Consider the following 144179-nt stretch of genomic DNA (forward strand, 5'->3'; position numbering starts at 1 on the left):
CAACTGTGCAGCACACGTCTCTTGTGGATAGATACTGGGACTTGGAATATATATTAAAAAGACTTTTATTTTCAGCATGGTTTTGAGTGCATATTATTGTAATTTTTTGGGGAAGATTATACTTCTGCCTACCGAATTCCTAGTTCACAGTAAGGTGTCTTGAAAGTTCTTGATGACTGATGGCAGAGTTCACTCTTTCATTTACTCACACTGCCTTAATGAGGAGTGCATTTATGGCACTCACTGGTCCTGTCTAGATGACACAAACAGGAGTCTCCCACCCCAGAATATCAACACAAATCACTGCTGCCACTAAAGATGAGCTAAGACAGTAAAATTATTCAGGAGCGATTCCCACCTCCCAGTATGGTTTTAAAGCACAGTGTAGTTGACTGCTGCTATATTTCTATGTTGTAAAGTTCAGTTGTAATTATTAAATCCTTTCTAGATCAATATGCTCAGCATTTTAAATTTTAGATGCTAATTAAAACATTTTTCCTATTCCCATTGATTTCCTTTTCTGACTTTTTCCATCACAGTCAGGAGGAACATTGTCAAGCCCTGTCTCTGTGGATAATGTATTGATGAGAGTAGCTAGCTGCATTTGAAGCAGGATTAGCTAGAAGTGATACAATCATTATAGCTATCACTACCTGTTACTCTGCTGCACTGTAAAATCATCTCAGGATAGAATAAGTTCTGAGAGAGTAAAAAAATGATCAACACTACAGCCTGCTCCTGCCGGAGACAGAAACACATGGATTAACAGGAGAGGGCTTTTCTAGGTGAAGTCACTCAAAAATTCAACAATTATCTCTTGTATTCTGTCAATTAAGAAAAATGTGCCAAAGGCTTTGGTTTGTGGAAAAAGAGCAAAGGATGAAAGATTAAAGGAGCTGAAACACAGGCTATTTAACATGTAGTTAGAAACATCTGTATCTGATCTGTAGCTTGAGCATTGCCTGTTTGCAGCTCTCTCCCAGGCAGGGCCATGGCCATTCAGTGGCACTTCAAAGAGTAAGAGAAATTGCCACTACATTCCTGCTCACTATATGGTTTCTGTCTGTTCATAGCCTTGTTGTGATACTTGATGTTATATATGTTGTCTTTATCCTGCCTTCTATCGTATGGCCAATGATTTACTCTAGAAGTTTTAACTTCTAAGCCCCAGAAAGGTGTTGCACAAGGCTGTGAGAGATCCATGGCACTCACCTAGTGCCTTGTCAGAGAGGGATTAATTGCATCTAAATGACCTTTGTACAGTTTATCACAGCCATGACCCTACTGTCATGCTATCCTTACCCTTATAAAAAAAAAAAAAACAGATTGCAACTGAACCCCACTAGTTCTCGTTGCATCCAGCAAGAGCACAACTTATGCCCTCCCTTTCTGCAACAGCCTCTTGCATATATGGGTTTTCTGAGTGTAATGGGTTTCACCTGACAGCAGAAAACGGTGATAGATAGTACAAGGAGAGGGCTGGAACTGTGTGAGGAGTGAAGGTGATGTTGGAACTGTGCTTAAAAGAAGCTGAAACTAAGGAAAAGAGTGTTCTCAACAGGTTAATGTCATTTTGAAATGGAGTCAACAGGTTGGCTGAATAATGTGATTTCCCCTCCATATCCTTAGCAGTTTCCTTAAAAACATCGGCCAGAATCAGGGATTTGGACCTGGTCAGGTAGCCTGTGAGCACACCCTGACCACCTGTGAAGCTATTTGGCCAGTTCAGACATGGAAAACAGTTCCAAGTTTTGTAAGTAAAAGTGGATTTTGCTTTGGATTACTGAATACAAATTATTTTACTGTACCTGAGCCATCTAGTCATGTGTAAACCTAGGCTTTAGCTGTCAGACCCCAAAGACCCTTGAAACTAATGTTATCACACATTTTTTCTATAAACATCTTGCCAAGGTATATAAAAAGACGCAGGCATCAATAGATTAATATAACTCCCAATTCTACTGCCAATATAAACTAAGCAATACAGAAAGAACTTTACTGTAGTTTCAGTATTAACAAGATCATAAAAATACATGAGGCATTCAAAGCTGCTAGTTATTCTGTGTGAGAATTTCTGAATATGCTTTATACAGGACTAGACTGAAAATAACTCACAAAAACTTCTTAAGTTGCTCTAAGTTTGCAAGAGCTGTAATTTGTAGCCTATTACTATTTAGCCCTAGATTTGTACAGACAGCTTGCATGGAAGTACACTAATATTTATTACAAGCTTTGCATCAATAACTGGGAATGAATGTAGAAAAGTTCAAACTGGCAGGGAGCTGCAATACCTCTTTGCTAATTGTCCACAGTTGCACTCCATAGAATCACAGAATGGTTTAGGTTGGAAGAGACCTTAAAGTTCATCCAGTTCTAAGCCCCCTGTCACAGGCAGTGACACCTTCCACTAGACCAGGTTACTCCAAGCCCTGTCCAACCTGGCTTTGAACAGTGCCAGGGATGGGGCAGCCACATCTTCTGTGCACAACCTGTGCCAGTGCTTCACCACCCCCACGGTAAAGAACTTCTTCCTAGTATCTTATGTGAATCTACCCTCCTTCAGTTTAAAGCCATTCCCTTTTGTCCTATACTGTTTATATTTCAAGCACTAGGATTATTCCAATGTCGATTTACAGAGCTTCCGCTTTCTTACTAAAGAAAGCAAACTACTAAACTATTGACAGATACATAATTTCATTTTAAAATCTGTGAACTGGTCTGGAGAAGCACTTCAGTTTGTGCAATTTAATAAAGTCATACTTAATCCAACATGTGCAAGGAGATTCTATATATTACTGCTATTGGAATGTCAAAATAAATATCTTTTAAATCTTGTAGGACAGATAAAGTTGTATTTAGATATATATAAACATATGTGTATAAAGAACTCCGCATATGAAGATAAAAATATAATTATTCCTCTAGTAGGCATATGACTTCCATTATTCTGGGAATGGATCTGGTAATTGAATGCAATTGTTATAATGACAAGCCTTTTTTGTACGTGTTCTCTGTTTTGAATAAAAAGACCTCTGCCTATGCAGGTTTGGAAATGAATCACAGAGCCATGCTATTAACCCAAAAGTAAGAATTTTCTTGAATCTGAGGTGCATGTTTCTCTATGTATAACTATTATTTGAATATAATGTAGAAGAAGCACCTGGAAACAAATTATTTCAAATAACTACTAAAAAAATCAGCTGCCATTGTAACAACAGAAAGCATTTAAGATCCATGGCCATTCTTCATATTCTACTGGATGTGTACAAGCAATAACTGACTAATACCTAGCTGTCTAATGTATGTTTTTGCTTTTTGGTTTGCATTGGGATACATGTGTGATGCAGAGCCATTAGTCACTATAATGGTGTTTGCTCCACCAAATAAAAGTGAGTTCTAACACTCCCAGTATATGATTGCTGTGTCATTGCCGGTGAGCTATTACACCTGAAGATAAAGAAACTTTTGACCATTACACTTTGGGTTTTTTTTTTCAGTGATTTTCCTCGAGCTAGAGATGTTTGTAGGCATTTGTGCTATGTGTTAAGTCTAATGCGCTATGGATGCACATTAGGTCAGCTGGCAGAGCCTGGCTGGTCAAAGCTTGGCATTTAGCTGTTCTTTCTGCTTCTCACATCTCCTTCACGGCTTATTTTTTGTCTGAGAATTTGTTGGAAAATGAAGTGAGGTAGAGCAGTGCTGTGCCTTATCCTGACATGTGGCAGGAGCTTCGCAGCCCCCAGAGCTGTCCTTGCAGGTGGGAGGTGAGCTGGCTACTTCCAGGATAGAAGCAGCTGGAGAAAGAGGCACTCTGCCAGCCTCAACACCTTTGTGGACCTTTATGACATTTGCTCTTCTGCTGTTTCATCCTTGTTCTCTTATAGCTCACAGGTAAATCTAGCTGACAAAAACACTTTGAAATGGGTTGTGAAGATGTTGTTTTGTGAGGTATCAAGTAAATAGAACTCAAGATTATCTTTTGGTTTTATAATGTAAGAGACAAAATCTTCTAGGTGTCTGTGACTTGGAAAGCGGCATGGGCTGGAGTTTTTTTGCTGTGAAAGAGATGCATGCAAATGAAGAGATGAGTAAGTTGTAAGGTTTTTCTCCTTTAAGTAACTGTTAAATGACTAAATCAAGCCAGGCTAAGGGGGAGGATGGGACAGGAACTCTGATTTGCTGCTAGCAGTGACAATGCATATGAACTTGGTCCAACCCAATTAGTTGTAAAGAGGGCAGATCATGTGCTGATCGAGTTTTATATGTAGGTCAGATGAAATATTACAGATAAATGCCCAGGGCAAATCCATTCATTATACTAATACCTACAGAGCAGTTTCTCTAAGCAGAAAGTAAATTGTAGAGGTGTTCTTTTTTTCACTCTTCTCAGTAGTATTCTGGTTAGTTCCATAACAAATTTATCCGACCACACAAAGGGGAGATTGGCAATATGTGTTATATCTGCTGTTTACTGAACAGGGACCAAGTCCTGCTAACTTTTAACCTTCTGACTAACCCTCATTTATGTTGGTAATCAATTGCTTCCATACTGCCACAAGCATTTATGTGAATATTCAATGTTGTGTTCAAGTTTTGGGTGAAATCCTGACCTGCAATAGGAGGATAAAATGTCAATAATCTATCAATAGGATAATGCCCATCGTTACCTACCTCAGATCCCATCTACAATATTTAACAGCAAAACCTCTCCAGGAACTATAACCTGGAACTCCAGAGCTGTGTGGCTTTTGTATTGACTACTTTGCCATTTTTGTTTTGATCATGAAGTAAGAGCAATCTAAAAGACACCTCATCATCATGAGGGGCTGAAAAGAGCTTTCTACTGTTGGTCTGGTGGAGCTGTTCATGGTATAATTGACCAAAAGTGTCCATCAAATAGGCATCCATGGTCTAATACCGTGTATAGAAGGAAGTACTGTCAACATCTTTAATTTGAAAGAAAAATGTCTTTGCCTTCAAAATCCTATTTTTGAAGTAGTTTTGAGTAGCTTAATGACAGTGAAATCATGTATGATGTGTTACAATTTTCTGTCACTTCTAAATAAAAAAATAAATTGTCATAGAGCTGTGAACAATTTTGCATTCCAGAGTTCTCTCTTCAGCACCGCCTACATCCCACAAGCCACCATCACTCACTTCATTTGGATTCCATTTCTTCAAGTCTTCAGCTTGGTCTGCAAAGCTTACCCCATTTAGCAATAAAGTCTGAGGATATCTAAGAACCTATTTATTAGGCTTTTTAAATTTTAAATAATAGAAGCCAGCTGTCCTAGTTCATAGGAAATACATAATCTTGCCAGACATACTGATTCTTGCTATTGCTGAATTGTTACCATTGTTTTCTCTCTTACTAACACTCATTTATAATGCTTATTAGCAAAAGCTGTGATCAATCAGAAGAGGCTGAAACTTGTATCGTATAACAGCTTTGCAAAATTGAGTTCCTGAAATGTTGCAAAGCTCTTAGCCAAGAAATTTTAGCATACAATTTCCCAATGCTTATCACTAGACATAATGTTCCAATTTTCATCTGAAAAGCTCCCTTGTATGGAGAAAACTTAGGGTGTGGATTTTGTTTCTTTGTTTTGGGAAACAACTGTAAGGCTTAAGGTCTGATTTATTCATTTACTGGGTACTACTGGGATTTCCCCACTTCTATTGTATTCTGGGCAGTTCCTAGTGCTCACTCCAGCCTATAAGAATTATGACAGCAGGTAATAATTCTTGATCCAGATAGAGCTTTGTCTTGTCTCCATAGATTATCCATACATCTCAAAAGGAGGTGAATGATTTAATGACCAGTTATAGGTTACTCAACTCCATAGAGAATTTTCTTATGTCCTATTAGCTGTAACTTTTCCCTTTCTCATTTCTGTTGCCTAATTTAAATTTGACAGTTATAAAAAGTTTGAATACCTAATCCCAGAAAAATCCATGAATTCTAATTTGTGCCCATTAATTCCACAGCTTTAGTTAGGCATTTTTAAATTTTTCTATTACTTTAAAATTTATTGCTCACTGGATAGGTCATGTCAAAACAAGCCATTCATCCTGCATCCTGTTTTCCTCAGCTATGTTTGTTCATAATTTTTTTAACTCTCATTTTCCATTAGAAAACTTCAAATAATTGTCACCTTTTGAGAGAGGGGGACTAGACTTGTAATATTACATTTTATTTCTGATGTCCTTTGCTATCCCTTTGGCCTTTTGTTTTCTTTGATTACTGTTCCAAAGCAAGCTATGTTTTTATCATCACCTTAGAGTGGTACCTAAGATGCCTTTCTATATGTTTTATACTAATTAAATCAACAGCGATGTCTAAGCATTTGAATGATTTTCAGTCATGGATTCCTCAGACATGCATCTGTCAGCAGCTTCTCACTCACAAATTCCGAGTCTCTTCCAACTTCCTCATGGTTGCAGTGTTCATGCCATCTCCAAAGTCCATGAAAAGATGTTTAATAGTGAAGCCATACCTGACTGCAAGAGAGCCACTGGTTGAACAGTGTCATCATTTCATCCTGCTGAGAGGTGACACCCCACCCCCCCCGCCCTTTCTGCCTCTTAATGTTCTTTCACTTCTCAGTTGATGGAAATGCCATTTCTAATGACATGCTGGCACATCTCATCCTGGAGCTTGCTGTTACAAGAGGCAAAGTACAGCCCATGCATGGGAAGGTGGTGATGGAGGACGGAAAGGAAGGGATGGTAGCAAGGAGACCTCGCCTCCAAAAGGTTTAGAGCTTTGGGTGTACAAAATACATCTGAGTTTCACTAGATGAAGGGTGTGTTTGGCTTAGCCTACAGTGAGCACTATGCTAATACATCCTGCTTCTTGAGTCTTACATACAAATTTGTTCTCTAGTTGGATGAAAAGGATTTTAATGTTTTCCTTTTATGCCTCAAAAGAAAACCCCAATGTTACCATTAACTATAAATCTATTTCTAAATTCCTTTTGAAGCCTATTTGATGGAAGGAAATTGGTTCTCTTACTATATGTTGACAATTATTTTAGCCTCAATGCCCAGAACTGGAGCTACCCTGAGGAGGATTTCCTCAGATTTGTGTCAAGGTGATTCCTGTGCTGTACAAGAAGCACATGAAAATCTCTCATTGTCTGTTAGTTATCCAGATGATCTGTCTATCACAGCTCAGTGAATGTATTGATTAGTAAGATAGGGCTTCAGCCAGCTAATGACAGAATATAAATTGTCTAATCTTGGTTTATTACAGTGTTGTGTTAAAGCAATAGAGCATTGCTTATATTAGCTATTTACATTATAGTTGTTTAATCAAAAATAGATCCATAGAAATTAAATTACATTTTTTCCTTTGAAGAAAGTAAATTATATAATACTATCTATATATCAAAATGTTACATATTTTAATATATAATACACACACATACTTATTAAATCTATAGAATTTAGGCAAATTAGCATAGTGTTCACCACCTAGTGGTTTAGAAAATGCAAAAAGAAGAATCTAAAGCTGGCCAAAAGGAGACAGCCTCATTAGACAGTTTTTCCAAAAGTAAGCTCATGCAAATTACAGCTAGGTTTGCTAAAGCAAGTATCTGAGCACTGTCAGAATCTAGTTAACAACTTGACATAATATTCTAGTGGTCCAATTTCTTTTATATATGAGAATTAAAGCTGCTGAACTTTCTCCATGGGATAACAGAATCATAGAATCATAGAATAGTTAGGGTTGGAAAGGACCTTAAGATCATCTAGTTTCAACCCCCTGCCATGGGCAGGGACACCTCACACTAAACCATGTCACCCAAGGCTCTGCCCAGCCTGGCCTTGAACACTGCCAGGGATGGAGCATTCACAACCTCCCTGGGTAACCCATTCCAGTACCTCACCACCCTAACAGTAAAGAAATTTTCCCTTATATCCAGTCTAAACCTCCCCTGTTTAAGTTTCAACCTGTTACCTCTTGTCCTATCACTACATCCCTACAGGCCCCTTTCAGATACTGTAAGGCTGTTATGAGGTCTCCACGCAACCTTCTCTTCTCTAGGCTTGAACAGCCCAAACTTTCTCAGCCTGTCTTCATATGGGAGGTGCTCCAGTCCCCTGATCATCCTCTGGACTTCTTCCAACAGTTCCATGTCCTTTTTATGCTGAGGACACCAGAACTGCACACAATACTCCAAGTGAGGTCTCACGAGAGCAGAGTAGAGGGGCAGGATCACCTCCTTTGACCTGCTGGTCACGCTCCTTTTGATGCAGCCCAGGATACAGTTGGCTTTCTGGGCTGTGAGTGCACACTGAAGCTGGCTCATGTTCATTTTCTCATTGACCAACACACCCAAGTCCTTCTCTGCAGGGCTGTTCTGAATCTCTTCTCTGCCCAACCTGTAGCTGTGCCTGGGATTGCTCCCACCCCAGTGTAGGACCTTGCACTTGGCATGGTTAAATTTCATAAGGTTGGCATCTGCCCACCTCACAAGTGTGTCAAGGTCCCTCTGAATGGCATTGCTTCCCTCCAGAGTATCAACCGAACCACACAGCTTGGTGTCATCGGCAAACTTGCGGAGGGCACACTCAATCCCACTGTCCATGTCACTGACAAAGAGGGTGAACAAGACGAGTCCCAACACTGATCCCTGAGGGACAACACTCATTACTGGTCTCTAGCTGGACATTGAACCATTGACCACAACTCTTTGTATGCTACCATCCAGCCAGTTCTTTATCCACTGAGTCCATCTATCAAATTGATGTCTCTACAATTTAGAGACAAGGATGTTGTATGAGACAGTGTCGAGCACTTTGCACAATTCCAGGTAGATGACGTCAACTGTCCATCAGTTCCGTAGCGCCATCATAGAAGACAACCAAATTGGTCAGGCAGGATTTCCCCTAGTGAAGCCATGCTGGCTGTCACCAAGCACCTTGTTGTTTTACATGTGCCCTAGCATGCCTTCCAGGAGAATCTGTTCTAAGATTTTGCCAGACACAGAGGTGAGACTGACTGGTCTGTAATTCTCTGGGTCATCCATTTTCCCCTTCTTGAAAATGGGGGTTATATTTCCCTTTTTCCAGTTTTCAGGAACTTCACCTGACTGCCATGATTTTTCAAATATGATGGCCAGTGGCTTTGCAACTTCATTCACCAGCTCCTTCAGGACCCGCGGATGGATTTCATCAGGTCCCATGGACTTGTGTACATTCAGGTTCTTAAGATGGTCTCGAACCAGATCCTCATGTACAGTGGGCCCAAGGTCTAGGTTTTCACAGTTCCTGCGTCCGCCTTCCAAGACTCGGGTGCTGCGGTCAGAGCCTTTACAGTGAAGACTGTGGCAAAGAAGCCATTCAGAACCTCAGCCTTCTCCAAGTCCTGTGTAGCCAGTTCTCCTGAAGGTTTCCGGAAGGGGCCTACATTGTCCTTAGTCTGTTTCTTAGCCACTACATACCTATAAAATCCCTTCCAAGTTTAGCTCCAATTGGGCCTTAGCTTTCCTAACTTGGTCCCTAACTACCCGGACAACATCTGTGTATTCATCCCAGGCCAACTGTCCTTGTTTCCACCTTTTATAAGCCTCTTTTTTCTTGTGAATTTTTCTCAGCAGCTCCTTATCCATCCAAGGAGGTCTCCTGGCCCTCCTGCTGCACTTCTTTCTGGTCGGGATGCAACACTCCTGAGCTTGTAGCAGGTGATCCTCGAATGTTAACCAAGAGTCTTGGGCCCCCTTACCCTCCAGTGCTATATCCCATGGAACCTTGCTAAGCAGAAGATAATACAGGAACAAGATAATACAATACAAGACTTGGATGGTGCGGTCAGAGCCTTTGCCAGTGAAGAACGAGGCAAAGCCATTCAGAACCTCAACTTTCTCCAAATCCTGTGTAGCCAGTTCTCCCAAAAGCTCCTGGAGAGGGCCCACATTGTCTCTAGTCTATCTTTTATTTGCTATGTACCTATAGAATCCCTTCCCATTATCGTTCACATCCCTAGCCAAGTTTAAGTCTAACTGGGCCTTAGTTTTTCTAACCTGGTCTGCCCTGGAGCACCACATTTCCAACTGGACCTTCCCTGTTGGTGAGCACGAGGTCAAGCACGGCACCTCTCCTTGTCAGCTCCTCTATTACCTGCAGAAGGAAGTTGTCTTCCACAATAGAGGAACCTCCTGGATTGCTTGTGCTGGGCCATACCGTCACTCCAACAGATATCAGGGTGGTTGAAGTCTCCCATGAGAACAAGGGCCTGTGAGCATGAGGCTTTTCCTATCTGTCTATAGAGTGCTTCAACCACAGAGTCCTCTTGATCAGGCGGTCTGAAACAGATCCCCACAGGAATGTCCCCCATAGCTGTTAGAAGTCTCTCTATAAGTATGCATATGTATAGTCTGTAGAGTTTAATTCAAAAGGATGAAAGCTTATGAAATTTTGATTAAGTGATTAACTCCTGAAGTCATCTTTGAAAACGTCAGCCTCTAGAGAAAATTGTGGTCATCATTTTGGTGATCTTTTTGTAATTCCTTTACTGAAGTAATGATTGCTTTCCTATTTTGAAATCTAAACCGTAAAAGTATATAATTGAGTAGAACAAGTCAGAAACACAAAGTGGAACAAATGTGAAGAGGTGAGCATTGCATTTAGCTTGACTGGTTTTTTCAATAGAGAGAAACAAGAGAAAATGAAACAAAAATCAATGTCTTTGCATGGCAGCTTACACAGCAGCTGACAAAATCATCCCCCACCCTTACAAGATCATGCTTTTAATGTATTGTGTTTCAGGGTACTGACAGAGTTATATTTTGCTTTTTACCTTTCAGGAATTATCTTAAGACAACCAGCAACTCCAACAGCTTCACGCTTAGTACTCTTCTTTGATATATGAACCAGATTACTAGTGCTCCCACTTAAATAAAAAAACCCTGACAAATCACCCACCAACCAACCAACCACTTGCCCACAAACTCAGAAGCAAAGCATTAGATCAGTGATTTTGCAGCATCTGAATAATTTTTCAATTATAATAGTTTTCCCAGACTGAGAAAGCACACCATCAGTTTACTGTTTAAAGAAGATAAAAATATGCTGGGTTTCCTGAGCTTATTAAGGCCTTTATATATACCATGCCTTTCTTGGGTACATTTGCATGGTTGAAGCCACCGGAGGTTTCTGTTGCTTTCACTGTTCACTGGATAAAAGTCTCCTGAAAGCTTTTCTTTTATGCTTTTTTAAAATTGAAATCCTAGGTTTAAAAGAATTTGGCTGTAGAGCAGCTTTAGCAGGAACATCTCAAGACAGAGCTCAACCATCCACTGACTGTTTCACTTCAGTCATGGAAAAAACAAGGTTAATGCAACTTAGCTTGCAAGAAAGAGGGTTGTAGTGACTCAGGCTACACATGATTGCTCATTGAGCTGTGATAACTTGATTAGGAGTCCAAGTACCAAGCTTTTGCCATGAAATTCAACTTTTAACAGGGCTCACTTCCAAATAAAGTCAGTGAGAGAATTAAGCAAGGACCCAAATCTGAGTTTTCTACCAACTTAAATATTTGCATTAACAAAACTGCTTGACAGTTTAGGTTTTCAGATTGTATCTCAACTTTATTTTAAGGAGTCAGGCTGAAAGGAAATGACTGCAGGTGTTTCCTTAGGGATACTTCACTCAGATTTGCTCTTCCTGCTGTGTGAGTTGATGAGAGCTCTGCCAGTTTATTTGGTGATTTCTGTATGGTAAAGTATATAAAAATAGTCAATGGGAAGAAAGGAAATTTCAAAAAGTAGTCTTTTTTATATATATTTCTTTTCCTATTTTTTTATTTTCTTCATTTTACTCTGAAAATTAAAATTGTCCCATATGGCTGAACTACTCACATTTTCACCCACCAGAAAGCAGATCCTTGTGGAGTGAAAATTGGCTTCAGAACCTGAAGTATGAAATTCAATTTTTTATACACATTTCAGATCTCAGGTTTTGCATATCTTTGTAGCAGAAATAGTCACTTGACTGAATTTCTCATCAGAAAGTAGAGCCTTAGCAACTCAAAGTCATCTACTTCAACTAACAACTTTCCATAAAAAAGCCTCACCAGACTTGACAATCCTTATACAGTTATTACCATTACTAGCCAGTGTATCATTTGCCTTGCGCTGATATCTCTATTTTTTTCTAAAGCCCAATATGAAAGAATAAGTGTTGAATATGATTTAAGAAGCTAAATGTAAACAAAGCTCAAAAAATAAAGAGTTTAAGGGGTTATTTTTTTCTCCATATCTCCCAAACACCCAACTATAAAATTCGCAGCTCGAGTCATCCACACGTAGGACTGCACAGTCTTGTTCTGAGAGATACAGAAGCCCAGGGAATTATATGATGAGACTTGTACAACTATACCAATTTAGATTAACCCAAAACAAAATCTACATCATTTTAGTTTAATTCCAAAGGTTTATTTTGCAGTCATTGTTCATAGACGTAGTTGGTCACACACATGTAACCCACTTGCAGTACTTGTACAAACACCATCTCACAGTACCTCATGCCAGTGTCACAGACAAGAAAAGAGAACGTGGCACCACGCAACACTCACTGACAAACACAAGGGCTGTAGACAGCTGGATACATTCAACAAGAAAAATGAAATGATAAATTGCTGATATTTTCCATGTTGTCCTCTCATTGCTGGAGAAGCTGCAGCAGCAACAACAATGGGAAAAAGCATTGCAGAACAGCTTGAAGAACATCACAAAACTCTTGTTAGGGTCAGAGATGAGAAAGTCAATGCAGTACGAACACAAGTTTCCTCAGAAGCTGCCACAATGCAAGGCAGGGGAGATCGCAGCCACCTTCCCTGGCCAGTGAGCAAAGCACTGGCACACATACACTGGAATTGCTTTTAACCTGTGCTATGGGCTACAGCAAACTTCTGGTGAGATGTACAACTATTGTCCCATGGTGTAGCAGCTCCTTTTTTAGCTGCACATAAAGTGCCTGTCTGGAGTGTGCCTTTCTCAGATAGGGCAAGAGAAGGGCAAATGGTTGCAGAAGAGGAAAACACAACCCCCTGTTATTAGTGATGTACAAACCCCTTAGCTGTACTAGGAAATTCTATCGAGCCATCTTGTACCAAGACACTGGGAGCTGGGCTCCTCATGCAACTGTAAGCAACTGTAAGATCATTTTATCTTGTTGCAGAAGTTTAATGAAACTGCTGTTTCAGGCCAAGATGATACTTTATGGAAGTTATCCAATGGCAACATTATCAACAAGTAATGCCTGTAATGTATGTTAATGAAAAGCACTAAGTGCTAAATTCTCCTAATAATAAGATTAATAATAATGGTTTACAATCTTGTCACCTTGACTCACATCACATCATGCTAGTGGTCCTAACTGCAGAGTAAGGTGACTCTCAATCTGAATGAGAGGGTTTGATTTTGCTATTCCCACCCTGCAGGCAGAAGAGGAAGTTTCTTCTTCAAATTGTCTGCAGGGGTGGCATTCAAATGAATTTTTTACCTAGCCATTCACTTAGCAAGTCTCATGTGATGCATGGAATAGGTAACTAAAGCCACTAAAAGAGGACATGTTAATTTGCTAGATATATAATTTTAAAAGTGATTATTAAAAATTATTTTTCTTTAGTTTTTCCATAGTATTTGGTGACTATTGGTATAATTCTGATTCACTTTGTTTCTTTACATATTTTCATTTCCTTACTTGCTGCTGTACCTCTATCCCAGTAAAAGACCATAAATTCTGGCATGAAGGCTCAGATCAATTTTTTATCTATTACCCAGTAAGTGAAATTACCGTACCAGATCAGCTTACATCGTGCAGTAAGTATGCCACATATAAATAAAACACAGTATAAACCCATATATATGATTTAGCAGTAATAGCTGAACATTAGGGTCTTTAATTTTGATTTACAGGGTAATTTACAGTGTAGAACAAAACAATGAGCAGGTCATCCCTTGGCAACTCTTAAAAAAAATCCAGACAAATATTGGGAAAAAATTCTCCATTGTGTCTATGTATATGAATCAGCCCTGAGAAGAGAAGGCTGAATGGAGACCTCAGAGCAGCCTTCCAGTATCTGAGGGGGGCCTACGGGATTGCTGGTGAGGGACTATTCATTAGGGACTGTAGTGGTAGGACAAGGGGTAATGGGTTGAAACTTCAACAGCAGAGGTTTAGATTGGATATAAGGAAGAAATTCTTTACTGTTAGGGTGGTGAGGTACTGGAATGGGTTGCCCAGGGAGGTAGTGAATGCTCCATCCCTGGCAGTGTTCAAGGCCAGGTTGGATGAAGCCTTGGGTGATATGGTTTAGTGTGAGGTGTCCCTGTCCATGGCAGGGGGGTTGGAACTAGATGATCTTAAGGTCCTTTCCAACCCTAACTATGCTATGATTCTATGAATATAAATATTAATCTATATTTCTCTATTTGGAATATATATCCATATATGTATTGTATATATATATATATATATATATATATATATATGAATATATATGCATTTTTTTCCCAAATGCTCCAAAGTATGAACTTCTGGATTAGTAAATATAACTCGTGGAAGGAGCTGGCCCTATGTACATACTGCACTTGCTTGTTGTGCCTTACTCCCAACTGAGAGCAGCTCTTAAACTTGCTGACTTTTCATAGAAAACAGCTAACTATTTAATTTAAAAGTGCTTATTACCCTCTCAGCATCCAGGTACCTTGAAGAATAAAGAAAACTTATTATCAAAATTACAGACTGGAAAGATGATGTTCATAAAAATTTCCATGTGGAAGGGAAGGGATCACCTAACTCCTGATAGCCTCCTGAGTCTTTCTATCATGAAATTAAGCAGACTCTGAGGACAGTTTTACAAAGCATTAAATAGCTTAGAAACTTAGGTAACATGAACTAGGCCTGGAGCTTCAGAATCTAATGCCCAAATGAAAATTAGTGTTCAAACATGACATAGGTGCTGAAATGCCTGTGTAGAGATCTGAGTGCTAAGCAATGACATCTACTGGGTCTCAGGTAAATTTTATCTCCTAAGAACTGCTTTAAAAGGAACTTGAAAAGAAAAGTAAAAAAAAAAACACCAAAACCCCCCAGCTCTTGGAATACTTGGTGTTTGATTGGGTTTTTTTACATGCCATAATTTACACATACCATCATAGTTCTCTGACTTTGTAATGAGGTTTAGTTTTCATTTCATATTAAAACTTCTATAGCTATTCTTAAAAAATAAAATTTATGTATATACATATAGCTCCACAGAAATGCATTGCCAGCAAACCCAGAAACCAAAGGTAACTCTGTTCTAGTCAATCAGGATTTGCAAGAGAGACAAGGAAACCCATCATGACCCGGAGCTTGCCATTTGTGGGGAGGTGGGAGATGTTCAGACAAAGCATCTGAAAGTCAAAATAGGTCTAAAGGGAATGGGAGGTCAGGTGAGTGACATGAGTCTTCTTTCAAGTCCTCAATTCTCATGTGCATCTTGAATGACATACTGGGAAATGTGGAGAAAAGCAAGCCAGTACCATTTCAGGTTTGCCTGCATCAATTCTTAACAGACTCCTGTTGGCCTCTCTTCCCTTTTCCCTGCTTCTTCCTCCTCCTTGGTGATTGCACACACATCTCCTAATGAGCATACAGGGGTGCTTGGCTGGCTGCAGCTCCCCACCACCACTTCACTTCTCCCATTCTATATTCCCCATCCTCCCACCACAGCACCTACTGCACAGGTGCCCAAGAAAACTCTGACTTAATCAGCTGCCACTCCTCCTTCCTTCCATCTCCTCAATCATCACCCTACCTGCTAATGTATTCACCTGTACTCACTCAAAACATATTCAACAAGGAAGCAGTTCATGCTGTCACATACAAAAATATAAGTTGTGCATTGCTATAAATATACTGAATGAAAGAGCACGTTTTTCTTTGTCCCCTAAAAGAGCATCCTGGGTTTACACAATCCCTTTTTTGGTTTCTCCATTGTCCACCGAAGACGTGAAGTTTGATTCTTGTTCTGTGCTTGATTTCCTCTCCCCCGAGTAGTGGTTCATTTCTTGCATTTCTAAGGATACTTTATTCCTTTTGGCAAATGCCTGGCTGATCTCATGAAATGTCTTATTTTTTGTTTCAGGCAGCACAAAAACCAGGTAGGTAGCTCCTGCAAAGCAGATGGCAGCAAACACTAGGAAGCAGTAGGTCTGTAAACCACCCTGCGAATAGAAAACAAAAGAGAGGGTCATTACAAAAGGGACAAAACTCAGAGGAAAATCAACACCAGGATTGGTTTGAAAGGATAAGGTGGGTGTTATGGAGCAATTTTTAACCAAGTACGGTAAGTGCTGGCATTCATTGCAAGTCAGTGTTTAAAGTTCATAAAACACATCAGTTGTTAGTTCTTCCAACACTGTCAGTAGCCCATCGATGGAGAAACAGGTTCCTGGCATAGGGGTGCAGAGCTGCAATCTGATGATGCTGGGAGACACCAGAGTGAGTTCAGGCAATGAAGGGTGTGAGAAGAGCAGGTGGCATCAGGGCTCCTGCTACGTGCATGGCTTAGCTGAGTCTTGTGCTGCCACGGTATTTCTGGATGTGAGGCAGACATTTTGCTGGGTTGTTCTGCATACTGTCTCACAGTTTCTAGGTACAAAAAATGAGACATGACTTTGCAGTGTGGGAAACCTGCCATAGCCAGGGGCATCTGTGTCATAGTAGTTAGAAGCCTAGAGATTTGCAAAATAAACAAGATAAAAACCCCAAATGGCAGACAGCTGTATAATTTCTAAGGTTTCAGGATCTTACAGTAGGGAGAAAGTCTATAAATGCACTTCTTTCATGCTAGAAACTAGTGGAGGAATTAACTGAAAATGAAGTGCAGACCATATTTGATTATTTGGATTTTGCTTCACTGCAAAAAGAGATTAAAAGATGTAAGTGAATTAATAAACTGATTATAAAGGCTCTCACCAATGACCAGCAGTTGCACTTCACTGAAACATTTCTTGCCTAGTGAGTATTAGGTTATTTAATAGATTCCAGTTATGTTTCATTAGTACAGTTTTGAAAACATTTGATAATTATAATATTGCGAGCTGCGCTTTGTTGAACTAGGAAGAGGTTTGGTATTGTGGCTCTAGTGAAGCCACTGCCAGCCCTTGAGGAAACCTCCCTTCCTCCCGTATTGATTTACCTCACTCCTGAAACCAAACATCCAGTGAACCTGTACTTTTGACTTGTTTTTATTACAAGGCAGAATTAAACTGAGAGGGGTATCTCCAGCTCCAAAAAATGGCAACCTTTCCATGGTGCCTTGTGTGAGGTTATGAACAGCGAATATGAGGATACCCAGTCCCCCCAGTCATCACTCCAGGTGTTGCAAGACAAAGGTTACCCTAGGGAAAATCACTCAGGACAGAGGAAGCAGGTGTAGCTTCCTATCTATGTATATTTACAGTTGCCATTAAAGGTATGTATCTGAAACAAGACAGAGGTAGATAATGATGTAACACTGGCACATTTTTGACACACTCCCATCATCATTACCTGTGCCAGCCCTGCATTGCAGGCTGGTTAAGCTTCCTGCTTTGACAGCTCCAGATGTATGCAATTCCTAGGACTACATTTATGCTTCACTTCTCAGTATACCTCATATATGGTGTGGAAGAAGAACATGAATTCATGTGTGGAACAAGAAAGAAAAAGCACTTTTCTGTAACTTATTTTTAATACCATAGCTGATTGCCAGCCTGGCTAATCACAATGTTTTCTGTGGATAATTCATTACCTAGTTCAGCCCTTCAGCTCCTGTCTCTCATAGGAAAAGCTGGAAAGTGCATCCTCTGATAGTGATTATGGACTCTTTAGATCATCAATGCTTTTTTTGTTAAATCCTAGAAGCATGAACTCCTGAACAATCTGACAATCACAAGCCAAGAGCATGGGTGATGAGGGGGAGGATAATATTCTGGCATGGCAACAGATACGACTTTCAAGCTTATACAGAGGCAGAAGCAAATGGGTTTAGTAGACAGGAAAAAATAACTCGCAGTGCTTCATAAATCATCCTGTCATGTTAAGAACTCAGATTTTGCACCTGCATCTTCTGCATTTGAAATTGTTGTTCAGCTGAATGGTAGAGCTTTTTTATACTTTTTGTGCTTCTTGGCATTATTTCACTAAGTACATGGGATACAATCCGTAGGGTTCAAAAACTTGTATCCACCTGAAGATTAGGCTGACTCTTAATAAAAAATACCATATCCAAACAACTGGAGGGGAGGGTTAAAAAAGGAAAGGAAGGATGGGGGAAGGAGCAAGAGCAAGCCAATTCAGAATGAAAATTCTAACTAAATACAGAATAAATTCAAGGAAAATATGTGGTTTCTGTTACTTCTCAGCTTTCCCACATGAGATGGATTACCTCCTTACACTCAGTTCCTAGCAGCATTGCATCAGCTTTGGCCACGCAGGAGGCACTGAGCCAGCCCCATCCAGCTCCCCCACCACATTCACTCAGGCAAGTCTCTTCATCCTGCCTTCATACACTGCTCAGAACAAACTGCCACCTTCACAAAGGTGCTTTTCCTCCTCCAACACCAGACTGACTTGCCAGAGCTAGGAACATATATCTTTAGTAATACCTGAAGCCAAGCTTTTACGTACAAGCTTAGATACCAAAAGGTTAGAAGGAAGACAGAGCAAACCACTACAACAGTCTGTGCTTTGTAGCTGTTTTCCCTGAATATTTATTCAGTACATCTGCCCACATGGACATCCAAGGTTCAAAGTTGCCCAAAGTTTTGGGTGGTTTCCTAAATAACAACAGCTTTGTCTCTTGATAAGCTTACAGATATTCATTCAGAGTCAAGGTCAGAGACATAGCTGAAGATCCTTGAAAGGTCATGTGAGGGTTATGGGAGCTCATCTGCTCATGTACACAGGTCTCCAAGAAAACAGCAGACTCTCCTGAGGAAAGCACCTTGGGTACCTGCAGCCTGTTCTTAGTCAGCAGGATAATAAAACCTCTCCAAAGCAGGATTTACATTGGATTTTTCAAGGTGAGGGCTATTGCTATATGCGATATTTAAAAATTAAGCATAGACTACACATCACCATCTATTTTCATACTAGCTTTCTAAAGAGGCTATTTAAAACACAGTACTTCTGAAGATGTCCTGCCAGCTGAATCCTGAATTACTCATTTCTATCGTCTCTTTTCTGGAAACAATTCACCTAAGCCATGTATTCAATTACCACAAAAAAAAAAAGAATTAAAGTCAAAGGGCTCAGGAAATTCCCCCAGATACATAAGCAAAGTGTGTGAATAAGTAGGTGCAGCCCAGACACATTTTCTTAAGCAAAGAGGTTAACAAACATATTCCCAGCTCATGTAGGGCTGCTATATATATTAGGTAGAATACACAGGCATTTCCTTCACCTCTCTTTAAATAAAATAATAAAGAATACTTAACTTTGAAAGTAATTAAGTAATACTTTTTAATTTTAACTATAAATAGACTTGAAGTGCTGAGAATGAATGAGCAAAAGAGCTCAGTTTTTCAAGCTAAAAAATAAAGCTGAAACAAACAAAAATCTGGGCATTAGAAAGATGAGATTTCTGGTTTTGATTAAAAAAACCCCAACAATTTGCCACTTCTAAAGTCTACCAGCTGAAAACAGGCTTTCTGTCAATAGCTTACATGCTGTGAGCACCACAGTCTGGAAAAATACAGAAGTAGCTGAGTGCTGTTTAATGATGGCTGCTTACTGACTTAAGTAATTCTGTAGCAAAGGTTAAATTCAAAGTAGGACTGTGATACTGAAACCAAGAAAATAGATATTCTAGGGCAGATACAGCAAAATAAATAAGCAAATGAGCAAATTCTGAATCAGATTTAGCAAGCTTAACAAATTAGTATTTTTAAAACAGAACTTTAAGCTTTTCCCAGAGATTGTAAAAGGTGATTCTAAATTCCCAACTTGCAATGTCACAACCCCTTGCCATTGGCAATGAGTGCTTGCATTTGGAAGTTGCCATGAAGATTAGAGTCATGAAATGAGGGTCAAACTAGCTTTTGAATTGGCAAGGTCAAATGATAATGGTTAGAGGTCTCACTAATACCATCAGCAGCAAAACAGTTATTCATGTGGACATTTGACTTTACTTACTTTGCTTCGAATTAAAATAACACAGTGAAACAAAGGGATGAGAAAGTTTGTGTCCTTTGCCCCTTGTCCTTCTTCAGTTTCAGACATAATTTAAGGTTCTGCTGAAGGTGCAGAACAATGAAGGACAGAGTGCTAAAATATAATGCATTAAACATATTTCTTAAGTGAAAAAATAGAGACATTTTTAGACATGAACTTTAATTTCAAACCTAAACCTCACACAGTCACTATCTCCTCATAAAAAAGTTAACAGATTGTTGTATTTTATACTTATAATGGATTGTGTGTAATAAAGAGCATTTTTTTCTCATACCCAACCTTCTGATAGCCTGCATTTCATTTTCCCATCTTTGAGGGGAATTTCAGCCATTTCACTTAATACAGGTGCACTGTAGTTACTTTAAACATCAGAGGTACTTGCAAAAGCTTAAAATAGCTTGGCTGAGGGAATCTATGCACAGTCTGCTGTGCAACCTTTTTATTGAGATTCTTGTGCAGCATAATAGAAAAAGTCAAGGGATAAGGAAATAATAAGAAAAACCAAAGACAATATTGCCAGATAAACGAGTGTTTATGCACAAGAAAGAAAATCCCAAGTGTAAAAATAAGGAAGAAACAGAGCAGAAGTGCAGAAGAGCCTCCAGTAACAAGTATAATGGCTTGGAAGTATTACTTCACAGGCAAAAAATAAGTTGGTGTTTGACGGGGGGGAAATAAGCATACATACAGGTCTTTGCTTTCTACTAGTAAGCAATCTTGTAACACTTGTATCCCATGTGTTCATAATTTGAATTTTCTGAGAACAAAAATATTAATAGGATTTTTTGTTTTAAAGCTTTTCCTAATGTTTCCTATCACTCAGAAGATGCTATCACCTTGTTGGGTGAGCTTTCCTGTGAAAACACGGTGCAACACAGGGGTGCAACAAGACAGTGCCAAAACTGTCCGTCAGTTTCTCAGAAATTATTATAGCTTGCCCCAAGTCTAATGACTTCTTTGTCCATCGTAAAAACACATGCTGTCCATTGCCACTGTTTTTCCAGTGAATCCGACTGGAATTAGAGAGATCATTTCTGTCAGTTGCTTGGTTCCGCAGCCTGAAGAGCCAGACACCTATATAAAACTTCAGCTTTTTATGCAAATCTTCACTAAAGTCTGAGTGTTCACCTCTGGACACTCAGCTTTATCAACATGCCCCAACTTCCAATTACAGGGATACAATGCAAAAAAGAAAAAGATGATGGAGCACAGATGTAACAACTACGACTTTGTAAAATCAAGCTGGTTTTTTATAACTGGACAAAATGTTCAAACTGCACAGTGACATTTACTAGTCCCTGCAAAAATGATATATTCTACACTATTGCTCTGCCAGAGAGCTGCAAAGCATCTTGCAATTTATTACTGTTATTGCCTCAGTCTTGCTGCAATAATCCTGCAAGAGAATTATGCCTTTTTATCCCATTTTGGGATAACACAAGTTTCTCCTGTGGCAGAAGTAAAAGACAGGAAAAATCCCTGCAGCATTAGGGACTGTGTGTAGGCCCAGAAAGATGAAAAAGAGGTTACTCCCATTTCTAAATGAACCTCATTGCTGTCCTATGTTTCTTTTTACCTATGAAACAATAGCAGCAGTTCAGTTCTTTGCCATTTCAATAGGGAGCTGCATCATTTCCTAGTATAACCATGCAGAGATCTGAAGACCTCCACTGATCACTTCCCCAACACTTCTAATGATCTGAAATCTTTCTCTTTCCTTGCTGCAGACAAGTAGACCCAGGGTGCCCAAGGTAAAAGTCAAACCCCAGCTGGGAGTGAAATCAGCTTTCTACCTACTGGTCATGTAATCATAACCAGGTATTCCTCTACGATCCCTGGTTATTGGAAACATTTTTATTAGGAGGAAAGCAGCAAGATGAATTGTTCTAGAAAATTACTAATGGGATAGAGAGGGAACCAGAGAAGCAGTAAAGATGAAGCTGGTCTCTGGGGGGCAGAAAAGTAGAAAAGGAGGGCTCTGGGTGGTCAGGTTTTGTTGCTGGGATGGAACAGTCAGGCAGAGATTTGCCCTGCTAAAGCACGCTCATCACACTGAAGGTCAGTTGAATGAGTATGGCAAAAAACGGTACAAACCAGAAACAAACATAAGCTCAGCTAGATGTTATCACCATAACCCAGGGAGAGGGAGAAAGTGCCTGGAGCAATGGGATGAGCACAAAGGTAAAATGAGGGATATCTCCAGAAACAGGTACAAAACCCCAAGAACATGCATGGTGGATAAAAAGGACTAATTTCCTTAGTTCCAATCTGGCTTACATCTGCTTGCAATCTGTTACTGGGGAAGGAAAACACATTATTCTACAATAATATGTAGTATATCCATGCTAAGATTCAAATTTCAGTAAAATATATGACAATTTAAGTATTTATTGAATACGTGCTGAATATGCAGCTTAACTTTGATGCTGAAAAAGATTCTGCATGGTCTCCCAGAATGAGAAAGTATTATGACAGAAATTTGTAAGAAATAAAGACTCTGATGGCTGAAGGATGAGTTTAGTTAAATTTAAAACAGAAATAGATGCATTGTTAATTCATCAATACCTTATCAAGAAGTATGATATCCACTGGAAAACTTCAGCAGTTACTGAATGTGAGACACACTCTAGTGCAATTAGGAAATACTTCTGCAGAAGTAAGTGATCCTTGATGACTTGTACTTTAAATCAGACAAGAATATATAGGTTTCTCTGGTTGTATTTGGTAGGGGTTTTTTTGTTTGTTTGTGTTGCTGTATTTTTGCTTGTTTGTGTTGGGTTTTTTTACCTGTTTATTTTTTATTTGTTTGTATTAATAAGTTGCTACTGCCAAAGGAAAAATGATGTATTTCTTCTCATTATCCATGAAGGGGGAATAGATGCAATAGTAGTAAGCTAACAGAAGGATGAGTAAGATAACCTTGAAGGCCTTCAGGTCAGAGATTCCTCAAATTTCCAAGGATGCTTGATTCTTGCCCAAGTTGTTCTAAAACTCATAAGAAAATAATGGATCTTTTCTCCCTCCTCAGCTGTTCACAGGTCACTTTTCCTTTCTCAAACCTTTTCTTCAGACAGAATACTTTTAGGTTTGCTTTCTCTCACTTCAGGTTCATTGCAATTTTTGCTGTTATTTCTTCATTTTCTTTCACTTTTCAATATTATTTAGCCCAAACCATCAATACAATATTCCTATTCCTACTGTGCTGTCACTGTTTCCAAGGAGAGGGGTAATTGCAGTTGTCTTCTACTCTTTTTCTGGAGTTTGGATTCTCCTGCTGCCACAAGCTGCAGCAGCCCCTCTTGCAGTGACACTGATGCATCACAATAACAACCACAAAAAAGTCTTTAAGGATCCTTAAAGGAGTGTGTACACTTAATGAGAGACAATTCCTGCTCTTAAGGCTTCAAAATGGCAATAAACTAATAGAAAACCAGGAACACAGATGCCAGCTAGCCCATTCTCATTATTAAGGTAGCCTCAGTTCTTGACAAACATCTGTCAGCTTGTCTTTTATAGATCTCCGGTAATGAACACGCTATAACTTCTCCATGCATCATTACACAGTTACACTATTCTCATGATTAAAAGCTTCCCTAATACCATTCCTGATGCAGTTATCTGAAATTATAACATGCATTCTCTCTGCTTTGTCACCTTTCATGCTGGTGAAATCAGTGAAGAGAAACAGATCTCAACCCAAGATAAAGAAAGAATGGGAAAGCAAATGCAAGAAGATCTGACATCCCTGGAAGCTTTCTAAACCAAGCTGGGTATCAAAGCACATCTCTGCTAGTGACTTTATATAAGCTAACTCTGAGATGCTTCATTACTGCAGAGGATCTTGTGCTGGGCCTCATTAAATGCAAACTTTGCATTCATTGTAGTAATCAAGAAAAGACTTGATTAAATACAACAAAAATTGATAAAAAGGTTCTATTATGCTTCATGAGGGTTGCAGAAGCCTGAAAAACAATGCTATGCATATATCTGACAGGCTCAAAAGCCAGCTGGGATGGGGAAACATGCCGCTAAGGAGCAAATGGACAGGCTGCTGGACATGGTGCAGACAGCAATAGTGTAGCATTCTCTATTTTAAAAGCACATACTATAGTCTCTTAAGTGTTTTATTCTCTCTGTACAACCACAGCTAAAAGGAGTACTGCATCACAAGTGCCATCATCTGACTTTCTGAATGTGTGGTGTCACCTACCGTTGAATACTTTGTGCTTGGTCTTGCGGGTTAAGGTATGGTATCTGAATCTGGTACCTCTGCTCTTCATTACAGTTGCAAAGACTGGACCAGTAAACACTACTAACTACGAAACTGGGTCCAAGTGCCCTGTTGAAAGTGAAATATAGTGTTTCCAGATCAGCAGGAATGCAAATTTAAGTTACTCACATTTCAAGACCCTCTTCTGAGAAGAGATTTAGGTGCATATGAGATGCTAGTCTGGCTTGGGGTGTGGAGAAGTAGGGAGAGATGAAGCACCATTGCTGGAGACTGTGTAGTGCTAATATAAAAAGGGAACTACAGGCACTAATATTGTTCCTAAAGTGTCTGTATTTAGTAATCAAGCAGCTCAGTGCAGGAAAATAGCTTTGCATAATTTCCACACTAACACCCTTCTCACTGACAGTGATGAAGATCCTCTTAACTGACTTTGACCTTAAAGAATACTTATTCTCATATCTACTAAACAAACATTCACACTTTCATAGCGTAGAGTCACTTTCCAGGAAAGAAAGTTAAGATTTGATATCTGTCAGGCTCCACATGTTGGAACAACAGCCAGAAAACTTAAGCCACACAATCTATTATCCTGGGGAAAACAGAAGCCACATAACCACTGCTGTAATTAGTCTAATTTAAAAGGCTTGCAAGTGCAAGCCTTGATTAAAACTGCATATTGCTAGGAAGAAAGCACACAGAACACAAAAAAGAGACCTTCAAAATTCTCCTTTATGCTGCCTATAAACAGATATGCTTTTGTTCCTGTGTAAAAAGCTTGCTTCTTTTATTAAATCTCTTTGTGAATTGTAGTCAAAGACTAATCGGTGTCATGGATTAAGCTTCTTAGCAACCTGGAGGGTTTAAAAAATGCCTATGATGTAATTATTGAGAAGAATGCTTCAGTCTAACTACACAGATGAACATATTACACGTAACAAATTTAAAAGGTAAAATTGTATGCTCTTCCCTCCCCATCCCCCCTAGAATTTCCATTGGCTGAAACAAATTATGGAATGAAGTACTCATTATTCTGCTAGATCTATCCATTCTAGTCAGTGTATTTAACCTGAAAATCTGAGATATTCAGGTTTTTATTCTTAGGTATGATTTATATGTCATTATAAATGAGATTAGAACTGAGACGTATCTGAGGTATTTAAATAGGAAGTCCCTGGTGATGAGGAAGACCTCCATGTAATGCCTTGGTGAAGGTGGGCTTCCTGCTCCCATTGCTGGGGAGAGTGCTTGTTTTACCCCCGGCATGAAACAGTGGCTTACTCCTACAGGAAATAACAGTAGCATCATTGCTACTTTTGCTCTCATCTAAATGGCATTAGTATTTTTCTCAAGAAGAAACTAAAGCAGCTGGTTGCCTCATGAATTTCTGCAGACTTAATAGCATTGATCCTTAACGCATAGGATGAGAAGTGTCCTAGCTACACCTGCAGATCTATCAGGAAGAACCATCTGGCTGCCACTTGCTTATTCTGAAACATCATAGAGTTTGAATAGAAATGACTCCACTATTACAAATATTTTGCATTATCATATGTACACAAACGACATTATATCGGAACTTAGAATGGTCTGATTTTGAATTTGTTTTTCTTCTATACATCTAACTGTAAAATCTCCCTTTTCTCTCAAGATGATCAGCTCATAGACTCATCTGTCCCATAGGCAGATGATTAATTTTCTAACTATAGTGTCACAGAGGGAGAGTAGAACAGATGCACCTGCAAACATCCAGAAAGCGTCAATTTATTAAGACAGAGTGAAATATTTGTCATGATTTACCCTGTAAAATAAACTGATGAATAGCAGTAAGTCTCAATTTGCTTTCACTTCTTCACTTTTTTGTGAGTTTTATTCCAACTCAAGCTTGACAGTGAATGATATTCAATTCTAAAACTGAGATTAAAACTATTCTCAAAAAACAACCAAACTCTTGTCATGTTTTAGCTACCATCAGTTTTGACTACTGAGTCCTCTGCATTTAAAAGCAAACTAACATGGATGTACCTAAACTTGGGGGTTTTAAGACCCAACTGGACAAGGTCCTAAGAAACTTTGTCTGATCTCAAGCTGTCCCTCTCTGAGCAAGAGGCTGTACTAGAGTCCTTATGAAGTCTATTCCAGCAGGAACAATTCTATAATTCAATCCATGATTGCTGAAATCTTCTACTCCAAAGGCTTTCTTGGTCTGTTATGTCTGCTCACTTGAGATATAAAATATTATCCCAGTTCCCAAGGGGTGATATGAATAAATGATGGAATGATTTATTGTGGATGGTTACAGAAGCTCACTCTTAATATGCTTTCTGAACAAAAAAAAAATAAAAATAAGTTGATTACTCACAGGTTTGCACACTGAGCATAAACTCTTTTCAACTGTGGGCAAACACCTGGTGTTTGTTTTATGATACTCCATTTACTACAGGTGTTATACCTAGTTCAGCATTTACTTAGAAGGCAACCACAAAATGAAGCTGTCTTACAGTCCCAGAAGCTAAACCATTAGGAAACAGAAATTACTCTAGGAAAACATGAAGACAACTAATCCTCTGAGCTTGTCATGCCCCATTCTTATGTAGTGATACTCTGTTGATATAAAGCAACCAGAAGGTATTTCCACTGGCGCCTACTATTTTAAAATGAGTATGTGAATTTTATCAGTAGGAGCAACACCTAGCACTTTTTCTCAAGAAGACAGACAACAAGCTGTCTATGAGGGAATTTCAAACCACATTCATGCTCCTACTGCAAGCTCAGCTGTAACAAAACTTATGTGTCACACAAAGATTACATGCTTGGTGATCTGTACACAAAATGTCCATGATGGAAATGCTTAATTTAGATCTCAAAAAACTGCATTGTTTGGAGGTCTCAGGAGAATTGCTAGCCTTTGGAAGTCTTAGTTTCATCTCCTTTTTCATTTTCTAAAATCATTTCACATATTAAAGAGCCATATTTTCAAAGACTGATTTGTTATGAACACATCAAAAATAACAGTTGTGCTTTTATATGCCTTCTGAGCAAGAAGATGCTTTAAAACACTTTTCAGATAATGTTAGTTACAAAAGGAATAGTGGTTGATTTGTTACACTGTGCATCAAAACTGCAATACAAGGCTGAAGCAAAAATCGATATTATTTATCATGATTTTGAGACAAGCCCTGCTGCTGACCTGAATTACTTATAACATCTGAATCACCACAAAGAGCAAACAAGGCAGAAAAATTTGGTGTTTTGATGGAGTTCAGCTGAGTTGGGACTTCACCCAATCAGCTATCCAATGTTTTCTTTGAGATGCTGGCACTGGAACATTTCTGCTGAAATTCCAGCAACACAGCTGAAAATCACATTTTGTGATTTGGATTAAGAACTGAAAGGAAACTGTCTTTAAAAATTGTAGCCAGATAGTGTGACATCTATTCTAACAATTTCATTTATGGGGAAGAACACACTGCATAACTGCACATCTTTTTTAATTTTCTCTCCCTCCCCTGAGTAATTTCATGAACTTTTATTAAGTTTAATAAACAATATGTATTAAAAATATATAAATATATATATCTTAAATCTTTTAGGAAAGTGAAAAAATAGACATGCACAAGGGGAAAATGCTATTATCTTCTACTGTACATACTGAAACAACTTAAAATGTAACAAACAACAGAAAACAGACATGAATTGAATAACCAGTACTGGATATTTTAGGTTCAGATCTTTCAAAGGCAGATGAATGCACCTTGATAGCTTTACGAATGCAAGCAGCCTTTAAATCAACTGCCAGAATTAAACATTTTCATAAGTCTAAGAATAAGGACACAACACATCTATTTAGATATGATGATATTCAATCAGCTTTTCGACAGTTCACACAAATATTGAAGCTTTCTAAATGGCAAACTTATTTTGGTTAGCTCACAAAAATTTGTGATTCAAATCCAATCACAGTGCATTAATAGTATGAAGTGTATAGAATAAAGTATAGTATATAATGGAAAGTCAAAATGTAAAGCGACAAAGTTGTAATTATTTCAGATAAAGCATGTTAATTCCTTCAAGGTTACATAAGCATAATTTTAATTTCAGGCATTCTTTCCTAAAAGGGTAAATTATTCCTTTTCTATTACATGGTTGATTCAATGAATGTTGTCACGCCCTGTGGCTCCATTCTGATGAGAAGCTCCCTATGCCACTGCTCACAGGGAGTGAAGCAGAAGGTTGCTTAGATATTGCTTTGATCTTCTGATATGCATGTACCATGCAAAAACATGAGACATGCAAGTCAGAGGGGAGGGCAGAGGGCTGACGTGTTTACTCAGTTACTCCAAATACTCAAGAATGTGTATTCTGCAGGAAAGAAAATTTGGAGATTTGGCATCCAAATAACAGAGCGTTACTACCCAGTTCTAACACCTGTAGGAGCAGTGAAATGTTTTGAAAGGAGGGGTCATCATGTCTTTATGAACTCTTTCATACACCTCTGGTCTACTGGCTTATAAATCTGTCTTTGTTTCTTAAGATACCCTTGCTCAGAAAGGTCTCATGACTTCATCCTCTGATGACGGCAATGGAAAAGAGATACCGTTCAGCGTCACTCAGGGTGACATGTTTGACATTCACAAGGTCAAGCTCTCTGTTAAACACAAGTCTGAAATGTCTTCAGACCTAAATCCAGATCTTTTATAATTTCTCTGTATGTTCCAAGATCACATGCAGTAATGCTATTTCAATTATTCTATTTTGCACTCAAAAAAGATTGTAAAAAATGTGCATTTTTTGACACCTACTATCAAGCAACTCCTAGTAATCACACAATATCAAATGTACTTGTGAATTCAATATAGTATCAGTTGTCATTTTAACCTCAGTTCAGATCCTTTGCAAAAACAATTTTCTCAAATAGGAAGTGATGAGGGCTGGAACAGTAGCCACATTTACATCAAAACCGGATTTGTATCCTAGCTTTACAATCTCATCAATACATTTTAATGTATGACTCAAGCCAGTGTTTTATTCTATTATATGTATCTACAGATGGTCCAGGGGAGAAAAATCTAGGCATTCAAACTAGTTAATTGGTGACATTTGAAGAACTAACTACGTGTTGATTTTTTGAGTATCTCTAAAGCTAATGTGTTTGTTTTCCAAATGTTTTGGATAATTCTGTAGAAGCACACCAGTGACCAAAAAAGTAGCTGCTGTTTCTCAAGCAATCAGGTTAGGATTTAAATACACAGAAAGGATTATGCATCCGTTCTGTGAAGGCATTTAGAGATTTTCTTCCTTTTTTAGATTAACAAAAATGAGCTAAGAAAAGGCTATTGCCTTTCTATAAAGAAACAGGTGACTCACAACTGAATTTTGAGAATAAGGTTGACTGAAATAGGAAATAAGTGAAAGTTAGAGAAAGAGAAGATATAGTTTGATCTTGTGAAAAAGCTTTAAAACCAAAGTCTGAGTAACACTGCTTTCATCTTTAGGTGCAAACTGTAAGCTTTTTGTCTTTATTTCTTTTTGAAACAAAAACCCCAGAAGGTGGAATTATAATTCATCTTTATTAAATCTAAACTGGTAATTTAATCATCACACAATGGGAATTTTTTACGACAGAAGATGATAAATTCCCCAAGGCTACAACAAGCCTCATAAGGATGCACACTAAATCACTCAAAAAGCTTTAATATGCATATAAAAAGTTAGAGAATGTAGTTTGCCTTTTTATTTGAATTTACTGAGGGCCTTTTAAATGGTTCCCACCACGTGATCTGTCAGGAAGGATTACCAGGACAATTAGGGAGAGGCCTGAGTTGTATGAATTCAGATCCAATGGACAGCCAGAGCTCACTAACTCCTCGGGTTTGTGCACTAAACAGAAACTGCCATTTTGGAAAGACATGATTGTTCTTGAAATGTGTCTGGCTGATGTAAAAATATAACATATCTAATATATACATATAAGATTTGAGACCTTGTTCACTGTCATCTGCCCTGCTGCCATGGAGGCAAGCAGTAGGGTGTTTAATGCCTGCCCAGCCGGAGTGGAAGATGATGACTAACACTACTTAAACAGTTCCCACCTTCTTGGAGAGACACCTATTAAACCACACAGAAGCATCCACTTGCTGGACAAGCTTGTGGCTGCTTCCTGGACCATACTGATGCTGATGACCAAGGTTAGGTTTTAGAAAACACAAGGGAATTGTCTAATTCTTTCTATCATTCAGAAAATGATCTAACGACATCAGTGGAAGAAGAATTATGTCTCTACCTGCTTTAAAAAAAGTTTCATCTTAAATGTCTAAGCTGGCAAATCCTTCACTGTGAAACTTGTGAAAAACACTCATTGATTTCAGTAAGCATTAAAACAAGTTCTTAAGACTTATAGCTGAGCAGTCTAATTGAAGTTAATGTTAGCAGGACTGCAGAATTTGGAAGGATAACGGCCTTTATACTCATGCTGACTTTTGAAGGTGATCCAAGTAATTAAAACTACTAAAGACATTTTCCTTTTAGAATAAATCTTAAATTAAGTGTCAAATTTTAAATTAAGTGCCAAACTTAGACAAAGGGTCAGACTTTATAAAGCTTTCAAGTTCTCCCATAAACTCACACAGATAATGTTAAACAGAACTACTTACTAAAAGCAGTTCTACTTGTCAAATCAAAATGAATATATAAAGTCTTACAGCATGATATAATTTTACACTATCTGCAAATACTGTTATGCATATGGTATTGCAGTAGGATATAACTTTCAGTTGTAAAAAGGCACAAACAGCAGTAACACCTACTTGGCTGTTATTCAAATCTCTTACTCTGTGATGATTTGAAGTGCAATCCAAAATCTCTCTCATGGGTGTGAGGACCTGCAAGTAGACTGGAGGGCTTGCTCCCTTCTGTGCCCTTCCCCTGCCCCTAGTATTTTCCTCTCTGCATTAAGAAAAACTGACTAGGACTTCTTTATTTTGTCCTCTAGTTGTGAGCTTCATTCTGAGAAATCAGTGGAACAGAAGGTCTCTTCAAAGAGTTTGGATATGGTCAGTCAGGTGACTGATCAGCTGTCCTTCAGCTCCTGATAGAGGCAATTAGCTCCTGTGTGAGCTCCAGAGAATGTGGACAGTTCTTGGGAGAGGTTCATGGTCAGGAAAAGGAGCTCAGTGTGGTTTTGAATGAGAAGCTGCTCGAAGCCTCTTTGCTATACAACACCACATCAATAGTGCTGAAGTGTTCTTACGAATCAGAGAGGAAAAATGCTGCTCTGTGTTGAATTTTGAATTATATTTCTGTAGAATGTTTTTTTAATAAACATATCTTGTTAAAATAAAAACACTGGTTGTCAGACAGCTCTTGAAACTGGCCTCTGTCCTCCATGTGACTAGTTTAGCCATGAAGCTAGGCTTAGACAGAGGGAGAAGAAGAAAACCTCTATTCCCCAATGAAACTAGTAAGGATTCCCAAAACACAGAAGATGGGTAGCTTAAAGACTGAAGAAAAAGGCAGTGACAATCAGCATCAGTGACCATGAACTCTGAACACAGCCATCACACTGCATTGCTGAATCACTCCTGTGGAGGATTTGCCCTATAGGGAGTTCACAGTTACAATAATTTTTCTATAGGAGGACAATTTTCTGAGAGATGATTCAAACAAGGAGACATGTGAATAGCACAAGTGAGCTGTATCACAAGCATGGTGGGAAATTCATCCACTTCAATAAACACATTGATTCTGACCTGAAAATTTTATTAAAACATCATATGTCACACTATACCAACTGTATCACAGTATATCGAGGATGGTGAGTACCTGAATGAAAGGGAAGAGCAGTCCGACTGCGAAGTTGGAGAGCCAGTTGACTGTCCCAGCTATCATGAATGCAGCTGGCCGCTGTGACTGCTGGAAAAACTCTCCAGTGAGAACAAATGGAATCCCACCTGAAAGGGGGAACAACAAGTCAGTGTCTGTAGTAAACTGTCTCTGCCAACAGCTGTTTCACTTACAGAGATGGACATGCTGTGTTGCACACCTCAGTGACGAGCAGTGACTGCTCTGCGGCTCTCTGCTCAGGTGTAGGCAGGGGCTTCTGAGCCAGGAAAAGGAGATTTGTCAAAATCATACTTTGGAGAATTGACACTTTTCTTTCTCACACCACTGCATCTCCTGTTTTACATCCTCTCACTGATGGCAAGCAGGTAACAGAGCAGTGAATCCACACAACAGCTTCCAGAGTACACTGTGATGAGCTGTTTATTAATAATGAATGTTTCTACTAAAATGTTTGAAATGCTAAACATTCCAAAATACTCCAAAATACTTTTCAACCCTAACAATTGGAAATATGGCTCTAAAGAGATTAAACACGGGTTTTTTATAATTATCCACCTTATTCCAACAATAAAAGACAAAACATTTTTTTCTCTGTGAGCATACTTTTTATTAATGCTTATTTAATACATTCCCTTACTAGACTGCTGGCACTTCTGGCAAGGTCTGTTTCTCCCATCAGCCAAAGATTCTGATCCCTGTAATAACAAGCTCAGATGAATATCACATTTGTCACTTGTGTTTCCTTCCACTTAGGCAAAGGACTGTTTTGTGGAGCACTGCCATATTGCTGGCCTGACAATAGCCCCTGGGGAGTAGCTGTCTAGTAGCTGAAAGTCTGAATTTATGATCTTTGGCTTCCCTCATTACAGTAGCATATTTCAATAGAAATACTTCTGGTTTGATAGAATAAAGCATGGATTGCATTTGCTGATTGGCTACATATTTCAGTTAATATTACACATTAGACATACATCTACTTACAGGATTATTTCACCATAGTTTGAAGAACTGTAAAATCGAGTAATATCAGTCAGGTATTCAGTATTCTGGTGCTATCAATTTCTCCTCTAGGTCCTCACGTGTGTCAATATTATCTACCTCACCACTTAGTTTTGTAGGTGACACCCATGTACATGTGTACTATGCAAGTTCTTTCTCTGTTTTAAGCATTTTAACAAGTTAGTGTGAGCAACAAAAACATATTAATAGACACACTTCCTTCCAAAAACCTCTGTGATAATCCTGACTTCCAAAATATATATAAATTAAGATAAAAACACCACCAAAGATTTATCCATCCACTGGGTCCTCTACTTGCATGTCTCTGCTTGATCTATGTGCTTATCTTTTGCACTACCTTTACTCTTGGACAGTTGTGAGTACATCCCTAAAGTGCTTTACAGTAATGTATTGTCCTGTAGCCCCTTGTGTTCAACAACACTACACTTAACATGCACCAGAAGCTGTCCTATAAGTAGTATGAGATAGGAACTTGTAAACATATAATGGGACATGCAGATGACACACTGTATCAGATATTCCTCCATTCCAGATCTTTTAGATGCAGATATCATGTGCATAAAAGAAAGCCAACATGATGCAGCAAACAACCATATATGCTAGAAGGTATCACTCTACATCATCAGCTAATGTGACTTTCTGTGAGAACATATCTGCAATGGCAGCAAAGGCTTCAACTGAAATTTCTGTCCCACAAACTGACAGTTTAAATTACACCAAAAAAAGTACAGAGGCATCCAAACAGCAGCTTAGTGACTTTCTACAAGCAGTATCTGAATACAGTGACTAAAAAAGTGACCTTTCCCAATAGACCTTTGAACATGCAGAATAAGCAGCAAAACATGCAAAACTAAAAAAATTCAAGCAACATGTGGTCTATCAATGCTTGATGACTTCCAGTGCCTATTCTATCACATGCTTGGGATTTGGGTTTAAATCCTAAAATATGGTAATTACATATGTTCTGTCAGCATCTGTTTTAGGTCTCTAATGCCACAAGGGGCAGAGGTTTGCCAGGGGACTTGCCCCTTGGAGAGAGGAACTGAAGAACTGGAAGCACAGAACTCACGTAAGATGATTTATTTATGATCATTTATTCTGTCATGCCTTTGCTGTAGGACAATCTACAGAGGTGCTGCTGTTCTTGTCAGTATAATAAAAAATGCTGTTCGAGATCTATTTGGGAAAACACACATTGTACAAGAGAGGCAAAAAGCCAGAGGCAAAAAAAGACAACAACAAGAAAAGATACAAAAGGCCAGAAAAAGATCAGAAAGCACAAAAGCTACAGAAATAAAAATGCATGGGCATTATCTTGGAAAAAAGGTTCCTTGAAATTCAAATGTAATTTCTAGATACAAATTAATCATCACTAAAATTTATTATTAGTCACACTTGTCACAAAAGTTCTTCCATCTAATTTGAAAAAATAGTGATGGTAAAAACTGTATTTTGCAAAGTCTAAAAAAATAAAAAAAAAAAGAGAAAGAAATTAGCAGCTTCTCTGAGCTCTTTTAAATGATCTATAAAGGAATGGGAAAGGTGACACTGACAGCCCTATAAACTTTCCTGTGACATAGATAACCGTATCCATAACATCACAAACCAGAGAAAGCAATTTTCTGTACGGGGGTAAGTTAAGAGGAACTTTATGGAGGAACCAAAGAGACTGAAAAGCAATAGGTGTGTCAGAAACTGAATGAAGCCAGGTCATTGCTGTATGTTATACGTTTGGAAGAGCAGAGACTTGACCTTACTAGGGTGCAAACATCTGCCAAGAGCCATACCACTGGAAAGAACACACTCCACAACTGAGTGAACAAGAAATTTGGGCAAACTGAAGGAAAAAGTTCAAGCCTTAAGATACAAACAGGGAAGGTACCTGAGATCAGCTGAACCTATAGCCCCAGGTGTCCATGCCCACTCACCTCAGGATGCCAGAGATATGCTCAGGACATCTTTTCTCCTGGAACTTGGCTTACTTGAGATAGAAATCTGGGTATTGAAAGAAGCTGTAGTATGCTTTCACTATGTCAGTTGGGTGTGGGCTGTAGAGATCACAATATTATGGTGTCTCATCAACTACTTAGAGAGTCAGACTCCTTGCAGGGTCCCCTACATAATCACTACACTAGATGGGTCCATACCGGCCTGTGTTCAAACCTGGATGCTCGGAAACCACAGCCAAAAGCAATCTAAGCAAATCACTGTATTTTTTGAAACAATCTTTAAACATTTTGTCATGGGTTTTGCAACTTTAATATGTGTTTGAACGTGGGTGAAATAATTTCACCAAAAGCTAACTGATGTTCTTGCTTATGGGAGATGAACCTGGCATTAGCATTTCACTGGGAGGCTTTCCATGCAATTTTCAGTGAAACAGCCTTATCTTAGCTCTGATCATAAGCTCAAAAATGTGTATTAGCATTTCCTGTAGGAGTTTTCAGCAAGGTAGCTTCTGAAGACGAATCTAAAGAGGTAATGCATTGACCACAATAATTACAGTGATTCATTTCGAGCACTTTGTTCTCTTCAGCACTGCAGTGAACACAATGGAAGAAGCTCTGAAATTACTGAAGTGCCGTTAAAGATTGTTATACCTGTTAGCATGCTACATCTATTGGAAACTACAAATCTCTTACCTCAGGACTTGTGTATCAATGGGCTTTTTGGTGAAACTAGATTAAACCCACACAATCCAATTAGTCATGCAACAATACTTCTGTATCTGTGTATCTTATTCATTTCCCTCCACAATTAGTCCAGTTACATTTAGAATCAATGTTGTATGTTGGTAAATGTCCAGAATCTCCATGCAATTGTCATTTATACATGGAATTGGAATGCTAGAACAGAATTAATATTCTTAGAATATGTGCTGTAGATTTTCAAATATATCTTTAAATTTGCATAGACATGAACATGTTTTCTTATGAAAAATTAAGTAAACATACTTACAGTTATGTTCAGTGAGCCGTTACAAATGCTGCTTAGCAGAAGTTACTCAATTCAGTGCAAAAATGTGAATACAGAGGACAAGGAAGAGGAAGAAAAATATTCAGGTCCTCATTCTGTTTGTATCCAATACCTAACTGGGAGTTGAAGTCATGGCTATATATATGATTTATGAAAGGAGACTGCTAAAAGAATATATGCCTAATACAAATCACAGAGATTTATTACATTGATAAATCACCTCTACAGTTGATGAAAACTTTGTGCTCTCAGAACCAGTAAAAAGAAAGGAATTCTCCTTAAGCCTTTTCAACACACACTCAGGACAAAACTCTGTGTTCAGGCAGTGGCTCCACAGCCAGCCATAGGGCTCCCAGCCGCACCAGGAGGACTACCCATGGCCACACAACCTCATGGCCTCCTGCACGATGCAGCACTTCAAATATTACCTGTGCAGGAGGGACTCTGGAAATCCTGAGAGCCCTGATTAGGGCAAGAGCTCCTAGACTTCTCAACTCCATGACCGGAGGGAAGGAATCTTTCAAGTGAGATGTTTTGGTAAAACAGACAAGTGCTTTGGAAAAATGCTTCATTTTGGGAAAAAATAAAAAAAATAAAAAAAAATAGATCTGTGTACCTCTAAATGAGATCAAGCAAAACAGCTTTTGACTGCAAGGCAAGGCATGCAGAGAAGACCGATATATCCTAATAGGGTTGGGAGATACAGTACTGTCCCAATGAAAGGCTTCAGTATTTGCAATTCAAGGGGCAAAAGACAACTCAAGAAGGTAGCTGTCGGAAAGGAGCAATGGAAGTGAGACAAAGATCCTTGAAGAAAACTGCTGGAAAAACAACTCAATGTTCTTCTGTGAAAGAGCAAAAGACCATTAGTTTCTACCCAGACTTTAGCTGCAACATCCCTCCCCACTGCCCCACACAACAAAACAACAAACACAATCCCCAACCAACCAAACACCCCCAGAATCATCATTAAGCCAATGGGAAAATAGACTGCAAGAGTACTGCCAGTGGGGGATGCAATGCAACTGCTGAGTTTCTTCCATCTCTATGGGTCAATGGATAGAGTAAGAACTTTGCAAAATACATCTTTCAGCCTTTAAAGAGGTGCTTTGTAACTTTTTAAACACAGCTGTTTCCTAGAAGCCTGGGTAATATCTTCTATTTTTAATGGCTTTTCCTTCCTTACTTTTTTAATTGTAATAGAAACCAGTAGTTCAGATTCACCATTCTGCCAACTGTGGTACAAATCCAATGCATCTTTTTTTTGGTGTTTTGGTAACATTTTCAGTCTGGTGGGATATTTTGTAATTATTTTTTATTATCATTATTATTATTGTTGTTTGACTTTTTTTTGTGTTGGCTGTTTTGGGGTTTTTTATATAAAAGCTGAACATCAACATTAAAATTCTACTGTGGTGCTTTGCAATGCTTCCTTTTGCTTCACCATTATAATTCTGCATAACTACTGAAGAACAAAATGCACTTAAGAAATGCACTCAACTTTTAACTACATGTAAATAGTCTTTTAAACATTTCTGCTATATTTTCAGACTCACTTTATCATATCAGAATCCTAATTATAGCCTAACTTTTTGTTCTTCTATTTGAATGTGAAGGAAAAAAATTCTTTACTGAGCTATGACTAAGATTCTTTATGATATAATTCATTTTATAAGTATTCTCAGTAACAATGATGATCAGACACTGATTAACATCACTTCTGTTAATATTACATTATTAAAAACAATGATGAGAGAGTTTTTCCCTTCATAAAAGCACAGAAGTGTCTCTTACATTTTCATCCCTTGCAAAAATGGTAGAATTATGGAAATGTCTGAATTACAGACTCACAGGTGTGTTCAGTCTTGGGTGAGATATTCATAGAGTCACATCACTATGGCAGGACTGAAAACCGGTAAAAACACAATCCCTATCTAGTCTAGGCTTATTACTTCTACAATAATCTACTGAAAGGATTACAAAGTCATCAGACATGATTTCCCTGTCAGGAATTCAGGTTGACAGCCCCTTAGCACAAAATGCTGCTGGTTATGAACCTAGCACGCTAAAGCAGTCTTAAAAACTCAGTGTGGCATGTCAGGCTTTCCTCATGAAATACTTTAACAAACAAATTAACCATAGTGGCCATGCACAATTACATCATTGTACAGCCGCATTCATCCTGAAAGACCCCGAGTGTAAAAATAGTGGACCAAATTTTCAGAGAAGTTGGAACAGAAGAGTCTCTCCCTCTTCTTCTCCTGTTTCAGATGGGCAGCAGACCACGTTTTCACTGTTTATGATTTCTGGGAACTGTTGAAGTTTTTAGGACATGGGGCCTCAAATGCCAGTAATTTAAGAATCCAGCTGCTGCTCTAGGATGGTAGACAAGGTAGAGAGAGCAGTAAATGTTTCTTACTGTGGTTGATAACTGAAATGCGCATAGCAATTTGGCAGTATCTGCTATCAAATAGGAAAGAAAATTAAAGAGCCAGAGGGTGCCTTTGCTAGAAGTACCAGCTTGGAGAAAGACAGTGACAGACTTGCTGTGATGAAAGATATAAATCTTCTCTCTGACAAAATTCAGGAAGAAGTGACCAAAGCCATAACTGAGCATTCAAAAAACAGTGACGTTTCTGGAGTAGGACAAATAACATCTGGAGAGTCAAAGGATGTAACTGCTTACTTGGTCAAACTGACATCATCAAGCTACTCCTGCAGTTGTCCTTCTGACCCATTTTTCCCCCGAAAGTCACCTAGTGCTGTTTCTGCACAGTAGCCTGGCTACCAAGAAACACTATCAAGACCTTAGAGCAATGCAAAATTATTAATATTTGCATTTAAATGCTAGTCATGGAGCTGAGCCAAAAATAGATGAGGTGAACTTACAGCTTTTCTTTGCTGTGCCTGGGCACAATGAAAATAAACATTTTCATTGCCTTATATTAGTTCTGTACATTCTGTTCTATATATTTATTAGTTTGCATTTTTGTAAATATAAATCTTTTATACCAATTCACAGAAGAAACGGTATATTTTGTACTGTGCTTTCTCTATCCAGTCCCCATTAATCTGAATAATGCACTTAAGTCACTTTTGCACCTTTTGAATAAATCAACTTTCACGGTTACATGAAGCTTTAAAACACATGGGTGTGTTTTTCCAGCAGTAAATTTCTTAAGTGTGAGAGTTGTGAGCCATCCCTAAGTAATTAATGATCATGTAGCAAAACACGCTACTGCAGGTAAGGGGAGTTCTCCCAAGTGTCAAAGCATTCACATTTTGAAAGCTTCAATTAAGATAATTTGTAAAATCTATTGTTAAAGACCTGAAGTTCATAAATTTTCCTGCTTCTAAGATCGCCATGTGTCATCTGCAGCAATTCCTTGACCCAACAGATCTGGTTACCTTTCATATACTAGGCATTCATTTTTCTTTTGAACTTCCACTAATTATAAAGAATTGAAATCACTTCTGCAACAGAACTGCTAAAAGCTGCACATTTACTCTAAGCTGCTCTTTAAAGAGAGAAGTATTCAAACAAAACATAAACCAAATATTAATCCCAACATATATGTTGAATTACACTGAATTTAATATATTCAAGGGGCATGTTATCATCCTCCTCTCAAAAATTCAGTGAAGATGCACCCAGTTTTAAAACAATTCTAGTTTTATACAGCCCCAAACCTCAGTTTATTCACTGAAAAGCAACCAAAGGAAAAGCTCTCATGTGATTCCCTTAAACTTCTCATCCTTTCATCTCCTTGACTTAGCAGCAGTTGAAAATACTCCTGCCCTTAATGTAGGCAGGAGCTTTTTTATTGTTAGAGAAAACCAGAAAAAGAAAGGTAGATCCATTCTCCTGCTGCTGTGCTTTGCAGCACAGGAAACTAAAGCAATGGCATTAACATGTCAGGTTGTGATGGCTATGCTGGCAACAGGGAGGCTAAAATGCCAACCCTAAGGCTGGATGGTGGTCTGCAGCAATGGAATGGCACAACAGTTATTATGCATTCCTGAACTGAATTGTAACTCTCGTTTGGAATATTTAATTGCTTTTAGCACAGCAAATTTTAAATCATAGAATCATTGTAGTAGGGTTGGAAAGGACCTCAAAATCATCAAGTTCCAATCCCCCGCCACAGGCAAGGACACCTCACACTAAACCATGTCACCCAAGGCTTCATCCAACCTGGCCTTGAACACTGCCAGGGATGGAGCATTCACAACCTCTCTGGGCAACCCATTCCAGTACCTCACCACCCTAACAGTAAAGAATTTCTTCCTTATATCCAATCTAAATTTCCCCTGTTTAAGTTTCAACCTGTTGCCCCTTGTCCTGTCACTACAGTCCCTAATGAATAATCCCTCCCCAGCATCCCTATAGGCACCCTTCAAATACTGGAAGGTTGCTATGAGTTCTCCATGCAGCCTTCTCTTCTCCAGGATGAACAGCCCCAACTTTCTCAGCCTGTCTTCATACAGGAGGTGCTCCAGTCCCCTGATCATCCTCATGGCCCTCCTCTGGACTTGTTCTAACAGTAACATGTTCTTTTTATATTGAGGTCACCAGAACTGCACACAATACTCCAAGTGAGGTTTCATGAGAGCAGAGTAGAGGGGCAGGATCACCTCCTTCAACCTGCTGGTCACGCTCCTTTTGATGCAGCCCAGGATACAGTTGGCTTTCTGGGCTGCGAGCGCACACTGAAGCCGGCTCATGTTCATTTTCTCATTGACCAACACCCCCAAGTCCTTCTCCACAGGGCTGCACTGAAATTTCTTTTTGCCCAACCAGTAGCTGTGCCTGGGATTGCTCCAACCCAGGTGTCAAAACTACTGTTGTGCCCACAAAAGCCTTAGAACTATCAACACACCAATCTTTCTTAGATACCTGGGGAAACTAAAGGTTATTTCTGCACAAATATACTTCATAACAGATGCAGGAGCTATCTGACATTATCAAAGGATACTTATCTGCTGAAAAGACTCTAAAGACTTCTAGTCTACAGAATAAAAGAAATTTTGAATATTAACCTCAACTTTCAAATCTACCACCTTTTAATTAAGAACACAGTAACACGTGTTTATTTGTTTCTTTTTAACATCATACATACACTTTTCTAATACAAAGAGTTTTTTTCCAGTCAAGCAAGCTCCAAACTCTTCCTCAAAATGGACTAGAAGAATGCCTCTGTGGAAGGCCATGAGCATTAGAAATTCTTACATCCTACTGAAGAGAAGAAGCTAAAACATCACACACAGCTTCTGTAAATGCCTATGTCAGGCAATAACAGTGATGCTACCTTTCAATTCAGTACTTTAATGTCTACATGTGTGCTATCACACCTTTGTTTGTGTTTCACATCCAAGAGAAGATTTTTTTTTCTTCTCTGATGGCATTTCAGATTGAACAAACCTCATGACTTTCAAAGTGACCCTTTCATCACAACTGCTCTGCTGCCAATGTAGCTGCACGTTGGCATTCATAGTAAGAACACAGGCTGATTTAAACTTTAAATACCAAAATATCTTTGATACGTCATGGGGCACTGCAATGATTTCCTCCGAGTTTTCTTTTGTTTACTTCATAATGTCAGTTTAACACATACTGAGTATACCATTATCATCTTTATATTGTATCTGTGTTGAGCTGTGCTAGGAAAGATTTCACTCACATTCCATAAATCCCCATAATATCAGTTTAACACTTATACCATTACCATGTTTCTATTGTATCTATGTTCAGCTGCACTAGGATGGATTTTACTCATATTCTGTAAACCATGACAAGTATTATAAAACTCACAAAACTCTCAAAAGAGACAAAAAATAAGTGAAACACTTTTCTGAAATCATCTGGTTTGTTAATGTTTCTTAGCTGTGTCTGAAGATGCAACTGCTATGAAAAGTTACTGTTGAGAAATGAAGCTCTCACTACCATAAAATAGTATTTTTTTTTTCAAATTCCATCAGAGTGTGAATTTTATTTATTTCCCTTTTCTGCAATAAGAATGTGACTGGAAACACACCACTGGTCTGATTTTGTCATCCTTATACATCCTGAATAGGAACTTATTATAAAAGTAGGAATCAAACCAAAACCACACAGGTCCATGTTTGATCCTATTCACACTAAATTCAGCGTTACACAAACTCCACTGAAGTTGGCAGGACTTGTGAAGGAAAGTGCTACTCATTCACTGAAATACCTACAGGATTTAGGACCACAGCATAAGACAGTAAAGTCAGACTCCCTGAAGCCACTGTGTAAGGGTTAGCCAGAGGCTCCTGCTTTCTTTTCACTGTGGTGACAGTGATTAAGAAGTAGTATTTATTGATGTAAACTAAGTTAGGGGCTGCATGCTGTATGTAATAACCAGCTAGAATAAACCACTGAGAACATGCTCATCTTCGCAGACACATGGGCTTTTGACAAACAGAAACAAAGAAAGGATTTGTACAGAGAATCAAGCCATTAGAGATGAAGGAAAAACACAGGTCTTAAAGGAACTCAGGATCAGACAGAATCACCTGGTTCAAATCCAGTTCTCAGCTGGTTTAGGAACTATTTAATTTATAAAACTCATTTGTTTAGTTTCCCTTTTTCCTGTTTCCATTGAGAAGCTGATACAGAACTCAACTCCAGTTAGAAACTTTCTTCCAGTTTCTGTTCTAAATTTATTGATGGCTAGCTACTACTTAAGTTTGGGTCTTTGTTGTTATTTTCTGCAGCTGCAGCATTTGCCTTCAGCTTATTCTCCCTCTCAGTGTTATTTTCCATTTTGCCTATGTATTTAGCAACAGAAATCATATTCTCAGTCTTTGTCAGACACTATAAAGTTATTCTGTGTCTTTTCACATAAAAATCTGTTTTATTCACTCTCACAGTAACCTTTCTTTGCAGCCTTCCTGCGTTAACTGCTGCATGAGCAGTTTTGTGCTGCAACATTCAGTTCTAAGTCATCATCTCAAAAATGACGACATGACACATGACAACACAATAAGCATTTTTGACACTGCAATACAGAGAGACATTGCATGACAATATGATGCATTAGGTCTCTAAGAAATATATAAAAGAATGTGCATATGTAGTGTTAATATAAAGCAATCTTTCAAATTACATAAAATATAAAAAGCTTGATATGTGAAACTTGCGGCTTGACATGTGATACAGGTTTCATTCTTATATTTACCCTTAGCTAACCAGATTTTCAGACACCCCTAAATCCTCACCTTGTTCCTGAGTTTCTAAGCCTCTTTTTGTCTCCAACAGCATGTAGTTATACACATCCTACTATCTGAAGCGCCTAAAGTATGAAAGATGAAGTGAGATTTCAGTGAAATCACTAATCTCAAACTTGAAGTGCCACCAAAATAATGCAAATTTCCATCACAAAGATGGCTTGAGTTATTATAATCAGGCAGTGGACATAAAAGCAACTTCTCAGATTTTTGGGAATTTCACTAGTGTTATTGCTTGCTGTAATAAAACCTGATTAATTATTTACCTTCTACAGGACTCCAAACTCCTGGGGAATGTTCAGTGGAAGAAGGAACATTACCACATGCCTGTGTGATATGTATGCCTGTGTGGTTTGTATGCCTGTCCATACTTGTGGCCGACCTCCCTCCCAGCTACAGTAGTCAAAATAAAGGCAACACACTTCTACACAAACACTTTTACAGGCTTTACTGCAACAATAGAGTCTTTCTTGGGTTATTTCTATTTATTCCCAAAGGTAAAATAAGTCCAGTGCTTCAGTTTACTGTGTTTCTAGAGCCACCAAATTTGCAAAGATTTGATTTGAAAGAGACAACACTTTTTCAGTTTCTGGAAGAAGGTGATAAAGGAAGGATTACTTCAAAGCCAGGTATATTATTAAAACAGTCCACCTCCTCCCACCCTTTCATTTAGTTTAGACAAGCATCGTACCTAATGTCCCTCACCATGGTTTCCTTTCCCTCCTTGGTAGCACTGCCTTCTCTGTTTATCAAAACTTGATATAAAGGTGTTACGCTTAAATGGAATATTCTTCTAAGGAACAAATATCAATAAATCTGTTCGTACAAAGATAATGTATGGAAATGCTTTATGTCAAGTTTCCAAAGTTCTCAAGGTCTGACTGTATTTTCATCAAGCTTATTTTCATTGGGGAAGTTATCTGGAAGTCCCTGCAACACTGTTGTAATCCCCAACTAAATCAGTTACTGTTTTGTTTCCATCATCTGAATGAATCTCTTGACACATGGCAGAAGAGCCATTCTGTGGTTCAGAGACTGAACATTTCTCTGTTTAATGCAAATTGAAAAAGCGTCAAAAACAAAGACTGCAAGCACCTCACCCCAAAATACTTGACAGTCTCCCTGGCAAGTGGGGTCACACCCCTTCAGGCAAATAAGGAAAGTGGATTGAACACACTGAGACAATTGGGTTTGTTTTGTTAGTTTTTAAACTATCTGAGTGGTAGATTGAAGGGGCCACTGTCCAGCATTATAAAAGTGTCTGAAATCACCCAATGCACACACATACATACAGATATATTTCAGTTTACCCAGCAAAATAAAAAAGAACTTGTTTATGTAGCAGCTGTTGCGAGGTCACAGTGAGGGAACTGGGAGCTCAAGTAAACAGATGAAAATAAGCAGAACCAGATCTGTAGCTGTTTAAGACAGATTTTAGTGTGGTTTTCTAGAAAGAGAAATCCATTCTGCAAGCAAAGGTCAACATGCCCATGTTCAGTGCCCATGAACAGGCAGCCACACAGCCTTAACTGGGACAAAAGTAGGGATAACAGCTTTTAGCTTCTCTTTTTCCTTAAATAATATCTAAGACAAAGTTAAAGAAGGAAGGCATTTTACCAATCTATCACTACCCAAATTCCCAAGGAGCTGCACATTATTTGCCCACTCAGTAAAGACATTCCAAATCAATGCATTTGCTCATGACACCTAATATTAAGAGCAAAAATGCTTTGTGGAGAGACTGAAAATGTTCTCTTACTATTTTCCTTTGATTTGTTTCCTCTATTGATTTTTGAGTTTTAGCTTGTTGCTTCCTTAGGAGCCAGAACCAATCCCCTCAGTCCTTTATATTTACTCTTTGCTGTATAACTCTTCAGCTGAAAAGTATCCTATGCCTATTTCATGTCAAATGTGTGACCAAGAAAAATATTTTCATTAAGCTTCTACCTTTTGCTTGAAGAGAAAACTGTGAAACTGTTTACTAACATGTTCCGGAATCACAAGCAATACTGGAAAGCAGCATGTTTCTCTGCAACCAAACACCTTCATTTGTGTATAATTAACCAAATAAGCACAATGAAGCAACAGTCTGGAACAGTATGGCTTCCTAATCTATAAAAGAATAAGCTATTTTTGAAGAGAATTTTTCTGTCAGATCACAGATTGACTATCTTGGTCATAAGGGTTCCTTTACTGTTGAGTAAATGAAAGCTTTCTGCTGTTTGTCTTTTGATAAAAATGATTAAAGTACCAAATCAAGCATGTGCCGGAACATACCTGTTGTTAGTATTACTGTTTCAGTCCTTAGCAATATGCCTAAAAACACATCTGCAAGCTGAAAAGCCAAGTTCAGAAAAATGAAACAAATAAACCCCCCCACAGTTTATAGTAACAGCTGATCCTAGCTGTAAAGGAAGCAGATGGGACTCATGCATATGCTATCAGAAAGTGGGATACCACTCAACATCTAAGCTATCAAGAAAGAATCAGATGTTCTGATGAGAGGGAAAATACTGTATTTTTAAAGGCAATTTTATGTTCTAGAAAGTTATAGCAGTATTTTTATAACCTTAATTCTTTATGCTATTTACTGCTTTTAGATGGGATAATTCTTACAAGCACTAATAGCTCAGTGAACACAAACTATTTCAACCAATGTTAAGATCTGTATCTTCAGAATCATTACAAACCTTGTGGGATTTACTCTGAAGAATGCTAAAACGCTTTAAATAACTACATGCAGAATATAATAAGATACTGAATGCTCATAATACCTGAATGCTCATAATACCTGTTTAACCAATACCAAAAAATGACACTCATGATGTCTACAAAAAGTTAAAGACATCTAAAAATCAGAAAATTAATAATAAGAATATGCATTAATTTGATTTTGGAAACGTCTTTTTATTGTCCCAAAAGGTATGAAAGCTATTTTTGAAAGAGAAACCTCTTAGCTCCCAGCTAAGGGTTAGGAAAATAGTTCAAATCTCCTAAACCCCACTAAACAGAACAGAAGAGTTTCACTGAAGGTAAATCTGTCCCTATTCAAGTAAACTAAAATATTGCTATTAATTTACAGAGGAATCAGAATATAGAATCATGGAACCATAGAATCATAGAATAGTTAGGGTTGGAAAGGACCTTAAGATCATCTAGTTCCAACTCCCTGTCACAGGCAGGGACACCTCACACTAAACCATATCACCCAAGGCTTCATCCAACCTGGCCTTGACCACTTCCAGGGATGGAGCATCCACAGCTTCCTTGGGCAACCCATTCTGGTGCCTCACCACCTTCACAGTAAAGAATTTCTTCCTTAGATCCAGTCTAAATTTCCCCTGTTTAAGTTTCAACCTGTTGCCCCTTGTCCTATCACTACAGTCCCTAATGAGGAATCCCTGCCCAGCATCCCTATAGGCCCCCTTCAGATATTGGAAGGCTGCTATGAGGTCTCCACGCAGCCTTCTCTTCTCCAGGCTGAGCAGCCCCAACTTTCTCAGCCTATCTTCATACAGGAAGTGCTCCAATCCCCTGATCATCCTCATGGCCCTCCTCTGGACTTGTACCAACAGTTCCATGTCCTTTCTATGTTTGTTATGTTTTTTATGATTCTTCACAACTTCTTCTCAACAGCTGAAGTGTCAATTACCAAAATTTTCACATAAAGAAAATCACTGTTCAATGCTACTGAGATATTCCCATTGTAGTCGGGTATTTAAAATGTTTGAATGTACACAGGAAAGGGTGAGAAGCCAACTAGGTAGCTACTGGTACAGTATTAATGCTTTTTTACTTTAAAACTAATGAATATGGTGAAAAACATAAAATAAGCTTTAATTTTAAAGAATTTCTGTGGGAGCAAGTAAGTAATATCAAGGAAAAGCTCGCGTGCATCTGCAACACTTTGCTCCAAAGAGAGCGCAAAGTACAAGACAAAATCTTGAATAGCATCTGTAAGGGGAAAGAAGCTAAATGAAGAAACCTAGAATCCATTCTGAAGGATGGTGAGATGAAGGAGAAATATAAAGGGTTACTCTTAATATGCTGAAAATATAACATGTAAGAACAGGTTGATCTGTAGTTCTAAAAATCTTTAGAACATGTCTTTAATATGGATAACATTACAATTTATTTGAGTATTTTTGCTTAGTTGAAGGCAGATGTTGCAAGTAGCTGCACTTAAAGTGTCTGAGCTACTTAAAACACTGGGAAGGGAGTTTTCAAGAAGTGAACAAAAGTTCATTTTCCTTAGGCACTCAAATGCAAGAGCAGTTCTATTCCAGGGAATTCTTCTTTCAATAAGTCAAACATATGTCAGCAATTCTAAGGACTTGGTTAAACCTGAGATTTGTCCTTACAAAGGACAAAGGGATTGCTAGATCTTCTGCAGTATTTGCCTTGCAAGAAGAGTTGGAGGTGAAGAACAGTCTTCATAGGCCAACTACTGTCCAATATTAGGTGTGTTAATGGCCCTAATGAAGCCTGCTTGGCAGATCTATTCTTCAGTCAGCTACCATACACAAAGGGAATAAGCGCAGAGCTTAGTGACAAACTATTTTCCCAGTAGCAAGCAGAAAAAGGTTATTCTGCTTTTAGTCCCATTTTCCTCCAAAGCAGCATAAACTTTCCTCAGCTTTTCCGAAAGAGGATCCATGGAATTACAGCAATGTCTCATTAGTCATACAAGGCATCAGCAACTGTTTCCCAAAATAAACCACAATCAATTAATTAGATCACTTTAGTGGTGAAGATGTACAAACAGTTGATTAATGTTTAATGTCACTCTTCACAAACAAAAAGAGGCAATAAATGGTGCATGAAAACTCAAGGGAACAGAAGCCTACAGAAGCCTTACTTTCAGGTTTACAGCTAAACAACTGTGAAAAAACTCCCTGAAAGCAGCTGAATTTTCCCCTTTTTGTGGAAAACAGTTTGGAAGAGAGTATTTGAAAACTTAAGTGCTGTTTTGACATCTTATTCTGTAGGAGAATTGAATTTGGATTAAATTCCTCTTTATCTATCTGCAAATATTTTTGTTAACATTTCATTATTTGATAACTGTAGGATCCATTTCTGATGAAGTACCTGAAGGTCAGAACAATATTGTTTAGAGAAACACTCAGACAAATATTTGCATATCTATTAATGTGCATTTTCCAAAGTTATGATGCAATTAGAATCACAGGATAAATTTAGGTTGTAAGGGATTTCTGGAATTCAGCCTCTGTTCAAAGCAGAGCCTGTTGCTCATGAACTTGTCCCGCTGAGTTTTTAATAGCTCCAAGGATGGACATTTCACAACCTCTTTAAGCTAAGTCTTCCAGTGCTTAACCACTCTCAGTATAAAATTTTTCCCCTTCTATCCAGTCATAATTATCCCTGCTGAAACTTCACTGTTGCTCTTGACTTTTCATTCTGCATTTCTGGGAAAGGTCTGGATTTATTTCTTTTTTATATATTAAAGATGTTCCTTGTTAAAGAAAATTAAATATAAAAAATACAACCTGTGAATCCTGGATTGTCTATAATGCTCTAAGTAATCAAAACTAGGTTGGGAAAACAGTCCTGGTAAACTCATTACAACCTACAAAAGCAGTTATCTGTGGGCATCAGATCTGAAATGCATACAGTCAGTATAGAACTGTCAGACAAGAAGTATCTTCATCATCACGACATCTACCTTTTCCATCATCTTCCCAAAGAGACTATGCAAACCCTCTTGCACATATCTTTGGAAAGGAAGAGAAGAAAGGAAAAGCACACAACTGTTCCCTTCCTCCCCCTTCACCAGTGTTCCATTTTTATCCTACCAGCATTGAACTGCTAACATAAGCACTGATAAATAAAACAGTCAGCCTCCAGTCTGAGTGAGTTTTATAAGTATAAAAAAGAATAGCAACCCTGCAATAATAACTAACATTATAATTTGGTACTGGTTGCAATTTAGACAGTAGTTCCCAATTATGCTAACACATAAGTGTGAATACACATGTACATGGGTCTTTGTAGAATCATAGAATAGTTAGGGTTGGAAAGGACCTTAAGATCATCTAGTTCCAATTATCAAGAATATTGCTATCACTTTGGGTTACTATCACCTTTTACTGTCTTAGAGCCCTTGTGGTTTTCAGATACAGGTAAAGTGAAGTTCCCTACAAGTGCTTTGTTAAGATAGTGCCAGTGCAGAAATACCTGTGCTTTGATGTACAAAATACCATGAAAAAATATAGACATACCTGGTCCAATGCAGAATGATGCAATGATTGCAAGGATGCAAAATATACTGAGGTAAGGAAGCCAGTATACGGTTTTCTGGGTAGATACAAGATATTTACATTAAGTACATTGTACATGTCACCAGTATTAAAAAAATAACAGATAACAGTATTTTCCACTACTCTTTATCTATTTCAGAATTTAGTCAAGGATCACTTTAGAAAATCACAGTATTTCTATAGAACCTTATTACATGATCTGTATTAAAGGCCTTGGTCTCTGTGAAATCCCTGTAGAGAAACACTAGACAAGCCCTTGCACCACAGAAGTCACAACTCTGAATGTTCATACCTTCTTGTGCTAAAGTTCAAGCTGACCTGGAAAAGAGTTTGGTTTTTTTTTTCCCATTGAACAGATTTGGCACCTCCATCCTTCTTGGATATTTCAGTCATGTTTGAAACCAGCAACTATGATGGCTGATAGAGCTTCAAAGTTCAACAATTAAAAGCTGGGCTGAAGTCTAGACATGACAGCTGTATGTGAACCTTAGCAACCTTAGCAAAGCATGGGAAAGCCACAGTCCAGGGATTTTTAGCCATAATCCGGTTTTGCAGACAGGGAGGGCCATGTGTGCAAACAGCAGCTATAGGGGAAAAAAGAACAAACTATGAACGATTCTTTAAGGGAATTGAAAAGGGAATTAACTCTTTTCCTTGCAACACAATAGTTTTTCTACTTCTAAACAGATTTTTCTTTATTTGGACCTGTAAATGATAGGAGCTTGAAATACAATAAGCAACTTCCATTGAGTTTTCTGGACACTATTTCTTAATCATGTATGTGAATGCTTGATAATTAATAATAATAATAATAATAATAATAATAATAATAATAAAAGGGAAGAAGCCATGAATTCCTATTCTTTACTGTCTTCATCAGTGGGTTTTTCCATCAGCAAAATGTGAATGCCACTTTTATTAGAATTCTACTGTTTATGCAAAGTTAAGATATGTATAAACGTAGTATCACAAAATATCACCTTGAGTAGCACTGTAAAAATATACTTGTTAAAATAGGTAATTTTTTATTTCAGTACTAAATAAAACTCCATTTTACAATGCCATTTTTCTTCCAGTCTGGGTTTTTCCTTTAGTTATGTGAAAGACGTGATCTCCTAGGCATTAACGTTAACCAAGAGACTTGTAGATCTATCAGAATTATGCATTCTGGAGTTTTCACCGCAATGCAGATCTGTAAAGGCACTGAAAGCAGGTACAAATATGAAGTAGATACAAATTGCTCTGAGGTCGAGCTTATTTGTATCCTGGTCCTTTGTTCAAAGCAAATCTATAATAGTTAACAGATTGAGACACTTCTGAGAGGAAGTAAAACTGAAATGCACCCAAACTTCAGAGATTTACAACAACCGAAGGTCCTCAGGCATCAAACTAGGTTTTAAAAGGCTTGGAAGAGCATTTTTTACTCAGCATACAAAACCTGCAATAGTATCTCTTTTCTGGAGAGTTGTCCTATAGCTGTCATGACAGGCATGTGAAGTAAAGCTTTATTGTGTGGTACATACAGGTAAGTCAAATAAAATGTTGCAATGGTGTGGCATACATCTGCTAGTCAAACTGACTTACTGACTCTTCAGACAAGAAACAAGATTTGAAAGTCAGATTAATGGCAAGACACAGGAATCAATGACAACAGGAAAACAACTTGAAAGAACCCCCAAACCCATGCCATTGCAGATGTCAGTTTTACTTCTCAAAAGCCCTCAGGAACAGAAATAAAATGCATTACAGAAATGGTAGCTAAGCAGGGAAAAATGAGTTGGCATCAGTATTTAGATTAGTTTAATAATCCTTCTCTAACTATTTGAAATAGCTGGGGAACTTACTGCTAATAAGAACTGAGAACCTAATGCAAATGTTCTGTCAAGTCTAAAAGTCTTTCAATTTTCAAAAAAATATCATAAATGTAATTTGAAAGAAACAGCAAACATGGACATTTTTATTACTGGAAAAAAACCATCCAAACCTAAGAATAAGGATGACATATAAAGTATGAAAGAAATCTCAAGAAGACTGCATCACAAAGAAAGATAAAAACATGTAATGTAGGTAAACTATTTACCCAACTATGGGTAAAATTTTCTTTGTAATACTTCATGATATAAGTGCATAAATCTTTGAGTGAAGGAGACTGAATGTGGCAAAACTATGTTTTTTTAATGTAAAAGCTGCTATGGCTGCCCACAGTGCTTTGAAACCAACAGATTCATAAATAAGGAAAAGGCAAACCTTTCAATCCTTATGCTCCAAACTGATTAAAAGGATGGGCTTATGTAGGAGTGTGGAGGCAAACTCGTATCAATCACATTGTGTTTAAAATATGAAAGAGTGAGTAAAAATATGGAGTAACCATGGTGTTACCTGCAATGTCAGAGAGACGGTAAGTACTGCGAAGAAGACAATCATCAACCCAAAACCTCCAATGAGAAGAGGCCTGCGTCCCAGCCGCTCAATAACTAAACCCTGGAAAACAAAAAGTAGCATTTTATTTTCTTGATAAAGAACTGTAGAACTCAGACCATGTAACATGTTCTAATAAATGTGATCATCAAAACTAAACCCATTATAGTTGGTTTTATAATGTATAATGTTTATCAACTGCTGTATGTTCATAATTGCATTCACAATTATGTTTACACACTTTAACCTCTGCAAAAAAAAAAAAAAAAACAAGTCAGAAAAGCATCCTTATTTGAGACCCTTAAAAACCTAGGTTTTTTTTAAATCAAAGCAGTACTTGGTATTCGTTTTATGCCTGGCTTTCCTACTACAGAACAAATATAAACATACAGATAGGAAAAGCATGCAACTTGTAAATTCAAGGTTAGCACCGTTAATGTAGTAGATTTCAAAGTTACCAGGACATTTAGCTTTTTGTACAGTAATTTAATAATAAAATAAGCAGTGTATATTAGCTGTAGAAAATAATTAGCATGAAGATAACTTATGTGCAGCTTGATTTTTTCAGCACATAAATAGATGTACATTGATTGAAATGCTTACGAATTTGCACCAAATGTCTATAATAATGTTTTCAGAATATTTATTTTTTGAATGTCAAAATGTTGAAACAAATTACAGTCCCTTGTGTTTTTCATTTTGACTATTCTTAATTTCAACATCTCTCTGAATTTAAGCTTAAAAGATTTAAAGTTTAAGATTAAAAGCTTTTTAGCATAGATTAGATTTTGATTAATCTAAGATTTATTTTTAATGTCTTTTTTCTCCAAACACAGAAGAAACATTTAGTTGTGGGTTTGGATATTTAATGTAATTAGAATATCCAGATAAAAGAAATCCACCCAGCAGAAAACTGCTCAGATAAGTGATTGTAACACTGATACTGATGCACTCATGCACATTTTGAATTTATATTTAAGACCTGAAGCTAAATCAACATTGTTAAAAGCAATCACAAAATCTGAATACTTTTGTTATAGAAAAGAACACAATGAAGCTTTTTCTTGAAAAGCTGTAGCATGAAACAGTCGGTGTTAGTTTGACTCATTAAATTAAGCTAATATCTATTTTAGGTTGCAACAGCTGATGTACTATTCTTGTTGATAACCACTATAATTACTAATTACAGTTGGCTTTCATGTGAGAAGGATAAAACAATTATACAAAGCATGAAATGTACCAGTTCAAGTAAGTCAAAGTCAGAATCACATAACTGCTTGTCATGTTTCTATTTACCAGAGACTGAAATCTGTTTTTGAAACATGCTTTGAGCAAAAGATCAAATGAGCAACCAAAATGAAATCTGGAGTAAGGCCCTTAATTCTGTGTGATGATGTGCACCTTTCCACTGTGGGTGTCTAGAAGGCATGCACTAAAGGAAATGACAAAGTCACCCAAGGAAGAAATCGCTTGTGCAGCAAGCACTTCTCCCACAGCACAGCGTTCAACAGAAGGTTTCAGGCAGGTTTTAAAACATGCCAATCCCGCACCCTGGACTTTCACACCAGAGATGCACACTGTGACGCTGCAGAAAGCAACTCTGAGGTGAGCTTTAGCATTCTTTATTTTTTTAAATGAGGAGATAAACTCATTTTCCACAGCCTCCACAGCTTCCATAATAGAATTTATTTCAGAGCCATGTTTAAAATAGACCCGCACTGATGTTATTAACATTTCATATTGTGCTCATGAAGTCCAAATACTCCAAAACTGCAACTGCTGCACTGTCAAAAGCTCTACAAGATGCCAAGTATTTTCTGCTATGAATAACAAATCCATCTTGCAAACACACGTGGCCATACATACATAAAAGACATATTGTATGGCTCTGAGGGATGAAAAGTTATCTGATGGGTCCGTAAGAAGACAAGACTTTTGCAATAGATGCTTCTCATGTAACTTGATATGAATTACACATTCAGCAATAGATGTTGAAGATGTAGTTTGACATACCAGAAAATTTGCCTTATTTTTTTCCAGTTCTGGATTGGTGGTCATGATTAAACAGCCTTGGTGTAACACCAGCTGGTGGGTTTTGTACTAAAACAGGTTTTCCCCCTTAGAGGGGAAAAAGTTCATAGATGCCTTTCACTCAGAGCAAAACATAGGAAAAAGTGATAGGTTTTGGTTGTAAAGCTCAGTGCAAAGCAAATCTTCGTAAGAGAGGGCAGTTTGGACTAAGTCCTCTGAAAAGACGTGTATACGTTTACATCTACACTGAGAATAAGTAATGTAGACATATTTGACAAATCTAGGTTGGTTGGTGAGGCACTCCCAGTTTTTACTGAGACCAGCCAAGAACAGATACAGTTACAACAGATCTGTGGGTCCATATCCTTTATAAAGAAGAGAATGATAGTTTTTAATACACTTTAAATCTTTTTTATTCAGAGACAATTTGGAAAGAAGTAAAGCAAATCCATGTGTAGTCATTCTTTTCCCTGAGCATCACTAAGTTTCCCAAGCATTCATCACTGCTATTTATTTAATATAGTAGCAATAACAAACTTTAATGTTTCAGCTTCTGGGCATTCCCTGCAGTTTCTGCCCCAAAGAATCTGTAATTACAATCCTCGGTGACATTTCTTGTGATTTATGGAACAGACCAACTTTGTTCACTGGAAAAAATAAGCAGGAATTCTGTCTGTCTCCAGAGGGATACTATGATGTACCAGAATTGCTGGAAATTCTATAATCATTTCCAAAGTTGATATGAAGTTAAGTACACTAACAACACTAATAAATCTAGGAAACAGAGCCCTGGAAGGTTTCTCAATTAGACAAGATTAACTTGTGCAATTATGAGGAGAGAAAAGCCTACTTCCATTTTAAGGCTAAAAACGCCTCCAATTTGTTCAGATCTGTGACCTACCTCTTGAATTTCCCGTTCCAGCCCAACAAAACACACCTGCTTATGGCACAAAATTGAATGAGGCACAACAGTCTCTGCCAGAATGAGATGCTACACAGAATTAACTTCTTGAGAAGCCAAGCACAACAGTCAAAATCACACACCCTACCTGGTTATAAATTACAAAGCTGTGGTCTATGAAAAGCAGCATGTGTGTCTGGAAGGACATGGTTTTGCTGGTCAGGATGCAATGCAGAAGCATTACAGGGTCCTTTGGCAGATCAACGTTGTTTAACTGGGAGCCAATCCACAAAAAGAAAAGCCTCTCAGGAAGCACCATCTTTCACCGAGGCCAAACAAGGTTTTTTGAATCATTTAAACACAGAGATGCTGTAAGAGCCAGTCTGTCGAGCTGCTTAGCATTTCTAATTAAAATTTGATTTCTTTTTGAGGATTTCTTGACAAAACCTATGACAGTACAACAGTACCTCAAATTTCTCTGCTGAATTTTTTGTTCCTCATTTCTTGATGGAAAAAAAGCTCAGTTAAACCCTGAATTTTCAGCAAATACTTGAAAAGAAAGGACTAATGTGTCTTCTACAGCAACAAGTTTCCCTGGTGAAAAAAAATGCTGGTTTTAAGGTTATAAACAGAAAACAACTTCATTTTTACTTATGATTATACAAATCCAAAACTTGTTAACTTGCAAAACCCACTAAGATGCTTATGAGTCATAAGAAATTGAAGATGATTCACTAGTTTTCAAGTACTTATAGTTCTGTATGTTTCACTGCTATGTGCTGGTAACTGTTACAACATATTGTATATATGTTTTATATGCTACAAGACCCATAACAAGTCAAAATACACTATATGGTAGAGTAAATGACATAACAAGAAATTCAGTATATGCACAAGTGCAGTCAAAAAAAAAAAAGAATCGTATCTGTTTTCTGTGATAGCACACTGAGTTATTTGCCAAACTGTGTAGGCTGGTACCTGTTTATGTGTGATCATAAACATGCATTTGGAGAAGCCTATACCCAGTCATGGTGAATTACTGAAAATGTGTAAAAAAGGAATTGCAACCACTATTCTCTCAACAGAAATATTTGGTGATAATAAGGCAACTGGTAAGCAAAGTTAACAGTTCAGACAAGTCACTTCTGTCTGGCAGGAAACACTTGTGAATAAAGTTAAAAAAGCAAATGCCAATTTTTTCACTTGAGTCAGCTGCAGATACTGGGGCTGCCATAATGAAAGCAGAGTTCATTAAAAAAGATCAGACAAGCTTCTCTGGGTAAAATGAATGTGTAAGCAAGTTCTACAGCCCAAATGGGAGGTCACTGAATAATATTCCATACTTATTCTCTGGCCCTAAATTATATTAAGAAAACACTATTAGATTTTCTTGATGTCTCAGTTCTGTAAGGCAGTTTGAACTATATGCCCATGTCAGAGGGTAGTCACACTTTTTCTTGTGTATTTTGGATATAGGTCTGAGTAAGACATGCCTAGATTCAGAATTAATGTGACAAGCTAACTCTGTGTTATTTCCATTTTAAATAGCAGGATTAAAATGGATAACCACATTTATATCACTGTCATGTCTATTTATGACACAATGTGTAGTATCTTGCATCTATGAGGAAGAGAGGAACAGAAGACAGAGTATTACAAATTGTGGGTTTTTTATTTATATTTTTATGTATACCCATTTGTCTACTATATGAATTATACAATCATAAAACAAAGAAATGGGCTATTTTATGTAAGCACAGAATTTAGAGACCTAGCACCAAGTCTGACCACATAAGCACAAGCCTTAAATAAATCTGCGCCTACCCTACTCTAACATCAGTTTGCTTTACCTGTGTTAATGCCACAATAAGGTAAGATTCTATACATCTTCTGTAGGTGTCAGGCTAGGGATTACTATCAGCAAAGGGGGAAACTAACTGCTAAATTTCTAAGCTCAGTCTGAACTAATTTGCAGTAAAGCATCCTTAATCAGCTTCACTTGACAGTGAAATTTTCCATTCACTATGAGAGGGTCTCCATACTCAATGCCCTCCAGACCAGCATGACAAAGACAGCCCATGCAGGGATTCATTCTGTCTGCTTTCACCTCAGCAGTGACTAGCAACAACCCTTAGGGCAGCACAAAAACTCCCATTACCTTATTCCTATTATGTTCCTTCAGTAAATTGTACATATTTTATAAGCAAACTCATTCTGTTGATGATTTATTTGTTGAAAGGGCTAAGTTTTTGTCAGTTTCATGTAGCCAAGGCTAGACTAGATCTTGACCACGGTCTATGACAGACTATTGCGGTTGTGGCTTTATTTCTGAATGATGGTATTTGAATGCCTGACATCAATCATCTTGAATAGAATGGGGGAAAAATTGCTCAAAGCCATATTTTTTAAATATTCAATGGCAGGATATAAGCCTCTAAAGCCTTCAGTTTCTGAATATATCATGCAGAAGGATTTGTACTACATAAATGCAGTCTATAATTATAGCTTAGTCCCACTATAACATTGGTCTTAGGAGTGTCATTGTAAGATATACCTTCGTAAACAGACTTACTGTCCTAGAAGGCACTACATGGTTGCTTTAACACATGTAATCTTTGTCCATGCAAAAGCCCAAGTGTGATAAAATGACTTGGAGATTCATGGAGACCTCATAGCAGCCTTCCAGTATTTGAAGGGGGCCTATAAGGATGCTGGGGAGGGACTCTAATCAGGGACTGTAGTGATAGGTCAAGGGGTAATGGGTTCAGTCTTAAACAGGGGAAGCTCAGGTTAGATATAAGGAAGAAGTTTTTTATTGTTAGGGTGGTGAGGCACTGGAGTGGGTTGCCCAGGGAGGTTGTGAATGCTCCATCCCTAGCAGTGTTCAAGGCCAAGCTGGACAGAGCATTGGGTGATATGGTCTAGGGTGAGGTGTCCCTGCCCATGGCAGGGGGGTTGGAACAAGTTGATCTTAAGGTCCTTTCCAACCCAGAACATTCTACCATTCTATGATTAAGGTTAAGAAGGAATAATGTTAATGCATTAACACAGTCACACTCTGTGATTCACCCTGAAGTGAAAACATGCCCACATGCACTCTGACAGTCAAACACCATGGTCTGTGAAGCTGCTTGGTTGGAATCTCTTTTCTACTCCTGATTCTTTCTGATTACGGTTTGTTCAATAGAGTGACTTTTGAGTTCCTCTCTCTGGAAAGTTTGGATAGCACAGTTGGTTATAAAAGGCCCTTTGTAAACTCTCCCATAACATTAATGGATATTTTTATGATTAATCGACCCAGAACAAAATAGCACAGAATCTCACTTGACATTTCTTCGTATGACAATGAAGTGTTGATAACCACTCTCTAAGAATAGTTTTGCAGTTAGCTGAACGTTCACACTGTTATCATTTCATCCAGCCCACATCTACCATGTTTTATACTCTTTAATCTCAACATGATGGACTTTTTGATACAACATGTAAGAAAAGCAGTGAAATTCACTGGCTTTAAGGTACGAACAAAAGCTGAAAATTCAAAGAAAAAATCCTATCCAGCCTGTTACAGGCCAAGATATTATCTCCTAATTCTGGTACTCCTAGAGCAACATCTTGTCAGAGTGAGGGGAGCAAAAGGGGAAAATGCCGTGTTTGCCCCATTCTTACACTCTCAGAATCATAGAATGATTCCTCTACTCCTCTTCTTACAGCCTATTGGGGATTATGGGTAGGTGACAGGTGACTCTGATCCCGTGTGAACACCACATGGGACTGCACTGAAAGTCTCACTAAAAATCAGATTATATCAAAGATTTGTATGAACCCTCAAGATTAAAGTATTTGTCACCCCATTTTTTCCACTGGCTGTCACTGGAAAGTATTTCTTCCTGTTCTAACCCCAGTGAGAATTTCAATCCATATATATTGCATTACCCTTTAGATACGATGGAGGAAATGTGTTGGGGCTAAGAACACTCACTGCAGTGTCTGGAATACCATTGTTTTCAGATGTGCCATGCCCTGAACAAGGAATCCCTTTTTGTATGTTAAAATCTACGAACACTAAAAGAAACACAGACAAGTTGAAGTGCCCTTTCTCATAGCATCCCAAAGCAGAATAAAATTATCTCACCTAAGAAAGCTGACTTCATTGACTTCTGTGTGATATTGCAGAGGACTTCCTATGTTCTTTTATGATCTACTACTGATAATTCAGTATTTTAACTCATTCCAGACTTTGCACAGCTTGTCTCTGTCACAGGCTTTCAAAAGCGCATTAGTAACACCTTGGTTCATCACCTTATGGAAAATGCTTAAAGCATAGTCTTCTTAATATAGTCATAGCTAGTCTCTTTCTGTGAACATTATATAAAGACCAAATGTGGTGTTACAGATGGCAAAATTGGACATGGGATGCTTAATTTGAATAATATTTCCTTTTGTTCTATGCTGGTCTCATGGCAGGGGGGAAACTTTCTCACATTTGCTCCTGTCTCCCTTTCCATTCAGCCTGTTGCCTTGTCAAAGAAAGGCACTGGCTGTTTGTTCTTTGTGTCCCCTAAGACAACAACTGCATTAAATTAACCTCAGTTACTAAAAATTACAGAAAGCCACAGTAACTAATCTTACTAAAGAATAACTAGGTTTGTGGACTCCCCTTACTGTAGAATTTATAGAACAGTCTTCTAATAAACACAGATTTGCCAGGGAATTATTTAGGTTTACTCCATCCTGCTTCAAAGCATGGCTTCAGGTTAGTTAACTTATTGCTGTGACACACCTATGAGTAGGAAATCTAATCAGTATTTCATTCCAGAGGATACAAAACTTTCAGAAGCAAACTGAAATTTATGGTCCCTCTCATTACAAAGTAGCTTGTCTAGCTATTCCTCTAAACTGCATCTGTCCTCGGTACCATGGGTGGAGAAATCTACAACCGACTAAAATCATATAGAAAGTTTAAATTGATTACCCAGAGAGAAGCCAGGCCACCAAGTATGCAATGCTACAACACAGTTACCTCACAAAGTAAACTAGGAAGTGATGCTGGAAGCAGAAGTTACAGCCAAGTTATATGAATGAAAGGAAAATGATGATGCATGTGTCTAGTTTTTCAATGTTTATGTGGCTTTTGCACAAGAGGAAGAGGGATGAAGCTGTAGACAAAGCATGATACTAGCAGGCATATCACATGATCTGAGGCAATATGGAGTTATAAAAAGAGGATGGGATGTTATCTGCCTTTCAAGGACCACATCAGCAATACTACTATTATGTTGCTGCTCCCAGAAGACACATTAAAGGGAGATTTTGAAATGCTTCCAGAGTTTGAATGACATATTATCTGCTAATTATGTTGCAGTTCTATGGAATATATCTACTTTGGTTTTTCCTTAAGCATTAATATAAGGCTTATTAATGGAGCTCATTAATAGCTGAGCATTCGTACTGAGGATCAGTCTCATGACCACCTAACATATGTGTAATGATTAGAAATAATACATTATTTCATCGTGAACCTCTCCAATAGCCATTTTATTTACAAGACCAAAACTTTGCCTCTATTACTGATAGGAGGATCTACTGAAATCCTGGACTTACTGTTAGTAAATTCTAGTTTCTGCTAGCAAGCATAATATGTTAAAAAATGCTAGGAAAATTACATTTTCCCCTTACTTTCTCTTGCTTCTGCCCTGTTTCCCTCTGAGTAATACATAAGACATGCAATTGACTGAATATTGAATGCTGTCAAATACATAAAGCCAAAACAAAATAACAGCAAAAAGAGCAGCTGAGGTTGGAAGTGGATGGAAATCCCCATCCTTATTTTTAGGCATGAAAAGAATTTTTAGAAAGTTACTTGTAAAAATCAGAAGCTGCAAAACCTTCAATAGAAAAAAAAACCACCCCACATTCATGTTGTTATTCCTTTAAATAGCAGCAATGAAACATTTATAAAGATCACTGTAATAAAATTAAGGTTACAGAGCAGCATTTCTCTTGAACTGAAAGAGCAAATTTGAAGGGAGCAGATACCAGTACATGAACATTTCCAGAGGCACAGCAAGTAGCTTGAACAGAAAAAGTATTAAAAACACTCCTCTTGGGCATAGGATAAGTTCAAACACATACCAGGAACCAAGGCAGACACATCCACCTCATTATGTATGAACAGTGTTCTCTGAATAAGCCTCAAAACTGAGAGCAAAGAAGAAACAGAAAAGATGACAGACCTTATTTATAGAATGGCTTTAACATTATAGAGTCATGTCCATGCAATTTTCATCTGGTGCCACAAAAAGAGAGGTGTATTCTTCACTTAAATCACTGACAGGATTATCAGTATTATCTTTACATGTATCTTAAACAAACATCTGCATTATCAGAAAGAAGAAACAGCAGGAGGTAGGGATTTCCATTCTTCATTATTTCCACCTATTAAAAAGATTGTTCTTGTAATGAAAAACCAGAAATAGGTTTGTAGAAATTCAGAAAGACCAGCAGAAGATCTTTGTGACCTTTGAGAGTTCTTATGTCCTAGACTATAAGAAAATATATTTGATAGCTGGATTTAGTTTAACATTTTGCAGGTCATAAGCAGTTGCTCTGCCACTGGAAAGGATTTTTTTTGCCAAAACCATTATTCTGACATTTAAAAATACTTATCCTGTGTGTCCAGTGTTGTGCAAATACATTTGATCTAGAATATATGAGGATAAGGAAAAATTCTAACAAAGAAAGGAGTATTTTCTTGTTTGCAACATTTCATTCCAAAGACTTTTCCCATTGTTTCTTATTTATTATGGTGCAAACAGAAATGTAATTCCTTTAGCAATTGTTTATTCACCTACTAAAGCTTTCAGGCTTAGTTTGCTCATTTACTGTATTTCTTTTTTATACAGTCACGTTGAAATAGGAAAAAAAAAAAAAGATGTCCGTGGATAATTTTTTCTACTAGTATTTGTTATGCTCAGTGCATAGCAAATGCATGACCTATTCAGGAGCTCACGTGTTGTGAAAGTATGCCTGCTTGACCTCAGTAAATAAGATGGCAGAACTTAACACAACATGGAACAGACTTGTGTAATTGTGCTGGCTTACTTTTGCACCAAGCACAGTTACAAACTTTTACTCCCATATTTTTAAATGGTTGAAGAATTTTCCTCACTGTTCATAAGGTGCTATAGAAAACGTGTCATTAGAACATGCCCAGGAAGACATATGGCTGTTTCTGCAATCCACATTGAACACACCTAGCTGTATTATGCCTCAGCCTTCTCCAGCAACACTGCCCTCTATGCAGCAGGCACATGAGAAGACTGAGATGTGAATAAACTGCTACCAGGTAAAGTCATTCTACCGGGTGAAATAATTTATGAGTTCTCACTTTATGTATTTGCCATTCCTGCCTTCTTCCTCTTCATTCATACAAAGCTTCTCAAGATACAGACTTTTTATGCTCTTTTTATACACCTAGAGAGCATGCAAACCTATGTAGTTTTATACAAACTAGACAACTGGTCTCTTAGGATTAAATCTAGAAATAACATTTTCAATTGCTTTATGAAGCATTACACTTAAACCTCAAGATACTATTCTATTTATATTTTAACCAGTGTAAAGAAATAAAATCAGTAATTTAAATATCAAGCATGTAAATGGTTTTTTATAACTGCACTTACAGAAAAAACAGCAGCCACAGTTTCAACAGCACCAGTACTTAGGGTAACATAGGGGATTGTCTTATGATTGATCCCAGCTTCACCAAAGATGCTGTTTGTGTAGTACCAGATCTGAATCAGAGAGAAGAAAATAAGTTGTTAATCATTATGGCTTGAACTACAATATATTGGTATTCAGTTCAAGCATCTGATCTGCCAGATACCAGACTTGCTAAAACAGTGAGCATTCTCGAATGACTTAGGGCTGGACAGGAGAACGAACAAAGAGAAGGTGTAAATTTCAGGTGAATTAGTCACAACACCACTGTACTTCTGCTTTCAGACTCAGGCAGAATTATAAGCAGCTTTAACTCAATTTAGTTTGATTCACTTTAGGAGTAAGTCAAAGAAATTCACTTTAAGCAGGAACCAGCTGATACAAATAGGTTTCAGGTAGCTGAGTCACACCGCTTAAAAAGCTGGTTTGGGTGGCTTTATGGGATACTTCAATGGTATGTAACAACAGGGGAGAAAACAGGAAAGAGATGCTGAAAGGCATTGCAGAAATCACTTCTTTTTGCACACAAGGAGTGAGCTTTATCTCTCACTGCAGCTTGGACATCTGCAGTCAAGTCATCACCATAATATGTCTTTATTATCAACAGAAAGAAAAGATACCTCTAGAGTGAGAATTGTTTGATGAAAAGTAAAAAGCTGCTTTTAGGATGAAATGAAACATACGCTAGAAGGAGCTGTCACTAATGGACAGAAACACAAGGAGCATAGGGTTACTAGCTTAGAGGAAGTCATTCTCATTTGGTCAGTAAAAAACCACATCCAGTAGTGACAATATCCAGATAGAGAACATATGGTGGTAATACTCTAAAATAACAAGTCTGGTAAGTATCAGTGTCCCATTCACATAACAAATAAAGTATGAAAACCATATAATATTTATGTTTGACTCCAGGTGACAGCAAGGAACTAGCCAAAGATTTTGTTTGCCAAAAGTATGCAACTAGGAGAGACTGCCTTGGAGAGAGAAAAAATAACCGATTTACTACAGAAGATGAAAACCAGCTGAAACAACTGATTATCAGAGAAACTAAAGTTCTAAACCCTAGCTGATTACCTGTGGCAACAAAACTGAAAGCACGAGACAATGATTGCACTAAACATAAAAGTAGCAGTGATATTTTTTTCCTATGTGTTGTCCACGTGACATGCCTTATGAGGACAAGTGCTACTAAAGAAAAAGATTATCTGATGAATGGAAGTGTAATGATTGCATGAGGAAACCCCTGCTGCCTATCAGCATATTACGTACATGCTACATCTGTTCACAAAGCTACTGACTCAGGAGCTTTATAAAACCAAAAGTCATTGTAAATTCCCAATTAGCCCTTCAGCAAAGGTGCTTGTCCCAGTTCAAAGAAGAAAATCCACTCATCTAACATAAAGCAAAAAAACAAAAAAAACAAAATACCAAGGAATAAAGGGTCAACTGTATCACCTTACACATAAAGAGAAGCTGACTGAAGACTTTCATGCCTACTGCTGGCACATCAGCTCTCACCAGAATAGATGCAGGGACAATAAGTGACAGCAGCAAACTTCTTTGTATGAAATAATCTGTTTCATGTAGTGTGCACTGGTGTTAACTGTGCTTTTCATTGGCTTGCTGATACAAAACTGACTGAAGCAAAAACAAGATCACAAGATCAGCTCCAAAGTCCCTCTGAAATGTTTATGCCCATTGATAAATTTTTTGGGACCCAGTACAACCTATCACCTCCTGTACACCTACACAGCATATAAGGAAAGCAAGGTAACACAAAACTACAATAAAAGTTATTTTATTTCTCCATGCTATAAGATGGAATAATTTATGCCATCAAAGTTAGAAACCATGTAATTTAGGCATTTCATTCTTGATAACAGCTCTGCATAGAAGATAGAGCTTCTAAAAATGGTGTCGATATTGCAGACCTTGAAAGAAAAAAAGAGGTCAAAGAGCCACTTAATCAGACAACTCCTGAATGCAATTTGACGAAATGCAACAACTAGAACATAAGATGTTTCACAACTGGTTTTACAGAAAAGTGTGCCTGACCACTGAGGGTAAATGATGATAACAGAGGTAGATTAATAAACTAGCAGAGCAAAGACAGGATGAGGTTCACTCACAGTTACAAGTTTCTGTAGCAGCATAAAAATAAATTAGGGTAAAAATTAATATGATGTAAAGATTTTGAAACAGTAAAAGTGAATGCTTTTCAGCCTGTGTATCATTAAACAGGGAAATACATTGCTCTAGGATATCGCTGAGGCAAACTTACTAGGCTAATGATGACTATTCTACTTTCACTTATGTTAATTTTCTAACAAGTTTTTTGAGGTGGAAGATGGATAATTTTTTATGCATTATATGTGTCATGGGTAAATTTAATCAGATTAAAAGAGACTAAGTTAGATTCATTTATTTATGTCAATTTAGGTCACACCGTCTGGTACATCATTATAACTGAATGTCTTAATAAGATCAGGGCTTCACCAGGATTTCTGTGGAAATCAATGTACCATTTTTAAGCAAAACAAATTTTTATTGTAAAGTAAAAGTCTTAATAGGAAGCAAGATGTTCTTGTTTCCTGTTCTCAAATATCAGCAGGACGATTACAGAAGTCTGCCAGTTGGTGATTTCCCAAGAGAGTGACCTGAGACTCTCACCTGAAAGAAGTCCAACTTTCCTATATGCCCTGCCCAGATGGTAGTTGTGGGAAAGAGCAGATTGATTAGTGGGACACTACAGACAAAGCAAATGATGGGAGAAATGAGTTAGAAGAAAGTGTTCACAGCCGGTTAAACCTTGTTGATGCTGGCTCACTCCCAGCAGGTTGCTTCAGATGCAGTCAGGCAAACCAAGATCTGGGTTCAGCAGTACCTGTCACACCTGTACCTGCTATCTCTGAGCTTCAGGTGACTTGAGCAACATCGGCCAGGAAAAGCATGCAAAAAAAACCAAGGAATTGAAACCTGGTCTCTTAATCAAGTGGTCCAGTTATTTCTCTTAAATTCTCTTATAATTTGCTTGGGTTTACTATTAAATATTACTATTAACTATTTAAATAATCAATTTCAGAACATGATTTTGTGTCAATATTCTTTTGTGTGTGTCTTTAGTGACATTGCACAGGAGTGGAATCAAAGTAATAATAAAAAAATGGTAAGGTTTGAAAGAGCCAACTTAACACACAGGTTTCCTGACAAAGACATCTCTTCTGAAGCATACGCTCAGAAAATAGCCACACAATAGCACTTTAAAATAACTCTGGCATCTGTTTTGGACTGGACACATTTCACTATCCCCCCACATCCTCACTCTAGCAATGAGAGTGTGGCTTTGGTCTGCCATGGAATAATGGACAATTTCTGTCATCTATCAAATACCCTCAAAGCCATTAAACTCTTATTTTCCCTGAAAAATTAGCTGTGGCCTTTTTTTCTTTAAAGCAATGTGCTTTATTATGCAAACAGTCTGTTTCTTACAGTAAGTGTCCTTTTGGTTCACCTATGCATTGATACATTTTAGAAAGACTGGATGACAAGATAATTCTATTTCTTTTCTTAACAAAGTATCCATAGTGAGGACAAAATAGCCTGTCATTAGCACTGAAATCCTACAATTACAGGAAAACACCACCTATACAAATGCTTTTATAGTTCAGCCCACAGTATGAAAAAAATTTCTAGTTTCAACCTAGTATTTTGTTAACAACTTTTAGATACCCAAGTTCTAATTGCATTTATCTTTTAAATGGTCTTGGACAAATTACTATGTAACTTTGTATTAGGAATTTTAAAGTTATAGAGATACCTGAGATAAGTTTGAACTGGGTGTCTCATATATCAGAAGAATTTACACTTACTATCACTGATTAGCTGGGAGGGGGAAAGGAGGAAACAAGCTGAAGTATGCTGTAATGCATAAAGCCACAGAGAGCTCTTTCCAGCAGCAACAGTATTGCCTTTCATATATGTAAGCAATTAATGCCTTTGAACTGTGATAAAACCCCGTTTTGCTTTTTGAGAACATTTGTGTTGTGCAATGTAAAGCATCTAAGCCTGATGTCACAGGCTGCAGGAAAGAATGTTCTGTCTGGATGTAAAGAGAACTCCTTTCACAGTGTAAGGTATGAGAACACATAGCACAGATTGCCTAGAGAGGTTGTGGACTCTTCACCCATGGACTTATTGATCTCAACTGTAGAATGCCCTCAGTAGCCAGAACCAGCCCTGAAGTCAGTCCTGCTCTGGGCCAGGACTTGGACCAGATGACCTCCAAAGAGCCCTTTCAACCTAAATTGTCCTGTGGCCCTCTCCTAGCTGATGCAACAGGCACAGACAGATGAAAAAGGAGACTTTGATGTCATCAGACACATTCGTGGTCAACAGGACTTTTTGCTGTTGACTGTTCTGTGTCTTTTTTCCTCTATTGCTCCACTTTTCGGGTTATTGAAGTGCAATTTATTATTCCAATGTAATAAACAACAACAAAAATCAAACAACCTTTAAAACATCTTAAAATCACGTACAGGAACTTTCGCTGACTTCTTTAAGTATAGAACTGAGTTAATTTAAGCAGAAATGTCTACTGAAAAGACCGAGTTTACCTAACATGAGCAAACAAGGGGGATATCAGACCAGATCTTAACTGACCAGAAGAAACAAAGAATCAGGGTATCAGAAGCAGAAGCTGCACACTCTGTCATTGCTATCTGTGCTACCTTTTTATGTCTTCCTTCAAAGTTAACATAACATGTTTTCTCTCCCTTTTTTTTGTTTAAGAAACCCCAACAAGCAATACAGAACTCTGTGGACCTTCCCACAACTGGGTATCAAAATCACTACAAACAAAAACCAGTCAAAAATGAAAGTCATAGAGATTACTGAATGGTACAGCATGAACCTTGTCCCTGGGAGATGCCATGGCCTGAAGGACACTTACAGCATTTAGCCCACAGAGCTGGTAGCAGGCCATGGTGATGACCACAGTTATGACCTGCCATCGTACCGCACGGGTTCTCAGGAGCTGAAGAACCGACACTAATTTGGTGTTTCTTTGGACTCGAGACTCCGCCAAAACTTCCTCTACTTCATGAGACACATCTTCTTTCCCAAGGAAGGTCTGGAATGCTATAAAGAGAAGACATGTACTTTAAGCTAGACATTTAGCACTGTGTGCATTTATAACAGACTTGTTTCATAGGAACGGAAATGTGTGACAAAAATAGGATATATGCATGGGCTACAACTTAAATATTCTTCTGTCAACAGTATCATTCTGCTCTGGATATGATCTGGCTCATCTGTACAATTGGTCTCAGATACTGCAACAAGAATAGAAATTATTTGGCACCCTATAAGACTCCCTTACATTATTTCACATATAATATAGTTGAAGGTCCAGTGCAGAGTTAAAATCATGTGCAATCTGAAAAAAGAGTTTAATAGCAAAGCAGTTCTGAACATTATTTGACTTGGCTACTTCTGCAGCCTAATAATATAGCAGACCCCCTTGCTGGAGATAGCACAAAGAAGTAATAAGATATAAAAACATATGTAAGTCTGGTAAATCAAGGCAGACATTTGGAATGAACAGCTGTTACTCTTCATATTACCTGTTGTTTTTACTAGCATATAGACAAGAATTCAATTTGTCAAGATTATTAATATTAAAAAGAATTACCCAGAGCAGTTCAAGACTTCAATTTATCAACGTTGGAGATGCAGAAGTGAATGTAGCTGGAAAATGTAAGCAAATAAACCTTGTCTCCTCGGAAAAACATAACATTTAATGTTAGAGTATTGTGCACTGATGAACTCCTGTGATATTCTGCCCCTGGGAATAATAAAAGCTTTCCATCTCACACCTCGTCTAAGAGGTACAACAAACAGATATCTCCTAATGGAGGTGGCATATCTTCACCAACCTTGTTTTACGGATACTGTATATGCTAATGATACCTTCATCACAATCTTATGAACATATCCCCAGGGGTTGGTTTTTTAAGAGATGTTAAAAATGCTCATCATCTTGGAATGACTGAAGAGAAACATATCCCTGCAACAAAGCTTTGCAACCCAGTAGGATGCTAAGTCTAAAAACAATCCTTTACACAGCAGGTCACTTAAAATTGTTATTTTTATTAAGTAAAGAAGTTAATTTATTTCTCCTTAAAGCCAAATTTTTTTTTTCTCTTATCCATAGCTTTGCCTATAAATAAATGACCTTCTAATCTTTCAGTGTGCATATTTTACAGTATACATTTTTCTGGATCCCAAAAAGGACTTGGATGATCAAGAAAGCCAGTAACACTGATTAGCCATGGATAAAATGACCGGACAGCAGTTAGGTTTCAGAGACACAAAATTTTAACTTTATCCAGTAGCTGAAAATGCCAAGTAGAGGCATTTGAATGCTGTGAGAGATAGGACACACAAATTAACCTGCTGTGTCCTCAGAGCATTCCTCTCCATCCCTCTGGTGAATGCTCAATGCTGCACACTCTGCCTGGCGCCCAGTCTGGCAGCACATGGAACAACCTCAAGCTCTGGGCCAAGATTTTCAGAGGCTGCTAGCACTTTTACTGCATTTTAATGAGCCCAACGTGACTCTGCTTAAGAAGAAAGATGAGTTTCTTAAGGGATGAGCACTGACCACCTCTGGGTGTTGAGTCAATTCATAACATTGATTTATTCTGATATCCAGTTTCTCTCTTGGTAGAGGAGAGGTCAGAATTTTTAAATCTCTCAGCAACAGCACGAGAATTATCTTTTTATGCAGGCTTTACAGTCAGAAATGAGTTAACTAATTCAGACCTCAGAACAGAGAATTTAAGTTGCCGAGTTTCACCCCTGGGCCACTGCTCATTTATTATTAAATGACATGCTAAACACTCATTAAAATGAGTGTGATGTGTTTAAAGAAACTGATGAGAAATGTAAAATTTGAACAATGTGTGCCTATGGTATTTTAAAGTCAATGTCTCATGCTTAAGTTACGCTTTATTTAGTATTATTATATCACTGATAAAGAGAAGTTCAGATAAAGATGATATATTTCTATCACCATAGTCATCTTAGGAAAGATTCTTGCATTTTTAAGCATCTGGTTTATCAGCGTGAATTAGGTCAGTGTACAATTTTCTCTATTTTGCCTGTCCTTAGAATCCTCAGCATTACTTTAGGCACACAAGTAAAATATATAGGTGCAGTCAAGTAAAAAGAAAGCAATCTGTCTTTATTGCACAAGCGAGCTTGCTGTATTTTTAGAGGGAGCAGGAAGTAAAAAACTGCAATTACCAAAATTACCAAGTACAAGGCAAAAGAAAAAAACCTATTGACACCTGCTGTATTTTTCTACCCACCCTGGTATTAGGACCAGAGATGTAAATGCCACTAGAAAACTTTGATGAACACTCAAAATTACAAACAAGTCAAGAAATGCTAAGAAAAAGCTACTTTATGCATGCATAGTTTGAGTAGACAGCACTCAGTCTTCTTGGAAAAACACATTTCCCTGCTACTCAGCACATCTTCAATTTTCTTCCATTAACAGTTTATCAGTACAATAAAAATCACAGTTTTATGCATAATTAATGTTGAAATAAATTCTGCATTAGCAGGGAGATAGAAAAATTCAAAAGTCTTTCAAAATGTGATGTTCTATTCTATTCATTTTATGTTTTAAACCCCTGCATTACTGGCATTGGGAAGCCCAGCAGTTGATTCCTCGCTACAATGACTCAGTTCCCTCCATGGCTGGCTGTTGCTCTCTATAGGGGAGTCTTATTTTCATGTCATGCTCAAAACCATCTAAGGAGTTACAGTTCCAGCAAATTTTAGACCTTTCCCAGATTTCTTATTAATTCTCTTGGATGCTCAGCTTGCAAATGTCAGGATGCTGCCATTATAAATAGCAGAAGTGGTAGATGGTCCCAGTCAAGCAGGAAGGAGCTACAAACCCCTTCAGTTTACATCACCAGTTTTTATTAATTTCAGCTAACTAAAGGAGAAATGGCAGAAACTGGTTCAAAGGTCTGGACAAAATCAGTTGGTAATGTCTTTAAAACCAAACAGGCTTTTAAATTAATGAAGATGGACATCCAAGAACTCAATTCTATGGGAATTACTAATTGTTTTTCCACTGTAGTACTTTCAGGACTGTGCAAAGTATTCAGCTGTTATTGTAAAGACTGAATTAACTGTAAAATTTGAGAAGACATTTTAAAGGGTCAAAATGCTATTGTGTGCCTTACTAAATGCCAGCCCAAGGCAACAGGAGGAAGAAAAATAGAGAAGTTGACACAGGTAGCAGCTTGGGTTTATGCCTTTAAAAACAGAATTAAATGAAAATCCTTGTGATTTCATTTTACTAATGATTAAGTATATTAAACCCAGGGTCTTTAACACAAAGCTTTGCCTAAGCTCTTCTTAAAGAACTTCTTCTTTGGCCACAGTTATTCTAGCCAGTATTCTGGAGGCAGAATACTGGGGTGGAATGGACACAATCAGGTATCTCCTACTGATGCTGGCTGTTGTTTCTGAGCAATTGTAGACATAAGGGGTGCCCCGCTGTTTGTCTCACAACTTGCAAGAAGTTAACCCAACTTCAATGCTTTTGAATTGGATATGTAGTAATTTCCCTGTAGTAACTTCATGTCAACACAAAAATATTTGGCAAAATGAAAAACAGTTATTTTCATATACCACTAATTTTATTAGAGCACTAAAGAGTCAGAAGAATAATTTAGGTATACTTTGCTAGAATATGTTTGAATAGCTATCTAAATTTATCAAAATATTAACTACTAACATGTAGCATAGCAAAATTTAAGAATAAATCTCAAATTTGCTATCCAATTCAGTAAATATAACTGCAAGCAAAAGGCTTTGGGGTTTTGTCATGTATCAGCTCCTTCTCTTTCCAAGTAAAGGAACACACAGATTTTTTATGGGTTATGATCCAGTTTGGGATTACACCTTTACCTGTTCTCATGTCTGGTTTCACAGACCATCAATACAAAATAGGGCTGTTCAGGTTCACTTGAAACTAGCCAAGATGTACACATAAAACAAAATACCCATGTGGCACCCTAAAATAACACAATAATTGCTAAATCAAGTTATGTCAAAGGTCCAGTGAACCCAGCCTCCTTTGTAAAAGACAGGAGGTTTAAGAAAAGTTTAAAAACAAAACAGACACACCATGATCCCTTCAGCTTTTGGCAGTCAGCAACCATCTGAGATGGAGCCTCTACCATAAGCCAGCAAGTGTAGTAGTCTTGGCTATATTCCTTTCCAATTAGCATAGCTTAAAATGCTTAAAGACATACAAAAAACTACACAGATAAGCAAAAAATGAATCATACATGTCCTTGTAATTTAAATCGCTGGATTTACAGCAATTCCTTCCTAATGCAACTTTGTTTTTAACATCTCTCTGGTTTTAATGTGTGAGGCCCATGAAGGACTTCTGCGAAAGCAGATAGCTGATTTTTCGCAATCAGGAATGACCTCACTTTTTTATCACATGAAAAGGTATGAACTCTAAGCCACCTTTCTAAGAATTCAAATCTACACTTTTCATTATACCTCTTGCAATGCTTCTTTCATCACCATGGGAGTTCTATTGCGTGACTGAACACATTAGATGAACAGATACTGTATGTCACCAGCAGATGTTACTGTGACATTTTATCCAAGTTATTTGACCCTTAAGACATCACAATATTCTTGTTCTGTGGCAAGCTGGGACATCAGCTGAATTCCATCACTGATTTACATGAACTGCTACTGTAGCTGCATCAAAAATGCAGGTTTCCTCCTTGTAACAGTATTCTTTAAGGGACACATCAACTCTCCAGCTGAAAGTGTTTATAACCAATGTTGCTAGTCATAAAAGTGTTCTGCCTTAACCGGCTGCTATGATGGTTTTCATTTATACTGCAGCATTGCCACAGTCACAGATCAGGGGTCCACTCAGCATGCAACTAAAACACCTAATGTCAAATTCCTGCCCTAGAGCTTGGATGGCAATGTACCGGATGCAATTACAGCAGCAGGTTTTTCTTCCTGTTTCTATCCCTGTTACCCTTCATCCCCACTGCTCTCTAACAACTGAATAATGATTTCCTTTCGAAGTCCTCCTCAAGCATTTAAATACCCATTTCTCCTCTGCTGTCTGGTGAGCATTATGAAGAAGGATCAAACCAGTTAAATGCTAGGCATTTTTCTCCCTTCTGTTGTTATCAAGAGAGGAGAATGCTACTTATTGGGCCTTGGAGGGGAGCTGGATTGACCCTACACTCTCCCTGTTACCAGACCTTCAGCTTTTTAAGCAAGGTAAGTTTAGAGATGTGCTGTTGGTCAACTATTCTCACCCCACAACATGTAAATGAGCTCTCCCACATTCAGTGTGCACTGTTTACACTGCTAGAAAGGGAAAAGTAGGGAAGTGTGTAGATATCCATTAATGGATGCAGGAGACATCAGTCACCTGAGGCCTCATGGAGTAGCTTCTCACATGATGGTGTGGCTTACATTTGTACATGATGCTTGCCTTCTCTAACCTTATCTCTTTTTTTCACCACTTACACAATGCATTTCTTTCCTTCTCCCACTTTCAGCCTCTTATTTGCCATTTAAAGACATTTTGCTCCTTTACACATCTGCCAAAACATCATAGGATCATTGAATGGTTTGGGTTGGAAAGGACCTCTAAAGATCATCTAGTTGTAACCCCAGTGCCATGAGCAAGGACACCTTCCACTAGAAAATGAGAATGAGGCCACTTGTATTTTAGTAGTTATACTCTGGCTTTCTCCTGAGGACAGAAGAAACGGAGAGCATAAATGCACAAGCAGAACTTCATGGAAACTCAATGACCTACATTATCCCACTGGATTGTCATTGTTTTGAAACATTAATTAGGAAGATAAATGTTCTCATCTCAATTTTAGAAGCTTTCACGTACATTTTAGAGTATTTCATAAAGACTGAGGTATCCATCTGCCTTACATACAACAGACCTTTTACAAATAACAGTTTTTTTGTTTCACCAATAAGATATAATCCACAGTGAAATGTATATTTGCATGAATAGCCTTCATCCATTAGTGGAAAAAAATGGATTTAGCCAGAAGAGACACTTGCACATTTCTGATATTAATTTTCAGATTTAACTTAAGAGGTAAATAATTCAAAAGCATTACTATAGTCATCATTAAATTGGAGAATACCACATTATCATTATATGGCTTACAAGCAGTGGGGGTCTTAATAACCTACAAACTCTTCTCGTTTCCCTTATACTAAGGCTTTTTCTCCCTTATTTCTGCTGATAATGTTAATATCCATATGATTTTTCTTGGTTGTTGATTCACTGTCATTTATCCTCCTATTCAGTGAATTCCCCTCCCAACCTACTTTCATTATTCCACTTAATTACTCCAGATACCCAAAATTTGGTTTGTGCCTAATCTGGATTTTTCCATGTGCCCTGGGATGGGGAGGAGGGCTCCAAACTCCCCACACTGGCCTAACATCATAGGAGTTCTCTGTCCTGCCGTTTCATAAATCAACAAACTCCTTCCCTTGTTGTCCACATGCTAAACAAAGATTCAAAGATGCTCTCGTTTTCAAATCTGCATTAGGAGAGGGGTGATTTGAAAGGCTGTGCAATGGTAAGGAAACTGCTTGTTTTAATAACGTGCTTCAAAGAAGGCATCTAGTTACTTTATAACACAGAAGTATAAGATGCTCTTGTGAGATCTCACTTGGAATACTGTGTGCAGTTCTGGTGCTCCCAACATAAAAAGGACATGGAACTGTTGGAACAAGTCCAGAGGAGGGCCACGAGGATGATCAGGGGACTGGAGCACCTCCTGTATTAAGACAGGCTGAGAAAGTTGGGGCTGTTCAGCCTGGAGAAGAGAAAGCTGCGTGGAGACCTCATAGTAGCCTTCCAGTATCTGAAGGGGGCCTACAGGGATGCTGGTGAGGGACTCTTCATTAGGGACTGTAGTGATAGGACAAGGGGTAACGGGTTGAAACTTGAACAGCACAGGTTTAAATTGGATATAAGGAAGAATTTCTTTATTGTGAGCATGGTGAGGTACTGGAATGGGTTGCCCAGGGAGGTTGTGAATGCTCCATCCCTGGCAGTGTTCAAGGCCAGGTTGGATGAAGCCTTGGGTGACATGGTTTAGTGTGAGGTGTCCCTGCCCATGGCAGGGGGGTTGGACCTGGTGATCTTAAGGTCCTTTCCAACCCTAACTATTCTATGATTCTATGACACAATTTATGCTGCCTTACAGTGGATTTTATGAATTCCACAGTGATATCTAAGAATCATTCTTATGTATTTGGTAGCTGATATCCTACAGGCTGCCTTGCCTGTGCAACAAGGTGACCAATTCTGGAAGCATGGCAGCCTGAGAGGAAACGCACAAAAATTCAAGGGGATGTATACACTTCACTCTCCTATGGCCCCTTGCAAACCTCTGCCTGGAAACATGGGTCTCTACCTGTTTTGAAAGCTCTAAAGATGACACTCAAAATGAGTTTCACTCTGTACTACAACCTATCTCAGTATTGATATTTTGTTTTAGAATTAATCAGGTCAAAAAGCTTCTATTGATAAGCAGTTACTTTCCTTATTTTTTCTTATACCAGCCTCTTCTTTTCTAATTAAAGTATCTAAATTTGTAGGACTTGAGGTGGCTCATGAAAGCCACCTTCTCATAATCAACAAGGGAACTGCCAAAGCTTATTTCTCTTCAACTGCTGAATAAGCTGTGGGTAACGTTGCTCTCCTGACATCTTCTCCAAAACCCACCTGCGATGCTTCTCGATTAGATTTCAAATCATTTTCAGAATACTTCCCAGACTGCAGCTGGCCCACTACCAGTGACAGTAAATGCTGAGAATTTCAAGGCAGGTGGTGTTACTTTATTGCCAATTTTTTATATTCTTTAAACTCTATCCATCAGAGGTCCAGCTTCACTGTCAGTGCTGAGGTTTCCAGCTACTAAGGCAGGAGTTCATCAGATCCCTACCACAAGTGTGACATTATGCAGTAGCATTGCAGATGTGGAATCTTTGCCAGCCATAGCTCTGGAAATATATCTACAATTTTATCAGGTAGAAATGAGCCAGTTGCAGCTTGACATCCAAGGCATGAAAGAATCCCAGCCCAGCTGTGGTGCTGCAAGGTTACAACTACTGTTGGGTAGTAGTAGAGTCAGCCCCAGGCTGCTCACTGCTATGTCCCTGCTGGTGCTCTGACCATGGCTGGCAGGCAAACCCTTTCTTTCATGGTCCCTGGAAAAGCTGTTCTCTGCCTCACCAAATCTCTTCTGACTCTGTAAGCTGAAGAGTTCTCCCCAAAGCCTTGTTGCTTTTGTGTCCTTTTATTAACACTGAACTGTATCTCTAAATGCCTGAGGCACCAGCATTTACAGAATTCTTCATTCGACACCAAACCAGAGTTCCCAAACATGGGAGTCTTTTCTTTAATGTGCCATTTCTATTCCAGAGTGCTCATCAGATCACAAAAAGACATTTTTCATTTCACAGTAGAAGAAACAGGATAGAGTGATTTGCATTAATTTCATTATAAAAGAGTATTAAATTTAAGTTGCAGGGACTGATTCACACTTTGCAAGGAATTCTGCAGTCAGCTAGTTGGTGACAGAAAACATAAGGGTTATATCTAAATGAAGTTTTAGGAGCAATTTTTAAATCACAGTTATGTTCTGAAGACATTTTGGTATTGCACTAAAACTCCTTCCTTCTTTGTACACTACTACTTTTAATGTGTCCCTACAATAAGCAAAACCAAATTTTCAACATTTTCTCAGCCTAACAGGGTGATATATTAGAACTTACAACTGACTGTAGTAATTTTACTGGGGCAGAGCAGACAGCAGCTGTGCCCACACAAGCAAATTCTTTTATACATAGAACTTAAAGTAAGAACAAAATATTCTGGTGTGTGTCTCTGAAACTGAAGCAAGCTGTATGGAAGGACTTGATATTTTCAGTTATATAGGGGTATGAAGTTTTTATTAGATCTACAAAAGGTTATAGAGTTACAGAAGAACAGGATCAAGCACAACAACTACTAAAAAAAACCCAGCAACAGAACCAGTACTTTTGCTACCCAAACTGAAGACTGTAGATCAGGGAGAGTCATGAAGACAGAAATCACTTTTCACTCCCAAATGAACCCTGCATACAGTGGCTGACACAAAACAACATGATTTGATTAGGTTTGTATCACCACAAATAGGTTAGTTGGTTATGTGATATATATGTGATATAAATGATAGGTTAGTTCATTATGTAATTTTATGTATAAAAAATCTAAAGCAACAATATTTACACATGCAAACAAAAAATGTGAGGGAAAGATAATTGTCAAGAAAATCTCTGTCATTGTAATATTCTGCTTTTACTGTGATATCAGGATTACTTCCCAGCCTGCATCACTGCAGTAATCACCTTTGGTTACAAGAAAGTAACATGTCATACCTCTTTCTGCCTTGCTCGTGTTATGTTTTTCAAGTAGAAGGTAACGAGGACTTTCAGGAAGAAAAGGCAGAATCACAACTTGTATCAGTGAAGGAACAATAATTGCTCCAAATAAATAAGGCCACCGAGATTCCTGCAAACAGATGTAAACATATGTCAATAATACTGTCCCATAGTGATACTAGGAGGAAAAAGAGCTTTGATGGGAAGCACTGCAACTTTTCAACATTCAACATGTTGTGTCAGTGAGTAGTGTTGTCTTCTGCCTGAGCTAAGTGAGCAGTTTGGACACTTCCCCACAGATCACTTTATTCAAAGGCCAAGGAAGACAGAATTCAAGCCATCAACTGACTAAGAATGAAAAGAGAAGCGCAGGGAAGCTAGGAAACAGCAATGCATAGCATATTTTTCCTTTCCTTCAGCATCAACAACTAAACATGCAAAAATGTCATATGCATATGTATTCAAATCTATCTTCTACAGATCATCCCCACTCACAGAAGCATCACACATTAGCTTTAAGAAGCAGTAGAACATTGTTTTCATAAAGTTGCATATACCTTATTGTTGTCTCTTAGTCTAATCTAATTGATCTAAAATATATATATATATACACATGCATATAACAATTGAGCTAACTGTATTATAGTCACAGTATAGGTAAAACCCCACCAAATGCAGTTCAGCATTTTTGTGCTTCTTGGTGTAATGCAGGCAATGACCCTTCAGCAATTCACAGCTGCCAGGAATGAATGAAGGGGGGCTAAGGTCTCTCTTCTACTTGGCAAAACACATTTGCCTCACAGGTACGACTAACACATAGTTGAGCAGTTTTCATGTCCGTTCAGAAAAGAAGACGTAAGAAGACAATATACAGTTCAACACAACTAAAGTGAAAGACAGCTATATAATATAAGTAGAAAAAAAATATCTGGCTAACTGATGCAAGGTTATCTTTGTGGATGTTTTCTCTTGCAAAGATTCCACCCCTTAAGATGGCTTCCATGCTAATTAAAGTATATTTAAGTTTCACCTATCCTCCTGTCCCAAATCACAAGACCTAAAGTCCTTTGGTTTTATGGTAGTGAACTAAGAATTATGCATTATAGTGTTTCCCAGTCTGAGTTAACTAACCTAGCTCAGATGTTCAAATGAAACTCTAACAACCCTCTTCCCAAGCCCATGAAAGAGAAAGTGCTGTTTCTAATTGCTTTGCAAGCAATCTGCTGGAAGTCTCCAGCAAGGACCTGAAACACAAGAGCCATCTTCAGCACCCCAACCAATATAAAGCCCCAATGACCCACCTCTGGCAAGAGCTAGAGCTGAACCCAGGACACCTCCATAGAGAAGCCATGCAGTTTTAGCCTGCCAGAGCCCCACTGCTGTGCAGGTGAAGAGCGTGATGGCTGCACTATCCAGCACTAGTTATACAGATCTACTCAACTGCTAGCAGATTTCAGATACAACTTGACTTTGATAATTTTCTTTGAAATCAACAGAAATTGTTAACATCCTCAAATGCATTCATTATTTAAAAACAGCTATAGGGAGTGACCTGAGCAAAGCTCTTTCAGGGAAAGGCTGGGAAACATGGCAGAAAATGTATGTAGCGCTCTGGGCTTACTCTCAAGAAAGGATACTTTCAAGTAGCTGAAGGAGAAAGGTGCCAGCAGTATTATTTTCTCCTGCAAATGGCCCTCAATCTGTCTGTGTTCTTAAGATAGCTTCTGTTCCAATTGAATGCCAAGATGAAATTTTTTTGATGTATTCTCCAAGTTCAGCATTCATCTATTTAATCCAATGCTTTCTAATCTGAGACTTGGTTCTTAATTGAAAAGCCTGTTGAGACTTCAGTAGACCTACTGTTCAGGCATCATGTCTAGCACCTTTTCAAAAGCTTGGCTAGATCAAAGGCAGATTGCACTGTATCCTGGCTGATTGAGCTCTGAGAGGCACGGGGGTTTGGATCCCATTCCTCAGTTGTTCATCTATCTATTCAAATTTCATATTTCCCTAAACAGAAATATATTTCAATATATTTTTTTACAGTCAAATCAAAGGTCAAAAGTCCCCAAGCAATTTTCCTTTGATAGTTTTTATTTTACATTCTCCCGCTTCAGCGAAGTCTAAACCACCATGTACTGCATGGTATGGGATGCAATCCAAGCCCCAAAGTTGAACCAGGACCTGAGATAACTGAATAACTCCCAGAGGGAATATGAGGGGTATCTCCTAATCAAATTTTTCATTTGCCCTTTAAATGGTAGAGAGGTTTTGCTTCAAAATCTCCTGGGATAAGAAAACAACCTGAGAAAGGGATTCTTTTAACAATTTCAAGCTCAAGCTTATCAGTCTTCCTAAGAGCCCCCATTAATTTCAAGATACTATTTCTTCACTCTGTTTTTTTTTAATGCAGTTGAGTGGAGAACTTTACCTAATGACAGAGAATCATGAGTGGTTAACAATCTGTTTATAAACAAATCAGCCTGAATCTTCTTTTGAAAACTAGAAAATTAACCTGAGGTTAAGACTTCAAGGGCAGTTACTAATCACATAAACAAAGTACATATCTGTAAAGTGTAAGAAAACAGGGAGTATAACTCATGAGTTTAATTCTATCTCTGTCTGGAATAATTTTATAGAATATAAACACTCTTGCTATGTACCATATATAAAAGTTTATAGGACATTAGAACTTTTTACAGTATCTCTAGATAAAAATCTTACACTTGATCAGCACACCATATTTTCTGTAGGCTTTTTTTTTCCACAGTGTCAGGGACACTTATTAAAAGAAGGAAAAAAATATTATCCTCTGTATATTGCTATTATTGATATTCTGCTAACGTATGGAGACTTACTTGGAATAAGCTTACACTCCTATTAATGTCTCCCATAGTGTATGGTTTTTCAGGTGGTCACATTTCTCTCAACTCTTCTGAAAGTGTCATTTTGAAAAATCTACGAATGAGACTGACCTTCTGAATTCACCTTTTGCAATAAAGAACAGCCCCTGACAGTATGATAAAAAGCCCTCTATTTTCAGCACATAAGATAGCAAGTTTCCTTTATTTCCTCCATGAAAGATTTCTGTTTTACCTTTTACTGTGCTTTTAAACCGTAAGGCAAACAGCCATGAGCCTACTTTCTATTGCTGGAATGAGTCGATGAGCAAATCACTGAATAGAAACTTCTCCATCCATTTCAAAAGTTTTTGGGTGATGCCTATCCAACACTATAGAATATTTGTTCCATTTGCTTTTCTCTTAATTTACATTATCCGTGTTCAAATTATTCATTTCACTACAGAAAAGAACTAGGAGATCTGAAATATCTATAAAAAGTTATGAAAATCAAGCTGAAATAGACCTTAAATAGAATTAAAAGAAGCAGGAAAAATGAGGGGGTTTAACCTCTTTAAGAAAGAATAGGACAGGATACAAACTGGCATAATGCTCAGAAGCAATAATAAGGCAAGGGCAAAAGACCGCGTAGGTGTGACTTAGAAGACACATTAACACTTTGCTTCTTGTCAGCAGTAAGAAGAAGCACACAGGCACTGCTGAGAGAAATGAAAACAACCACATCCCATTTTATTTCAGGAAAAGCTTAAAAGAGAATTAAATATTTTAATTACAGGGACCTGATTCATCCCCTGCTCAGAATCAATACAAATAGCATGCCAAGATGGTAACATTTTAATTTTAAACTGTCACATCATGGATATTTGCTTAGACTGGAGTATGAAAAACTGGGCTTTGATTTATTTACAAAAGACACTTAAATTGTAGAGAGAGTTTGACAACCACAGACTCATTCAAAGGCTGATACAGTAGAGTGCAAAGCTGAAGAAATACAAGGAAGAGGGGGAGGGAGGAAATGAATAAAGAACGACATTGATTTATCAACTGCAGAAGAGGTGGGATTAACCTATACCAGAATGCAGTAAAGCGAATGTTACCATGTCAGAGAATCATCGGTTAAAATGTAGAAAATAGAACTTACTGTAACAATTAAAGGATGTAAAAGAAACTGGCATGGGTAAATGTCAACAGGCACCTCTGTCAGCTGAACTGAACTGAACTATCGGTCCTTATGAAGTTCAATGACCTATTTAAACACCAGTTACATTTAATATTGTCACTAATTTGATGAAATTTGAATACACTTTCAACACAGAAAAGGCTAAGAATATATACATAGATATAAACTTTTTAAAATGGAGAACTGAATCATTGACAGGGTCACACAACAGAGGTGGGAAGAAGGTCTGCACTGCCCTGTATGTGGGCAGTCATTTTTTTGAAAGACCTAGTGAGGCCAATGAAGTATTCAAGATATATGACAGGATCAAAAAGACTAAGTAGGGAAACACGTGACTACCACAGGCTCTGCTCACTCTCTCAGTAATTGCAATTTAGTAAAAAGCATAACCTGGACACTCCCCATCCCCAAATGAGCATCAACCACTACAGCACTGTCAGGCTCCTTGTTTGCCCTCTGCCCCAAGTTTGGTTTTTCTGTGCTGTGGAGATCCCCACACCCAGCTGAACATCCCTGACCCCAGCTGCCCCAGGGCACTTGTCCCAAATCCCTGTCTCCTCTCCGTTCTACTGCCACAGGGAAATTACTGTACAGCAAACACAAGACCTGAACACCTCCTTGTAGGCAGCAGCCTGCACAGGGCATAGGTAGCACAAGTCAATGCCCAGTGGGTTCCAGCCTTGCTCTGCATCCCGGTGTAATAGCAATGCCACCTCACGTAGCTATCGAGAGCTTGGTTAGCTTTACTGCTTGAAATATACAAGACATTGCAGCAAAACAAATACCCACTCTCCCTTTGTTACATTCATTGCTCAGGATGAACTGTGACACCTCTCAGTGAGCAGGTCTATTTACCAGCCACTGTTAAATAGTCACTATTTAAATATTAATTCTGTAACTAATTCCTTGGGGATGGAGGTGTATGATGGGTTTATGACAGTGTGGAACACCTTACAATTCTTTTGTATAACACCTTTCTCATGTAAAATGGCGTATTTTACCCATTTTATATGTGGGGTGAGCATGCAATACAAGATAGTCAAAATGTCCAAGAACTAGTGATTCAGCAGTCTCTTCTTTTTCATGTTCCTCTAAGAAACAAGGACACATTTAAAACTTTAGTTTGGCAAAATACAATCGCACGCAGACAAAATGAATTACATCTAGTATAATTTCCAGATGCTCTGAAGCATCTTGTCTCTCCTCCTGCTGCAGCCCCATAAGGATTCAAGTCTTTGGGGTTTTCTGTGTCACATCTGCCAGTTCCACAGGGACATTTAAGGTAGCCTAGGGCATCAAAATGATACTATATGCTTATGGTCAAGCAACTGGATCTTATCTTCTTTAGCAGAGACTTGGCATGAAAATTTCATATCAGAAATACTCAGTTTGCACACAAAAAAAATCACATCCCTGCTCAGAACAGACTGAGCAGACATATTTGGGTGTACAAAGCTGAGAACTCTGTCCAAGTCCAGCATTTCAAAAAACACTCCAAAATTAAAGGAAAACCTCACTGGACTGGAGCCAAGGACTAAAAAAGCATTGAGATGAAACTAATTCTTAGTGTTAGAACTGTCTTTTCTTCCTGGAGTCAAGGGTATGGCCCAGTGGTGAAGATCATGAGGCAGCTGAGCAATGAATACTTCTATATTTCAGGCTTCAGACCAGCTACTCACACAAGATGCAGGACAACTACCTTCCTCTTTACCTTCCTTGTGCCCTTCCTAACACAACTCTACAACCTTCTCTGGCTGCAGAGGGCAATGCCCTCCCCATCTAATTGTTGCATCCTTGCTGCATACAATTTTCTCTTTATATGACCATTCCTGTAATTCACTTCTTTTAATAACAGAAATACAGAGAGCTTACCTTCTTGTTTAAAAGAGAGGCAACACAGAGGGTATGTGTATTTCACCTCTGTTCTGCACCCACAAAGATATGTGTCAGTACTACAGATATAGCTCGGACAGGAAAATTATCCGAGTCTTAGTGTCCTCCCAGGTATTAAACAGCACAAAAAGTTACCAGACTTAAGGCTGCAATATAAAATTCACAGAAGTCAGCAGGAGGTTTTTGTTACTGAGTAAAGGGCCTTTGGATCAGGAATTAAAACAGTCTTAAAAGCGGTTGGTGTCCAAATTCTATGACCTATTAATTAAATCACATGTTAAATCATGCACATACTGAGAAAGACAATTAAAGTGTCTGTTTCAATTCCCCGAGCCACTTTTTGGTCCAACTTTTTATTGGAGTAACAATTAGCTTTTTACTACACACTCAAATGGTGCAATTTTTTTCATTGCTTATTTATTTCTGAGAACAGTAAATAATTTCTGAGAAAAGCAATGGAAAATGGTGAGCTTTCAAGTGGGATTATTATCAGAAATCAGCATGTTGGGGGTGTTGGTTGATGAGAAAATGAACATCAGCTGGCTCCAGTGTGAGCTTGCAGCCCAGAAAGCCAACCGTATCCTGGGCTGCATCAAAAGGAGCATGACCCAGCAGGTAAAAAGAGGTGATCCTGCCCCTCTACTCTGCTCTTGTGAGACCTCACCTGGAGTATTGTGTGCAGTTCTGGTGTCCTCAACATAAAAAGGACATGGAACTGTTGGAACAAGTCCAGAGGAGGCCACGAGGATGATCAGGGGACTGGACCACCTCCCATATGAAGACAGGCTGAGAAAGTTGGGGCTGTTCAGCCTGGAGAAGAGAAGGCTGCGTGGAGACCTCATAGCAGCCTTCCAGTATCTGAAGGGGGCCTATAGGGATGCTGGGCAGGGATTCTTCATTAGGGACTGAAGTGACAGGACAAGGGGTAACAGGTTAAAATTTAAAACAGGGGAAATTTAGATTGGATATAAGGAATAAGTTCTTTACTGTAAGGGTGGTGAGGCACTGGAATGGGTTGCCCAAGGGAGTTGTGAATGCTCCAGCCCTGGAGGTGCTCAAGGCCAGATTGGGCAGAGCCTTGGGTGACATCGTTTAGTGTGAGGTGTCCTTGCCTGTGGCAGGGGGATTGGAAGTAGATGATCTTAAGGTCCTTTCCAACCCTGACTAGTCTGTGATTCTATGTATTCTAGAGTGTCTTTAGAAAGAACTATTAGTAGTATGTTGGAGTAACACAAAATTTCTGAACACACTTCATTTTAGCTATGCATGTAGACTCAGGTTAATAGTAAAATATAAAATAGTATATTAAAATAATCGAAGAAGATAAGATTCAGTTCCTCAAACAGGAGCATATAGTATCACTTCGATGCTTTAGGGTACTTCAGTTATCCCTGTGGGCCTGACTGATGTGACACCTACAATTCCAGAGACCTGCATCCTCCTTGGGCTGTAGCAGGAGGTGAAACAAAATGCTTCAGAACATCTAGAAATTACATCAGCTGTAATGTGTGATTTTATGTGTGAGTGTGCGTGTGTGTGATTGCATTTTGCCAAACTGAAGTTGTAGTGGTTAGACAAGATTTAGATTTAAAGATTTAGATTAAAAAAAAATTAAAAAAATCTCACTTTCATTTGACATTTACATTAAGTTTAAAGAGTCTCACAAAACATTAATTGAGAATATGACTCCTGATTTTTCTTTTTGCCAATGTTTTCAAAAGGAAACTAAGAAATACAAGTTTAGAAAATACACCTTACTACTCAATACAATGACTAAACATTACCCTGTGATGCTTGACCGTTTACCATAGCATTAATATCCAGTTTTTAAAGGACAAACTTACATATTAGGATATGGATTTGCAATGAGTGACTTTACAAAGGACCATGGAAATTAAAACTGAAATGTTAATCATCCAGAGCCTTCAAAAGGTTTAAATGGTGGTTATCTCCCCAGAGTGTGAAGCACAGTGGGAAGGAAGGCACAGATCAAATAATTTTAGATTTATTGCTTAAGAACTGATCTCTAAACATTATCAGATACCCAAGCACTAAGGAGACAGGCATATCTGAAGCATTCATTTGCTCATAAACTTCTGAAGCAGAGTCCAATTAACACAGGGTAAGATGAGGTGCATGGGAAGACACTGCCTGTTATTAGGTCAATTACAGTAAGTGCAAAAGTCCACTTTTTCTTGTCTCACAGAGAAACAAAAGGTCAAACCTTAGATATATAGACAATAGAAACAAATGCATCAAGTTCAATTCCATGTGTTAACTACACTTCAGTGGAGCAGAAGAAAGCAGTCTAACATATTATAAGCCACTGCTTTCATCTTCCACGATATTCTGAAATCTTTACTTTAGACCTGTTGAAGGACGTCTTTCCATTAAAGCCTGTCTACTGCTTTTCCAACTGACCTGATTAAACAAAGTACTGCTACACAGAAATCATATCTTCTCAGAAGTTAGGTGGGCACAGTTTTGAGTGTCTATGAGAAAGCAGTCCTCGCTGATGATAAACTTTCATCCAAACATTAGATGCTCTGTCACTAAGTCTGTTGATTAGCAATAAGTCTAAAAATAAATATATACATATATATTCATAGTGCTCTTTTTTTCTATAATCACACTTCTACATTCAGCCAAATCCATTCCTTCCCAATGCAAAACTGCACCATTTGAATATTACGTATGGCAAACCAGTCATGTGTTGTTCCTGAAACTTCGGGAATTGAAGTCTCACAGCACAGCTTTAATGGACTGAAACTCATTTGCAAATACAAAGACTCACAGCTGTTTTCCCATGCATTGCTTAATGAGTTCTGTACAGAAAAAGGATGAATAAGTAGCTTTGTGTCTGTCTGTGGGAGCCAATAAAAAGTTGGTTTATAATCTCCAGTAAGTACATAATTTCAGCTGGTCCACAATAGATATAAACAATATAATTCATTTAATATCCTCATTACAAATATATCAACACCCACTGCACCCACTAACAGGCCTGGTGTAACAGAATAAAGCTTCTCTTCCCATGGATACTTCTGAACTATGAATATTTGTCCTGGGTTCAGCAACACAGGGGGTCCTGGCAGTGTTTCTGTACCCGTCAGCACCAGCAAGGCCATGTATCTCTGGCCATGCGGCTGCACAGCAGATTGCCTTGGCTACATGAACTATTGGTGAGCTGAGCTCCAAGCCTCTGATCAGCAACTCATAGCTTGTAATTAAGTGCAAGTGCCTCGATAAATGACACAGAAATTGCTTCAGCAATAATAAACTCTGTGCCTTATGTGCTATTGTGAAAAGATGAAGGAAATTTCCCATCATTAGATAAGAGGAGTCCAGAGAATATTTTTAAAATGGCTGCTATTTGCAAAATCACTGCCTCAAGTGATTCTCAACTGCCATCTCTTGTACCAGTCTGCAGGAAGAGCAGGCAGATTTTCACCCAGATACATATAATAAATCCAAGCTCAGAAAGGCATACAAACTCCTGACATTGATGATTACCTGAATAAGTGCTCAAACATAGGACTTTGGGGATTTGAGTGATTCTGGAAACTGCTAAAGTAGTGGTTGCTTTTGTCCTGCTCTAATGGAAGCTACAAACGCCTTTTATATTTGGTAAACAGCATGCGTCCATGAGGCATAAGCTGCTTTCATTTCCAGGATACTTCATGCAGTTCACCTGTCTAATGTCATGAGAACTCTCAGTTCTATATTCTGAAATAAGTTCTCACCTCATATCTTGAAAGATAAATATCACTATCACTGCTTAAGGGGAAGATAAATGTATAGAACAAAAGACCTCACAGAAAAATATGAGGAAACCAGTTGATTCATACTTTGTTATCATGCTAATGTGCAAAATTAATTTCAAGAGCATCTCCAAAAGGCCATTTTGCCATTGGTGTCCAGCTGCAGGCTGCAGGTCCCCAGAGCAGTTCTGGATTGCTTTCTTTTCTCATCTGTAATTTACTGACAGCTTTTAAGGAATCCTTAAATCTGAGTCAAGAGTCTCAGGAAGAAAGTTCAGTTAAAAAAAGAAAGAAAACAAGGGGGAAAAAACACACTAAAAATGAAGCTTTGACAAGTAAAATCAAAGCTTTGTTTTCAGAAAAGCTTTCAACTGCACAGGCTGAACAACTACAAATTCCATCACTGTCTATTTTAGTGCAAGTGAAGGAATACTTTTAAAAGAACTTGGTGAAGCAAAAGGAAAGATTACCATATAAATTTTCCTATATGCATAACTATTTATCATTTCAAATGTAATTTTAAGAGGTCTTGTAAAGAAAATAGTTTGACACAGCATCTACAGGAGTTCTTAGTTTGATTTTGAAAAAGAACAAAAAAAGTCACTATTCCTTAGCAAGGTCCACTTGTGCAAAGAAAAACTAACTCGAAAAGGACTCATCACAGAGATTGTCCTTACTAGACACAGAGTACAGTCTCTATGAAGTTCATTAGTCCTTTCCCAAATTTAGCTGATCTTACTGTAGAAATTTACACAAGTACCACATAGAATTTCTCTGCTAAAATAATCAGTTGTGGAGTGAGTACAGTTTGGCCATTATCAGCATGTTAATACACAGCTCACTCCTATCTCAAAAATAGGTAAATTCTAGCCAGATAAGCATTACAGCTGCTCAAATTCCTCAAAAAAAAAAAAAAACAAAAAAGGGAGGTAAAACTGCAATTCGTGTTGAATCAATGAGAAAAACAACAATAAATTAACAAAGTTTGTAACTGTAACCACTTCCACAACAGCTTTGCAACGTGACAAACTCTAAATGTATTTAAAGAAAAACTGAGGAAAATCTAGACAAAGACAGTGTGTCACTTAGAGACAAATACTGAGTTATTTCTGAGTTGTTTCTGGTGTACTTTATTTTACATTGCTTTAAGTTTTTACCCAGCATGGGGTTACCCTTAAAAGCTGTTAAGCCTTAACCCAGCGTTTTCTCTTCAAGAAGCCATTTCCCATCACTGTTGCTGCTCCCTCCTGTATCTTGTATTGCTTGATTACACTTTTTAACAGAGGATGACCAAAAGTAGCTGCAACAGTCAAGAGATGGACACAACAGGAATTTTAAAGTTTTTCTGTTTGCTCTACCTCTTTATTTCCCTCCCTCTCCCCCTGAAACACAGTAACAGCAGTAAGGATTATTCAGAAAGTGTTGGCCTAATGATTTTCAGGATGCAAGCAACACAAAGTATTTAGAACAACATAACATCCACTATGAAAGAGTGCAATAGTTAAACAAGCTTGTGGGTGCATGGCCTAGAAACACTTGAAGTGTATAAAACAAGGTTTCAAAGTAAACACAATCTATTTTGCCATTGGCCTACCCATGGCTAACAGCTGTTCTGGTCACAGAAGCAGCCAGAGTCAGAGAGCCCCTGGGGACAGCTCCAGGGGAAACAACTCCAGCTTGATAAAACATTATATACTGTGCATGGGAAATGGGGATCAAAGCAGAAGTCTGAGGAGAGCATGGCAAAAGGCAACAATTCCACTATTATCTGTCCTGAAAACATATACACATTGTGAAACTTTTTTTTCTCCCCTTTTTATCTGTATACAGATGAAGGAAACACTGAGATTCAATGTATAAAATTAAAATATGAACACAGTAACTACAGCATATGTATCCATAAACTAAATCCTCTGTATTTAAAGAAAGTTTAAACCCTGCCTGCACTAAATAAGCTGAAGCAATAGAACAGGTAGCCTGCTGGTCTACAACATGTAAAAGACATTACTACCCTAAAAAAAACCTTTAGAGCATGATATTGTGTAAAGGAGGAACTAGATGAGTTAATTACAAAGAGATACCTAAGGATACATGGAATATGCCAGAATGAGGCCAGACAATATTCCTCCAAGACACTAACTGTAACTTTGAACTTTCAAAACTGAAGCTGACAATGCACTGACCTTTGCTTTACAGGGAGCAATCTGTCAGAAAAATGCGATGGGTGATTAAATTGCAGAATCACAGAAACGGAAAGAATGGAAACACCTGAAGGGCAGTGTTTGTAGAAGTGATGAATTTGAAACCATTCCTCCTTATCTTAATATCAGTTTTTTCTTTCAGTCAGATGTATGGAAAGCTGCACATGTTATACAACCAAAAATGCCCCAAATGAAATCATCCTGTAGCCAGTAGCAATAATTCAGCACCCACATTACAGCAGATAACACCACTGCACACCTGGGGGCCATCACCAAATTGTCATCTGCAGTTGCCATGGCTTCCAGAAGAATTAAGGGCTCTGTCTTACAGCAGACTAAACCAAGCGGGTAGTACATGCCAATGAGAACAGTACTCTCAGCAGTCAGGGTGCTGAAGAGAAGCAGGTCACCAGCTCATACAGTCATGCTCTATAGTCTGATCACCAGCCAGCTTTACCATTGTGTAATTTCCCAAACCTCAATGGAGACACAGTATATATGGTTTCACATAGGCCGTGACCTACAAGAATCAGAATCTTGAAAACAAAGCATTGCTAGAATTTGTTGGTTGAGAGGAAATTAAGACAGAGGAAAGAAAATAACAATATCAATCCACAGCAGCAGAGGACCATTGCCATGACTGCAGCTTTTTGCCTTCAGATAGTCACTCTTAGTAAGCATTGCATGAAAATGGAACACCTTCTTCAGAATCAATACTCTAAAATTAGTACCTTTGGAGACAAATAGAATAAAAGACTATATATTCAGAATTCAAAAGAATGCCTTTCTTTGGATTTTACAGTCATCATCAGATTTTTTTTCTAATCTGCTCTTTTATACGTCATAATGCATCTGCAATTTTTAAACTGTGATAGTCTTCATGTTCGTGTCAATATGGCATATTAACACAGGGGAAAAAAAAGTTAAATGCATTTGTGTAATATTGCAGCCAAAACATTTTTAGAAAAAACAGGAAATGTTTCCTAAAATTCTATTTTTTTAAAGTAGAATTTCGTCCGGGTTATCTATATAATTTTGTTCTTATTGTTTCAATTTTCAACCCAGAATTATTACAGAGAAAGGCATATAGGACAAGATGTTAAAGACACAGAAGATGAAGTCTAACCTTAAACACAAAGATCACAAGTGATGGGGGGAGGAGAAAGTAAATACCCTGCAGTATGTGGGGGAAAAAAAAAACCCAAGTATTAAGGAATAATTAACAATAGACCAAAAGAATAATTAGAGGAAGCTGGCAAAACAGGCATGAAGATGGTGTTGAAATGAGAAGACTGCCAACCCTCAGTACTTCCAGTAGAAAGCCTGGGGAGGCTGAAGGAACAGGAGACAGTCAAACAGCCTTAAGACTGTAAACACAGCCAAAGCTGAGCCTTGCCCCCCAGCACAGAACCTGGGGCTGCTCCTATTCATCCTGCTTCACCTGGGCTGGCCTTCATGAATAAAAGCTTGCTAAAAAATCACTTTGGGGCTGCTTAAGCTACTTGACACAAAAAGCAGTAAGGACTTTCTGAATTGCCTTAAGTAACACTCAGTGCTTTGGAGCTATTTTTATCACACTTGAACATTTAAAGGAACTCTGTTGCATTCCATACCAGAGGAAGTTATTAATTAGCTTGTTAATAAATGCTTGTAAGCCTATGCCCCACAGCCAATGTAAACACTTCCCTTTTATGTGGGGAGACTTACACAAAACCACTGAATACAACCTCATATAATGCAGATAAATGCATCAAGCTTCAATTTAAAAGTTAAATTTTCTGCTCAAGCTACTTCAGTCAGGAGTCTGTTCCAAACTTCACATTGCTGAATTTCAGCATGCAACTACACACAGAATATTTATAAAGTTATCCCTGTAGAAATGTCCTTGAGATTAAGCCCCTCTGCTCTTTGTGTAATTCTTATTTCTTGTGTTAAGATGGTGATGGTGCAGTCAGTTTCTCTCCCTTTCCTCTCTTTCTTGGCCACACAAGCAATGTTGCTGCCACCTCCTCTTACAAAACAGGACCTCAGCCATTCCTGCAGCCCTCCCTATGTTTACTCCTGTTCCAGATAGCCTCTTTCAGCAAGATGTCCAACCTTGCCTTTGCCTCTCCTTTCTTTAAAACCATCACTGCTTAGATACTATGGTTAACAACCTCCTAGATATTTGCTCAAGTTACAAGTAATAGACACACGACAAAGGTCAGGAAAAAATTGTTATGAAACTATGTGAGAAGACAAGTATCTGTAACTAATATTATTTACAACAAATTCTCATAGAGACAACCAACCAACCACAGAGCAACAACAAAAATACTGTGTGAGGTTTTATGCCATGATCATGAAAAGGCTGAATATTGTTAGACACACTTAAAAGGGTGTCTTCTACATCCTAGTGCAAGCAGTGGTGCAGAGCAGTGGTCACTGGCAACAAGCTCCTACTGATCACAACTTTCCTGTCTATTTGCCTTAAATGATTTATGAATTTTACAAAGGTAGAATTATACCACATGTTGGCATATTACAGAATGGCTTAAGTATAATGCAAATGACCTCAGGCTTCTGAGAAAAGCAAGAGTTTGCTTTCCAGTTACAGCTTAAATCAGTTTCAGTAACGCGACATGCATAGCTGTCTCCAGAATACTGTGGCTGTGGATCTGGAATACCTGCCTTACTTCAAATGCAACAAAGATTTCTCCAACAGAAGGAAGAAAAAATAATATGGGAATTATACAAAGCTTTTAGAACATTAGTGAACAGAAGCTATGAGATCAGAGAGAAACCTCAAGTAGAAAATAGCCTGCAAATGTCTATATTTGAACCTGATTGAACAAAGTGACAGAGATTAGAGAAGGGTGTTCGCTGGAGTGGGAAGAGGGGAAAGTGCTGGAAGAACCAAATAACTCAGGAGAAGGACACCATAATTGCCACTTCCAAGCTTCAACAGCAATGAAATTATCACACTACCCTCTGCAGGAATGTCCCCTGGCAATGACTGCTGCTCCTGGTTCAAACCTCCCACTGACTTCAATGAGAACCACACAAAGCTAGGGAAGAGAATCCTGGCTTGACGGAAAAAAACACAAATTTCAATACAGCCTTCAAAGAGGGATAAGACTGCACAAGGTAATAATATTTCAAACAGCCTGAGGTATTCCCTCAGTGCTAAATTTTATTAATATGTTAAATGGAAAATGCACCTGCATACCCAGCTGGAAAATTCAAGCTGGCTCCAATAATTTTGCTGGAAATATGCAAATTCATACCAGACAAAATTTTTCTCCTCTGACATGATGATGTAACCCACCCTGAAAAGAACTAATTCTACAGATGAAGAGTATTTCTTCTTATGCAAATTAATGGCTATCTTTAATGGTGTAATAATTAACTGCATACTAAAGCAGGTTGTAGAAGCGGAATAGCAACCTCCATAGTTTGGTAGTGACAATGATTGGGAGGAAGAGAAGGGGAGAAGAGAAATAAAATGAGCAAAAATGAGCTGAAACCAAGGAATAAGTGTTTCCCATTCAAAATAGCCCAAAGACCTACAGGAAAATAAGAATCTGCATGACACCTCACCTTTGAAAGTGCATATATGTTTAAAAAAAACCCCAACAAACCTCCCCCAAGACCTGTTATATAAGGGCAGACATATTCCAAGCCATCAAACTAGCCTCGTGACATTTAACAGCCTTGTTTATAACAGACTAGGTTTCCAAATAAGAGAAAGGGACATTCATAGAAGCCACACAATGAAGGTCACTGAAAGCAATTTTTAGCTTTTTCCTAAAATCTGTTCGTTTGAGGGGGGAAGTCCTTCAATAAAGAGCAAATGGAATCAAATAAGTTGCCTTTAGGAGAGCTGAACAGGGTGAGTCCAAGGGTAAAGGGACAGAATACAAGCTAGTCAGACAAATATAAGTGTCAGGAAGGATGGTATTGTGTATTTACAAAGGAGCTGAGTTTGGATGGACACAGGGGGACAAGCTTTCCTCACTTTTCAACTGTTTACTGCTTTTGGTGGCTGTCAGAAGGGATTCTTAGTTGGGGTTTCATTGTGAGAGGACTGGTGCAGACATTTCCTCCACATCACCTTGATGATTCATCTTTGGATGAAAAGTGTTTCCAAGTGCCAGCCTGAATAAGCCTCGACTTCATTTATTTAGAGTAATGATGACATCCAGTGGCCACCAAGTTAATCTCTCTTTCTGTAAAGGTACATATAACTCTGCTGTTCCACTCTCTAATCTAAAAGTAGGAGTACATTACAAGGAATGCTACATTCTAGTCGCTCTCTCACATAAAGAGCAGCTCCACCACCTCGCTTTGCTGACCTGTCTTTCCTGAAAAGGACATAGACATCCATGACCACATTCCAGTCATGTGAGCTGTCCCACCATGTCTCTGTAATTGCCACCAGATCATAACCTTTAGACTGCACACAGACTTCTAACTCCTCCTGTTTATTCCCCATGCTGTGTGCATTGGTGTACAGGCACTTCAGGGAGCGAGCAGAGCATGCTGATGGCACCCTTGGGAAGCATGAGGCCTTCTCGTCTTCATGAATACTAGAACTATGCCCCACTAGTTCAAACCCAGCTACAACCCCCTCGCACTTTGAATCTAACCTGAAGCTCTGTGAGTGAGCTCTGCTAACTCTTGCCGTAGTACCATTTTTCGCCTGTGGACACCAACAAGTGCTGAGGGAGCTGGCAGAGGTCATTGCTAGGCCACTCTCCATCATCTTTGGTAAGTCATGGGAAACAGGAGAGGTGCCTGAGGACTGGAGGATGGCAAATGTCACACCAGTCTATAAGAAGGACAAGAAGGAGGACCCGGGTAATTATAGACTGGTCAGCCTTACCTTCGTCCCTGGAAAGGTGATGGAACAACTTATTCTTGACTCCATCTCTAGACATATCAAGGATGAGGGAGTCATAAAGAACAGCCAACATGGCTTTATGAGGTGGAAGTCATGTTTGACCAACCTTACAGCCTTCTATGAGGAAGTAACTAGGTGGAGGGATGATGGTAGAGTGGTAGATGTGGTTTTTCTTGATTTCAGTAAGGCATTTGATACTGTCTCCCACAGCATTCTCATAGATAAGCTAAGGAAGTGTGGGCTTGATGATCAGGTAGTGAGGTGGATCAAGAACTGGTTGAAAGGAAGAAGGCAGAGAGTTGTGGTCAATGGCACAGAATCTGGCTGGAGGTCTGTGACTAGGGGAGTCCCTCAGGGGTTGGTGCTGGGACCAGTGCTGTTTAATATTTTCATCAACGACCTGGATGAGGGAACTGAGTGTACCCTCAGCAAGTTCGCTGATGACACTAAACTGGGAGGAGTGGCTGACACACCAGAAGGCTGTGTTGCCATTCAGCGAGACCTGGACAGGCTGGAGAGTTGGGCAAGGAGAAACTTGATGAAATTCAACAAGAGCAAGTGTAGAGTCTTGCATCTGGGGAAGAACAACCCCATGTACCAGTACAGGTTGGGGGTTGACCTGCTGGAAAGTACTGAAAGGGAAAGGGACCTGGGAGTCCTGGTGGATAGGAGGATGACCATGAGCCAGCAATGTGCCCTTGTGGCCAAGAAGGCAAATGGCATCCTAGGGTGCATTAGAAAGGGTGTGGTTAGTAGGGCAAGAGAGGTTCTCCTCCCCCTCTACTCTGCCTTGGTGAGGCCACATCTGGAATATTGTGTCCAGTTCTGGGGCCCTCAGTTCAAGAAGGACAGGGAATTGCATGAAAGAGTCCAGCGCAGAGCCACAAAGATGATGAAGGGAGTGGAACACCTCCCTTATGAGGAGAGGCTGAGGGAGATGGGTCTCTTTAGCTTGGAGGAGAGGAGACTGAGGGGTGACCTCATCAGTGTTTCCAAATATTTAAAGGGTGGGTGTCAGGATGATGGAGCTAGGCTTTTTTCAGTGATATCCAGTGATAGGACAAGGGGCAATGGGTGTAAACTGGAGCATAGGAGGTTCCACGTTAACATCAGGAAGAACTTCTTTACTGTAAGAGTGACAGAGCACTGGAACAGGTTGCCCAGGGGGGTTGTGGAGTCTCCTACGTTGGAGATATTCAAGGCTCGTCTGGACAAGTTCCTGTGTGATGTACTAGATGAGCAGGTTACCCTGCTCTTGCAGGGGGGCTGGACTAGATGATCTTTTGAGGTCTCTTCCAACCCTTGGGATTCTGTGATTCTGTGAAAAGTGTCTTCCTATTCAGGTCCTCATATAAACTCTAACCAAGCCTTTTTCAGTTCTAGCTCACATTGAAAAGTTACAAATGGAAACTGCAAAAATGCTTAGGCACTTCCATGACATTGAAAGAAACTGGAAACCAGCAAAAATAAACGTACATCAAGAAAGCTGTGGGAGTGGAGTGAACCTGCAAGTGGAGTGAACACACAAGCTGCTCAGGCTTTTAAAACTGCTTGCCACATCTACCAAACTCAGTCATGCATACAGGCTTTTGAAAGACACAGAAGATACCACTTTTCAAAGTGCTTCAGAACAAAACCCCAGTTTTTCTCTTTTCCACTTTTATAAGGAACTCATCCAAAATATGAGAATATAACACTCTAAGCATACTTGTGTTCTTTCACAGAGAACATCTGTCAAATACATACTTGCCCAAATATTTCTGGCAGCCCCAAAACTTGACCAGTGAAAACACCAATACAGATGAAAATTGCTGTGACCTGGCCCAATGAGCCACGGATTTCCTTAGGAGATATTTCGCTTAAATACATTGGAAGGGCACTCAGAGAAATGCCTATGAAGGAAGGAAAAAAACATGTATTAAGTCAAATCACCTTTTCATTATACCAGCCATGAAACAAACAGCTGCTGAAAGGAGTTCAAGTGCTAATCTGCTCACAAAAGTGACATAAAAATACCCAAAGAACAGAATTATATCTACCCACAAACAGTATGAATTATCCTCTGTGCACGTCTAATTGCTCTTGCACTATTTAATAACCATGGAATTGATTATCTGTTACAGATCTGCAGTGTTATGCGTAGGCTGCTATTTAATGAGAAGCACCAAAGGTTACTTGGAGATGAGAATCACCAGGAGAATGGATTTTATGTTTTAAATTTGCTCATCCCAAGCAAGCAAAAGCACTCTAACACTGGTGTAGGTAAGGAAAATGAAACCAGCGTGTCAGGCAGAGAGAGCATACATTGTCAGATGAAGTATTTTTTTCTGAAAATGGTATTAGCAGATGTTCCTTTCAATACAGGCTTGCAACTGCAATGAATTCTTCATAGCGGGTATAAAATAAGGATGAGAATGCTGCTTAAAGTCTGGAGACAACAAATGCATGACCCTTGTTAGCACACTGATAATATTTACACAGCTCCAGAAGTTTGGTCCTTTGGTGGTAATATGAGAAAAAAAATTATAATTCAGCACCAAATTATCCATGAACGTTACATTACAAGTGACAGATACATCCACTTTCAAACTACCATAGTTTTAGTTTACGAAAAACACCGCCGAAGCTTGCCAGAAAGGGGGCTTGGTGATGCAGAACCCAAAGTACTTTGCATTGTTTAGAATCACATGATTACACTGAGAGCATAAAACAATTTCAAGTCATCAAGGTTGTGACCACATTAAGTAAATGTTTCTCACCATTTAGCAATCTGTGAAGTTGCTGAGACCCTCACTGCTAGTTACAAGACTATTCTGAAGCAGCAGTGCATGCACAGGGAGATCATATTGCTAGGTGCAAATGATGTAACAAACCTTCCACTTAATCCTACTGATATTAGCATGGGATCCAATGACTTCTAAACACAAAGCAGCAAGCAGCATTAAAAAATAGAGTACACACTCCTAGCCAAAGTATTTTCATGGCATGAAGACAAATATGCTCTACCACAGCTGGAGGAGGAGAAGGGTGGACAGCAGCAGTTAGAATCCATTGTCCAAACACCAGATCCCCCAACCCTTGTCTGCTGTTTTGTCTCAGTGAAAACAGTGTGGCTAGTCCATGAAATGCCTTCTTAATGTAAAGAAAGATCAAACTGGGGGAGAAGAGAAAGATTATGCATGGTGCAAGCATTTCAGACATGTTTAGAGTGATAAAAGCTTACCTGCATCAACACCCATTATAACACGGCCCAGTATGAGCATTTCAAATGACCCCGCCAGCAAGGAGAGGGACATCAACAATGCAGCTGTCACTGCAAACACATTATTGAACAGCAACGTACATTTCCTAAAAGAAATAGATATTTTATGTAGATATGTACACCAAAGGCTCAGCAATTACCCATCCTATATATCCTAAGAACTCAAGTGTTATGCTTGAGTCTCCATATATGACTACACACAAGTGTACTCTGGATAAATGTATGTATGTAGGAACCAGAGAATATAAGTGGCAATAAGACAATATAATCACAGCCATTTTTATGCTACATAATCTTTTTGCCATTTTGAGAACTTTCCAACACTGACTTGTTTATGTAATTGTAATCCATCCTTAAATCCATGATATTAAAAATATACATTGAGGAAAATTACTTACTACTTATACAGTTAGAAAAAACACTCAAGCTCACATGAGCTGCAGTAATCAACCCTTTTCCAAAAATTGTTGAAATTAATCAAAAGATATAATTTTCCCCCAATTTTTAAGGTATTTCATTGTATAGCAGTTAAAACCTGAGAAGATATTTCTTTTAAATAAAATATTCTTTATGGAAAATTATTATTTTGTAAAAAAATAATCACAAAAATGTCTTTAAAAATTTTTCAAACTCATCTCAATTTCTCATTTGCTCTATAGTTTTCATCTCTCAGAACTTTCTGCTCAAGTTTGAGGGACTCATTAATTCAAAAGTGACTCGTAAGTCTCAACTATACTTCACAAAATAAGTTACATGTAGGATTTCATGGGCCTTTGACAGCCAGATTCAAACACCAGCATCCAAGGTGTCATTTCACGAACACATAGAGGAACAGTGATTAAAGATGTAAGATCAACAGCTCTGCTGAAATGATTCTCTATTAAAAGTTTTAAGTAAAAAACCCACCAAGAACTCAGAGAATCACTGTTACTGTGTACACATCTCCAGCAATATGGATTTAAGTGGCTTTTTTGCTGAAGTTCAGCCTGTAGGTGAGTGGTAGGAGAAGCCATTATCACTAGGTTCAGTCTTGTGAGCAACTGTAAAGGTTCTTATGATTCTTGGGCAGAGATCCAGGGATATCTGCTGGAGATGTGGTGGCTTCTGTACAGCACATGATAATGAGATTGCTGCTTTGCATTGACCTAACACAGGACAAAACACCACGATTTTCCCAGTTATGTGGGAAGAGAATGATTATACCCTATGTTTTCCATCTGTGAGTCACTTCACTTGTCTATATACGGTAAAGCAAAGGAGCTCCATTTTCATTAGGTTTTGCAGTCACATAATTAAGCACAGTCTTGTTCTGGCTCTAGAGGTACAACTCAGAACTGAAGCCTCCAATTCCACTCACAATAACATATGAAAGAAATAACTGATTTAAAAAACAATATGCCTCAAGATAAACATCATTGATAATGCAAATTATGAGGAATCCATTAACTTTGATAGCAAATTACAAGGGCACAATACACCAATTTTATTTAAAAAATTAAGTAGTATTAAATTCTTAATAATTCTCAATGGATTTTCAATCTCTATATGTTGTAATTTCCATGCAAAAGGAGTGACCAGAAAGGCTGTCTACACTTTTCTTTGCCAATACAGACAACAAACCAACCCATCAGTCCTCATTCTTCTCCAGTTCAACACATAGGTACCAACTGGAAATATCCCACCACTGAACAATCACCCAACATCATACAGCAGATTAATAATTTTTTTTTATAGGGGATATTTTTAATACTTTTATTTCTAATTACTTTTCCTGTTTCTAGAGATTTTTGAGCACTGAATGAGTAATACAGCTTGAAAATCAAAAAACAAGATACAGTTCATTTAAAGTATATATTTATAAAACATAGACATCAAGAAGAAAGATTTTATAATTTCAAATAGATTTTTCAAATGGATAATTTGAGAGGTTGGCATAAATAATGCCAAAACCAGAAACAAAATATTCATTCATATACCACAAAAATTACTATACATTCAATCTGAAGATATACTTTAATTTAAATAAAAGCTACAAAATATATATCTTTTTAGAAAAAATGGCCAGTGATCCCTTATGCGATACAGCAAAGAACAGAAAAGCACAGCCTAACTAACCAAGATTTAAACAAAGGATCTTGTACTTGTCAGATTGAATAAAAATGACAAGAAGAACACAACACACTGTTTAGAGTGTTATTATACAATGCATGAAAATTTTTGGTAATGAAAACAGTGTGCTGGGTATCTGTGGCAAGGTTTTGGAAGTGAAGGGATGGCTTCTGTGAGAAGATGGAACGAGTGAGTAACAAGGTCAGTGGGGGATAAGGTGCTCCAAAATGGAGCACATCCATCCTCAGAGGGACTGTGGCCCATGGAGGACTCATGGTAGAGCATAGAAGGAAAATGAAGAGCAAAGAGTGGCAAAGAGAAGTTGCTACACACTGACCCGCACCCCCTGCACTGCCCGTTCTCTCTCTTGAAGAGACTGAGTATGACCTGCCATGGTACCAAAGGGGAGGAAAGGAGGCTGGAGTGATGTTCAGCCTGCGAAAGTGGAGGGAAAGGTGTCTTGTTTCCCACTACCAGATCAGTAAGTATTTATGCTCACTGGCAGTAAACTAAGGTAAATCCCCCAAGCTGAGCCTAAACTAGTCCTAAGAGAAGAGCCATTTTCTCAGTAGAAATCAGTTTCTATAAGTATCCCAACTGAAACACAGTTCATCAGTCAACTAGACACAAATAGAGGTAAGCTTTAAAGATTTTCAAGGCTGTCATTTGCTCTCATTATATTGGATACTTCCGGAAGCCAGAACAGAATCCTAGCAACTATGTGGTGTCCACTGCTACAATAACTTTAATTATGGATTTGAATTAATAAACCTTTTGTCTAAAACTCACAAATATGAAAATGACAGAATTAAAGTTTCATCAGAAATGCCTCAAAATTCAATGTCTCAAAATTCAATAATAAGAAAGAATTCAGAAGCCCCTTGAGAGCAAATATGAATCCTTAAGAAAAAGTATAGTAAGGAAACTAATAAAAAATAAATAAATAAAAAGCTGTGTGTTCTTTAAACTAGGTATTTAAATAAAATCTAGTAACAGATTAAATGCTACAAGTAGATGACTTCAGAATAATGAAGTGATAGCATTACTAAAATAATGCAGTTAAATTCCTTTAATTGCTTCATACTCAAAACGGTTCACTGCTGAGGTGAGGAAAGGGTTTGTCCCTGTCTTACAAATGCCTCTCTAGCAGTGGCCTAAGCAATTCACTGTATATAATGCTCTGGATGTTCAGAATGCGTAACAGCAGTTGCTCTTTGGTAAAAGAAAATAATTTAAATTATTAAGTGTAAAAGACACATCTGAACACGAGACTTCTTATGTGGATGAAGGCTCTCTTTGAAGAAATTGCATTTCTCTTGAAGTAGGGGCTAGGAATCCAGTAATTTGGAAATTAAGTTATTAACCTTACAGCAACACAATTCAAGAGTGCGCTTTTTAAAGTCATACATTATTTCTAAATAATGCTTTTGATCCCCCTTAACTCATTATTCTGTGTCAGTGTAAATTGAGATCAGCTTCATCATAAAGACAAGCCTGCAACCTACACTTGAGCAATTTAATGGCAAAGTATTTTATTGTTCTGTCAACATTTCATAATGTGCTCCTCAATTACGGTACCAGTATGTCAGTCTGGTTTCCTGGACCAGACGAACACACTGTGCTGTGAACATCAAATTCAAGAACCACACTTCAATGGGCATCCTTTATCCAGTGTCCCTGAGACACAATCCCTTCCCATCTCTGGTCAAATACTTGTACACCACATCCATAAGAGAGGTGTTTTCATGGTTTAACAGAGATAAACATAATAAACAAAAGCAGAGTCTGCAAGATTTAAAGTTCTGCCCTAGAAATATTACCTGCTTCAATCAAAGTGGTATATATATGACCAAACCAGCCACCACTTCCTTTAACAAACCTGTAGACAAAGTTGTTCTATTCTTCACCAAAAATTCAACCCTTCTGTGAAGCCATTTTTTACTTCACTTTTTAATAAAGACTCAGTGACAATTCTGGGAATTAATCAATCTGAATCAGGCATAGTTTCATATATTCAAGAAGTGTGTAAATGGCAAATTGATCATTTGGCAGAAGAAATTGCAATGCTAAAGATAATAATGTGACTATGAAATATATTTAAGACTCGAAAATCAAATTATGTTGTGAAGGGGCAGAATAAATGAAGAGTGGGTAAGAGATTTACAGAGCAGAGAATACTGACTTACTGTAAGCATGAAATGGAAGAACCTGAAAATATACTCTCTGAGGTGAAAAATGGGATATGGAATAGTTGGGAGAATGCCAAACAGGCCTAGTAAAGTACAATTGAAAGTGATGGAAATAGTCAAAATGTAGAACAGAAAAGTAAGAATAGTGAAGGTCAATGCTTATATTTAAACCTCCATGATGGCCTTTCTCCAGTGATTGGCTGACATGGTTTAGTGTGAGGTGTCCCTACCCATGGCAGGGGGGTTGGAACTAGATGATCTTAAGGTCCTTTCCAACCGTAACTATGCTATGATTCTATGATTCAACTGAGCAAAAATTATCAGGTTATATAGAATTTACAATTAAGGAAGAGCCAAATGAGCAGTTAAGGTGGATGTTATAATGGCTTTTGAAAACAAACAAACAAAAAAAACCCAACCAACCAAACCCCCCAAAATGTAACTTTTAAATTCTTTTTGGAAGACTGTATGAAACAAAAACAGCAAAAAAGAAATGTCAGAAATATCTTGTCAGTACCTGCAACAAAAATACAAACACACACTGGTAGAAAAATTGCTAAAATGCTCATGTCCCTATGGTCAAGACTTGGTCAAATAATGCATTGCGTAGAACAGGGAAGGCATCCCCAGGCTTTAGGAAGACCAAACACAAACTTTATCCTAGTTTAGTTCTTCAACTGTTGCTAAGAAGCAAACGAGATGTGTTGATAACTTTATTTGTGTACAATACGTTTCTCAGCAGACTTTTGAAATGAGAATCTGATGATCCTGTGTGATTTTTCCTGGTTTATGGTATTCTCCTTTTGCGCTGTTGACAATGCAACCTCCTTGACATCTCAACGCACTGTCTGTTCAGAGCAAATGGCTTCTCAAATGATGCACAGCAAGGCCACAGAGAAAGGTACTAATTTTACTCTTGGAAATTCGGAGCTCTTTAGCAAAGAGCTTTGATAACTTGAAGGTGTTTAAATTTGCATCCTGCTGAGGAGGGTTTTTATAAAGAAAAGTAAAGCCTTCAAGAGAGACTAAACGAGAAACTGGTTTAGAAAATACAAGTTTTTCAATGCACTTACCGTCCAAAGAACTTCACTATTGGGGTAACAATAATGGCACCCACAAGGCCACCAATGGCAAAAATAGAAACCGTTATGGACCAGAGGAGAGTCAGTGTGCTTTCATCCACTGAGAAGCCATATCTTCTTTCCCAAGTTTCATTGTAAAACTTCTTGATAAACTGAAAAACAATACATAGGGATGCATGTAAAAAATTGCATTTTAAGAACATAACTGAGAAAAACAGAATAAAAATAAATAAATAATTAAAAAAACCACAAAAAAACAACCAGTAACTTGATTGTAGGAATCACCCTCACTCTTCTACTTATCTCCTCCAAACAATGGGGCCTCACTTTTAGATGCAATTGCAATACAGACTGACTGAACCAGTCAAAACGTAACATATGTTTAACTACATGCAGGTCATAAAGACGGGGATAAAAGCATAGGTAGGCATGAATGTAGAAGAAGCTTATAAAAGAGAAATTCGTATGAAGCAAGGATGGTACTAGTTGGAACTAGATGATCTTGAGGTCCTTTCCAATCCTAACTATTCTATGATTCTATGATTTAGGTTGCTGGTACAACACTAATGACTGTTTTAGCTTTACTGTGTACATATATATAAACATGTCAGCCAGAGCTGGGCCTGAGGACTCAGACACGGAACTACAGAATGGTTGAGGATGAAAAGACATCTAGAGGTCATCTTGTTTAATCTTTCTGCTGAAGCAGAGCCACCTAGAGCTGCATGCCTAGGACTGTGGCTGAAGGTTTCTGAATCTCTTCAAGGAGGGACTCCACAAAGTCACACCACTCATGTGGGGCAAGATACTACGCATCAGCTGAGCTCACCTCACTGCTCACACACACACTCTTAACCTCAGCCAGGTGACATATCACATCCTAGCGCAATAGTTTTGTATGAGCCAAGGAAAACTACTGCCTAGCATTTGCCATGACTTTAAGAGGAAGAACATTCAAAAACTCTTAAAGGCTATCTATTGTTAGTCAAAGATCACAAATAGTCATGCTAAAAGCAGAGTTTTACTGCTTTATCATGTAATACCAGTAATTTGGGATTAAAGAGGGCAAGGATGGCAGGCAAAGCAGGCTCCAGTAGCAGGTAGAGGCAAAAATGTCTTGAAGTTGGTGAATTGGCAGAAATGCAAACATAATGAAAAGAAAAGAGTTACAATTAACCCCTGCAACATGATGTCCAGATGGCAACACGACTGACGTCAAGAGAAGAGTTTGGCTTGTCTTACAGGACGCAGCACCAAATCCCATATGCCGATAGGTTTAGGGAGCAGTGGGGGGTTCACATGTAACTTAGGAAGTCCCTTGAAAATTTTTAAAGATGCTTTAAAAGTTGTTGAATTAAGAATCCTTTCGCCAAAACTCTGCACTGTGCTCACCATAAAATAACATTTATCATCTCAACTTTGGATTTCAATCCCAGAATGCAGATAGAATCATAGAATCATGGAATAGTTAGGGTTGGAAAGGAACTTAAAATCTCAGATTTGCTCAAAACTAAGAGCTTTTCACTAGTCTATTTTTTTCCAAAGTGCCAGTATTGCAGAAGTGAGTGATTCTACAAATTCTTCAGCATAACACTAGGAAAAAAAGAGTGAATTGAAAACAATTAGCTTTAATGGACTGTGGAAGAAGGAAGGGTGTTTCCACTTTTGCATTGTATTTATGACAATCCCATATCTGGCAGCCACAGAAAATCAAGGACCTACTAAGCCAAGCAATAAAAGATGAGCTTTTTCTACCAAAGAGCTTACAGCCAAGACAAATAACTGCGAGAGGAAGAAGGCAAGAGCTGACAGTGGTTAGTCTGATAGCCTACAGTATCAGTCAAAAAAGAGCTAGTTGCATGGAACCATTAAAATTAAGAATCCCAAATAATTTTTCTAAGTATATCTTCTCTTCAAATTTACATAGCTGCTTTTCGAACAAAGACCAGGTTGCTAAACAAAGTAAGCAATTTCTTGTCAGTAATGAAAGATGTATCAAACATGAAATCAGACTGATATGAATCTATCTGCCAAGCTGGCTCTCTTCAGAACTTAAAACCTGAGACCTATCTTGTAGCTCTTCAGCTATCAAGACTTTTACTTTTCACCCATGTCAGCTTAATTTCCTTAACAGCCCTCCACATGGGCCCTTCCACTGTGTCTTTAGAAAGTCCAAGAGCCTCTTAAATCTCTGGAGAACTCTGACAGATGCCTGAGTCACAGTTTTCCACTGCAAAGACCATTCCAGCTCTTCCCCAGATTCTTATTTTTCTACTACAGTTTCTGCTAGTTTGTCAAGTACAAGTTAACAATTCTTAGCATATATGTTCCAAAATTTACCCTTAAAAACTACCCTTATGTTAAAGACACAGTAACCCTCTCAGTCTCTCTGATACTGAGGCTATCTCAAGCTGAACTAAGGTACGAAGCCTATAATTTGAGTTAGTGTTTCAGTCTTGAACAGATGTTAAGCTATTTTGGCAACCTGACACAAAATTAGCACTGATTTTATTCCAGTAATTATTATCACTAATTTATCTCCAATGCATCCCCTATGAAGAAGGTTCCAGTGTGGGACCTGCCCAGACTTTTCCAGTTCAAAACATGAATTTAGGTTTTTTTGTCCTACCCTTGTATTTTCTGAACAGCCTTTTTTCAGCTTCCTCCTACCAGCCTTATATCACAGAGCCTGGTGATACCACAGGTGGTCACTACTGCAGAAGGGTACATCATGCTTGTGTCACTCTCACCCATCTGTGTTACTACTCCTCAACAAGCTCTGTAGTACCACAAAGTGTAATCTTGGCACTTTTCCCCAGTTTTTTCTCAGGTCTCCCCCAGCATGTCACAGGTACTAAATTATCCTGGGGTAGGACTCAGCAGTATCAGCCTAACACCACATTTTTCCTGTTCAAATGAGGAATTTCAGACTTTAGGTATTCCAGCCTTGGACACATGGATTATTCAATGTGAGGACTTTATTTCATTTGGAACACCACCTTTCCACATGCAAAGTACCTAAAAAAGGTGGAGGTAGAACATGCCACTTACTGTATCCCTTCTATCAAGTTTCTAGTGGGTGTCTTATGCCCTGAGTTAAAAGGAGGACAGTGATATTTCTCCCATCCAATCTGATATGTTTCCATATGAACAGACAGAAAACCGCACAATTCAGAGCAAAAAGTTAGTTTGGTTCACGGTCCATTTAGAATAAGCTCACAATAAACTTCTAAATTAATCTGCCATTACATCAAGTAATACATCTTATCTCTTCCACACCAATACATAGATTATATTTAGATTCGGGTACCTTCTTGTTTATTTGAACTTAATTTCTGACAGTAATTAATACTAAAATAAAACATTTTTAGAACACAATTAGCATTTCTAGCTAATGATAACGGCTACAAATAGCATGCCAATTATTCTTTTCTTGTGTTATGACTAATCTTCTCAGCATAGCTTTGTTGTTTAGAGGAGACATCAAATAACAGCAAATATTAAAGAAAGAACAAACTACAACACTGCATAGTAACAGATAAATGTCGTGGTACGCACATCACCTGCATCTGAATTCCCACTGCCAGTAAATGGGAAGCTAATAGCACAAACAGGTTTTGAGGAGTTACACATGAAACAAAACAGATCAGATCCAACAAATCCACTGAATTTGGATCCATGGAATTCTTTGGGTTTTTAACCAGTTGTCTGACAATGCTAATGGCATAAACCTGTATACAAAAATTTTAGTCCCTATCCAAAGCCTTCAAGGAAAGGTAGCTGACTGATATCAGTCTCATATTCTCCTGCCTCAGTTCATTTAAGTAGTGGTGGTATGGTGGGAAATATGAGGGGAATATAAAGGATATACATATAAAAGGGATATATTTTAAATATAATGGAAATATTTTCTTTGTCTCACCCTTAGTTACAAAGGTCACTCACACACAATAACAACTATGGTACTGGCTGACATAGGCCACACATATTTGCCTTAGCCTCCCTTTCCCTGTATCAGCTCTTGAAGGAATGCAGAGCTGCAGCTGCCCGCAGGAAAGGGGCAAGCACTGTGTGGCAGTAAGTAGCAGAGATTTCACTTCCTGCACAGAGCACAAAGCACATCTTTGTTCTTCAGATCTTGCCCACAATCAAGATAAGCTGTAGAAATTCAGCTCAGAAAAAGACAGCTTCAACTTGTATTCAATTAAAGCACTTGTCTTCCTACTGCCAAAAGCTTTCATATGTTTTTAATAAACTCTTGATAACTCTTTGAACAAGCCTATGGAGACCTCTAATTCTGCATTTCTTGTGTGGGCAAGTGCTGTGTGCAGGAGGAAGCACACCTGCAGTGGGCTACTGCTCTTTCTCACAGAAAAGAAGGGGCCTGAGCAGGAAGCAATCTGTGATCTGAGCAGAGTATGGGCAGTTTATTCCCCCCTCAAAATAAAAAGGAAGTTGGACTGACTCCACCTTGCTAGATGACCTCTCACTGGTGAGAGCTGCAGTGTTTTCCTGCAGTCTGATGAGGTGGCACAACTTGCAGCACCAAAAGATAGCGTACAGAAGAATTTACTAACATTTATTCAATGCTTCAGTCTTAAATGAAACCCCTGCTCCAGCTTATTCATCGTGCTGATGTGTTCAGCTGCAGGATCCTGGAAACATCCCATGCTTTTGTCAACAGCCATTATCAAGCGTTTTTTTTCAATACATCTTAAACCACCATACAGTCCTACAGTAAGGCTGGAAGACCTTAGACATCAAAAGGAATTGCACTGAAGTAAGCAGGGGCAGAAGACACCCAACAGTCTACAGAAAGATGCTCATGCATCCCTGACAGTGTTCAAGGCCAGGCTGGAGGGGGCTTTGAGCAACCTGGTCTAGTGAAAAGTGTCCCTGCCCATGGCACTGGGTTGGAACTAGATGATCTTTAATGGCCCTTCCAAACCAAACCATTCTATGATTCTAGGATTCTGTGTTTATCTTCTGATGACTGCAAGGTGAAGTGATGCCTAGACATGTCACACTAGAATAAATATTCCATTTGTTCAACCCCGTGTTATCAGTACGAAAAAGTACCAAGAACTTCAAGAAAATTCCAACAAGTTATGAAGGGGACAATTAAAACTTCCTACAGGGTGAGACTCTTCCTAGTCCTTTGGGTCATCAGTTTACCAAATAAAATACCCATACGAAACAAACTAAAAAAATCTTTCATTATTTGCATAAATATTGCATCTATTTCTAATGTGACCAACCTGTTCAGGTGGAAACCTAGCCACACATTGTAAGAGCTTTCCATAAAACAAGCAGTTTAACTTTGGATAGGAACTATTTTGAATGGGATTTCTACAGTTAGTTCCCCAAATTTACTAGCTACTTTTTCAAAGTGGCATTACTTGCAGCTCCACTGAACTGCTTACTGACATGCTTGGCTGAATTAAGAGCATCTCTAGATAGCCAGTGTAAAAACAAAATGTACCCATCTTTATTTGTGATAACTGGTATTTAAATGACCCCCTCTCCACCTCCCCCCAAATATTGTACACTGATTTCATAGTACTTTCTTAATCAAATCTATTCCATATGTTGCAGCCAATGCGTAGTTAACACAGCAGTTTTGAATTCAGAATCAAATAAGCAGCACCACAAAATGCAGGCAAAGGGGCCCATTTATTTAAGAGGAAACCAGAGACATTGTTTATAATATCAGTACTGTAGAAATAAAATGCTGTGCAACCTCCAGAGCTGAATGATGTCAACAGAAATTGCTGAACATGTGCACAGTGCCACCAAATACTCACTAGTCAGAAAGAAATACTATTAAAACCACCTTATTCCTCAAAAATCTGCAAGATTTAGGATTATTCTGGGCTTGGGAAGAATGAGAAGCAAAGCATATGAACCTGCTCACCTCAACAGCAGCGTTTAGTTTCCTGACAGCTACTGAACTTATGTGATAACCTCATGGACAGCAGAAAGAGGCTTTCAGGCAAAGCAGAGTTACTGTATGCGATTTAACCTCTTCTGCTACAGGAGAAGGGATGTAGAAGAAAGATGTTGATGAGCGCACACCAGCTGGGCACGGCTGCCCTCTGGTGTACTAAATTCCAGTTCTGTCAGTCACTTACCGCTGCAGGAGCATTCACCACCGAGAGATTGTAACCATACAGAAAAGACGACCCAAAAGCACCAGTTAAAGAGGCTACAATAAGACTCCCAGACCAATTCTGAAAAACAGAGAAAAGATGTAGCCACTGTTAGTATGCTTTAAATCAACATTTTAAATTAACATACCTCAGGTTTTAGATGCTCCTCATACTACTTTGCATACCTCCTGAAAGATGTCTCTGCAAAATAACAACCTGAAATACTTCCCCTTGCTGCAATTGAACTATCAGAAGATTTTAAGTGATGGTATCTCAGTTAACATTTACCGAGGTGTAAGCGAACATCTGAACTTCTTTCAGTGTCACAGAGTTTTGCTGCAAGCATCCATCAGCCCTCACACTAAAAAGGAAAATGCTGGAGAAGAATATTCTTAGTAAAGGAAACTGCTGGAAACATATCACTAACACAGCAAAGCAAGGAGCAGCATATATTTGATGCAACAGGTGGACCACCTACCTGTGGGTAGACCTGACTTAGCTGGAAACCTGTGAAATGACGTGCCTTTCCCTCCCATGAGTACAGGGATCAGTGAAATTGTAACCAGAAACTTCAACCTTTCCCCACAGACTAGGTTTGGTAGCCCAAATGCAAGTCTCCAACTGTAATTTGCTGCCACACACCTACGCTCTCCAGTGGAGATGCCATTTGCTCTTTTTCCCCAGACACCTCTCCCCTCTCAGGTTTCCTCCCTCCATCCCTCTCATCCTGTTTTTAGCCAAGAATTCCTTGTTCCACATCAGCTGTTGAATGAAAGGTAGAATTAATCTGATCAATGCTTTGATTTGAAATATTTTGCATACAAGGGTCCTTTCCACCTTCTCCAGGATTAACTTTCTGCCACTTACTTCTCCTGCTGGATTAGAGTGTGGCAGAAGTGATCACTGCCATTCCCAAGAGATGTTAAAGTTTGCATTATGGTGGCTAGTTGATTGTAAATGTCATTTTGTAAATTAGGGAAGACAAATCACCTTTCTTGACTTCTGAATACACTGAAGTAGATGGCTTTTAACATATTTGAATTAAAAACCAAACTAAGAATTCAGAATTTCAGGCACAGCTCACTGACATTTTATGCCCAGCCTCATCACCCACTGAAGCCTCAATCCTTTTAAAAGGAGAAAGACTCGTTTAAGCAGGCCTACTAGACTCAGCTTCAGTTATATCACTTTCAGCTGACAACAGATTAATGAGTCAACACAAGCTGTCAACTGCACAAAGCTGTATGGCCACTTTGGAAGATCTGGAGCATGAAGTAGGTTTGTGTAGCTAGCACACAGCACATGTGCAGTGACAATGAACTGGAGCAAGCTCCACCAGCCTCACAAGGACAGCTGGGTAAGTGAACACACAATGGCTGTTAACATGTCCCACTGTCACCAGAAGGGATGAGATACGCGGGTGCCAGGGCAGGGACCACAGCGTACATCCCAGCACACACTGGGTCTGCCATGCACTGCAGCTGCTGCTCCTGAGGGCTCCAAATGTGCCCTGTGGGACAGCTGAATGGTTTGAACTTCTCCACACCATGTGAGAACTTTTTAAGAGATTACACAGTTCATTAACCAGCCTGTTCCCAGTCAGGTTAGGAGGAAGTGTATGCAGAGAAAAGCCTTGTGTAAGAAGTCCCACTGACTTCTCTGCATAAGCCAAATACCTAACCCTATTATTATTACTATTATTAATAGTTTATTATTAATAATAGTAATATTTTTATTATTTTAATATTATTAATATTAATTAATTAATAATAATTAATCATTACCTTATTATTATTACCCTAACCCTATTATTATTAGCCAGCTTCTTAAAATGAACCTGACACACACAGAGGACTTTGCACTGTTATTTTGGTGGCAAAAAGTAGAAATTTTAACATAAGGATTCATTTACTTCTGGAGATAACACTTCATAGGAGGTATCGATTATATCTCTACTATGCACAAGCATTCCTACACTTAGGGGAAATTGCTACCACACCGAACCAAGGATGCTGAGGTGAATATTCCTGGAGGTCTACTAGGCTGCTCCCAGCAGGTTCATAAATGATAAGCACAAGTTCACAAGTGCTATGTGGTTGATGCAATATTGCTAAAGGGCTCTACTCCAACAATGCTAGACCCATCAGAAAAATCCTGCAAACAAAATTGTTCAGATCATATAGCCTGGTGTTCATTAAAAACTCCAGTGAATGCTTAAACCTTTCAGCAGAGGCACATTATATGCACATGAGGCTAAGTGAAAGATAATGCAGGACAAATCACTGAAGTGCTGCCAAGTTAGAAACCCCACATCCGTTTTATTTCCCAGTATTGCAAATAGCTGGGTTTAGAACCTACTTTGCTAAGAATTTCCCAAGTATACAGCCTGCTGCTGAAACCCTCGGACTTACTCAGTTCAGAGTTTTACCATTCTTGGAACACGAAATTCAACTTTTCCATGCCCTGTCCCCTCATACGCCATTTTAAATATTTGCTCACATTTCAGCCGTGCCAGGTGAAAGACGAAAGCACAATGAAGCAAGAATGACAAAAAGAAATCAAACTGCTGCTTAAGAAAATATTAACCCTGTGGCAATGTTAACAAAATGAAAGGGGTGGTGGTGGTGAAAAGCGTTTATGTGCTTTACAGTGGACCAGGAAACAAGAAGGCAACCACTCCTCCCTCATAGGTATTCCTTAACTTCACCACCACCCGTGTGCTCACACGTCTCTGCTGTCAGCGCAAGGGCAGGTAGGTGTGACCACCACCACTGCGATCAGTGCTCAGTCAGGGAAACTGCTTGTCAGCTCACAGCAGAGACCTCCAGATACCTAAGAACTGCTTAATTGTGAAAGGCCACAGTTTTGGTGTTACCACAGATCCCAGGGCACGGTGCTCTGGAAGACGTTTTCCACAGTTCCCGTCCTTGTTCAGCGTGCAGTGTAACGTTCGTGTAGGCTACTAATTGCCCTTTTTTCTTCTTTTTAGATGTGTGACAGGTTGCATTTCAGTTTTCAAAGCACCGTTTAGCATGCTGTACTTTAGTTATAACCCCCATGTCAAACACAACTGTCAGAGGTAAACATTGCACACGTACATAAGGAAGTTTTAACATTCTTAAACAGATATTGCTAAGACTTTCTATTGATATCGGAAAGCTGGATATTGAATCACCTTATCCGGATCCCTTAGTTTTACGGAAGCACTCAGCACACAGGCAACTTCTAGCCCGGAAAGCGGCCCCTGGGCGCTGTTGGCAGGTGTGCCCAGGGACACGGTGGTGGCGAAGGAGGAAAACTCCTCTGCTCTCGCCAAGGGTCTGCCCTTACCCCGAGGATCTGCCGCTGCGGGCGGTGAAGCCCCTGCGCCCTCTCCGCTCCCTCCGCCAGCCGCCCGCCCCGTCCGGGCACGCCAGCCCCGGCGCTGCCCTCCTCCCGTCCTCTGGGTCCCTGCTCAGCCGCCGCGGTATTTTTAGCTCTGCCCGCCGCCGGCCTCCCCTGCACCGGCACCAACAACTTTCCGAGCGAGGAAGGGCTCGGCGGCTCCGCCGTGCAACCTGAGCTCTGCCCCCCTCTCCGGAGAGCAGCGGCGAGTGACTCCTACTCCCAGGACCACCGTGCACCAGCCTGGCTCTTCCTTCCTCCCCACCAACGCTGGGAAAGGACCGAAACCGTTCCCAACCCGGCTGATCGTCCCCAAAGCGCGGGCAACGCAAGGCCGAGCTCCCCGCCCTCGCCGCCGGGATCGCTCCCGCCCCACTGCCCTCTCCGCCGGTGGCCCTTAGCTTATACAGCCGTGCTCATTGCCGAAACATGAGGAGGCTCCGCGCCGCCCCGCGCTACTTACGCTCCTGCTTGCGCGGCGGCGGCCGCCCCCCTCTCCCCGCGCCACCAGCGTGTCCGCCTCGGGCACCTCCGCACACTCCATGCCGCCGCCGCACGTGCGCAGCGACCGCGCATCTCCGCGGGGCGCAGCGGGGGCGCGGCTGCGGGAGGGGCGCGCGTTGCGCTCCGGCGGCGCCGCGGCCGGGGGGCACGGCCCGGGTGTGCAGCGCCGGCCGCGGGAGTACACGGCTACGGGAGGGGAGCGGGACATAGCCGGGGCTGCGGGCAGGGAGAGGGGATGGAGGAGCGCGGCCTCATTTATCTGCGGGCTCGCACATAACTTAAGCAAATGTGCGTGCCCGGTGCCGTGCGTGCGGTTTCCCGGCAGGCCCCTTCCCTCAGTAGGGATTTACACAGCGGCGCAGGTTGGGCAGGGAAACGGCAGGGCTAGGTGGTCCCTCACAGCACCCCCCGAGGGGCCCAGGAGATGGGGATCACGGCTTGCGGGGACGGGGAGCCGCGCCGCCTGGAGACCGCCGGTGCCCTGCTGTAAACAGACTCTGGATTCTGGAAGGGAAGAGTATTCTCGTGTTGCCGGAGCTTCAAAGTGAAGATATCACAAGACTTTCAGCTAATTAAGATGTTATCCACAAGTCGTAGGGATGTTTCCACAGCCTTAGGAGGTTTGGAAGTTTGGATCTGGGGCGTTGCACTACTGCTGTGCAACAGGTGTTTGCTGATTAGGCATGCTACCTGGGGAAGGTAAAAGCTCTCAGCTACTGGTTTAGAAGGTGCCTGCTTGCAAACATGGGGATTTTGACCTGCTAAAATTTAAACTACACCTCCTAGTTGGCAAGGGATGAGTATTAAGTGCATCTGGGAACTATTCCCAGACGGCTGCTGTTAATATTGGTGTAAATCTGTGCTGTTTCCATTTCTGACATGCTACATACCTCTCACAAATAGCTCAGAGCTCTCAGAGACACAGAATATAATGCCATAAAGCACTGCAGGCTTGAAAGCAGTTTATGGTGCAGCAACTTTGAATAGTCATTGGCAAAGATCAGACTGAGTGGTGTTTAAATAGAAAGCCAGATGCTATTCATTAACATGTAAAATTGTCATATATATTAAGAAACATCAGCATACATAGATGATCCATACATCATCTGTAATGTCTTTGAAGGGTCATAAGCAGTAAAAAAGTCAAGTCAGTATAATCAAGCCTTTAAAATCCATAGAGTGTTTTGAGATGAATCAGGTACTTCTGTTTTATTTAAGTTTCATTTCATATAGCTCAGAGCAAGCAATTTAGTTCATACTCAAATACAAATAATATGGCTGGTGTGTTTAATATATACATAATTTCTCACTTTAATGCACTCACGTTTTGACCTTTTACAATTGCTGTTAGTAAGTTACAGAAACTAAACACGTGCTACTCTTTGTACCACTCAAATTTGCATCCTGACAGCTTCCCCTTGCTCAAATCTCCATGTTCCCTTAGAAAGAAGCATTATTTTGCTCTTCTCTAACCTGTCAGAGCAAAAGGGGAAAGATGGGAAGAATACACAGCTTTATGGGTTCTTGTATAAGAAAAATATCAGAAGCTAAATCAGAGGTTTTCTTCCCACAGAATACATCCTCCCAAGATTTCCTTCTGAAGGCACAGAGACTCTCTTCCAAAATATTACCACTGTCTTCAGTGACAGAGTCCCTCCCCAAACCCAAAGGTTTTAACCTATCCTAAAGTCAAGGAATCCCAGAATATTTTACCTAAACCCTTTTGAACTAGCCCCTAAACCTGGCTAGTTCAAAACTGGGCATTTATAAAGAATAACACGGGAAGAACTGAGAGGCCTGTGATACAGTCTCACAGTAAGCCTATCAGCAGTCCCGGTACCAAAGGCAGAAAAGGAACAACAGCATTCGTGGGTTTAGGACACTGGCCTGTGCCTACAAGTATTTATATAGGTTCCAAATAGTTCCTTTCTGCCTCCACTACCCAGATAGCAGAGAAATGTGTTGACAGAAGATCTGGGGAATTCACTCACCAGTTTTTTCTTCACCACATTATTTTCTTTCACATCACCATTGCGTTGTTGTTTGTTCTCCATTCTGTTACCTTGTTAGGGAATAGCTGAGGAAAGAAAGAGGGAAAGTTGTGGTATTGTTCAGCTGAGGCAGGTGAGGGGAGGGTTTTAATAAAATCATAAATCTGACCCAGGAAGGATTTGACAAAGCCTTGTGCGGCGTGCTTTAGTGTGAGGTGTCCCTGCCCATTGCAGGGGGGCTGGATCTAGATGATCTTAAGGTCCTTTCCAAACCTAAGTATTCTATGATTCTATGAAAAAGCCTGTGAGAAGTCTAGATATTCCTTTCAAAAGTCAGATCCTTGTTCAGGAAGGTGCAACATCACCCAATTGAATGTGGTTAAAAACAACTGACATATATATGTTCATGGTGCTGAAGCAGCCTGCTCAGAGGGCAGCACTTATTACAGTAGTTGCTAATACAACTAAAGCAGGAAGGGAAAAAAGCAACAGTATCAGGTCCTTCAGTGGACACACTGTCTCAATTCGAATGGGAGCATCAGACCAGCTGCAACTACAAAAGAAGTTCAGATAATCAGGTGGAACTACATTGCTATGGGTTGCAGCCAGGACATTCGGATTAATTTGTGGTGTGATTCTAATGATTATTAGACCTTATATTAGCTGAGGCATTGCCTGAGGACATTTGCAAAGGAGGGGTCCATTTGTTTACTGCTTGATCAAGAAAATTCTTGCCAGAACAACGCTGTATGTGCTTTAATAATGTTAAAGTACGTTTTAATCAGCATTTTATAATAAAGTAAACTGATTTCTGGGATTTCAGAGAGGATGCATTATCTGTCATTTACACTGTGTTTCACTGTATGATCTTGGGCTGTCTGTCCGTCTGTTCTTTTCTTTTGGAATATGGATTACTGGGTTCTTCTATCTCAACATCTTGAGATGACAGCACATTTTAAGATCTTTGCTTAGTTGGTCATTATGCAATGACAGATGCAGTCTTGAATGCAAGTTGTCTTGTAGACAAAGAGTCTAGAAGATATTAAAATATGATACATGGGCTATAACAGTCAATTCAGTGAAACAGCATATTGGAGTGGAAATTGTGTTGAGGCCATCACAAAGGTTTTCTAAGAAGAAATCGTGTCTGATAGAAGCATGCCACTGGCAACGCTGGGCCATTGTATCAGACAGTTCCAAGAAATTAGGCTGGAGATGTGAGAAACTGGAGATGTGGCAGCATCCTGTAAGTGCTAAAGCCAGAAAAACGATTTTCTTCCCTCTCTACCTCTCAGTGCAGTCAATACTAAAAACTTGCAAAACTCCTTGCCTTCTGTTGCAAAGGGCTTTAGTCAATTCCTGTTAAACTACTATTCAAAAAGAGCTTCCAAAGCAAAGGTATTTCACTTTATAGGAAAGATGCTAACCTCGTCATCAATCAGTTCACTTGTCCCATACCACATTTAACAAGCACACCAAAAATAATGTCAGACTTGCTCACTGCTATACTGTATTTCATATATAGATAATGTAGAAAATTAAACTAATGTAGACAGAACATGAAAAAAGCATTCTCAAACTGTAATTTAAGACAAAGAATGTATAAGGTACAGCACTGAAACAGCACAGGCTCAGTCAGAAACAAACTTATCATCTAAAGAGATGTAACTCCACAGCTAAGCCACTGGCAAAGAAAACTGGTGTCTGCTTCCCATCACTGGATTCTTTTTTTTTGTATGGCTGAATCTTTGTCTTGGATTTTGAGCTGTCTTTAAAACACTTTGAAGATATCTCTGTTGTGTCTGAGAAGTTTACTTGCTAGCAGTACACCATCTGTGGAAGTGTTCAGACTGAACTATCCCTCATAAATTTTGAGTAATCCTCATTTCGCAGCTCTTTGAACATATCCACTTGACTGTAGAAAAAGGAATGTTACCATGTCCAGGACAGACATCCAATGTGATGCAAAAATAAGAAATCTGAACCAGGGAGGGAGTAGAAATCACTGAAATCCTGCACAGATTCGTCAGTGTTATTTTTGCAGTCATATTGACTTGTGTGCAGGGAAGAGAGACATAATTACAGCAAGCAGAAACCTGATCTTGGGATTATAGTTTGACAAAATCTAAAGAAGTAACGTTCCACTTGCAAGAATGAAAATCTGAGATTTGCACTGCTGCTGCTGCTGGTGGCCATTCCTGAAAAGCTTCAAGAGGTAGGGCAGGAAAGTGTATTCCTTCCTCCTGAAGTTCATATTGCTAGTACCAGGTAAGTTGCTTAAGTTGTGGATCCAGAAATATTAATTCGTAATTCATTCTTTATCATGGAAGATTAGATCTGTCTGCTCCCTAGCTTCTACAGTTAGCCAGGAGGTGACCCATGACTCAGGAAAGGCTCATTTATGTCAGATCAGGGGGACCTTCAGTTTCAGCATTACAATCAGAGCTACAGTTTGCTCACTGACATTTCCAGTGGTTTATATAGCTGTGCACAGGTTGAGTTCATTAGTAGGACATGCAACGCAACTGAATCCTACAATTTGTTAGCCTTGGCAAGGGTGGCTCAGCAGTTCACAGAGCAGAAGCCTTATGACTGGCACAGCAAACTGATTTGAGAGAAGTATGAATGAACCTACTAGCATCTGGGTTTGGTTCTGAACTTCCATTGAATATTCAGCATTCATTAACTGACTGTAAATCAGGAAAAACAAAAGCTGATGGAAATCTGTCATGACCACAAGAAACAAAAGAGTAAAAGAAGCAGTTTCAGATGAACTCAGTTTTAAATAGACACATTTATTGCGATATATTACAAAATCATCAAGGAGTTGACCATCTCAGAAAACCTGAGTTATAAGACACAATTATTAAGAAAAGACTCAACAAGAGTATAAGACCTGAAACACATCAATTATTGCTGTTGCCCAGTCTGAGCATAAAACATTGTTTTGGCCAGTAGCCAGTCAGAGCCTATTTGCTGTCCTGTTCAGATGGGCCTGGACTTACACCAAGACACTGGTTTCTCCACCCTAGTCACAGCACAAGCAAGTTTGAGGCAGTTTATTGGCAATAGAAAAGGTTCCGTTGACACAAATTCCTCATGATGGGCATACATGGCTTTCATGTTTGTCCCACAAGTGCAAAATATGTTACCTCTGTAGAAAGATTATAGAATCATAGACTAGTTAGGGTTGGAAAGGACCTTAAGATCATCTAGTTCCAACCCCCCTGCCATGGGCAGGGACACCTCACACTAAACCATATCACCCAAGGCTTCATCCAACATGGCCTTGAACACTGCCAGGGATAGAGCATTCACAACCTCCCTGGGCAACCCATTCCAGTGCTTCACCACCCTAACAGTAAAGAATTTCTTCCTTATATCCAATCTAAACTTCCCCTGTTTAAGTTTTAGCCTGTTACCCCTTGCCCTATCACTACAGTCCCTAATGAATAGTCCCTCCCCAGCATCCCTATAGGCCCCCTTCAGATACTGGAAGGCCGCTATGAGGTCCCCACGCAGCCTTCTCCAGGCTGAACAGCCCCAACTTTCTCAGACTATTATGTCTGTATCAGCACTGCACTATGGACAGAGAAAACACGGAAATCAAAAAGAACAGCCTCCAGATGACAAAATTCACTTGTAATTATAAACCAGCAGCATCCCTCTCAGAGATGGAAAGGACTCTGGCCTCCTCAGAGCAAACCTTTCTCACGTGTAGCATAGAATAATTTGGTGTATTTTAAAAATGGGAAACAGAAACACTAAGAGAGACAGCACAGCAGTAGGGTGGGAATCACAAAGATTTGGAAAACATGAAAACATGGAAAAATAACCCAGATTCAGTAAGTCCCACTAGGCCAAAATCTACTGACATCTAATAAGATGGAATGTAACAGACTTAAGCTGAGGTCTTCCCTCTGCTTAAAGCTAGATGCTTCTGTCACTGGTATATGGCATGTACTTCAATGAAGGCACTTCTCTCGCTGGTACTGTAAATCACACATAAACACTCACACAAAAGAAACCCACCATTGATTAATTTAAAGATTGAGTAATTAGAGCATCCAATGTGAAGAACATGTTTCAAATTTCTGTGTCCCCCAAATCAGGACAACATATTAGATGCTGCTCAGTGACATAGCTTTCTGGTTAAAATAATGGAACACCATTAAGAAATTAAAGTATTGGTTTATTTTTAAGTAGTTTTGTTAAGAGAGCCTATTCTGGTGCAAATGAGACCATACAAGACAATGCCTCTTCTACTGTTTATGGAAAATGTCAAACAGTCCCAATAATAAAATATCATTGCTGGAGTCAGGTGTGTCATGTCTTTAATTTGGCACAGAACATTCCTATGGTACTGACCTCTCTGGCAAGAGTTAATCTCAAATACTGTAGATACCCCAGCTTCCAGAAATACCTGTTGTCTTAACTCAGCAGTTGACATAGTGTTAAAAAATGTGTATGTCTCTTTTGTCCTATATATGTTTTAAAATGTCTTTACAAGATGATGAATTATTGTATCTGGATCTCAATATTCCATGCAAGTCACAATCTGATCTCTCATACTAAGAAGACAAAAGATTGAATTTCTATTTAAGAATGGAATGCCTTTTTGGTTTTGGGATTTTAATAAAAATTGGGAGAAAAATTAAAGCTCTTTTCCATAGAAATCTTTTAACCAGGAGAGGAAGACAGAGAATTCAGAGTTAAAGACTGCTGATGAAGAAGCTGAGTACCTGAATAGCACAGGTAATTATTTATTTACATGTTTCACAGACTTTGTTTATACCAAGATAAATTTATTCCACCCTCCCAGAGTAGAGCCATTGAGAACATTGCCAGATTTGAGAAGCTGCTCCAAAGTATGAAGTCCAAGTTCAAGTTGTTACTCACCACTTATCCAAAGTATTCTTTACTCCCAGTGCTTTCTGAAGTTCAGTGCAGTTCAGAGCAGCCCTCTTCAAGGCTGCTACAGCAGTCCTCTTCTCTGAAACAGGGACAGTTATATCACTGAATTAAGTTCAAAGCCAGCTTTAACTCTTTTATACTTTTTCAGAAGGAATAAATAATTAACAGTAAAACAAAGCATGATGCTTCAGTTGGAATTCATGCAATAAGTCTTTCCTACCCAATAGAAAACAAACTGCCTTGTATGGCTGCAATACTATACAGAAGGTCTTTGTTTCAGTCAGCACAAAATGTGAAAAAGCTTTGCTTCCCACATTTGAACCAATAGACATTTGCAATGCAAGTGCCTAAGGCTAGGACTCACATTCATATACTTTTACCCCATTATTAGTGACCAGGTGGAGGAACACCCACAGCATTCCATGCGCTGTAAATGGCTTACAACAGTGATGTGTTGTGATTGTGGGGTATTTAGATATGGCTATGAACCTAATGCATCTGTGTGCTTTTTCTCTAAACCAAACCCCATTATTCTGTTGGAATGTAGAAATTTTCACATTTGTGAAAGTAAACATCTTTCTGTTGGCTCTATCAGAAAAGAGATGGGATGCAGAGCAATAAGGCAACTGAACAATAGTTCTACTCATTTAAAAGGAAAATATATAAACAAGCCTGGAAGACAGCAAGGATGTTGTCATTGACTTGTCAGGAGTCACCCCTTTGCAAGAGTTTGAAAGGCTGTGCCAAAACACACTGTACAGCAGGAAAACCCACAATAGTTTATAAAAAGATTTACTTTGTCTGCTCTTGCAGCTTTGTGCTGTAGAGAGGAACTCTGTATCAGTGTTAGTTTAAATACTAAACAAAATGGGTCACAACAAGGGTGTATCAGTTTGGACTTTGCTTTTGCTATCAATTCCTTACATCCCAAAGCTAAGCAGAGATAAGAACACTTTGGTGTGAAAAAGGTGCTTTCTGTTTTGTCTTTTCCTTGCTAGCATGGGCATTGCTTTATCTAAAAATCAAGTGTATGTTAAATCAACCTCATCAGCATTTCCTCGAGGACATTGATAGCTAATTTAGTTGGATTATGTATAAACTTGTAGAAGCTAAACTATCTAAGATGTGTTAGGTAAAAAGGCAGTTGCACAGATATGAGTTGGACAAAACTGTAAATTCCAGCTGGGATTCGAAGAAACTTTGTTCCTTTACGGAAGGTGAAATTATTGAGCATGTGGGGTTTGGTTTGTACTTCAGATTATGATTGTTCTGGAAGCCCCTGTGGATCACTTTTGACCCTGTTGAATAAATTTCAGTGAAGTTCTCAAGAGATATTACCATCAAATTTACTTCAGCTACACATAGACACCCTTTGGTTACAAGATGCTAATCAATGAAAACATAATTTCTGAGGAACAGGAAATCATTTTTCGCTCAGATCTCCTAGCATATTTTATTTAAAAGTGTCTTTATTTTGCACCCAGTATCTTATAATTAATAGGGGAAGGAAATTAAGTCTTGTACTCTAGCTCTCTGTAACCTGGTGGTTACAAGGAAATAGGGGATTCTCTTTACATTCTCTGGAGTGAGAATGAGGGAGCAGGCAGGTGAGTTTCAAACAGATCCTTTATCTCAGATACAAATGACAGATAATACCTTCCAGACCTATATACATCGAATTTACATTTTAAATAATCCACATTTAATTGAAATCTTCATAACTTTTAAATTAATCCAAAGTGATTAGGTTGTGGCATCTAAGTCCAAGATGCATTACTTCTTAGTAGCATCTGTCATTCGTGGAAAGGACTTGCTGCTCCGCATATCCTATGATTAGCAAAAGGACAGGAAAATAAGCAAGACAAGGCTATAAAGCTGCCATTGCTACATTATAAAACCAGATATACATGGTAATGTGAGCTTTGGGAAGATGTGCTGTTCAAAAAACAGGATTCAATGACCTTTGAGGAGCAGCCCACTTTGTTCTAGAACTATTTTTTTCAGACTAAAGAGGCTCTGAAGGCCTCTTTGATCCAATGGGTCTTTCCCCAAGTTTTAAATTTAAGCTTATAAATCTGGCCTATATCAACCTGAGCAAGAATACAGAGAAACCATCTCCAGGGCAACTTATGCAGTCATGGCTGAGAAATAGGATAAACAAAACAAGAATTGTTCTATTAGATATTACACAAGAAAGATGCTGATTTTTTTTTAATAGAAATTAGAAACAGAACAGAAAAAAATAGAGAGAATCCTTACAAACAAGTTGAAGTTAAAAGCTCACAAACCAAATATTCAGGCAGCAGTCTGTGAAATTTTAATTTCTGGTTTAAGATGAACTTTTTCATTTTTAGGAAGTTGGAAACAAAAATGCGATAATGTGATAGCCAGAAAGTATACAATGTCTGTAACTATACCTGTGAATGCTCATTCCCATATTAAGATGTAGCTGGTTTTTATGCAGATAGATCTTTTTGGAAATGCAGTCTCAAACTGGTAAATGAAACTGATACTTACATTTTAGTTGCATATAAAAATAACCTGATCTGGCGAAGTACTAGTATACAGTTAAGTTTTAAACCTAATTCCATAGGAAAGTTAAGCATGTACAGAAATACTTTGCTGGCAAAAGATAGAATATCTACCTTCTCACTTAGTCAAACCCCCAAAACTGGAATTTGGTGTCTTTTCTGGTGGCATGTCCTTGATGGAAATGTATCACGTTCTTGCACTGCTAAAACCACAGTTTTGAGAGAAAAGCCAGAGCACTGACCATTTATTTTAGTAATCTTTAATGTTTAAAACTCTCAAAGTTCCCAATCCATAGGCATCAGTACAAACACATCTAACATGGCAGAGCAGAACAATAATTATGAACATTTTAAAATAGTTTTTTACTGATTGCTACGTAACAGTGCTTGGATCAGCTACAGCAGAGTATTTCTCAGTTCTTTGCAAGAAAATGTGGTTAATAATTACCCTTTGCTGTGTTGGCCCATTAGTGTTGCTTTAACCATTTTTTCTCATTTACACATGCAATTCTGGTATGTCATCATTTAGAAAAAATCTTATGAGCCATGAGTTTAATGTAATCATTATGTTAGGGTTATCTCCGACATTACCTTCCATGTAGATTAAAGCTAGTTAAATCTTTGCCAAGTTATTTCCAGTGAAGTCAGCCTAGCATCTACCTACCATTTAGTAAATGTTGAATTAAATATTGACAAGTAAAAGCTTTTATGTTGTAAGGTCATGCCCTGACTTAAGAATAGAGCTACTCCTGGGTACAGGTTCATTCTGGGTGGAAAGGAAACACTCTCAAAGTAGCTCTTGTTATAAAGAAGGATTAAGCCCAAAATGAAGACTTTCTAGGGTGGGAATTTTGGGCTCAATCCAAAGTATTTTTTGGTTGAGCAACAGAATATTTTCAGAATTTCCAGGACCAATATGTTTAAACAACTACTGTTGTCTTCATTAATGCTGTATGTTAACTATGCTTCTCTGACCTAACCCATAGCAGAGTCTCAGTCTTTAAGTCCAAGAAAGTAATTTATTTGAGTGCTACAGTGGTAAAAGCAGCTTGAGCTGGGTGCCTGCAGAAAGGAACCCTAAACAAAGAAATCCCTGGGCAATTATACCTTTATAATCAGAGTTTCATGCTCCTCACATGACAGTTCAGTACAATAATATCCGGGTATGGGTTCTTATTGCTCTCCACTGGGTCTCTTCACTGTCTCTGGATGGGCTGTTTCTTCTCTCATCTCTAAGGCTGCAGCTTCTGCTGATGGGGATAGTGGCCTTCCTAGCTTCCTTATCTTCTAGCGTGAATGGGCTCTGGGGCCTCTTTCTACTCAAGCAGGTAAAAAGCTCAGTGTATCTATGTGAATGTTCACAACTTGCAGCCTGAGGCTTCAGCACACCTAGCTACTAATGCTAAGTTACACTAAGCAACTAATTTCCTTTATTTCCTTACATTGTAAACAAGAAATCTTCTCACCATTTTACTAAGGGCTTGAGCCTTTTCTCTTCAAGCACTAGCAAAACCTGCTTCTAACAGGCCAATACGCTGACAGATGGATTCTTTGCACATCTTTTCCTAACATCTTATTGTAGGCATCAAGAACAGACAGGCAATTTCTACTGAAACGGTTTCTCCAATCAACAGTCCTATTACACTCAGAAATTGTTTACTACTCCTCTTGAAATCTTCAGTGGAGAACCAGGGATCTGTTTGAAAGATCACTTAAATTTCTAACCCTGCAGGTGAAGCTCCATGTTCTGACTCACACAAGGATTAATCTTGTTAATATAATGACTTCTTCTAGCCTTAGACATCACTCCTGGCTTATGTGGAGATGGAAATGAAAGAAAATGCCTTTGCATGAGTTGCACTCTCAACCAGTCTCTAACTTGCTCAAAATTTGTGCTGCAGGGCTTGCGCTCCAGCCCCCTGGGAGCAGCAAGCACTACTCGAGCCTGGAGTCCACACATTCCTCACAATGCTGAATGTGCCTAAAAAGGACGTAGAGCAAGTGCAGAGTATAAGTATATGCTCATGTTGCTTTCTTATGAAATCTGGTCCTGGAAATCAAGCTGGGAAAATAAACTCTGCCAAATTTTCCCTTTTCCAACCTGCCTAGTTATTTTAAATAGCTCCAATCTCAGCTTTGCTTCAAGATGTCAGACCCTTTTAGCTTGTCTAGCTGTAGTTTTAGGTCTGAGATCTCATTTTTCTTCATCTAGGGACTAAAAATAATGCAGAGATGTTTCTGTAAAAGATTATTGTCTCCACAGATTTGAGAAACATGGCAAGCAGCAGTTAACCACTTATTCTCTTGAAGGCCAAGAGATATTACTGGAGTATTCCTCTCTAAACACAGGGAAAGCTACTGTGATGTAAGAATTGGCTTTAAAGTGTCACTACCTTAATTCATGTAATTAAAGCTTCATATGTAAATATGGTAAAATTCTGCATGTTCTGAACATACATTTTTTTCTCTCATTTTGAGGAACTGGAGAAAGAAAGAAAAAAACTAGTGCGAGAGATCTTCCTGCCTCTCCCACACTTTGGTCGTGATTTCCAGGATGGTTTGTATGTCTTTTGTTGTAGTTTTAAAAACGTTACTAAAAATGTTTCCTCATACTCAGTAGGTTTCAATTACATGAACGTAAAGGTGCAAAACTCCCTTACATTTCCAGGGGTTATGAAATACTGGAAAGGCTGATGTCTGAAGTGCCTGCTTTGCATTTCAAAAGCTGTTGGGGTTAAAGTCTGTTAGCTATTACCATTTTCAGCAGTTCTCTGTGTCAGGGCCCTGAGCACATAGCCTGTCCCGGGCACAGGGCCAGCTTAAAGGGTGGATGCAGGCACACAGCCATGAGAAGAGCCAATCTGAAGAGCAGGGACTCCCATTCACCTTCACTCAGGAGAGCACGATAAGGGAATGGTCTCAGCTGTTGTCCTCAGTCCAGGTTGAGCTGATCCACACCTTTACCCTAACCAACAGGGTTGACCTTCTGGCTCAAACTCGGACCTGCCTTGTCACCATGGATCAAGTTCATCACAGGGTTATGTCTGATCCTGGGTGCTGGGTTCATGGACCTGACTCTGACTTGCTGACTTCAATTCTCTTCTGAATCCCAAACCTGCTTCATCACCAGGGGGTTGTCTGAGGTCAGGGCTCTCAGCTGAACCTGGCCACTGCTACCAGATGGCTGGCAGTCAAACAAAGAAATAGTACCTAACATGTGTAAAAGGCACTGTTATATAGTAAATTCAGATGTCATGTGGAGCTGCAGATCAATAAGAAAGGAACAAAGTACTGGAGGTGCAGCTGACTCATCATAACCCACCCCCCATGAAGGGAAGCCATCAAAATTAGGAAAGGGTTAAAATCAGGCTCACTAGAGATAAGCATGGGGGTAGCACACCAATGTTTGAGGGGAAATGTGCTAGCAAGGTCCTTCTGTCTGCCACCTCAGTGGAGGTAGAGGATGAAGATCCATGAGGCAGCAAAGATGCAAGACTTATTGATGTATTAGAAACAATGGAAGTGCTGAGAATGGTCAGGTAAGAACTAGGGCTCCTCTCTCCAAAAAAAGGTGATCAGTAGCCCAGCTGAAGCACATCTGCATCAATACATGCAGCACAGGCAACAAATAGGAGCTGGAAACCATTCCTGTGCAGGAAAACTATCACTGAAGCATGGTGGGATGACTTGCACAACTGGAGTGCTGCCGATGGATGGCTATAAACTCTTCAGAAGGGATAGGTAAGGAAGGAGAGGCAGTGGGGTAGCCTTGTGCATTAGGAAGTATCTTGACTGTTTAAAGCTTAATGATGGTGACAATAGGGTTGACTGTGTATGAGTAAGAATCAGGGGGAAGGCCAAACTTTTTGAGAGGACCAACCTTCTGGCAGAGGGCCAGAAGGAGGATCTGGGTGACTACCTGCCTATCAGCCTGGCTTCAGTGCTGCAGAACGTTATGGAGCAGATCATCTTGAGTGCTATTGTGTGGCACTCAAGGACAACTAGGCACAGGACAACTGGGTCATCAGGATCAGTTAGCATGCATTTATGAAAGACAGGTCCTACTTGATTGACCTGATCTCCTTCTATGACATTGTGACCCGCTTAGTGGATGAGGGAAAGGCTGTGGATGTTGTCTACCTAGATTTTAGTAAAGCCTTTGACACCATTTCCCATAGCATTCTCCTGGGGAAACTAATTGTTCATGGCTTGGATGGATGCAGTTTGCTGGGTAAAACAATGCTAGATGGCAGAGCCCAGAGTGGTGGTAAGTGGAATTAAATCCAGTTGGCAACCAGTCACAAGTGGTGTTCCCCAGGGCTCAGTACTGGAGCCATTTCTGTTTAATATCTTTATCAATGATTGGAACGAGGGTATGGAGTGCACCATCAGTAAGCTTGCAGATGACACCAAGTTGGGCAGGAGCGTTGACCTGCTTGAGAGTGGGAAGGCTTTACAGAGGGATCTGGACAGGCTGGATCAGTGGGTTGATGCCAATTGTATGAGGTTCAACAAGGTCAAATGATGGGTTCTGCACTTGGGTCAAAATAACCTCATGAAACACTACAGGTTTGGGGAAGAGAAGTCATTAACAGTAAGATTATCACAAGATTATCAGAAGATCTTAGGACATTTTACAAGAAAGAAGTTTTATTGCCAATTATACCAACAGGATGTAATAATTACTGAATTGTATCCAAGTGCATGACTCATATTTCAAAAAATCCTGGAACAACACTATGTTACTGCATTCCACTTTGCTGTTGGTTCAAGGGGCGTTACTTTCATGTTGAGACTTTTGTTGTCAATTCATGAAACATTAACCTGAGAACAGAAACAGGAATCTATAGGTAGTACACACTAAGCCATCAGGAAGAACATAAAAAATTGTAAGCTTACTCCCCAAGTGACTACTGAAGTAATCAGTAATTGCATGGCAGAGTTTTGGACAGATCCCCTCACCTCTTGTTTCTGAATGTAATGGAAATCAAGGGTTCAAGTACTTTGCATGACTCTGTGAAGTTAATTCACTGCTCCAGACCAGTATAGTATATGGATATAGATAATGTATGCTTAGGTATGCTATCTGAGCATAAAAGCAAGTTGTGCAAGCTCTAAAACATCATGCTAAGCTTTTATTGGTCATACTGCTGAATTTAGCTACTTCTGCATATCATTAATTCCATCAAATGTTAGAGCAATGCACAATACACCACTATCTGGGATCTTCTGCTGAAACTATCACTGAGTTATTGTAAAAGGAGGGCAGATGTGAGGAGAATGTTTACATAACAGCATTCTGGGGACAGTCATATCTAAAGCTGATTGGAGAGAGCTATAGAAAGTAACTTTGTGTTTTAAGTGATAAATAAAATTGCTCATACTCGCATATTAATCAATGTAGAAAAACTCTTAATACATACACAGTAATGGACTTGCAGGTAGCTATTTCAATTTGGAAAGATCTTTAATCAATTGTGGATAGCCCTAGCAGGCTGTGAGTTCAATTCTCGGAGGCAGACAAAGCAACCTTATTAAGAGTCCTTATGTTGGTACTGATCCAGCCATACTGCAGCCAGCATTACATTCTGTTATAATCCTTTCCTTACATTCTGTTATAATCCTTTCCTCTTACAAAAGATGCAGAGAAGGAAAGAAATGATGAATGCTACTGTGTGAGACTAAGTACACTAAAGAATTCTCAGCTAAGGAAGGAGATCTGCTCTTTTCCTGGTGTTGTCTTTTCCCGGTGTTGTCTTTTCCCTGCAGAACCTTTGCAAATGTAGATAGCTACACAGTCTCATTTTAACAGAACTAGCCAGCACTTTATTTGGTCTAGTCCCATAGCCACGTCTTGTAATGGGTGGTAGTGGTTATTCAAATATGCAATGAGAAACAAAGAAAGTATAGGAAAAGCCTTCCCCAGTTCACCTATCAAACTTTTGGTTATTGGTTTCTTAGGAACTCCAAACTTACAGTATGTATTTGGATCCACTTTCCATGCTTCTGTTTCATTTCTCCAATTTACTTATATTTTGTTGTTCCCACACCTTATGGCAATGAGTTCCACAGGATCAGTACATGAGGTTGTCAATTTTAGCTTCTTTTCTAATAACTTTCCTGGAAGTCCCCTAATTCTTGTGTTTTGAGACTTATGGGTCACATCGTTCTGAAGCTAAGTTGTGCTGGTTTGCATGCACAGTTGTGAACCGACTGTTTGGTTCCCTGGGCACACTCCTTTTGTGCCACATTAACAATTGTGCCTCACAGACTGTATCCAAATTAGTCATTAAAACAGTTCTCACTTTCCTAAACTTTACAAGACATCCAGTTCACATGCTCCAAGCTTCTCTGCTCCACAAGCCAGAACATGTCTTGGTTTACTTGTTTTCAAACACAAACAGCCCTGTGGTTGCACTTCCCAAAGTGCCCAAGGTATCACCCCTCATCTATTGCTGCAACAGCCAGCCTCAGCCTTAGGTTTCTCTCCTATCAATAGTGGTTTGGTGTGTTTATTTTAAAGAATTGCTTTCACAGGAAACCTCTGTTTTGGTAAAATTCTTCACTTTTTTTTTTTTTGAGGTGCTACGGTACTGCCATGAAATAATGGTGTAAAACATAGCTTGTAGCAGAGAAAAAACTGAGCTAGAGCCAGACCCTCCTTGTCTCGGAGAAGCAGGGCACCACAGATATCACTGCTTGCTGGGGAAGCCAACAAAGGGGAATTGCCAACATAATAGAGCACTACACCCTATAGAAGCAGTCTGTTGCTGGTACAGGTCTAAAACATAGATACCTCTAACAACATAGAGTAAAAGGCTGAGAGTGGAAAACAAAGAGCAGAGGAAGTCAATCACATCTTGTAGACTGAATGTCTATCATACTCTATTATTTTGCCATTGGGGCAATATTTAATCAATTTGCATTTGCTCACATATTCTCCATCCTCTCAAGCTTCCTGCATTAAAATTCCTTGTCGCTGTGGTTTCAGCCCAGCCAGTAACTCAGAACCACACAGCCACTCACTTATTCCACCTCCTTCTTCCCCTCTGCTCCTGGGTTTAATTAAAGTTCCCTCCCCTTCACTCCCATCTTGTATAATTGCTTATGCTGCTTCCACTTCAGCTGTGTCTCTGAGGGAGAGGGGTTCAAGAGCTCCTGACTACCTTTTCCTAAAGAACCAGAACAGCTAATATTGCAATTATGTAAAAATGTTTTGTTTCTTGTACTTGCCTGTTTTTTTTGTGGCTGAGGAATGCAAACCATTTGAGCATTAAATACCATAAGTGTCTGTCATAGCTGTTCCCTTTTCCTCTCCAGCCCAAACCCTCTCTAAGGTGTCTGCATGCACACTGGGCTTTCAGAGTAGTTTTTGTTCACTGATGCTGTGCAACATCAAATGTGTAAGGTATGCTCTTGAGAACCACAAACTACTGCAATCCCATCACTCTCAAATCACGCTATGGAGGGGCAGAGGCATATAGACCTATCGTCAAACTCATCAGCCTTTTCCTTTCATTTATTTTACAAAATAAAGTGGATTTTCAATTAGTGAGAGTAGCTCTGGTCTGAAAATAAGGGCTCAGGCAGATAACTGTAGCAGCACAAGCAGACATCTTATAGGAACTTCTGAGGGCTTTTAGCAATATATATTATAAAACACTTCTCTGGCCTTATGCAAATTTTCTCTTATCCTCCCTGCCCCCCCAGCAATTACATTCTCAACACAAGACTCAAATCTGATATGCAACAATAAGAAATCTGCTCAATAATTAAGTCTATAACTGCTCATTGATCTTCCATAACATGTTATGTATCAATCAGCGATATGAAAACAACATATTAATCCTGTCCTTGAAATAATCTTCTGCAGGAATTTAAGTTTCAGACTAAACAATGTAAAAAGCATGAGATGGTGTTTTGAAGAAACACCAAGAGCACATACCCTGTAGTTTAAGAAGGAATTATCAACACATAGTATAACATTTAAATAGAATCAATAGCACTCTATCAGCTGCACAAGAACAAGCTGTTACTCTGCAAGCAATTGTGATAACAACGCCACTGCATTCAGTTTTTCCAACTTTGTATTCAAGGTCTTAACAGACAGAGACATGCCACCATGGAAGAGGGAAACACCATGAACTTGTTAAACTGCAGCTCATGATGATGATTCCTAGTTAGTACAGACTCTGCTATTATCCCTTCTTCCCTAACAGGGCACAGATCTATTCTCAGATGTGTACCAACAGCTGGAAAGGTGCCTGATTGCTTCATTAAGCTGCAAAAGTGTAACACAGGGCAGCAGGAATGGTAAAAAACTAACTTGTGTAATTACTGTTGCAAAAGAGGCATGCAGTTTCTAGCCAGTCTGAAAGAAACAGTTGTCTAGTGCCAGGGTAAAATAGATGAACTTTGAATGTAGCCACTGATACTCCTGTATTAATTCTTACTGTCTCAAAGAAAGCAAAACAACAACATATCATACATACATAACCTCTCTCACTACAGTACTTGTCATCATGACTGCTTTGGGTACAATCAAGCCAAATGCTGTAAACATATATGCTGTTTTCATGGATTACCCTGAACATATGTTACTCCTTGAAATAGTTCAGTGCTGGTGTCAGCTCTAGTTTGACAGACTACACTCTCAACAAGCCCCAAGGCAGCAAGGTAGTGTAAATGCTATATTCTACAGATCTAAGACTTTGCAATTCTCTCAAAACAAATTTGAAAAACGTTTTGTGATCTTCTCCATTCAGTCTTCCATGGCTGTTCTGTTGTTACTATGGTTTCCTGTTCCACCCCTTCCAGAATTTGGGCAAGGCACACAAAGTTAATTCCTGAAGCTCCTTAAGCTGCTGTTCCTGTCTTGCCTTTGCTCATATTTCTGCAAGATCAGAACATAATGTTATCTGAGGCTCAGTTTTGCCCCATGGTCCCCACATCCTCATGGCTTGGCCTGCCACTTAATCGTTTTGATTATTATTTGTTTCCCTTTAGGTGCAAAGCACTACCACAGAATCCAGGTGTCTGCGATTATCCCAGCCTCAATCTTGCTTGAAACCCTAGTTGAAGAGCTTTAACTCTTTGGCTCTTTTCTCTGAGTATAAGGAAATTAGATCTAGTTCTAGTTGGAATGCATACATAACGTGCTGCTTCTCATCTCTTTCTGGTAACATTACCTTATGCTCACAGTTCATCCCAAAATCCACAACAGCAGATAGTAATGCCAAAGACTGCTTGCAACTGTAGCAAAGAGTCTTTGGCATTATAGGGTCTAGCCTTTGGTAGTCAGACCTCATTAAATGACCTCTGTCCTGACCTACATCAGTTGATTAAAGCCTAGTATCCTTTGTTGGATAGGATGTACCAAGGACAAGATAATCTCTCTGATATGAGGTTAGATTGCAGCACATCTGAATACACATCTTTGTTCTGACTCATGCCTGTACACAGAAGACACAGCCCTGTGTTATGTAAGTCCCCGACTGACCTCAGGTTTTTGAGACAGCAGATTATATATGATGTTATTCCTCAGACTGACACTTCTCTGTTGTGGTGGGCTGTATGTGAAAGTAAATACAAAGACAACACCAATGGCATTTGGACACTGGGCATCTGAAACTATCGTAATTCACACATGTTTCCAAGCTGAAATATTATTAACTACTTATACAAATTGTTGTTCTATCCAAGCTGCCAAGGAAATGCTTGGATACCAAAGCAAGGGAGCTTGCAGATATGAGTAGTGAAAAGGATAATGTGACAGCTTCAAATAGCTGTGGAAACAGAGAACAAGACCTCCCAACTTTTGATCACATGCTGCTTAACTTCTTTTTGCCAAAATCCAAAGAGGGAGGAATCTGGCTGTGACTTTCTTTTAAGCTGCCCTCTTCTCTACAGCATGTTCTTTCATGTTTGCAGGGATTACCTTGAAATACTGACAGCTTGGCAGACAAAACATTTTTTTTAACTATAGTTGCTCTTCAAGGCTGCTGTTTGGTGGTTCTGCATGAGATGGAAAGACTTGATTTCTGTATCAGTGTAGGATGACTCCAAACTCTGTCTAGGTGTATGAGTTGATACCACCCTCTTCAAGGTGTTCTGATCAGTGTTATGCTCTCATTGATCTGCTTCCTCTGTTCAAGAACTCCAGTAATTTATTTCTTACTCCTTTAAAAAAAAAAAAACAGCTTGCAGTAAAAAAAAAAGTGTACTGGAATAGCTTCCTATTACTGAACCTGAAGTTTTTTCAGCTGGAAATCCACGTGTCTTCCAATATTACCTATTTGTTCTTCCTTTTAAACTCAAAATAAAAAGGTGTGACCACAAAAACTTTTGCAAATTGGAAACTAAGAAGCAGCAAGAAGGTAACGGAACAGTAACAAACATTTCTTCCCCAAATTCTATGGCGTAATTCAAAATTGTTCCTCAATTCTAGTAAGCTTATTTGACAACAACTCCTTAGTTAAACAAATCTCTATTATTTTTTTCCTTCTACCCATTGTCTGTGATGTTTGTTCACAAAATGTCTTCCTAGTAAAACTGCAGGATAACTCAAAAGCTTCATTGTCCCCCTCCACTATAACACCAGGGTTAGGAATGAGGAAAATCTTCTGCTAAGGCAAAGCCATGAGAGCACTACGTCTCTCTCCTACTGTCCCTTGGTAGGATTCTCCTGTTTCAGTGTAGTGGGGAAGAAAAACCCTTGCTCAGTTATTTGTCAATTTTTTAATTTCTCATTTTTGGGCTGGTTTTGCCTGGTTTGAAAGCCAGAATTAGACAGAAACCTTTTTTTTTTTTTTTTCCAAGCAGAAGGATTATAACTCAGCACCAGAAATAATGAGTTAATTTTATTTATCTGTTACTGGGTTTGCTGTGAAGGAGGATGCAAGGTTAACATTCAGTGATTTGCTGTATATTTTTAGAATCTAGATTTTGATGTTTTGTTACTATAACATGAGAGTCACTTGGAAACATACACCCTAGGTACAGAGAGATAACCAGGTGACTAAGGTCTGGCACTGGATAGGGGAGAGCACACCATGCTTCAGCACAGTGCTATTTGGAAGGCTTAGGTTTTGAAAATAAACATTAAAGAAAACTCCAAACCTACAGATTACCAAAGCTGAGAAGCAGATTTTTTCCATCCTTTGGTTTTCTCTATACAGCTACCTTCTTCCTCCTCTTCTCCCCTTGCCCTCTCACCACTATGGTTGAGCAACACAGGGAAAATGACATCTCCAGGCTGAGGACCAAAACTCTTTTTCAGTATGAGCAAGAAAAGAAGGGGTAAATGGGACATTGCAGTTGGCAAGACTAGGACCAGGGCTTATAGGGAGAGAGCTAATGTTGTCTGGACTACAGCCTGGAAGGTATCAGGTCTTGTTGCTTAAGGAGCAAACAGGGCAGCATGCAGACACTAGCATCAGCTGTCTTTCTTATTCTGAGCAAGTCAGGTCAAACATTAGAGATATCTGAGACCAGTGGAAACACCTGGATTTTATACACTTTTCAACTCATCTTCTCATATTACATTTAATACATTCCCTAAGATAGTCTACCAATAAAAGACATAAGTACATAGTGCCAAACTATGACTCTCAGCCCACCCAACTTCCAGCTGTGCAGCCTTGGAACTTTGAACTCTGACTTAGTGCAAGTGGATTTTTTAGCTCTTCCAAAAAAAGTATTCTGGGAATTGAACCATTATATGGCACTTCAAAGTACGAGGGACAGCTCATGAGACTGTTTCTGAACAGTACATAGAAACAAAGCTCAAAGTAAGCTAGTAAGCAGCCTACAGACACCACTTCAAGTTTTATCAGTTATTGCCTCCTGCCTTTGGCTACAGATGCCCCAAAAGGCACTTGCAAAATGAAGGTATTTTATAGGCCTTGTGTACTGTTCCTTTTAAAAGCCATGAAGTCAAAATTTATTCCAAATCAATTAACACCAAAGGTTATTAAAAAGAGTTGTGCTTGGTTTTATGATCTGCTTGACAGACTTCTGGCAGTCTGATCTTTGCCTGCTTTTCACACTGTATGCCTAAGCAAGAGGTGCTTTCTACAGCTTGTTTTCTTTTATCTTAGGACTCAAAAAGATACTGAATAGAAAGAGATACAACATCAGAACCTCAACTTAAGCCTACAGTACTTCTCAGTGTTTTTCAGAAGAGCTTAAGTCTTTCCTCCATGAATTGCCTTGCCATAAGCAACATATGTAAAACACAATTAGGCCCCTTGACTGAGTAAGGAATGTCTAATTTAATCTATTAAGAAGGAAATGCTGCAAACATTTCCCAACCTCAATTTTCCTGACTCCCAGTTAAGAAAACATCCTTAACATTTAGACCTAAACTGGGTTCCATAAGATCAAGTGGAGAAATTCCTATTAACTTACACAAATATCTGATCAATCCTCTTAAATACAAACAAGCAAAAAAAACAAGAGACCCCATCTATCTGTTGTAAGTTTCCACATACATTACTACACACTCTAAGAAACCACCATGCCTATCACTTTTGTCTTTAGATCTTATTATTGCAAGACTATTTCCTTGTGAATTGGCTACAATACTTATGCCAGACCCCGAGTTTGCAATTTAAAATTTGTGCCAAGAAGATGAAGCTCTCCAAGATTATTTTTTATAATGAGCATTTTACTGTGCTTGAAAACAGAAGTAATTTGCAATAAAGCCACTTGCCAAGTTAGCATATGATTAATCTATACTTACAGCAATTAAAAGAAACAGTAGAGAATTTTTGCCTCCAAGGAATATCGTTGTTACAGAACAGTGCCTTCAGAAGATAAAAGCTGTGGCATTATACACAGAGACTCCTCTCAGTCAGAAGAGTCCCCTTAAAAACTCACCTTTTGTGGATAAACAGATGAGTAATTGCTGGGCATCCTCAGCTGTGCTGGCACTCAAGAGAAAGGATAAGAAAGTGAAGAACCTCTTCCTTCCCCATCCCAGTCAGCAGAAAGGGCTCTGGACAGTAGTAGGAAAGACGGCCAACCCCTATGTTTGCAAGTCGAATTTCAGCCACTGCATGGCTGACGGAGGTGGGGGGAGGTGTGCCTGCCCTCCCAACTGGCTAGAAACTGCCTCAGTCTCACTGTCCCTCTTGAGTAGAGTAGCCAAATGCATCATAAAACATACCTCTCCGTTCACCAAGAAAACTCTTCCTATATCCTGTGTATTTGCTGCCTGCATTGGGGTGATAAGTACTTAGCCTGAAGTTTCTCAGGAGGGAAGAAGCTGAATGTTATATAAGGAACAAAGTCAGCTAAAAGGTGAAGAACATACAGCAGCTAACCTAATCTGTTAGGCTAATAGTAAGCAATAAAGGATACTAAATAAAGATGAAAGAAGAAAGACCAGCACAGCAAGTCTTCAAAAAAAAAAAAAAGTGCATTTATTTGCTTTGTTTCATTAGTTTCCTTGTCAATCAGTTTTACTGCAATAAAAGCCTTAAAAAGACAATAACACCTATCTTAGAAGGTCTCCAAGCTAATAAAGAAAAGAACAGTTTCCTATATCAGACATTAAAACACTAAAATGGAATTAGTATTCATTGAAATATCCAGTTCTGTTCTTGCTATTTTTTATTTGATCTTACCTTACAGAGAATTCTGAGGGACACTCAAGCTGAGTATTTAAAGGATGTGCACATCTAAGAAATCCTGCATTTTATAGCTTCAGTCTCGTGGATGTCAATAAATAAATTTGAAGTTGACTCCAGAATGTAGTTGATTCTTTCAGAATTCTTTTCAAAACAGTCTCTTTCCCTGGCTGAACTTTTCTGGAACTCAGCCTTGTGCTCACAACTATCACAGAGATTAGCAGCTTCCTCAGACTCAGCACTATCCAGCCAAAGTCACCACACACTGCTTGAATAGTATTGACAGAGAACGCACTGTTGTATTTACTTAAGTGCCCCACTTAAGGGTCTAAGTGAGCTTTTCTCTAGCATCTGACAGACCTTCTGGCTTGGATTCAGGAGACTGTAATAGCAGTGCCAGTAACGCTTATGGGTGATACACCCTTCTTCCCAAATAGCCATTATCATCGATATGAAATATTTACACGGTAGTGACTACAAGCCCCAGGATTAGCATTCTACTGCACTATCCAGCAGATAAATAGTTTCTTGTTAGGGAGTTCTCAGCACTTTGGATGAAGAAAATAAGAGAACAACAAACAGAAGAAAGGGCAAGTCCCAATTAGTCATTCAATATACTTGCATCTCATCCTGCCAGAACCTCCTGACCACCACAGTACAGGATTATTCTAAAGCACTGATGAGGTCTTTCAGGAAGTACTGAACAGTTATGCTAGTTATCAATACTATGGCAGAGCCATGAAGAATTCAATGATGAGTTTGTATTTTAGGACTATGCAAGCACTTTAAAGAAAAGCATATATCATGGACAGAAAGTCACAGAAAATGCTGCCACATTTTTCCTCCTATAACCATTTTTACAGCTTTGGAGATTTACAGCTCAGAAACCTGCTGTGAGGACATTGCCAGCAGCCACTCTTTGTGGAAAAGTCTAACATCCACTGCCTCTTTCTTCCCCCTCCTAAAAGCCCCAAGACACATTCCTGTGTAACCTGGACCAGGTGGCCCTGCCTTGGCAAGGGGGGTTGGAATAATGATCTACAGAGTTCCTTTCCAACCCTAATGGTTCTTTGGTACTTAAAATTCCAGCAATGCTGCTATCATCACCTGTAACAGCCTAGGAAGTGAGAAACTTCAGTCTCTTCCTCAGTATGAGGAAATTCTGTCCCATTCCTCTAGTTCCTACATATATCAGACTCAGACTACAGGTGACTTAGAAAGGTACTGCTCCAACCTGTCCTGATGAAGTGGTACTCAGTGTGCAACAATGAAGATGATCACTAGAGAAAAAAGTATACCCAAGGGAAAGCTTGAGACTGTGGCATAAGTGGGTATGGCACTCCAGTGCAGAGCCTGTGTCACAGCCTAGGAGACATTCTTACCAAAGAGGTACAAGAAAGATGGATGGTGGTGTGGTCTTTTGCAGAGTGACATTGTCTTAATCCCTTCAGCCATCCCAACAGGCTGTGACTTGGGGTGAGCAAGCCTTTAAAGACCACTGGAGTAAAGAGAGCATTGAAGGGGCTCCTTCAGCTGCCTCTTTGTCAGGTCTGGTCCCAGCTGCCGCATTAGGGCATGCAATAAGAGCTAAGAGAGCTTCTTAGCATGCTCAGAGCAGACTCCTGGTTAAGACTATCACTCTCACTCAGCCCAAACTGAGCACTACGTCTCCTGCAGAAACAGCAGTCATCTACAGAGTTACCTGTGATGTTTAGGGCTAGCCCATTCACACAAATGAATTTAAAAATCAAAATTTGCTGGACTTCAGCAACGCCCGTCTTCAATGTTCCAAGTCCATCCAAGTCCTGTGTTAAATTAAACCTAATATGCCAAATAAACCCTCACATAATCCTGTTAATCTGCAGTCACCAACTGATCATTGCTCCAGCCTGGAGCTGGATTTACAGGAGATTAGAGTGGAGATGCTCCAAACTGGCTCAGAGACAAGAGGCAGTGTTAGGCACAGCAGCCTAGTGGCCGCAGAGCTGCATGCAGGGAAGGGCACAGCACAGAAACAGACTTTCAGACCTGATGATGGTTGTACCACTGTGTTAGTGTGAGAATCTTAGCACTATGTGCCTATAGTAGAAGTACATGCAGGTAGAAAAAAAAAGTAGGCTGTGTGCAGACTGCACTAAAATAAGTCTTAAGGAGTTTTCCTATTAACAAGACAAGGTGATGAAAATGTTGAGCTAACAGGATAAGTGTTAAAGGTTGTTAAACCCCTATTGGTCAAGTTAAACTGAGCTTTTTTTTAGCCTTGGAGGACATAGGCCATAGGTGAAAACAAGATACAAGTATTCAACCCAATGATTAATCCCTGATCTCAAGAGACGATGTGCTGATGTTCATGATGACGTTCATGTTTTCTGTACCAGAAAGGCTTAATCCAAAGAACAAAACTTTTATGAAATAATGGAAGAAATTTCATGGACTTTAATACTCACTCGGTATTTACACTCCAGACATATATCCTTATTTTTCAAACATGATGCTGAACCAGAATAAGCCACACTTAAACTTGGAGCACAGAACAAGGAGTAGAAGATAACAAATAACCCTAGAAGACAAGGGAAAAACCTTAGTTTCAGAGTTTCATATTTATGTTTTGAATGATCCTGGCCTTTAAAATTAACTTGGTTATGTTAACTTGGTTATGCTTACCTGAAGTTGTAAAAAACACGAGCTGTATTTATTATTTCATAATGCAACATTAATGTAATGGCCCTTTCTGCTCCTGTTTGCATTGACTGTAGCTTTATTTTGCTTCTTATGAAGATTATCTGCACCTAAAACAGTTTAGCTTTGCATGAGAATTTCCTGTTCTAACTCCAATCCTACTAAACGCATGTTAATGTGAGAGGTAGCACTACTAGAATAATTATGCTAATAAATATACTCCATTATGCATAATGTGATGAACTAAGATTTTGTGTAATAAAAATATACCCCTGGGACTTCATGGTAAAGTTTAAGTCTTATTGTAGAATAAATTGTGGTTAATTACATGTCTGGAAGGAGAGGATTTCTGCGGCTATTACTGCTAATGCAAACAACCACAGTGTCAGTTATGCAGCAGTAGTTAACAATGGGAATGTTATCCAAAGGAAAAGACCCTTTCTGGAAAGTGTGCAAGTGCTGTGGGCAGGTCAAGGACATGAGCACTGCATAGTTTTAAGGTCTCTTATAAATAAGCTTTTTAAATTTACTATAACTTAGAAATATTTATTTTTTTAACCTAGAAACCATCTCCTCAGTAACTTGAACAGAGTAACAGACATGAAGATGGACATGCAAATGTAAGAAAGACCTGGAGTCTTACGTGTGCCAAGGAAATTGTACTAGACATATTAAAAAAATAAAAAATAAAGCATACTGCATAAATTAAACCCTTGTCTAAAATTGAAGGCAAAAATAATTATTTGGAAACAGTCAAATGATTATAAGGAGGGAATATCAATCAGCATGTAGGGAGTCTGGTCATACAAGCTTTAAACAGATAACCTATGCCAGCATGAACACATACACTCTTCTCATAACATACTAACCCAGAATGCCCCAATTCAGCATCCCAGATTGTAAAATACATAAATATATGGTTTAAAAGCACCTATTTTAATACATATGGTCTTCTACTTACTAAGGTCTTAAGCTGAAATTTACTCTCTTACAGATTCTTCCAACAAGTCTTCAGTTTTTCCTCTTCAGCACTGCAAGCCGTCTTTTATATTGCTTGTCCTAGGAGTGTTAGTCCATCGTTCATTCAGATAAATTGACTGATTAAGCAAAGCAGTTCAGCTGCATTCCTCTGCTCAGGTGTTCCTGGTAGGGAAGGAACACCTAATCCTACTTGGAGAGGAAGTTTCACACCTAGTGACTTTGAGGAAAAATGGACCAATTTCCTTCAGCATTTTTCTATGGATATTGCTCTGGAAAAAAAAAAAATAAAAGAAATTAATTCTGTTTAATTTAAAGCAAAACCTACTGAAAACAAAATGCTTTTTTTTCCCCTCAGGATTTTCAAAAGTTCTCTGATTTCAAACAAAGAATAATTAGGCAAAAAGAAACATTTTAAAAATGGTTGGTGATTTCTGTGGAAATGTGATAAGCTAATCCTGAACTCTTTCATAATACTTACCTCTTACATTTAAGCATTTCTATGGTAGGGATTTAAATACCCTGGGATACTAATACAGATCTTTAAACTCACACAACCTGGAGAAATTCTCACATTAGATTCTCAAAGGAAAATTATGGCTCCAACATCTTTTCAATAATTTGTTAGTTTAATTATTTGGTATTCCAAGAGATTTCTATATGAGTAAGATTTGGACTTACAATGTAATTACAGGAGAAAGACTAATGGCACCCTAGGCTGTAAGTCAAGGGAAGTGATAATGTGTGATGACTTGGCATTTGTGACACTGCCTCTGCAATATGCTATCAAGCTCTGGGTCCCCTGGGACAAAAGAGAGCTATACAGACAAATTAGAGCTCAGCTGAGGGCTGTGAAGCTACCTGGGGGATTGGAGCATCCAACATAGAAGCGGAAGCTGAGTGAGCTCCAGGGTTTTTCAGTCTGGAGAAGAGGAAGCTTAGGTGTGAATTTAATGGCTGTCTTCCACTTCCTGAGGTCTGAGAAAGGACATAACCGTGCTCTCCTCAAGGCAATGATCCCCAAGTGCAGAAAGGGAAATTCTGCTTGTATATACAGAAAGACAATGTTTACAGTGGTTGATGAAGGACTGGAAAAGGTACCTGGAGAAGTACTGGCTTCTGAGCAACCTGATTTAACATTGGGGTTAGCCCCACACTGCTAGTAGAGGAAACTGGCCTAGGTGAAATCCAAAGGTCCTTTCCAAAACTGAATTATTTCACTATTATATGAGAAAAAAATTTAGTAGACATAACTCTTGATAACATAAATTATATGAATTCCCTTAAGTAAATAAAGTATTCTACCATAAGTGCTTCCTAATAGTCATGCTTCAATTTATTTTAGGGCTTTTCCTGTATATAAAGACTACTAAAGCAGTTAAACTAAGGAAACCAGTGAAGACAATACTGACAACTGTTTACTATAATCCCAGTCTAAATCTCTAGTCAGTGGTCAGGATGAGGGTTATAGGTACACATATGCTAAATCTTGCTGATTAAATGTAGAAATGAAATCAAGAGTTGAGGAAAACACATTAACAGACACAGAATATTTCAGGCTAGTCATCACTCTCTACTGGAATTTAAACTGCTGGACTTACAACTAATACAAATAAAAAGCAAATTGAGCTTCTCACATTTACAAAAAATAGTTAATTTGTTGTCCATCCACAGATTTAATTCTCCCCAAGATGTTCCCCTATCATACTTTAGTTTTTTATTTATATAACATGTAATATGCCTAAAACTAGTGGTCTGCCAGTCATATATTCTTTTCATCTTGAAGTCCGACAAGGGCCAAAAATAGAGAGATCTTTTTTAGCAGCTCCATAACTGTTGTGAAGTTAGTAGTTTGAGTATTTAGTTCCAGGCAACCAAAAAAACATCACCCTAGAAGTAATTGATTCATTGACCTGTTTAAACTAAAAACCCCTTTCAAATGAAGGAGTTGAAGGATCAGAATATATATTCCAAGTTGGTACTTAAATTACTTTGTACATCATTTACTCATCTAAAAGGCAGGAGTACCTGTTCGTCATGCAAACCTCAAAAATACAATTCTCTCTTTACAGACTTCAGCTCCATTAGGTTTGGGCAGAAAGAGACTGAAGATTAAAGTTAATAACTCCTATAAATTTTAATGTGTTTGAGATGTCCATGCCAAATTATAAATGTAACATGGTTTCTGTGACCCTAAGTAATGTTTTGTTTCTGCTCATTTTGTAGCCTGGCTGCACTTCAGATAAAGCCAGGTATTGGTAGTCTGTAAACATGGCCTGAGATAAGGGTTCAGAAATAGTCTGAATGTTGAAGTTGGATAATGATTACGAATTGTTTTCATATTAGAGATTACTTAGACTGTATAGCTGATGAGTTGGCACAGTTCACAGAAAGAAAATAAAGATCTGTTCCCACCTTAATATTAACCTATTCCTGGTTTACCATATTCTGATCATATAGCTTACTCAATTAAATAGATGTTTGTCATTATCTCTTCTTTCCTGTTATTTGTGCTTTTAGTCTTCTCTCTTTCTAATCCAGCTGCATTTAACACTACTTTCATATCCCCTTCTCCATCCTTCCCTGGAGTTGGGCACACATGCTCAGAAAGAGCCCTAGTCCACTGAAGTCCTGACCTTTCTTACCCATAGTTACCCAATGATCTTAATAGTCTTGTTCCACTTAAATGATTCCATGATTCTGTGATATGCAAGAAGCTGAGATGATGGCCCTCAGCCACTCAATGCCCTCTGCTCATGAAGAGACTCACAGCTCTCTAATACTTCTTACTTGGTTCTTAATTACCCATCTCCCCTTTCCTTTCCTCTTTGGCCCTTTCTGAGTCTTGTTCTGCCCATATGCAGCTTGCTTACCTTCATGGGTTCAGTCCCTTCTATTGTCATCCCCAGATGCACTGGCATGCAAATGCTCATTTCTACTCATACTGCACAGTAGCTGAGGCCCTTGGTGTCTCATCTACCTCCCATCACTATGCTTTCAGCCTGCAGCTTGCCAGCATGAATACTTTGATTTTGTGTATAACAATGTAGAATTGAAGGGAGAATTCTCCCTCTAACAGAAATGCAACTAGATACCTTTTCATCAAATTATTCCATATACTTTTTCTTCAAATACCTTTTAAATTCAAAACATTTTCAGGTGAGAGATTTTACATATATTAGACATCTAATTTACACATCATTTAAGTACATTAATAATTTCACCATTATCATCAACCCTTGTTTAGAGATCAGGAAACTGAGGAATAGAAATTGCAAAGTCCCCAGTTCTGATATTCACTATTACCCATGGCAGGGTGTTGGAACTAGATGATCTTAAGGTCCTTTCCAATCCTAAGTATTCTATGATTTTATGATTCTAATACATGAAGACCAAACTCGACAGAGGTTTTAAGGCTATGAGCACTTGTTCAATCCTGACTTCTCCTGCCTGACTTGCTTCAAGTGTCTCTTTTGGGCACATGAAGAAATCATATTTAAGCCCAAACTCAAAATCAGAGTGTCTCAACAAAATAAATGTAAAATTCAATATATTAAAAAAAGTAAAGCAAAGACCAAAAGTAGAGATATGATCCTCAGATGAAGAATTAGCTTAATGCTCAAATTTGAATTATAGACCAGAATAAACCCCTACTATTTATTAAAGACAAGCCTGACATCTCTCTCTTGGAAAGAGAGTCAGCTGTCACTGAGCTCTTAGAATGTCATTGAATAAACAACAGAGATTCTGAGTCCACATCTGCAATCCTTTCAAATCCTGCTCCTCTGCTTTATGTATTCTCTTGGTTTATGTATTCTCTGGTTTATGATTTCTCCTAGTTCATCTGAAAATCATAGGTTGGGAGGTTCACTTGAAGGTTTGAAGCCTTGGAGTCTGCACAAACCAAGCTTCCAGAGAAATCCTTGGAATTCTTCCTCAGGCTCTTGTGAACATACTTTATTTTCCTTTAGTTCTGTCAGTGACCATACAGTAATTTCTTCCTTTGTTTTCCTCTCAGAAGGAGATGTCTCTACTTTAATTCATGAAGAATTGTTTTCTGTTCCAGGGAGAGATCTTCCAGGGTACTGTCCCTTCTCACAGAGCATGCAGAGTAACACGTCTGATTTTCCCTTAAGGTTAGAGGAGGATTAGGAAAATTGTGGAAGATGATGCCAGGAAACATTGGCTATACTGCATTCACGTCTGTTTTCAGGCTATGCAGACTGCTTTTATCGCTGAGTAAATTATGGTTGTCCTTCCCTTTATTTCAGCTTCCTGATTATATATGGAGTTTGTTCATTCTTTAAATGCACTCTTTAAATGCACTTTTTGTTCATACTGACCAGGAAGATTAGTTTTGTCTATAACAGCCACAACTGAGAAGTGATGATTTCCTTTGCTCTATCTGTTATATGTGACTCATTGGAAATTAGGACACCCAGTAAGTATTACAGTAATGATATTTGCTTCCTACTGGAACTTGAACTGGTTAGTCAGACTCGGCATTTGTAAAGACATTAAGGAAACACATTTATTAGAAATGTAACTGTTCTTAATTGTAATTGTATTGTGGATAACT

At 38.9% G+C, this 144179-nt stretch overlaps 1 protein-coding gene across 3 annotated transcripts; it reads right to left on the bottom strand.

Moving 5' to 3' along the window:
- Positions 1–15962: 15962 nt before the first annotated feature.
- SLC2A9 (solute carrier family 2 member 9) lies at positions 15963–114930 on the bottom strand. 3 transcript variants are annotated; one of them, XM_005148490.1, is made up of 12 exons: positions 114868–114930; positions 108971–109069; positions 102831–102991; positions 97421–97545; positions 95944–96089; positions 77417–77549; positions 67827–68014; positions 62842–62952; positions 52189–52290; positions 49771–49846; positions 32264–32391; positions 15963–16220 (listed from the first exon to the last, which is right to left on the bottom strand). In XM_005148490.1, the coding sequence occupies exons 1-12, from the start codon at positions 114928–114930 to the stop codon at positions 15963–15965; spliced, it is 1590 nt and encodes a 529-aa protein (XP_005148547.1). The 3 variants fall into 3 exon arrangements, with proteins under 3 accessions (XP_005148547.1, XP_033920751.1, XP_033920750.1); XM_034064860.1 differs by lacking the exon at positions 114868–114930 and adding an exon at positions 112836–112916; XM_034064859.1 differs by lacking the exon at positions 114868–114930 and adding an exon at positions 112827–112916.
- Positions 114931–144179: the final 29249 nt, after the last annotated feature.

This window comes from Melopsittacus undulatus, chromosome 7 (assembly GCF_012275295.1).
Source record: "Melopsittacus undulatus isolate bMelUnd1 chromosome 7, bMelUnd1.mat.Z, whole genome shotgun sequence".
Taxonomy (NCBI): domain Eukaryota; kingdom Metazoa; phylum Chordata; class Aves; order Psittaciformes; family Psittaculidae; genus Melopsittacus; species Melopsittacus undulatus.

Bases quoted from the DNA above. Each gene is read 5' to 3' on its own strand.
- SLC2A9 (XM_034064859.1), bottom strand. From the start codon at position 112,916: ATGGAGTGTGCGGAGGTGCCCGAGGCGGACACGCTGGTGGCGCGGGGA. The intron at 97,546-102,830 runs GTAAGTGCATTG...TATTTCTTTTAG, and splicing joins ATAGTGAAGTTCTTTGGACG to GAAATGTACGTTGCTGTTCA. The intron at 49,847-52,188 runs GTAACACCATGG...GTATCTACCCAG, and splicing joins CCGTCTCTCTGACATTGCAG to AAAACCGTATACTGGCTTCC.